We start from the raw sequence: 144,179 nt of genomic DNA on the forward strand, positions 1-144,179 counted from the left end.
AGAGTGACCGAGTCTTCACTATGACTGTTGCTCTGTTACTCCAACCTGAGGGTGGTCTGTCCCCCCTCCCCATCCCCATTTCTACCTGCTATAGAATCACCACCTATATTTAAGGGCAATGGAAATGCACACGGCCCTGTTGATAGCTAATATAGGCCTATCGGTGTTGAAAACTGAGTGTCATACTTTTGGTTTTACTATAAGTATATCCTACACTTAGCACTATACTCTGAGCTTGTTGTTGTTATGGACATCATGTGCATTTGTAAGAGGGTGCTTTTCCATATGGGGAGAAGGGGAGTTTTGTAATTATGTTCTTGCTATGCCATTTGAATAAATGCAGTGGATAGAGTGCCAGACCTAGAGTCAGAAGACCCATCTTTGAAAGTTCAATTCTGGCTTCTTGCTAGCTTCGTGACACTGAGAAAGTCACTTACCCCTATTGACTCATCTGTAAAAAATGAGTTAAAAAATGGGAAATCACTCTAGTGTCTTTGCCAAAATCCCAAATGGGGCCACAGGACGGCAGACACAACTGGACAACAACTTTGATAAGACCCAAGTCTACTTGATTTTTTAAAAAATTTACTTTATTTTCAATCCCCAGAACAAAACAAGCATGTCCATAATACAGTACAATAAAAATATGATTGTACATGAAACTGCAAATCTACCATGTATGACATCATTCTCTCCAAATATACGACAAAGTAATCATATAATTTTTTTCCTTTCTTTTCCCTCACCCTAGAGATTGCTACCATTAGACACACATAAGCATATATATATATGCATATATAGATACATATATATTCACATATAATGTGTGTCTGATATATATTATATATAGTGTCATATATACACAAATATATATGTATATAAATATTATCCTATTGATTGTTAACAGGAAGTTCAAGTTGAAGAGGGATGGGTGAGTCATCAGCTAAAATGTTAGGAGTATCAGTTCACAAGGTTACTCACAGAATCCTATCTAGCAGTGTATCTCAGATATGGGTATCCAATCCATGGGTGCATATGTCTTGAGCTCATAAACTGTGATGAAGATATAGTTACTACTTATGGAACCTCCACATCCTCTTAACTGAAATCTTTCCCTACTAGACTGGCCCCCAAGCCTGGGGGAGGGGGAAGGGAGGAAGCCGTTATATGATTCTTTCAGCCAATAACAAGATGTTTTCTGGGTGACAGTATCAGTCTTCATTCTGTGGCTACAGCATTCCATCATCCTGTCTGATGATTAAGATTTTTTACACATTTATAGGAAATTTAAAAACATTGATTGATTCCCTTGAGTAATTTTATTTGTACATTAAAACATAATTATATCTGATGATTAATTGAATTAAGGTCTCAGAACTTTCTGTGATCTCATCAGTTAATGTGAGGACAAAACCTCTTCACTCATCCTCATTATTATGATGCTATTAGTGACCAGTTTCCTAAATATAATACTAGAATAGAGTTTGCTGACTCATATTTCTGATGTGATTCCTCAGACAGGATCAAAAATTTACCCTTAATTTATTCCAATTTCCAGTTTCCATCAGGGAAGCTTCCTGATTAGGGCAGTTCCTAGTTTTCCCATCACAAAAGCATATCCCAAATATCCCAAAATATATCACAAAAGTGTGACACTCAGTTTTTAACATCAGTAGACCCAAACCAGCTATCAATAGACCTGTGTGCATTTCCATTACCCTTAAATATAGATGGTAATTCTACAGCAGGTAGGGGTGGAAAGGGAGGTCAGACAACCCACAGGTTGCAGCAACAGAGCCAAAGTCATAGTGAGGACTCAGTTACTCTAATGGTCACAATTTGAAAATCATTCAATTGATCCCTAAGTCTAAACAATTGTGGTATATTATGTGTTTTTTTAATGATTCACATTTCTTTTTATTTTTATCAATATTTTTAGATTTACTCATTTCCAAATATATCCCTCTCATCCCCTACATAGTGATCCATCACTTATAAAAAAGACAAAAATAAAAGCCAAGGGCTATGCTAACTCCTTCAGAGAAATAAGGAAAGGGACAGAGTATCTTGAGTGAAAGCTGAATGCTGCTAAATGCTAAAAGGGACAAAAAGTGGGACTAATGACTTCATGCATGTAAGTGACCAGAGAATTAAGAAACTGATCAGGGTCTCATCGGTACCCATAGATAAAGGATTCTGGTCATAGATTGTTATCCCAATAGAGCTTAAAACATCTGGATTTCTCAAATACATCCTTTCAAGGATAGGGAGGACTCTGCAATTATTTTCACAGATACATAGTTCATAGAACCCAAAATAGAATTCAAATGACTCTAATATTACAGATACCCTTTTGATGAACTGGTCATTCCTTTTTACCTCCACCCCCAATATTCTATGGCAGATACCTCATACAACCAAAATATGCCACAAAGTTGTGGGAAAGTATAAACATAATACTTGCATTGTTCCATCTTAACTGCCTTCCCAGATAATCTAGAATATCTATGAAAAAAATTGCCTACATTATCCATAGTTTCAGCTGTATGATTCCTGGGCCCTAGAAATTTATTTGGATAATTTTTCTTTCCATTGCAAAATAATCTTCCCCTATCCCACACAAACAACAAATGTATTCCTAGCTAAATGCAGCTTTTGCACATCCTAAGGACATATTTTGGTTGCTTCTTTCACAGGGAGAGGCAAATGGGAAAGGAAATCCTATTAAATACCCTCTATTATCCATAAAGTATCATTCCTTGATTGTACTATTCTCTATACTTCTATAAAAGAATCTGTATCTAGTAGATATTCTTCATAGTTTATATACAATTTTCTTTTCTTTTTTTTTATATGGAAACTCAAGTTTGTTGATGTTTGTCACATTCATAACTGCTTTTTAAAAGCTTCTTTATAAAAGGAGAGGGCTGATGATTTCCTAAGGTCTCATCTAGTTCTAAATTGATAAGATATAATAGCAATGAGGATATAGTCATCAAACTAAAACATCAAAAGTGAAATCAAAATGGCCAAGAAACAAGGAAATTAAGTGAAAGTTAGTGGGCTTTATCTAGCAAGAAAAAAATGCAAATTAAGTTCAAAACCACATAAGTTCCATTATCCAGGGAACAGAACTAACCTAAAGAAACAAGATGTTGAGAAAGAGATAAAAATCATTTTTATTAACCAAATTCTAAAGAGACTGGGAAAAAGGTTTCTAATATTTGAGTGATAGCTGAAATTTACTAAATGCCAAAGTAAACAAAAAGGGGAACCAAAGAAAATCTGTTTAAGTGTTCAGAGCTTTAGGAGACAAGTCAAGATTTCACCAGCACCTTATGGGTAAAGAGTTCTGGTCATAGTGCCTTGTGCATAAAAGTATCATTTGGAAAGCCTCTCATTCTGGCTGAAAACATCCAGGCCTCTCTCTCACTCTGTGTCAAGGACAGTTCTTGGGTCTCATCTGGGTAGGCAGTTGGTGATGGGGTCTGGTCGAGCCACAGGTACAAAGTTCATAGAACAGTGAAGCAGGGGACACATCTTTTCATGGTCCTTTAACACGTCACTTAAATGCTTCAGTTCTTCTGTCAGCTTCCCAATCTCTCTCCGAAGGGAGGTATTTTCTTGCTCCAAACATTCATATTCCTGGAAGAAGAGAAAGGAATTAAGGTAAAGCAGGGGCCCAATGGTGACAAAATCCTTTCTAGGAGATCAATAATTTTCTCCCCATTCCTCTTCCATAAAGCTGTCCCATGCATGCCTCCAAACTGATTATTCAGGCACCAGGCATCCCCTTAGCAATTGCCAACTCTATAATAGATAAGGAGTACATAAATCACTTGGCTTGGAATCCAGAAAACTCATCTCCTTGAGTTCAAATATGGCCTCAAATACTTATTAACTGTGTGATCCTAAGCAAGTCACTTAACCTTGTTTGCCTCAATTCTTCAACTGTAAAATGAGCTGGAGAAGGAAATGGCAAACCACTCCAGAATCTTTGCCAAGAAAATACTAAACGGGATCATGAAAAGTCAGACATGATTGAAAACTAATAAAAAACTCTAAAACAGAAATGTAAAAGCCTTAAATTCAAAAAGAATCTAAAGCTAGTCTTGTCTCCAATGTAATGCGAGAATCTTCTAATACCCTAAAAAGGTGGTCATCTAGTCCAGGGCTTCCTAAACTTTTTCTATTCATGACCCCTTTCTGTCTGAAAAATTTTTACATGACCTCAGTCAGACACATAGGTACATAAAACAGGTATAAAAATTTTACTGATAATAAATTATAATTTCATTACCCACACCTTCAGTAATGAAACCCCATTTTGGATCATGATCCATAGCTTTAAAAAGCTGAGATTTAGTATTTACTTGGGATGGTAAGAAGGGCATTTTAGCCATAAAGAGGTAAAAATAAGACAAGATCCTAAGTATGTTGGATGCTTTTTAACATAGTTTAACCTAAATACAGAGGGCACACACAAGTCCTACTTTAAATAATTGGAAGAAATATGATATGATAAGGCTTGAAAGTTAAGATAATGGGAAATTTATAAGCACTTAGATACTGGGTTCATAGAATCAAACTTTATTCAATAGACAATAGGGAACTACAGAAGGATTCTGAGTGATATGATCCAATCTGTACATCAGGAAGATGGATATTCCAGGAGTACAAAGAAGAAATTATAGAATGGAAATATTAGTAACAGAGAGGTATGTAGGTAGGAAGCCATTTGAATAATCCAGATGGATGGAAATGAGGGAAACAGATTGAAGAGATATTTTATAAGAAGAATTGACACAACTTGGAAGTTTAGGCAATGAGGGAGAGGGGAAAGTGAAAGGTATTACTGAAGGATAAGTAGTTCTGCTGTCAAAAAAATGAAGTTAGAAAGAGGAGAAAGTTTTGGAGGAAATATAATAAATTCATAGTTGAATATTTCAAATTTGAAGTGTCAGCAAGATATCTAATTATTCTTAGTAGGCTGCTGGAAATGTGGATCTGGGAATTGAAAGGAAAGAACAAGAAGAATGTGGCATCCTGGGATCCAAGGGATGAAAGGTATCAAGGAAGACAGGGTGATCAATAGTCCAAAGACATACTGTTAGCTAAAGAAGAATGATAACTAAGTAAAGGCTGTTGAGTTTATCAGAAAATTATTGGTGACCTTTCAGAAAGTAGTTTCAGTAAAGTGGGAAAGACAGACTTGAGGTTGCAATGGGTTAAAGAATGAGTGAGTTACAAGAAGACATCATGTGCTACTCCTTTTTCAGTGGTTTAGAGGTGAGCTGGAGGCAAGAGTTAGGAGATTGGTTTGGGTTCATCATTTCACTCTGTCCATATTTTGGGGGGACTCTCAAATGAATCATCCATCCACCAGCTACAGCTCTCAGTTTTGTGCTATTTGACTATTCAATAAGCATCAGCCAATTCATGAATATAACCTCAGCAAGGCCCCTGCTGCTTGCTTGACAATCTAATTGTACTCTTATTGACTCCGTATCTTATTCCCATAGCATCTGTTATTAAACTTTTCTTCTCTCTTCTCTCTGCAACAGAACTTCCTCTCCCCACATTTGTAACAGATAAGCTCACCTTTCATTCTACTGAGAACATGCAACAATCTAAGGTAAACTCCATCTTAAGGGGAACTCCCTTATCAATTCCTCAAAATTTTTCAACATCATTATCTATTCTTTCTGTATTTCTGTTGCAAAACCACAAAGGAACAACCAAATGTTTTCATAAATTAGTCATCTCCTTTCGTCCCCCATTAACCTCTCAATAAGTCTCTAATGATTGATTATATAGATTATCTGGCTTCAAGGTCAAACTATCATAAATCAGTGGAATAATGAAATGGAATAACCATGAAGGAAGGACAGGATGAAAGGATAGGAAAGTGGACAGATGTATAGCAGGGCAGCAGAGGCAGAAGATTGGCAGATGAGGAAGGAGAGGAGGCTGAAAGAGTAACAATACAGATATTAAAAAGAAAAGCAGGGAGATAGGATAACACAGTTCCACTCAAAAGGTCTGGATTCAAATCATGTTTCTGATATAATCTCTGTGACATTAAGATCATTTAACATTTTGGAACCTCAATTAAAAAGTTGGTCAGACAAGATCAAAATATGATCATAATTTAGACATAAAGAATGACATAAAATTAGAAGAACACAGGATAGTCTACCTCTCAGATCTGTGAATAAGGAAGGAATTTGTGGCCAAAGAAGAACTAGAGTACATTATGGAATGCAAAATAGATAATTTTGATTATATTAAGTTAAAAAGTTTTTATACAAACAAAAGCAATGTAGATAAGATTAGAAGGGAAGCAATATACTAGGGGGGAAATTTATATCCAAGGGTTCTGATAAAGGCCTCATTTCTAAAATATAAGGAGAATTAATTCAAATTTATAAGTATTCAAGCCATTTTCCAATTGATAAATGGTCAAAAGAGATAAAGACACAATTTTCAGATGAAGAAATTAAAACCATTTTTAGTCATATGAAAAAGTTAGTCATAGTTATTCTACATCTTATGGGAAATAATCTGAAGATCTCTATTCAAGGACAAAAGCTGGCAAAAGGGAGAAGTTCTTGACTAATAACATTTTGTCAGTCAAGCAACAAATGACAATAACAAAAGTTGACTTTGGGAACAATGTTGCACTATCAGGCAGAAACCTTGTGAGACCTACAGAGAGCAATATAATGCTCATATATTGGTAGAGAGTAGATATGTAGAGGCTGCACACTTCCTTGTAAAAGTAAGGAGCAATGTCCCTGGGAATAGTTTGATAATAATACCAGAAAGCATCAATAGCTATTCAGAGGCTTAAAATGGGATACATGAAGGGAATAATTTATGTCCAAAGAAGAACTAGAGAACATTATGAAATACAAAATGGATAATTTTATTATATTAAATTAAGAAGTTTTGCACAAACAAAACTAATGCAACCAAAATTATAAGGAAAGCAAAAAGCTGGAGAACAATTTTACAAGTGTTTCTTTTCTAAAATATGTAGATAACTGAGTCAGATTTATAAGAATACAAGTCATTCCCCAATTGAGAAATGGCCAAAGGATATGAACAGGCAGTTTTCAGATGAAGAAATTAAAGTTATTTATAGACATATTTTAAAATGTTTTAAATCACTACTGATTAGGGAAATGCAAACTAAAATAACTCTGAGGTACCAGCTCATACCTGTCAGAGTGGCTAATATGACAGAAAAGGAAAATGATAAATGTTGGAGAAGATTTGGGAAAATTGAGCAAATTAATGTTATATTATGAATTGATCCAACTATTTTGGAGAGCAATTTGGAACTATGCTCAAAAGGTTATCAAACTGTGCATACCCTTTGATCCAGCAATACCATTACTAGTTCTGTATCTCAAAGAGATCATAAAAAAGGAAAATGATCCACATGTGTGAAAATATTTGTAATATATTCTTTTTGTAGTGGGGAAGAACTGGAAATCAAGGGCATGTCTACACACTGGAGAGTGGCTGAACAAGTTGTGGTATGTGATTGTGATCAAATACTATTGTGCATGAGAAATAATGAGCACACTGCTCTCAGAAAAACTTGGAAAGACTTAAATGGACTGCTGCTAAGTGAAGTGATCAGGATTGTGAGAACATGGTACACAGTAACAGGCAGGCTGTATGATGATCAACTATGTTAAACTTAGTATTTCTTAGCAATGCAATGAATGCAGATCAAAGCACACCATTTTTTGTTTTTTGGGTTTTTTTTCCTCTCTTGGTTTTTCCCTTTTGTTCTAAATCTTCTTTCATAACATGACTAATGTGGAAATTTATTTAACATGTTTGTACATATATAACCTATATAAGATTGCTTGCTATCTTGGGGGGGGAAGGAAAGGAGAAAAATTTGGAGCTCAAAATCTTACAAAGATGAATGTTGAAAACTACCTTTACAAGTAACTGGGAAAAATAAAATACTATTAAGTAAAAAAATAAAATGTTCCAAACATAAAAAATAATGTACACACTAAACTTCAAAAAATAATATTAAAATGAACTGTGATCCACACTGGTGTACTTACTTTGGCATTCTTTCTTGTGTGCCCACTCTTTCCCTTGATGGTATGTGTACTTGTAAGAGAACATGACCTCAAAAAAATTTAATAGATGAGAAATTTGGCCTCTGAAGTTTTTACTAGCTCACCTGCACTACCTTTCACTTGTGTGACCTGGCAAAATCATTTAATATCTTAGGCTTCAGTTTCCTCATTTGTGAAATATTAGAATAGTTGTCCTCAAACTTGTGTTCTTAGGATCTTTGTACTACTAAAAATTATTGGGGATCTGTCCAAAGAATTTTTGCTTATCTGGGACATTGTTATAAATATTTACATATTAGAAATAAAAACTAATTTTAAATTTACATCTCTGAAAGCTATACGAATTATTATCAACATAATGGCATCCATGGCTCCAAAAGACTGATGATGAAACATACTTTCTATGACAGAGAGTTGATGGGTGTAGAGCACAGAATGAGTTTATGTTTTTGTATACAATCATTAAGGGAATTTATTTTGCATGACTATGTATACCTGTTATAAAAAATTTGCTTTTTTTTTTAATGGAGCAGAGGAATAGAAGGAAAAGAAAATGGGTGTTTTTATGGAGAGATGGGGAGGGATTTCAGATATGAAATGTTGCACACATGTTGCACACACATTTTAGATATCACCTTATTATTACTTTTAATTAACTGTTTTGCTTAGTTGCATGAGACCTCTCACAAAATAGGAATGATCTGTAAATAGATGCAACATAAAAACAAAACACCTCAATTAAAACTTTAAAAGGAAATTTTCTGATAGTGGGTCCATAGGTTTTACTAAACCACAAAAAGGGTCCAATACACGCACAAAAAAATTATTGGGACTCTTGTCTAGAGGAAGACTTCCAGGTCTAAATTTAAGAATTACCCAAGATAATGGACAGGAATTGCAAGGAATAAGAAGCTGAATGACTTTTAATTTGACTTCTAGAGGAAGTCCCCACATGGCTGAGATCAAGATCCACTAAAATACTGAATTAAGTCTAAGGTTTTACATGGTGTTTTCTTCACAACAGCTTTGTGAGATCAGTAGTGAAAGTATGATCATCCTCATTTTAAATAAAGTGAAACTAATGTTTGAAGATATCCAGTAACTCCCATTGCTACTGTAGGATAGAGAAATTCTCAGTTTGGTATTTAAGATATTTAATATTACCATCAATAGAATTATAAAATCACAGAATTTGAGAATTGCAAGGGGCCTATGTAGTCATTTAACCTAACCCCTTCCTGAAAAGAATTTCTAAAACAAGAGTCCTAAGTTATAAAGCCTCTGCTTGAAGACCTTCAAGAAGGAGGCACTCACAACCCCTCAAGAAAGCCTTTTTACTAATAGACAATTCATAGAATTCTCCAGCTGAAAATGAATTACTAGATGTTCTGTGGACTTGACATAATATCTCCTGCCTCTGTGTATTCATGCAGGACACTCCTTGCCTAGAAATCTTCCAAAATCCTTTTTTTCCTCGGGCATAGCTTGGGTTCCACCTGCTCTACAATGTCTTTATCTCCCCAGATTAAAAATTATTTTCCATTTTGTCTTCATCACTTTGGCTAGATGTCTCCTCTGCCCCAATCACAGAAAACTTTAACTTCTACTAATTTGTATTCCTATCACATCTCTCCTAGTAGAATGTAAGCTGCTTCAGGGTAAGGGCAAGAAGTATATATAGACAGTACTTTCCAAAATTCCTTGCATGAAATAAAGGCTTAATCAATGCTTGCTGAAATTAATTGAATTGCTGAGATTAATTATCTGTTGGTGACAGAATAAACACACATTGCTTAATTGTCTCCCATCCAAGCCTGCTGACTCCTCCCTCTTGGCTCACTCTACTACACTGGGTTCAGAGTCAATCATCTGTCATCAAATGCAAAGAATAAATATATTCTTTTCTTAAGGATTACTTTCTCTTCAAGTTCTAGCTTTGGATCTCTAACTTGTGGAGAGGCCTTTGAGCTAAAAGCAAGAAAGAGGAAATAAAAAAGTAAACAAGAAGTGGTATTTTCTTTGCTATGTGACCTCCTGGTAGGGGACCCAAAATGTTTAAAAACCACAGGGATATCAAAAAAAGCTGGGAGAGGAAGAGAGTATCCAAAGGGAACAGAGAAGGGGAGGACAAAAAAATGATCACCATGAGGCCACACTTTCATATTTAGAAGAAATTACCTGGACAAAGGCAAAGGACATTGGTCTTCTTGGTACTAAAAAAAAAAAAAAAGGCTAAAAGATCTAATGCCATCCAATCCCACTGACCTGAGCTCTTTGCCAGAACAGAGTTTGAGGCTATTATCATATTTCAATTTTGTGTTTGCTGGGAAATCTTTTCAAAGAAAAGAATAAGACTAAAGACATCAAAATAACTATTTATGTCCAGTTCTATCCAATTCTCAAACACTATGCTAGGGAGACAGGGATTAAGAAAGGAGACAGATGAGGTTATCCGATGGTAATTAGGAAACTGTTATTAGTATTATTAACTGTGTCACCACAGGTGAGTCACTCTTTCTAAACTTTAATTCCCTAATTTGTCAGCACCAAAGTGATGAGAGCCTGAAGCAGGGTTGGGGATGTGTGAGCTGAGGGAAGGGGGCATATAAAAGTCACACTGACAAAGGAGAAATGACAAAGGTTTTGTGAAGGGATTATATATGTGGGGTGAGTAACAGTATAAAAGGGAGACGATGCTTGTATCAGCTACTCAGATGGTCACTGTGAGGATTCACTTTGCAAGTCTTTTCTAAACCTTCCAAAAAGAATCAAAGAAATTTTGAAAAATGTTAGAGACAGAAAGGGAAGACTTGTCATGTAGCAAGAATAAGGTGTGACCAGAAGACATCCTGATCTCTGATTTCCATTTAGTGTCATGAAAGGAAAGTCTCTGGAACACTAGGTATTCCACCTGTGGTAAACTTAGGGAGAGGACATGGACCAGAGTGCCACAGAACAAGCAACCCACCAACAGGTTTGCAATCTGAAATGTTCCCCATCAATGAGCTCATAGATTCATTGGTATACATGGTGTCCCAAAAATCTTAATACAATTTTAAACTACTAAAGGTTAATCAGGACTAGCTTAAGGAGAGATGAGCTAATGAAATAGTGCAGAGGTGGTGACTGAAGGGGAAAGGGAAGGAAGAGCAAGAAAGTGGCACTTTTGTGGCACTGTCTGTGTGACCCTGAAGCAGTCACTCATCTCAGAAGGCCCCCAGTAGTGAAGGCATTACATCAATTTCTCACAAGTAGTTAGTGGCAAATCAGGACAGAACCATTATCTCTGAATTCAGTTCTCTTTCCATTATGTCACTCATTGTGCTGATGCAATGTTTCTGTCATGGTTTCAAGGATACTTTGGACCTGGATTCCACATATAATTACTGCCCTGAAGTTGGACAGCTAAGTTTCTCTTCCAGAGGCACTTGAACCTTAGGCAAAAGGGCAGCAGAATTCCAAGGAGGGCATGGGGATGCTCCTTTGATCCTGAAGATTTCTGAGTTTATTTGAGTGAGCCTGTTATCAAACCAATTCTCAACTAAAATCCCTTTTCTACAAGAAGCTTTTCCCAATTCCCTTAAAGCTTAGTGCCACACCTCTGTTGCTTATCTCCAATTTATTTTGTTTATGCTGTGTTTGTACATAATTGTTGGCACATAGTCTCCCCATCAGAGACTGTGAGCTTCTTGAAAGCAGAAAATGACTTTCACCCTTTTTATATCCCCAGGTGCCTGGCACATAATAGACTGTCATATTTTAATGCTGAAAAACTTCACCAAGGACAATCTTCAAGGGCAGCAAGACATAAAAGAAGATACCATAACTACTTTCTATGTCAAGTGAATACATGAAATGAGTGAAGATTAAAAGTACCTTAAACAACTACTCTACATTCAATGACAGAAAAATCCTTCAGATCAATGCCATTGTCCTTCTTTTCTCACTTTTTTGACTCTTAAAATCCTTTGGTAGGAGCTGATCTATCCAAGGAAGCTTTGAAATCCTAAGTGGCCACTTGGGTTTTTATTCCATAAGTACAGATTCAGGTAGTTAAAGTCCAGAGGTAAATGTGAGCATCACAGATTATTCTAAGGTGTATTAGCATATTGAAAGGATAGGGACAACTTCCCAACTTTATGTTAGGTAATTATTGCAGGCAGTTGTGCTACTGTGCCCTCATTCTATGTATCAAATTTTCTCCACAGCTTATTCCATGTTCTCTTTTCCTTTGCTTCAGTCTTTCATGAAAAGATGGACATTCTTGCTAGTACCAAACCCTCTATTTATGTCTTTGATCTCATTCTCTCTTGTCTTCTTTAGGCACTTGATTTTTATAATAATAATAATAGCTGGTATTCATGTATCACTTCAAGGTTTGCAAAGTTCTTTTTTATATTTTTATATTCAATTTTTTTTTCAATTCTGAATTCTCTTCCTCACAAATTCTCCTGCCCCATCATATGTGAAGACAAGAAAAGTAAAACCCATTACAAACATGTATAGTCAAGCAAAATAGTTAAGCACATTTGTCATTTCCATAAAGAGAGACAAGGGGAAAAAAAGGCTTTAATCTGCACTCTGAATCCATCAGCTCTTTTATTAAGAGGTGGGGAACATGTTTAAATATGCATTTTTTAGAATTGTGTTGAGCCATTGGGTTAATCAGAGTTCTTAAGTTTTTTTAATGGCTTGATAATTATCAAAACAATCCTGTAAGATGGAAACTTTTATTATCCACATTTATAGATAAGGAAACCAAAGCGTAGAGAACTTGAGAGAATCAGGATCACATAGCTAAATGTCAGAGGCAGAAATTAAGGGCAGATCTTCTTGACTCCAAACCCAAAAAAATCTCCATGAGCCTTCTAGCTGTTTCATCTCCCATATACCTCAATTTTCAATCTTTCCCTAACCACTAAATCTCATCTTTACCATCCTTAAAAAACCTTCACTTAATTCTTACCATCCCCTCAATCTATAATCTTCTAGATCTTCCTTCTTTCACAGTCAAGATCCTAAGGAGTATCTCCACTTGTTGACTCAATTTTCCCCCCTTACTGTCTTCGTAATCCCTCTCAAATTGACTTCCCAAGTCACCTGTACAGGAAAATGTTCTCTCCTAAGATTACCAGTGATCTCTTCATTGATAAATCAAATAGCTTTTCCCTAGCCTCTACACAATGATTAACAATGCTAACCACCTCTTCTGGATACTGTCTCTTCTTTCAGTTTTTCTGATGTTACTCTATTATTGTTTTCTAATCCTTTGGAGAATCACTGTTCATGTGCATTAGTGTACCCCAAGGTATACTTTTTTTCCTTCTCTTTTCTCTCCTCTCCATATACTTTCAGTGAACTCATCAATTTGCAAAAATTCAGTTATCATTTCTATGCTGGTGACTCCCATATCTACATATCCAGCTCTTATCTCTCTCTGTAGTTCTAGCTCCACATGTTCAACATTTCCATCTGGAGGATCCAATGGCATCTCAGATCCAACATGTCCAAAATAGAACTCATCATCTTCCTTGATAAGCTCACCACTGCTTCCTCACTTTCTTCTTTCAATAAAGCAGAAATATAGGGCTACAAGGGGTCCTAGGAGGCTATCTGACCCAGTTGCCTCATTTTACAGAAGAGGAAACTGAGAGTTAGAGAGGTAAGTGTCTTATCCATGTCCACAGTATCAAATGTGATAGGCTCTCTGACTCCATGGTCAATATTCATTAATGTGCCACAAGGCTGTTATTATGGTTTTGGGCTTCCCAGTATGCAACCCAAAAGACATCTTTGTTTCAGAGATAAAAATGGAGATAACTTTTCCTAGGAGTTGGCTGTTGAAAGAGAGGAGGACTAAAGGATGATAGTTTGGGAGGATAGTAGGATTAAGTGAAGAATTTTTTTTAAAGAATAGAGAATATCTAAGTATGCTTATTGCACAGCTAGGTGATCCAGGGGATAGAGTGCTTGGCCTAGGGTCAGAAAGATATGAGTTAAAATGTAGCTTCAGACACTTGCTAGCTGTATGATCCTGGGTAAGTCACTTAACTTGTTTGCCCCAGTTTCCTTAAATGTAAAATGAGCTAGAGTAGGAAATGGCAAACCACTCCAATATCTTTGCCAAGAAAACCCTAAATCACGAAAAGTCAAACACAAATGAACAACAACAAAGTATGAGCTAGTGAATAAGGAAAGATTAAAAATTAGAGGTAGAGAGGAGATAATCAAAGGTAATATATTTGCCTATTCTTGTCAATTCTGCCCCCACAACATCTTTTTTAAAATGTTGTCCTTTCTTCCCTTGATAGCTGCCCGGTTCTGGCTCTTATTCACCCCATCACCTACGCTACTGCCAATCTCCTAACTGATCTCCTTCTACATGCCTTCTCTCCCCTCCAATCCATCTTCCACACAGTTGCCAAATTGATATTCCCAAAGTGCAGCATTGACCATGCCTTCCCTTTGCTCAAGAAGTTTCAGGGGTTCTCTATTGCTTCTAAAACATGGCTTCTAAGTCACACAATCTGGCTCCAGATTGTCCTTCCAATCTGATTACACATTATTGACCCTTATATATAATACTATGCAGACCAAATGGCCTATATGCTATCCCCGTTACATATCATCCTGGGAACCTTCTCTGAGCTTTAACATGAATTGTCACCCATTCCTGAAATGCTCTCTCATTGCTTCCACAACTGGTTCTCTCCAAGATTCAACTCAGAGGGCAAGTTACCAGAAGTTTTCCCTGATTCCTCCAACAGTAGGGTCCATCTCTCCCTATCTTCATCACTTTGTATTTATTTGGGGTTCTGGAGGGATTTTGGTCCAGATCTATGATTTAATTGGAGCATCAAGCAGAAACTCTTGTTTGGCAATTAAGGTTTTTTCTAACCTGGTCCAATCTACCCATCCAGTCTTCTTGCATGCACTCTATGGCTTTCTTGCTGTTGTTTGAAGTCCACACTCTATCTGCTTTCTCCACCTGGTTTTTCCATGTCTCTGAACTGGTTAGAAATACATGGAAAAATTCCCCCAAGCCTGGAAGTCTCTGCTTCCTCATCTCTGCCTCTTGACTTCCTTGGATTTCTTCGAAAATCAGATCAAATCCTACTTTCTGCAGGAGCTCTCTCCTGTTTTTCCTCTCCTACCCCATCCCTACCCCCAATGCATTCATTCCCATTTCAGCTTACCTTTTCCTCTTCTGTCTTCTGTGCACCTAGATATTAACATGTCATCTACTCTATAACTTGAATGCCAAGAACCATACTTTTTAAAGACAGAGCATTTATTAAGTGCTTACTATGTAAAAGGTATTGTAACAAAACAAAAGACATTCCCTACACTTGAGTTCACATTATAATAGGGGGTGGGAAAGGCAAAGGAGAATGAAGTTGGTGAAATAAAATCAAGGTAGCCCATGTGCAGGTGAAACAGATGTGCAGGTGGGAGAATGAGCAAGAAAGGAAGTAAAGCAGCATGGCTGAGCTTGTGGATAATACCAGACTAAGTCATCCATCTGGCCTCAGAGTAGACTCATGGAAGGATTATCTGGCAGGGAAAGTGGTACATAGCTAGTGTTTAGATGGAGTAATCTAAGAGTACATTAGGAGGGAAGTTTATATATCTTTCTTGGTATTCCCAAGCTTAGCACAGTGTCTGGCACACAGCAAGTACTTAATAATTGCTTGTTTATTTTTTGTAGTGCCTTAAAATATTTATACAGTTTAACAGCAGGGAAAACAAATTTGCTGTTTAATAAGAAAATCATTAGATGCTGCTTGTCCCTCAAATTTCTTTGACTCCCAGCTTTGTTGCCAGCTCATACTATGATCTGACTGGCTGCCTCTCACTTTCTCTAAGATATGACTTGGATAGCTCTTGAGATCTCAAGTCATTTTCTACATGAACAAATCTGTTGTACCAATTCACTATAAAGTAATCCTTCACCACATTTCTGAATCTGAAAACTTGCTATCGTGAAATTGTAACAACTGAAATATGTGTTGTCATTTGAATGATCGTTCCTCCTTTCATGTTCATTTCTTAGTGAGCTAAGCACTCAGCAGAACCAACAGAACCATGTGACTGGTCCTATCTAGGAGGAAACTGGGAGTGAGCTGTGACTGATACAGCAGAGACAGACAGAGAGAGAATAGGGATAGACATCACATTTGTAAAGCACTGATAATGCTCCTAATAGGATCCTAGATTTAAAATCAGGAGGGACTTGAGGGTCCCTCTCCCTATTTGAGTTTTGAATTCATATCTTTCCACTTCTAAGTCCAATGTTCTATTCATGTTACCAGTCAAATTCAAATAGAAACGGGGTCACTAAATAATACATAAGGATCACTGCTGGCTACATTATCTATGTTACATTGTATTGTTATTCATTTTGTTATTTTGTTAAATATTTCCCAATGACATTTTAAATGTTGCCTTGTATTCAGGAGTTTCATGAACCCCACGTTTGACACATTCCCACCACACCATGCTGCTGCTAAATTCACTGTCCATGGGTAAAGTAAAAATGTCTTTGGGTGGTTGTTTAGTAGGGAGGATGCATTTTCCCTGAGCCATTCAAACCTTTCTTTGACCAGTGACAACAATTTGAGGGACATAGGTCAAGTGAATAACAATAAGTAGTATTTATGGATTACTCCAACTTGTAGAAAGAAAACTCTTGACGCTAAACAAGCTTGTGAAACAATTTCTATGACTTTCTCCATTTTGCAGATGAGGAAAGTAATTCCAAGCTCACTCTTCCCACCTTATTATGTTTTCCCTAGAAGGAAAATAACTCTTGGTTTTTTGCTTCCTGATGACAGTGTTCTTCAAAGGCAGTCGATAGTGAAGACTTAGCATCATCCATTCTTCCAACACCACAGGACAAAAACTAGGGCACACTTCAACAGAGAGCTGAATTTCAACAGTTCAATCATGCAGGATACAGGTGGAAGAAGTTCTGATAATGGGACTGTGGAATACTGGCATTCTGCCTGTATTACAAAGAAGTTGAAGTTCCTGATTCACCTAGTGATCAAATCCAAATACAGTATACTAAAAGTCATGAGCAAGATGGAGCAAGGTTACATGTTTAACCTATATCAGATTGTTTGTGGTCTTGGGGAGGAGATGGGAAGGGGGGAAGAAAAGGAGAAAAATTTTGCAAAGGTGAATGTTGAAAATGTTGAAAATTATTGTTGCATGTATTTGGAAAAATTCTATTTTAAAAAAGTCTAGATTAAAAAAAAAAAAAAAAGATGGAGCAAGGCTTGAGGCAGAGGGATAATACAGTGACTAGAGTGATGAGCCAGGAGTCAAGAAAATTTGAATTCAAATCCACCTCAGACATTTACATACTGTGTGACCATGGACAAGTCACTTCAAATATGCCTGCCTCAGCTTCCTCAATTGTATAATGGGCATAACTAATAGCACTCACCTTACTGGGTTTTTATAAGATAATATTTATTAAGTGGATCAATAATAGATAGAGTGCTGGACCTGGAATGAGAGAGCACTGAGTTCAAATTTGACAGTGGGTAAGCACATACATGCACAGAGTAAGAGAGACAGAAAGAAAAATAGATGAGGAATAATTTTTTTCCCATTCTGGCCCTAACTAAACAACACTCTTCATTTATTGTTCCATAAAAGCACTTGTGTGTAATCTTGTAAAGTTCATCTTTTCTAATATGTTTACTACATATTAATTTTTAATGTCCTTTCATGTTGTTTTGTAGGAGTCTATGTAGCTGACTTACACTGGCAGCCCCTCAGGAAAGGGTCCTAAGTCTATTTGAGTGACTTAGCTTTCCTGAAGCCCAGAGTTGTAAGTAAAGATGGAGATGGGCCCTTTAAGCTTTAACACTATCTTCCATATGGAGCCGTGAGGACAGGAGCTACTTTTTCTTGTCTTTTCAGAATGGCTGTTATGTAATAGTTACTACATGTTTACTGATTGCTCCTAATTCCTGTTAGCTGTAGAACTAGAGTAACCCAAAGCTGAGAACTTTGTTTGCTAAATGGACAGAAGTAAGGAAGAAAGCAAGGGGCTTCACAAAATCCTTCTGTGGAAATTTACAGAACTATGTAAAGTCTGGGAAAGAGCTTCCCCTAATATAATTCTGGAGAAACCCTGAAAGATCTGCCCTGGGAGTTTTTGCCCCACAGAAGGTCACGGTAAATTTTATACTTAAAAAAAAAAGAAAAAAAAGCCCAGTCCTCCCCCCACAACTCCCACAGATTCAGGTACCAGGATGAAGTTTGCCTTGGGATGTCCCCAACATTCTCTTCTACCTCCTTCCCTACTCCCTATCATTGTGGAATGAGAAAGACTTTGGACCCTGATTAAAAGAATTTCAGGGGCCTCTTATCAAGTGTTTGGGCTTGAAAAAGGTAGTTCGAGGGCAGAGGGCAGAATACCTATCTATACGAGAATCTTTAAAAATAACATCATCTCCAAGGCCATCCTCTTGGCTACCTTGTAGCAGAATATGAGAATATGTTCCATTGGCGTGAAACAGCTATAACAAATTCTTGAGATATGTACTCCAGATCAGTAAAAAGAAATAATCAAGGGACTAATAAAAGTGAGAAGGGAAACTAAGCTGTCTCCTGGTTGGTCCCCACAATGATAATGAAATAGGGATTTCTTGAGATAAGAAATACAACAGATCCTTTCTAGCCATAGCTTGGCAACCATTCTTAGATAACACAAAATCTTTGTATCCATTCAACTTTTATGGGATAGTTTTTCCACCATCCCATAAGATCGAGCAACTACAAAATTTTTTTGTTAAATTTACAAACATTTATTAAATACTATATGCAAGGTAGTAGGTTAAGTAATGGGAATTCAAATATCCAAATAAATTTTATTTATATTGTGCTTTAACCTTTTATACATATTAACTTAGTTGTTACTCACAACAATCCAGTGAGGTATAGGTTGTCATCACTGTTTTAAAGAAGATATTGATTGACCCTCAGAGAGACTAAGAGACTTGCATATGTTGAGTATATGCCAAAGGCAGGATCTGAACATACCTGAATTTCAGTCCAGCTCTCTATCCATCATGCCCCACAATTTCACTAACAATAGAATAAGATAGATTGTGTCCCTAAAAAAGCTTATAATTTAATGTGAAGGATAAAAGAAAAGCTCAAAGACTTCTAAGTATGCAAAGAATTGTGTAAGAAGGTCCAAATAGAATGGGGCTTAAAACAGACAGAATCAGAAGACCTTGCAGTCCATCAAAACCCCAATATATTTTTCCAACTGCTCTCTAACAATATTTCCTCATTTTGTAACTTTAGAAGGTATTTTTTAACCAAAATTTAATGTTATCACAGTTAGAATACTCCCTCTACCAAGGTAGTTTGATACATTCTTTGCAACTAAAATCTTAGAAAATTGCCTACATCAGCATTGATAAACCCAAACAGAATTTCGGAACCATTCATCTTTACCTAAAATATGTAGAAAACTACATATTAATATTGTCTGTGTTCTATTGTATATTTATATTGTTATGTACTTCCCAATTATGTTTTAATCTGATTATGTCACACAAGACTGTTGTAGGGTTGGATACAGCCTAGTGAGCAGTTCAATACTTCTGGCCTAGACTATTCAGAAATCAAATGATCTATCCAAGGTAACACACAAATATGTGTCAGAGACAAGATTTGAACCCTAACCTCAAGGCACACTTTCTATTCTTTTCCCCCTACAGCACTATATCTCATGGTCATTGATAAGAATGGTAAACAGAAGAGGATCAGCAATAATTTCTAAACTGCTACTGAATATTGATGACTACTCTTTGGTTCCATATGTTCTACCAATTCAGAATATCTCTAACTGTAGTATTGTTTAAACCATCTCTTTCCAACTAGTTTGCCAGAATACCAGGAGAGTCTCGGTCAAATATTTGGTTAAACTCTAGAAATTTACATTTTCCTGATCAACTAAGTCTAATCCTGCCCCAAAAGGAATCTATTTTCAAAGAAGACACTCTATTTGTTATCACTGCTTCTGCTTTTAGATATCCACTAATCATCCCTTTAATAATAACATTCTAAATTTTGCTAGAAAGCAAAGTGAAACTCAGTAGCTTATAGTTTGCAGCCTCCATTCTCCTCCCTTAAAAACACACACAAAAAAACCCCCTAGAATATTTGCCTTTTTCCAGTCCTTTTATATACTAGAAAGAGTACTGGCTGTGGAGTTAAGAGGATTTGGGTTAAAAAGCAGTTCCACAAATAAAATCTAATAATGAACATTTCATAATGACCTGTAATTTTGGTTGATGAAGAAAAGTAAACAAAATTTAAAAAGTAAACAAGATGCCTTTTGAGCTGTCTTAGACTTAATAACAAAGAAGTTCTTTACATTTTGGTGTCTCTTATTTTACAAATAAATCAACATATTTCCAGAATGAGATTCTATTAACTTTCAACAAGAGTTAAGAAAAATCTAATAAACATGAAAATTCAAAACAGAAAAAAATGAAATAAAATGCAATCCCATCTCTGATACTACTTGTGTCAGATAGTCATTGAACCTTTTTAGACCTCATTTTCCTCATTTGTAAAAGGGAGGAGTTGACCCAGATGACCTTTAGATTCTCTCAGCTCTAGATCTTTCATCCTGTGATCTCTTTTGTTATTAGCATTTTTTTTCCCTATTTCAGCTATTGCATTTACTGGTTCTTTCAATACCTTAGGATTTAGTTCCTCAGGTCCCAGTGATCTGAGATCCCCAAGGATAACTATGTGCTCTGTGATACAGACAAATTAGCTTGAATATCAGCTCTCTATAATCACAACTTTTGGTATGTCCTTTCCAGTTCAAAGATCACTCTTGGCAGAGAACCCAGAAGCAAAACAAGAGGGGAACATCTCCCCCCATCTCTCTATTGTTAATTAGCTTCATAAAATGCTGTGAAAAGTGAAGGAGAATAAAAATTGGAAAAAAGGACTATTGGATTTGGTGGTAATAATAATAGCTAACATGTAGTGCTTGCCGTGTTAGGCATTTTACAATTATTATCTCATTTGATTCTTACAACAACCCTGGGAGGTAGGTGCTATTACTATCTCCACTTTATAGATGGGAAAGCTGAGGCAAATAGGGATTAAGTGACTTGCCCAGGGTCAGGCACTAGTAAGTATTTGAGACTGAATCTGAACTCAGGTTTTCCTAAGCCCAAGTCTCCCTCCCCCAAAGACTACCTGATTTAGGGAACAAAAGGACATAGAAATGAACAAAATATCATTCCCCTCTATTCATGCTCTGGAAGGTAGTCAGTCATCCTCCCTGCTTTCCTTGGGCATTTCTATTTCTCTAGGTCAAGGAACTACACTCATGAGTTCTTTGTTCTTGTGATTGTTTGGTAGTTTCAGACTTATCTAACTCTGTGACCCCATTTGGAGTTTTCTTGGCAGAGATCGTGGAGTGGTTTGCTATTTTCTTCTCCAGCTCATTTTATAGATGAGGAAACTGAAATAAATAGGGTTAAGGGACTTGTCCAAAGTCACACAGCTATGCTCTATTCATTGTGCCACATAGCTGCTCTTTGGCCAAGATAACACAAGCAAATAAATATTGGGTCAGAATCATGTGTATTCTTAGGTGAATGCCTTAGTCTAGAATTAAAGGCCCCTATGATCTTACTCTACCCTACATTTCCTATCTTATCTCACACTATTCTAATATGTTGCATTCTATGCTCCAAACAAAATAGGATAGTTGCCATTCCCCATTGAAGAAGGACCACCAGATTCTGAGATCTGGGTTGCAATTATGCCCCTGATGGATACTGCCATGTAACTTGGGCCTTAATCCCTCTGTATGGTAAAACAAGGTGGGTAAACCAAATGATTTTTGAACTACTTTCCAGTTTTAGAGCTTTTCCCACCTTTGCTAGCACCATTCTTCATATGTGGAATGCCTTTATTTCTACCTCCCTGCCCTATCATTTCCACATGATGTAGGCTTCCTTGAATCCTTCAGCTGAGAGTAAGCTCTCCTTCAGTTGATTTCATTCATATTTTATTGTCAGTGATCATGCTTTATCTTCCCCATTAGATTGCAAACTCTTTGCATAATGGGAATAGTATGACTTCTTTACTTCCATGCACTTCTCCCTAAAGCTAACACAATGAATGGAAATTGTTATTGGTGTTCAGACAGATAATTTCAATGTTATGAAGAATTGTCAATTTAAAAATTTCCTCTTGGACACCAACTTGCCTAGTTCTTAAAGGTAATTATGTGTCAGAGGCTGTATTTGAAAATGGCCTTCCTGACTCCAAAGCCAACGTTCTATTCACTCCCTCATTTTGCCTTTCATTTTGAACATGGTAATTGCTAAATGACCTTTGGTTGAATAAAGAGAAGAAGGAATTCTGTGCAGTGGATTGAGAAATGATTTGTATAGGTAGACAAGAGGACAGAGTATGGTGAGTGGGCCCAGTTATACCCTAATGTCTCAAAAATTAAGATCCCAAATTGGAATTTCATGTTTCATTTTTTGTTTACATTTTTAAAGTAAAGTTTAATTGTTTTTTTAAATATTAAATTAGTCAAATTTTAGTTTCTTTAGTCTGATGAATAAAAAGGTCTATTATGATTGTATATCCAATGGACTGATCCTTGAAAAAATATTAGAAATAACCTAACGACCATGTACACAATGAATATTAAATGTCTGTGATTATTGACTAACTGATATTAAGGATAAACTATGTCCTTGATGATAATAATAATAATAACAATAACTCCTATTTATAAAGAGCTTTGTGAAGATGATGGCAAAATCTTGCTTAAGGGCCAAACATTGAGTATTCTACATGTACCTTCCACTGTCCAAAGCCATACTCACATACTCACCTCATGAAGTTTATCAGCCTTTTGGGTCTGCTTCTTCCGACTTCTCTGAGCAGCAACTCTGTTTTTTTCCCTTCTACGGACCTTCCGGTCATCATCCTCAGGGCTCTGGGGAAGAAAATGAGCAGGTGAATTACCTTCCAACCTATCTTTCCCATGAGTATTCATCTGTCCCCTTCTAAGCAGTCTAACTATCCCTCAATCTTTGTAATAAATATAAATATTTTTAAGGTTTTTTTTATATAATTCACCTGCTCAGTCTTCAGATTACCGTATCCTTCCCAAACTATACTGGGAAAGACTGAACAAAATACTTGAGTTCTAGTCTGCCCATGATAGGACACAGTGGAATTATAACCTCATTATTCCTGGAAGCTAAGCTTCTCAAACAACCCAAGATCTTATCAGAGTTTTTTTGGCTACCACATCCTACTGCTGACTCATACTGGACTTGAGGTCCACTAAAACATAGATCTTTTTTCTGATAAGCCACTAATGCCTCCTCTATCTTGTACTTGCAGAGATAATTTTTTTGTGGAAGACTTTGTGTTTATCCCTACTGGATTTCACTTAGTAGATCCAGCCCAGTTTTCTGGTTTCTCAAGATACTTTGGGAATCTGACCCTATTATCCAGCATGTTGGCTAGACCTCCCAGTTTCATGTCATCTGTAATTTTGATAAATATACTATCTACACTTTTACCCAAGCCATTGATAAAAATGTTTAATAGCATAGGACCATGACTGACCCATGGAGGTCTCCATTGTAGATCTCCTTCCAGAGTGATACTGTGTTATTACAATCTATTCTCTAAGTCCAACAGTTTATCTAATGTTTTATGACATCTCTATATCTTTTCCATAAAATTAATATGTGCTACTTTGTCAAATGTTTTGACAAAATCCTGATAAATATGGCTGCAACATTTCCCTTATCTATCAAACTCTGAGTAATTCTGAGGGAGGAAGAAGAAAGAAAGAGATTGATCAAGTCATCTTTTTTGTAATCCTTTTCCGGATAATCACTAACCATCTCCTTAATGACACATTCTAGAATTTTCCCAGGAAATTATGTCAAGACCATTGGCCTATAGTTTACATACTATTCTTTTCCTTTTTTGGAAAAATTTTCCTGCTCCAATTCTTTGGCATCTATTCTTTCACTAAGCTGTCAAACTGATCTTTCTAAAGGATAGGTTTGACCATGTCAAATCACTCATTTCTACCCCCATCCCAATTTAATACATTCCAATGGCTTTCTATCATCTCTATGATGTAATATAAAATTTTCTGTTTGACTTTCAAAGTCCTTCATAACCTACCCCTTTCAATCTTCTTGCAACTTATTCCATTCACATGCTCTAGAATTATAGCTTTATCTTTTACAAGACATTTCATTGACTATCTCCATGCCTAGAATTCTCTCTCTAATTCAATTTTCTTCTTATCTTTCTTCAAGTTTAAAATCTTTAGCTTCTTTCAAAGCTCAACTAAGGTTCAAACTATGTAGGAACCCACTCTTGATCCCTGTAGTTGTCAGTATTCTTTCCCTCTTCAAATTATTTAGCGTTTTTTTTTTTTAATCTTTGAAAATATTGTGCAACTTCATTCCTCCCCCTCAAAAAAAAAAAAAAAAGTTGTAAGCTCCTTGAGGGCAGATAATTTTTTTTTTAATTTTGGTGTGTAGATAGAACCTTTTATATATTATGGTGATTAGTAAACACTTGTTGAATTAAAATTTATTGAATTGATATGTGCATATAAAATTTATTGTTGGTGGTGGATCTGGTTTAGATCAAAGCTTCTTAAACTATGGGCCTAGGTCAGGAATGAGAAAAGTTTAAGAAGCCCAGATTAAGATTTTAAACTCCCAAAAGGAAAGGACTTTATATAATTTAATTTTGGATAGACCCTAACATTATAGTACATAAGAAAAATACCCAAATGTTTTTGAACATTATGAAATAGAGAAATGTGAATTTTATTAGTCATTCCGTGATCCTTGCATTTTCTTGCAACTTATATTGACATGTTAAATTCCTTTAAATCCATCAAAAATTCATGATTTTTATAATCTAAGATGTGCTATTTGAAACCCTTAATAATCACCCCCTTCACTCCAAGATGGCTGACCAAACCACAGATTTAATTCCAGGTACATCTTGAAGCTCTTTGGTGGTGCACAACAGTATGAGTCAATCAAATCTCTCAAAACTTATCATAGCACAAACACTTTAAGCCAATCAATGAAATGCTGAATAGTCAAGTTGAAACAAAGATCTCACAAGCCTGGGTCAAAACCAGAATCTAGTAAAATAATGACTGAGCAAAGATACTGAAGAAAGAGAAGTTATGACCTCCCCCTTAAGAAATTACCATCTAATGAGGGGAAAGGACACAGAATCCAACATATACACATTTACCCACAATAAGAATAATGGAAGGCTATTTTGTCAGCCTTCTTGGTTCTGAGCATGGGAACTGACACTACCTATAACAAAGATCTCTAATTTAGTTGGTAATTACTGGGAGTTCTCTATGGCAAAGCTTCTTAATCTATAGATTGAGACCCCATATGGTATCATAATTGAATGTGGGGGACATGAAAAATTTGGCAATAATAAAAGGCATCAAATATTCCACCAAGATTTAATTCTTTATGTAAAAATATTCAAGCACATCCATCTCATTAGTATGCCAATTTGATTTTATCTTTAATAAATGGTTAAATTATATGTATACCAAAGAATTGTTTTAAAATTTCTTTTTATTTTATATATTATATATGATCATATACAATATATGTTATATGTATATATATTAATTATTATTTATTATCAATAAATGTTTAATATAGATATCTATTATATATCCATAAATCAGGAGCCACATAAAAATTTCTCTGGTGAAAAGGGGTTATAAGTGGAAAAAATTTAAGAAGCCCCTCTCTGGGGTATAGAACATAAATGTCTTGCTTAGGGTCTCATAGATTCTAAGTGGGATTTAAATCTAGGACTTCTTGACTCATTCCTTAGCACTCTATCGACTCAAATATATGTACACACACCCAGAGGAAAATAACTGATCTTACAAAGGGCTGAAGCAAGACTTTGCAATGTTCTCCCCACACAACCCAAGTATTTACTTCAGATTTTGTGAGTCAGGGTTCAAATTTTTTCTCTATGTGGTCATGAATAGTCATCCAACTTCTCCCCCCAGATATTAGTCCCCCCAAGACAACTCTCTAAGACTGCAGTAGAAGGAAATTCCTCCCCCTAGAGTTTTCTAAACCAATTCTATGAACAACAAAAAGTCTACACCATGCTGTGCACCCATTCATATCAGCTTGCTCATCATCATCACTAGCACTCTAAAATCATTTATTAAGTGGTGGCTAAGTAATGCAGTGGGTAAAGCACAGCCCTGGAGTCAAGAGAACCTGAGTTTAAACTAATCCTCAGATACTAGCTGTGTGACCTTGGGCAAGTCCCTTAACCCCAAAATAAAATTAAATCATTTATCAAGCAAATAATTATTCTTGTATTGGGTGCAAAGCTATAGGAGTACAAAGAGATTCTATCTCTGTACTTTAGGAACATATACAGACACACCAGCATGTAAAGAGTGTTACAGAATGGTAGGGCAGTCCCCTGAACTTGTCTTCTTGAGTTATCACATTTTCCAGAAACACAAGGAAAGACAGATAAATATGGAAACATTAAAACAAGATGTGAACAGCCAGTTCAATTGTTATGGTGGTTATTTAGTCATGTCCAATTTTCACATCAAATGTAGGTCAGTGGTGACTGGATCAAAGGATTTAATAAATGTTGGTTATATACTGGCCAATAGGGTACATGAAAAGAGGATTGATTTGGGAATCCTATTCCCAAAATCCCTATGCTTACTACCTTACTATGTGTTGGGAGAAAGATACTTAATAACTCTCAACTGTTTTACCTGTAAAAGGAGGGGATTGACTTAGGGGTCCCTTCTATCTCTATTATGCTATTTCTTTATTCAGAGATCAGTGTACTCCAGACTCTTACTGAACTGCTATGCTCTTTAGGGATCTATAAACAGTTGAGGTGAAAGTGAGCACTGGTCTTGGATTCAAATACTTAAACAGGTGTACTTCTTTCTCCATAACTTCCTTCAGAAACTGAATTAGAGCTCAGATTTCAAGTCCTCTATTTCAGTGCACTCCACTACTTCCCATAAAAGTGGACAAATAAACAGATGTGTGTGTAGAGGAGGTCTAGGGACCTACCTGGACTATAGAGGGGGGAAGTTGGAGAATCAGATAATATTGTTATTAAGCTAATAGTCTTTAAAGCAATTTAAATTTTTCAGAGTACTTTACCAATATTATCTCATTTGCTCCTCACAACAATCTCTATTATTATCCGCATTTTGCAGATAAGGAAACTGAGTCACTTAAATTAAGTGACTTGCCCAGGACCACAATAACTAGTTTGCTGACCATTTGGTATTTCATGTGAAGCCTACTGCTGGGTTTGGTATAGTGGATGTGAAAAAGTACTAGGCTAAACTCCAAGGAACTTAGGTTCTAGTTGAGATTTTTCCAAGAAATTGTATTGGAAAGTCAACCTGTAGTGAATGGGCCTGAACTACAGGGCTTGCAGCTCTCACTTTCTCCAGTATTCAGAATGCTTCCACTCTCCCCCAGCAACAGGACTAACCCTCCTCTCCTGAAGCTCGGCCTGGAGAGGCGGAACCCCTCACCCCAGGACCCCATTCCTCCCCTAGTAGCCCTGAAAGTGTCGGATTAAAGGAGCCACAGGTACAGGTGGATAGGAAGCTGAGACCCACACCGCCTTGGGAAAGGGAGGACCTCGATTACTGGCCACAGCGCGGCGCCCGGAGCTGAGTTCCCACGTGCGAAGGCAGAGCAAGGCAGCACTCTTTCTAGCCAGACCATGGGGCTCTGGTGCCCGTGCTCCGAGGGTAAAGTGACAGCTCAGGTGGCAGTCTAGCCCCCGATTCTGGAAGCCGCCAGAACTCCTGGCTTGCTGGGCTCGAGTCCGGTTATTACGCCGTGCCCACGCCTCCAACCCCCGTGCTTGCTGCCCCAAGGCAGTGCCTCTCATCCAGTCCCCAGCACTCTCCGCCACTTCCCCGACCTCCGCCCAGTCCTTCCCCGAACCCGACAGCCCGAGGAACAGCCTCGGTCACCATTGCGGTTCTCCAAGTTCCTTCCCTCACCCTCCCGCCTCCCAGCCAGCCCCCGGGCTCCATCTCCCCTGGCTACCTGCGGCTGTTGCTGGTTCCCGCGGGCAGAGACGCTCCTCTGCAGGACGCTGCCGGCGGCTGAGAGCCCTTGCGACATGCCGGGAGCTCCGCTGCCCCCGACCCGCCCCCAGCAGGACAGCGCAGCGCAGCCTCCGGGGGGAGGAGCAGCCTGCCAGTCCCGCCGCGCCTCTTTCCTGCTCACGGGGATTCTCCGGTCCCGGGCATCCTCGCCAGCGCACCTGGCCCTCCTAGGTCCCGAGTTTGCCTCCTGCACTCCCTTCCCGGGCTAGGCTGGAGGCACACCTTGTCCTCCCCTTCTGGCTACCCGCTCTCACTCTCACTCTCTCTTCCTTCCGCTGCAGTTCTTTCTCTCTTTCGCTCTTCCCCACCCCCTGCCCAGCTCCTGACCCCGTTTCTCTCTCGACCACAACCCCTTCCCCAAATTTTGATCCTGTCTTCTGATTCCTAGGAAACCGCCGCATCTACATCCTAATTCACTTCCTTACCCTCCCTTCTTTAGTCCCCAACCTCCCAAAGATTCCCCATCCTTAGGTCCCACTGATAGGGTCCCTCCTTACCCCCCCCCCCACTCACGAACTCACAGGCATTTAGTCTGGGGGGGGGAGCTTCATGGAAATCACGTGTTGGTCTTCGAAACTTGGGAGGGAACTCAAAACCAAACCACAAAGTGGGGTATTTGAGAAAGGGGTAGGAGTAAGGAAACTAAAGCATGGGGTTTTTAGGGACCCTTAGCTCTTTGCATAGGACCATCGTTAGAGAAAAACATAAGTGGGTGGTTTGAAGTTGGAAGGTTATGGTTTTTTTCCCAAGTCTCATCACAAAAATCTCACCCTATCAGTCTCACCCCTTCACCCTTTGACGGTTTCGAAGAGACCGGGGACTTCATAGGGAACTGTCATCTTTGCTCTCGGGTGTATTTGCTCCTCCCTAATCTAAGGATCCTTGTGGCCCAGCTCTCCATTCTTCCTCTTCCTTTTCCCCGATTTGCCAATCTCTCTTTGCTTGGACCAAGCCACAACTTTGCAAGACACATTCCTTCTGCTTTGCCTAGGTCCTCTTGAAAATGTGTTGAAGAGAATTATGTTTTTTAACTTTTCCCTCCTTCAGTCCGTAAGATGTTAAAAAAAAAAAAAAAAAAAAAAAAAAAAAAAAAAAGGCGTGTCTTTTCTTCCTAGTCCTTCAAATCCTGTATCCACCCCCATCATGCTTTTTCTCCCAAATTCCATCACACTCTACTTTGGGCTTCTAATAATACCAGAACTAGCAGAAATCTAGGTTAACTCTAATTTTGCAGATGAGAAAAATGAGGCACAGAGAAATTAAGTGAATTGTTAGTTATCAGATTCAAAACTGATATCGTGTTCTCCTGATTTTCAGGTCAATACTTTCCCCAGCACAATGAAATTCCCCCATTACTTTCTAAAATAGATCCAACATTTAATAAGCCTGTTTGGCTAATATACAGACTTGGATACCTAAGAGAAATCAAAAGTAGGGATGAGAGAACTTCGTTTTTATTAAGCATTGTCCCAACTGAAATAACATGAGTAGAACCAGAAATATGAGCAGAGTGATAGAGGAGTTACAAAATAGTTGGGATCATATATGACAAAGTCTGGCTTAACTCAATCTACCCAGGGCAAGAAAAATTCTAAATTTAGGAGTCAGTTGAGATCTGATTTTTCTCAATTTTCATCTATTTTGCAGCAAAATCTGTTGGTCACCTTTTCTGCCTGAGCATTTTCGGGTTATTACTCTCTCTTAGTTTTCCTATGGGTGTCTCCCAAAGCCCTGTTCTCAGCACTCTTCAATTCTTCATTTCTTTTTTAGCACAATTTCTTATAGCACAATATTATCCCGTTACATTTTTATACTATACTTTGTTTAGCCATTCCCCAATGGATAGAAACTGCTTTCATTTCCATTTCTTTACCACTACAAATAAAGGTTCTCTAATGTTTGGATCCTTTCCTCTTTTTTTTTTTTATCTCTTTGGAGATATAAGCTTACAAGGAGTGTTGGAAGGGTTTACATTCTACTTGTGCAAAAAATAATAAAAACAATACAAGACAATTTGAGGAAAGAGAAATCATGATCTGAATGTGACATCTGAATTAAGCCTTAAAGAAAACAAAAGATTGTGAGAAGCAGAGATGAGGTAAGAGTGCATTCTAGACTTAGCCAAGTATATATAGGAATGCACAGAGGCAGAGGCTGGAGATAAAGTGTTTTGTGTGGGGAAGAGCTACTATTCTAGTATGACTGGAATGAAAAATTAATGAATGGAAGTAGTATGAAATGAGGTTGGAGAAGTAGACTGGAGCCAGATAGTAAAAGACCTTCAATGGCAAACTGAGGAGCTATATTTATTTAATCCTAGAAGTGGGGAGCCACTGAAAGATTTTAAACCAGAAAGTGAAATGGTTAGAGCTGTGCCTTAGTAAAAATTATTTTGACAACAGTGTATACTCTGGATTGGCAAGAAGAAAGAGATTGAAATCAATGTAGAAGGAAGAGTTGAGGGAAAGGGAAAAGTCATGGATGATTATGAAGTTTAGAACTTGAGTAACTGAGAGACTGGTGTTACCTTTAACTGAAATAGGGTTGTATGAAGGAGTATAAAGTTGAGGCAGGAAAGGAATGAAATTTTTTGGACATTGATTTTTGAGATGTTGTTGATATCCACATAGTAAGCAGTTGATAATACAGGACTGGAGTCAGGAGAATAAAACTGGTTTAAGTGTCATCTGGAACCAGTGGGAATGTATACAGAAGAGAAAGCTAGTTAACATTCAAGGCAAAATTCAGGGAATTCTTCAGGGAGACTTATCCTAAGAGTATGAGAGATGGATGATACAGCTCATCAGAACTTTTGATATCTTTTTACCTGTCCAACTTAGAGATTGAGAAAAAAAGTAAAAGAGATCTCAAATATATCAGTGTCACAGAAATAAAGGGATTAGTAAGTGTTGAGAAGTATAGAGTACTCTTAAAGGTCAAAAGTTCTGATGGGACAAGTAGGTTGAGAATTGAGAAAAGATCACTAGATCTATTAGTAGTTAAGACATATTGGTAAACTTGGGGAGAGTAGCAACTCAACAAGCAGAGCCTTGCTGTGGGATTATATTACAAATGAAAAACTCCAGAGAAAGTGAGGAGTTTTGACTGATGTATCACAGACATTCTATTATTCATAGTGACAGTAGGCTGATCAAAAATAATGAACATTAGCTATGATGAAGTCCTGAGTAGTTATATGGGGTTGGCAAAGAAACGCTGAAGTACTGATAAGATTACTCCTTGAAGCAAGCAGAGAAGAAGACTAATGGGGATCATCTCAGCCTTATAGCCCCACACCTGTGGAGTTTTAGGTAACCCCATGTTACAGTATCTAAGTTATGATGTGAAATCCCTAAGGTTAAATTTCCCCTACAAATCTGCCTATGGCTCATGATCTTTATTGAATCCCTTTTGGTTTAGCCAGACACTCATTCTGCCTCATGGTGTCTTTCTTTCCATCCTTCTTCCCCATGCAGAAGGATGTATTTCTCCTTCCTCCATTCTTCCTCCATGCTTTATGATATCTTTCTCCTTACCCCATTCTTCCCCCAAGTCTCATGGTATCTTTCTCCTTGTTATAGCTAATTAATTCTTTTAAGGTGCCAAATCCCTTCTAGGATTTAGCCTGCCAGTCAATGGCATATCCTATCTCATGACATACTCCCATTCTCCTGGTCAATTGTGAATTCCACTGGGGAACTTGTCTTTCCCATTGTTTCCTTTTGAACTTGCTAACTATATGCTCTCCCAAATCTATTTCATATTTACTACCCTGGTGTCTATTTTACCTCTTCAATTTGATTGTAATTTCTTCTAAGAAAAACTACCTTTTGGCAAGAAGAAAGCTCTTCTAAATTTTTCACATGTGAATTGCTACTGAACCCTATTGTTAGATCCTGAACCTCATCATTTGGTGCCATATCTCAAATATATAATTTAATCCAAATTGCTGGACCCAAATCTCATCAGCTATACTACTCATCAAACAGATTGGAGTCTACAGGATGATAAATAGACAATCAGAAGGTGAAAACTCCACGAGATGAGTCAAATGAATAGACAAACTGAAAAAAAATGATCCAGGGATGGTGGGTTCTGGTGTTCAGTGATTCTGCAATGTAATGACAAGATTCAAAAAGTAATCTGGAGATATATCATGTAGGCTTTGTAATAATAGATACTTAATAAATTCCAGTGGCAACAATGACTTTAAATGTGGTTGAACAGACCTTGTCTAGAGAACCTCAACTTCCACATTTCCAGTAATGTTTATATTAGTAGCCAGACATTTCAGCAGAAATTGCATTGAAAAGTTTTCATACTATCACTTCTGAAGTCAAGTGAAAGATAAGATGACCTCTTAAGATGCCCCCTTCCAGCTTCTAATTTAGATACCCTAAATTACACATTTAACTAAACCCACAATAACACCAAACTATTAGTTTACTTCACAAGGATTGTTCTGAATTGTTATGTGGGAGTAATGGTAAATAAATACATTTATTCTATTAAAATGTAAACTTCTTTTAAACTTGTTTCATTCTTTATATTTGAGTTTCTAGAACTAAACAGAGTACATAGTAAGCAATTAATAAATGTCTGGTGATTAATGGATGAAACATGCTATTACATGGTTCTTTGAAGACAAACTCTTACTCAAATCAGGAACCCCTTCCTCAATTACCCCACTCAACAAGTTGCTCCATCAGTTTCTTGATTGAATCACTGCCAGCAATGAGGAGCACACAGCCTCCCATAGCAAAACATTACAATTTTGGACGATTTGAATTGATAGGAAGCTCTTCCTTATGTTGAGCTAAAATATACAATCTTATCTGTTGATCTTAGTCCCACCCACAGGGGACAAGCAAAGAAGCTTTAATTCCTTTTCCACCTTAAGAATTTTTATTTGATGATAACTATTGTGTTCTTTCTGCTTAGGTTAACTATTCCTACCTAGTTCCTTCAATTAATCTTCCTGAGACAAAATTTTTTGAAACCTCTTACCATCTTAGTTATTCTGGAGATATTTATCAGTATGAAAGGCACAATGCTGGACTTGAAACCAGGCAGACCTGGATTTAAATCTCACCTCTGCCCTTTATAAATTGTGTGATCCTGTCATGTCACTTACTTTCTCTTAGCATAAGTTTCTTTCTTTGTAAAACAAAGATAATTATAATATCTTACTCACAAACTAATTATGATGAAATAAAGCACTTAGAAAACCTCAAGACACTAAAAGCAGTATTGTTATTGTGATTAATTAGCTTATATAAGAATTGAGGGTTTGCAAGGAGTTTGACATAAATAATGTCATTTGATCCTCATCACAACTTCATGATGCTATTATTCCATTTTTTAGATAAGGAAACCAAGGCTCAAAGATAGTAAGTGACATGCTTTCAATTAAAATGAAATTATTAAAATTATTCATAGGTAGTATTAAAAAATACTGGACTGGAGGTTTCCGGTCTCACTCTTTCACTTATTGGGCAGCCTTAGGGCTACAGTCACTGAAATTTCCTGGGTCTTGATTTTCCTCACTAGTAAAACAGGGACATCTCTAATATGTACTGGCAGTGTAAACTTGGGCGAACCACTTACATTCTCAGTAGTCTGGGCAGCTCTTTGGGACTATAAAATACAGAGAAGGTAAGGATATCCACGGATTCCTCACTGGGAATTCCCAAGTCTGATGCCCTTCAAAATGGCAATAACACTATATAACCTCTTAGAGTTGATGTGAAGGAATTAAACTCTAAAGCAATATATTAAACTCTTTAGTCTCAATTCTCCTAAATGCTGTTAAAATTATTGAGGGCACTCAAAGAGTTTTTGCTTATCTATACTATATTGATATAGGCAGAGATTATGTATTATATACACATATATATATATATATATATATATATATATATGCTTATTTATTTATTGTCTGGGCTCAGATTTGAACATGGGCTACCTGACTTTAGGCCCAACAATTTACTGAGCCACCTAGCTATCTAACTTAGCACAAAATAGGTGCTTGATAAATGCTGACTAATACCCCAAACACACTATATTTTGAGAACCACTGTACTTCGATGTTAGGATTACTAAGTGAGAACTGAGGTTTTCTGGACAGTGACAAGGTGAGAACTCAGGTTGACTTGATAGAGGGGGCAAGCTCATTGGCTGAGGTGGTTCTTCCCAGAAGCCCTTGCATTATCCCACGCCCATTCTCTGGGAGAATAAAAGAGAGGACAGCACTGGGCGCAGAGCAGATCGGCCTGGAGAAGGATAAGAGCTGGAGGAGATTCAGAGCCAGGATTCAAGAAGGAAGACTCTGAATTGCATCAGGCTTGACGGGGCTCTCTGCAGGAAGGGAAAGTCACTTCTTTGGACAAGAGTTAACAGCAACTGCCTGGAGACAACGGTTCGTTACAGGAAGAAGAATCTGTCTGAGAGATTTGAGTAGACACAGCAGATCTCTTCCCAGAGAGCGATCCAGCAGCTTCTAGAGACGACAGCTCGCTACACTTCGTAAATGTGAATTGTAATTATTTTCAACAAAAACCCTTCTCTGCCAACCCTCCCAGGAAACATATTAGAACAATGTCTTCAGTGTCATAAAATCCTTCAACCCAGCAATATCACTACCAGGCTTAGTCCCTAAGGGGACCAAAGGACCCATCCTTACAAAAAAATATTTATAGAAGCACTTTTTTGTAGCTAAAAATTGGAAACTAAGAGGATGCCCATCAATTAGGACACAGCTAAACAAGTTATGGCAATGAATGTAAGAAATGATGAAAAAAATTTGAGAAACTTGGGAAGATCTGTATAAATTTATGTAGATTTTAATGAGGAGAACTCTGAGACAAATTTATAAAACAATAACAAAATTATCAAGAAAAATAGATGTGAAAATCTTAAGAATGCTGATAAATATAATGCTAAGCATGAAGCCAGAAGCAGGATGATAAAGGAGCTTCCCATCTTTTGGAAGAGAAGTAAAGCCTAGAGGTGCAAAGTTAGAAATACATTTGTATACAAGGTCAATGTGTAGATTTGTTTTGTGCTTACTTACTTGTTACAGAAGTATTTTTATTATTCTTTTTGGGAGGAAGGAGGACAAGGATTAGGGTAAGGATGATAGGTAATGATACTTTTTAAAAGGGAAGAAATAAACTCATTGAGTTTTAAAATACATAGAAGAAACTAAAGTATAGAGACAAAGACAAGCAGGAAATGTTGAAACTACTATGTTAAAATTGAAATATATGAGGAAAAAACTAATATAATGAATATGGATTTTTTTCTGTTCTACTTTGTATAGAGAATTCATTATGTAAGCTGATGTTTATTACTTTCATAATGATAAAAAAGAAAAAAACTTACTGAATTTTTAAAAATAGCCTTACTGTGATATTTCATCATGGTGTGGAAGTGATGTCAGGTCACATTTTGGCAGGTCATATCATGCTGGAAAGTCTTTGAGCACAGGGCTGACATGACATAGCATCATCCTCTTCAAGAATGAAGAATGAGGGGCAGCTAGGTGGCGCAGTGGATAGAGCACCAGCCTTGAATTCAGGAGGACCCAAGTTCAAATCTGGTCTCAGACACTTAACACTTCCTAGTTGTGTGACCCTGGGCAAGTCACTTAACCCCAGCCTCAGGAAAAAAACAAAAACAAAAAAAGAATGAAGAATGAACATCAACAATGGACTGGAAAATTCAGAGAGAACTATTGTCAGAAAGTTGGAAACCAGAGAATAATATTTTTTTATCCTTAGAAATTCATGAAATTGGATACTGAGAAAGAGAGGTGGCTCTCTGTGTCTGTTTAGGGAGCTCTCATGCTAATTTGGATTTAATTTTTTTCAAGTCTATTATTTTTACACTAATCAGCTAAAACATCTACTCTTTGGACTGAGTTTGGTTTTTCTGTGTTTTTCTTTTATGGCTTGTTGGGATTTTTTGGGGGGAGGGTTATAGTATTAAGTAACTGAGCCTTAAAAAATTGTGATACAATTTCATAAAACAAGGGGAAAGTACCTATTAATGTGAGTTCTATCTAGTCAAAATTTGTAATATTTACAATTCCAAAAGGAATTGAAAGTTTATATTTGCACTATGAAGAAAAGGTTTGCTATATACATTAACCAGTGTTTAGTGAAAAGATTATAAGGAACATATTTAACCTGTTTAAAAGAATGTACTTTTAAAAAATCTTTATACATTTTTTAAACATCCACAAAATGGATAATAGCAATAGTTAGTATTTATGTGGAATTTATTATATGCTGTGTTTTATGAATATGATCTCACTTGTTCTTCACCACAACCCTCAGAAGTAGGAGTAATTATGAGTCATATTTTACAGATCAAGAAACTAAGGCAAAAGATTAAAGAATTTGCCCAATATCATTCAGCTAGTACGTGTCTGATATCATATTTGAACCAAAAGTAACTTCAACCAAAAGCATAGCATCTTTAAGGTTTTCAAACTTTTTTACAAACATTAAGTCAGTGAAGCCAAACAAAAACCTTAAGGTGGGAACTCCAGGTCTCATTTTTACTATACATTTGGAAACAAGAGTAAACGTGGTTGGTAGTTGGTTCCATAGGGAGGATCAGGGCCTCTTGCTGAGAGATGTGAACTTCGTTGAAATGATTTAGGCTCTCCTGAGTGGTCCTTTGGTCTCCATGACTATGGAGAGGGTGATAAGGTTGGAAGGGTTGATTTGAAGTTGAATAGAGGCAGAATTAGAAGGAATCACTCTATATAGTCCCTAAAAGGAATGAGGAGAAAGTCTCTGTTTCTCTTTTGAGTCCTTCTCTCAATGTCCATTTCTCTCTTGGACTTCCAGCAAGGTCCATTTCTCCTTATCCCACTCCCCAAAGTACTACATACATATGGTATCAAGAGCATGATTTACCTTGGTAAGCCTGAGTTTCTGACCACCAATTTTCAATACAGATTCTGAGCAATGGGCTTTTCCAGCTTTGGTAGCAATTTCATTAGACAAGACTTCCAGCATTCTGGAGTCAGTATAAGTCGACTAGAAGAAGGAGATGTTCTCAAAGGGTGAGATGCTCACCAATAGAGAGATCACTGGTCAGTTAAAGAAATCTCAAGCCATGCTCTAGCTGGCAGAGAGATCTAGGGCTTGTTTGTTACTGTCAAGATATTAGGAGACATTCTGTCTTCCAGAACTTTGAGACCAGTAATAGAAATAGAGAATAGGCTTTATTTCCCATGTACAAGCAATAGAAATTTCTGTGGACTTTAGTAAATGCTCCCAAGTACTATATTCCTCCAGGACCTTTCACTGGAAGCTTCAGTTCACGTTTCATATTTTATACTTTAGATTGAGAATGGAAACTTTAAAAACTGATATATCACCTCTGGTTGTTCTCAGTTAACTAAACAGGGGTTCAATTGGCACATTGGTCCACAGCTTTAATTTCAGAAATGTCTCTGGGCTCCTGGGGAGAATTTCGCATTGTCCTTTCAAATATCTCCCACAATGCTTGCACCAAAGAATCTAAATAATCCATGTGACAAAATTATGGTTGGTATCTCAAATTCCAAGTGAAAAAGCTAAACAAAATTCAGTTTCCTTAGCACAATTGTTAGACAATTCTAAAATTCTAGGAATTTGCCTTGGTTTGCATTCTCTTGCTGTTGGAGTTCCCTATGCCACTTCTCAATGGCTAGTTTTGCCAACATACAACCATTTTGTTGTTGTTCAGTCACTTTAGTCATGTTTAAATCTTCATGACCCCATTTGGAGTTTTCTTGGTAAAAATAGTGGAGTGGTTTGCTATTTCCTTCTCCAGCTCATCAGATGAGGAACTGAGGCAAACAGGGTTAAATGGTTTGCCAGGGGTCACCCAGATAATAAATGTATGAGGCCAGATTTGAACTCATGAAAACAAATCTTCCTGATTCCAATCTAATGTTCTGTCCATTGTGCCATCCAAGCTGCTCCGTGTACAACTATAAAATTGCTAGGTCAGCTGTAGTATTGTTTCTAAACAGTCATTCAAGACTAAATAGCTTACATAAATATGACTCTATTTAAGCTAAGAGAGACCTTTTTTCAGAAATCCTTTCCCCACCTCAATCCCTAATAATAATAATAATAATAATAATCCAGGCATGCAGTCTTGGCAAAGATAGACTAAATAACTTGTTCTTCAAAATTATCCCAGTTCTAGTGAGAAAATTAGTGATAATTTTAAGTATAGTCTAAATACATCTGTATACAAATAGTGCTATGAATTAAAGTAAGCTATCTATTAAAGTAAGCCATATGAAATCTCATTCAGAGATCGTTATTACCAGTTACTATTTAGGATTAAAAACATCTAAAAGTCATTGGGAGCAGTGATGTGTGTGTGTGTTGGGGGAGAGCAGGGAGAGGAGAGAAAATATTCTATATCATTAATTCTTTTTTACTTTTCATTAATTCAGATAGGACTTGGTTACTTTGTATGGACAGCTGTTTACTGTATCACTTGACACTAAAGCTTTGTTTCTTTTTTGGGCATATACTTTGATCTACAAATGAGCGAACTTAAATGAAACTACAAGTTTACCTAGACTGGATCTGATACTTGCTGTTGATTAAAAATAAAAGCCATTCATGTTAGAGAAGACAACACCCATTGTAGGAAGTTCAGTAGATCTCCACTGCTTAGTGGATAGAAGCCAATGATATCTTTAACTTTGTCTGGTTCTAACACCTTCAGGTTTTCGGGAATGAAGGTTAATTTGAGTAAAGTCTTTGTTTCCAGAAAAGCCACCATTCGTCAGATCTGAAAACTTGTGAAAATAATAGTACTTGAATTTGGCTCATGGCCAAAAGAAATTGCAATAAGTACTATGGTTTGTCACCAGTGACAGGAAACTCCTACTGTTCTAACATAGCTTCCCAAACAAGCTAAAACAATTTCTTGCAAGTAGCTAGTTCCTCAGAAATTTAAAAAAAAAAAAAAAAAAAAACAATTATCAGTTTACTCTACTGGTTTCCAAGTTTTTCTTTTTCATCAAAAAAATTATCATGCCCTTTTTCCATGAAATTATCTGTACATTTTTCTTATCTCTTATTCAAATAAAATTATGAACTTATTACAATTTTATAATAACACATTTAATTGTTCAAAATATTAAGTGGTTAATTATAATCATTCTAAAGTTATTTCATTTTTTTTGAGTTGTAGTGTTTTGGAGTTCCTGTATTTTATCGTACTTACTAAAAATGAATGACATTGAGAAATAAATAGTAGATAATACTTAACTCCCACACAAAAAATGTTTGATTTTGAATTTGTAAATTTCAAGTTCAACTACAGCAAGAGTGATAACATACCTAATCTGTGCCATGTACTTAGAGCTTTCACAGTCAGCATTCTATAGGTCCCAACTCAGATTTGACCTCTTCCTGCACATATCACATAAAACAATTATAGCTTTTGTATTCATTCTCAGAGCAAATTTCTTACATTAGTATTATTTTTCTTGACTTGAATTTTTCATTGGATAAAATAGATGTATTTCTACAGGATTTGTACTTGAAAATATTCAGTAATTTTGATCACTGACTTTTCATTTTCCTTCCTCACCACCAAGGGTATCTTCTCTCTATCTTCACTCCTTCAGGGGAAATAGTTTGGGAAAATTTTCTAATATCTTCCTTCTGTCCAGAAGGAACTTTATCATGTTCTCCAGAAAGGAATACAGATTTTCCTATACTACTAGACTATTCCTCTCCCACTCCCAACTCTCACATCCGTCTCAATGTATAGCAATAACTTTGGACTACTTGTGGTTAGAAAAGACCATGAAGCTCAATAACTGTGGGTCAGATTAATTGAATGAGAACTATAGGATGAGTAAACCTTAAATGGTTGAAGATTAATTCATTCTAATATCTTACTTTTGTGGTATTACAAAGTGGGGGACTCAGGTACAATGTAAATAATGGAAAATAAAAACAAAACAAAATTTTTTTTTGTTTCAACTTTGTCCTATACATTGTATCTTTTATTAGACTTATACAGGTCCAAACCTTCTCTCTTCCATTTTCTACTCTCCCTCTTAGTGACAGCTAATAAGGAGTAAAATGACCCCCAATCCTAGCAGATATTAATATATATATATATATATATATATATATATATATATATATATATATATATATATATATATATATATATATATATATATATATTCTTCCATCAATGCACATGTAACTGGTGTGTAACTTATATCACAAAGAGTTGCTTAAGGCACTGAAAAGCTAAAGGGCTTGGCTAGGAGCACACAATTGATGTATGTCAGAGGCAAGATTTGAACGTAGATCTTTCAGACTTAAAAGCTGTTCTCTTGCATGGCATCATGCCATTTACAAGCATATGGTACGCCTAACTAACTGGTATGATGAGGTAGAGTTGTGAAAACTAAGGGATCGCTGAAGTAACCGATATGTTAGGGGGTCGAATTGGAGTATTTCCCATTCTGCTGAACATGATCACTGGCTTTGGTAGGAACAGGAGTCTCTGGTTATACATGCTGTCCCTCCTCATCGACCCCAAAGTGTATGTGCCCATTTTCCCAGACGTTGTTTCCATTCAACCCACCCTACAAAGAAATGACAAGAATCACTTAAGGTTAATCTGGGATAGCTTAATAGACTTTTAGAAATAAATGATTTTGGCAGAGGAGAAAGACAAGACTCAGCAAAGAGGAACCTGAAGGTCATTCAAAGTCAGGGCTAAGTCAAGGTTCTGAGATAAGCAGAGAGAGCATAAAACAGGAGGGTTGTTAAATTGCAGGAACTGGCAATAGGTAGTGGACTTTGGAGATCAAGGAGATGAGTTTTAGTAGCATTTCATAGGCATTCTGGAGCCATTTTATGCCCATGATTAGTTCAATTAATCTGCAAAGTCTTCTGATGGCATTATGTGGGCATCCTGAAGAGCAGATACTAATGTATAGAAATCACTGAGAGAAAGACAATCAAATTAATCAACTCATCTCATCTGAATTCCCCTGAGTTAGTCAAGGTCTGTCAAGGGGAAATACAGTCCCAAAATCACAGTAACTACAGCTGTGAAAAACAGGGCAGAAGACAATTGTGTTTTGTTTAAGAACAGGGTCAACCCAAGAGCCACATAATGTCCTCCTCTGCCCTAGGACCTGAAAGTGCCTCCCCACCCTCCAATTTACTTTGATTCAAACAACTCAAAACTGCCATGGGTCATTTGCCACTGTTAACAATGCTAAATCCATCTATGATCTCTGGCAAGCTAAAGAACTGCATTGGAAAGTATCTTCCTGGAAAGCATATCTCCCGAGCATTAATAGCATAATTGGGGCCTTTCTATACAATGAGGGTCCAGTTTTTAGAACATGTACAATTTGTCCAAGAAGAAAAACCACATGGGGAGTCTATATATGACTAGGAAAAACCCAGGGATTGGTACTGGGAGTGATTTTAGAATAAGAAAAACTGATGATTCAGGAGGCCCATAATACATGCATATATTCAATAACAGATATACATATACACATACATACATATACAGTCTTATATGTACTTAGTTGTTTACATTAGAACATTAGCTCCTTGAAGGCAGGAACTGTTTGGTTTTTTATCTTGGTATTTCCATTGCTCAGCACAGCACTTAACACTAAGGCCTTAATAAATGTTTATTGGCTAATTGAGGAAGATTTGAGTATGCACACAAAAGGAATGCATTTTTCAGTTTTCTTTTTCTCTAGTTTCAAGTGAGGATGACCTTGAGCTGCCAAATAGGGGGAGAACAACTAGATGCATTCCTTTACCAGGCAACATGTTTCTATAGCCATGTGGCTCCTTTTTGTTTTTCTTTTGTATATTCTTTATTTTTAAAAAATAGTATTTTATTTTCCAAATACATGTGAAGATAGCTTTCAACATTAATTTTTGTAAGACTTTGTATTCCAGATTTTTCTCCCTCCTTCCTTTACATCCCCTCTCCCCAAAATAGCAAGTAAGTTATAGGTTAAATATGTACAATTCTTTTAAAAATATTTTCATATTTGTAATATTATGCAAGAAAATTTAGACTAAAAGATAAAAAACCATAAGAAAGAAAAAAACCAAAATGGTGAAAATACTATGCTTCAATCCACATTCAATCTTCATAGTTCTTTCTCTGGATACGATTGGCATTTTCCATCCCCAGTCTGTTGGAATTGCCTTTAATCACCATATTGTTGAGACGAGCCAAGTCCTTCAAAGTGGATCATCACATAATCTTGCTATTACTAAGTCCAATGTTCTCTTGGTTCTGTTCACTTCACTCATGAACTGATGTTCATGTAAATCTTTCCAGCCTTTTCTAAAATTAGCCTGCTCATCATTAGCCTGCAGCAACATTCATATACTGTAACTTATTCAGTGTGTATTCTTTCTTGATAATAGGCAAATGACTACTCTAAAGATGAATACACATATAGGTTTGGGATGTACTAACATCCCATCAGATATCTTATTAATAACTGGAGTTGATAACAGAATCCAGGATAAATAATATCAATATCAAAGAGAATTGGGAGGCGTCTCAAAAGCAACCTGGAGGTAGATATGCTCAGGCAGCAATCTTGTGGGCATTGCAAGGTCTGAAAACATTAGTTTGGCATCTGAATGGCCTAACAGTTGATCAGCACCTGATTATCTGCTCTTTCCCCAGCTTCTAAGCAGTGGGGAAGAGAGAGCTCTGTCCTAAGAGCAAATGTTTCCCAAGCAGAGAGATGCACCTATGGAGATTTTTGTGAAGACTATAGGAAGGGAGAATAGGCCATAGGAAGGGAGAATAGGCCATCTAGGGCTAAAGATTGGGAAGTACTCCGAAGCCAAACATATTTCTATATGGGCCTCAGTGCCTTTGAGAATATTATTACATGGTCTTTGTGTTTTCAAGAAGAAATGTGACCTCAGTTTTAAGAAAACATTTCATACCAACTCTTCTTGCTAAACTTTCTCAGAAAACCCTTTTCTAAAAGCTAATGAACATATACTAGTCAACTGCTGCTAATGGGGAGTTACAATGGAGACTTGAAGCACAGGACAAGAAACCCCTGCCCTTAAGAGTTTCTTCTAGAACTCTGAGGAGAATAGTTAGTGTTTGGACCAAATTGGGGAAGGAACTTCACTAAGAATACCTCAAGTTAACAATTAACCAACAAAGTTACTTAGTCTTCAATTATGGACAACAAAGACTGAGATCACTATTTGAAAGAAGGAAAAGTAAGGACCATACTATAACCACTGAACCATCATGAAAGGTCTGTCTGTTTGCCCATATTACTATGCATTTGTAAATCAAACTAAAGCAATTTTTCACAATGGCCTGGTGTATAACTTATGTTCAAACAACATTGGGTTATGGCAATAGGAAACAAATCCACAGGTACTACAAAAATCTCATTTTACTTCATGTTTTCAACTGCACTTCATCACTTGAATGATATGAATGGATTTCCAACTCCTTTCCTGATGTTGCCAACAATAGGGTAAATGATGCACAGACAGTTAGCAGGGGAGGAAGTGTGAAGAAGCCAAAGGCTTCCAAATGGATAAAAAATATTATTGAATAATTGAAAGGTGACTGTTAACTGTATTTTAAAATTCAGTCACAATTTCTTAAAGCAAGTAAAAAAAATTAGTGTTAACTTCAATGATTTTTCTTCCCCGTATAGTCTAGCTCATGAAGAGTAAGGTAAAGATCTGGGACATGCTTTAGTAGACTAGTCAATCTGTTATCGCATCTGCAGAATCAATCAGTCAACAAGTACTTAACTCTTCCTCCATCACTTTATCAGGCTTTAGCTCAATAAATATTCACTTGGCAGCAGTAGGATTCAAAACTATAGCCTAAAACCCCAAAGGCTGGAAACTGTAAGCCAATGCCTGAGATACCTAGAGTGGCTGTCTGAATTTGTTATATATGAAGAGCACTTCAATTCAATAAACATTTATTAAGCACCTACTGTGTGCCAGGCATTATGCTAATGATATGAAAAGGGGCAAAAGAAAGTCCCTAACCTCAAGAAGCTCACAGTTTAATAGAGGAAACAGCAGGCATATAAAAAGATATAAAGCAAACTATAAACTAAATAAGAAATAATTAAGAGAGAGAAAATACTGGAATTAAGAGATGATAAAGAAGCATTTCTATAGAAATTGTGATTGTAACTGATTCTTAAAGAGAAGAGTGTCCCAATGTAAAGAAATTGGAGAGAGAATCAGGATGACATGCAAAGGAAAATGTCTTGAAAAGACTGTGAAGTAAGTAGATACAGCCTGGAATTGGCACCAGTTGGCTAATTATGTGATAAAAGGGAAGCTCTTTGATTGCTTTCTGCCACTGTGTTGCTTCAAGCCCTTTTGATTGCTCCATTCATGGCTAGATTTCTTTCTTTTTTTTCTTTTTCTGAAGCAATTGGGGTTAAGTGACTTGCCCAGGATCATAAGTGACTAGGAAATCTTAAGAGCCTGAGGCTGGATTTGAACTCAGATCTTCCTACTGTACCACCTAGTTGCCCTTATGGCTAGATTTCTAAAGAGACTAACTACAGGAATCCCAGAGTCAGAATACAACTAAAACATTTATTAATGTATTGGACAGAGAACTGGGGTTGAATCAGGAAGACCTAGTTCAAATCTGACTTCAGATATTTACTAATTGTGTACTTCTAACTAGGTTACTAATCTCTGCTTTAGTCTATTCAACTATTAAAAAGAGGATAATAATAGCACTCACCTTGCAAGGATTGTTGTGAGGATCAAATGAGATTATATTTGTAAATTATTTGGCACATAGTAGGTATTATATAAATGTTCATTTCCTTCCCCTTTCAGCTCAAAATTAATGCACTGAGAAGCAAGGAGCAACTTTCAGAAATGACCTTTTGGAGTTCAATGTAGAAATGGCTGAGACAAGAACTTATCCTGCAGCAAGTGTCTTGGATGTACCTTGAACACGAATTTGGTGAGAACAATGCAATGTAAAATGTTTGTGTAATCCCTGTCCCAAAGCTTGTGGGTATGGGACTCCCTCTTCATTGGAGGAAATGAATGCCTTACCCGAATGAAGGGGATGGTAGAATCAACAAGAATGAGAGATTTCCAGCCTTTTCCAGTACTCTTTGGGACTCTTCAACTTTGAGTTGCTTTCGGTGATTCTAGTTTCCAACTTTGAGAAGAAAGATGGAAAATCATGATGCTGAATGAAAATTCTCTGGGAAGAACACGAGGAGAGTTAGAAGTTTCTATCATATCCCTTTCCCCAGATTGCTGCACTAGAGATTGGGAAGAGTTTGAGATTTACAACTCTCAGTTGAGTTGTGTTATCTTACTTTCTATGGGAGAGCTTCTTTACTCTCTATTGTCTGGTATATATTCCCTCAAGTATCTTTTCTCTGATTTCTGTTTTGCTACAATTTGAATATAAACGGGTTTCTTTGTCATTTGCTTGTGTGTTCATTATGGAAACAATATTAAGGGGGAAAGGGCTCAAACCTTGCGTGTAGTGCTTGGGACCCCTCTTTCCCCCAATAATAAGACAGAGGTCAGAAGTTAAAGTGAGCCTAAATATCATATTCCTTAGACTAACATTTAAGGGAGCAGGTAGATATAATCCTAGCTAGGTACTCCTGCCGTCTAAGGAGAGCAGACTGCTTCTCCAGCTCCTGCTTCACTCATGTAAGGAATTAAAAGCTCCTTTGGAGAAGGGTAAGGGGAGAAGAGGCTAGAAATATCTTTCTTCTTTTGAGCTACCTGATGAACACCCTGCCACCACTATGCTACAAACAGGGGTCAGTTTCTTGATACACATGGACTCTTCCCCACTTCTCACATGGAAACCTCATTACATTTCTAAGTTTGTTGAAATTGATGTTATATGGTAAATAGAAGTACAGTTCCAGTTACTGGCACCTAAAACGGAGGGGTCAGGTCTCAGCTATTATTCTACCTTCTACAGGAAGTCATTCCCAATCCCTGATAATTTTAGTGCCTTCTTTTTTAATTTCGTATTTATCCTATAGATAGCTTTTTTGATATCTATTTGTCTGAATGCTTTCTCCTCCTTTAAATTGTGAACTCTTTAAAAGCAGGAACAATCTTTTGCCTTTCTTTGTGTCCCTAGAATTTAGCACAATGTTTGACACATAGTAGGTACTTACTATATGCTTGTATGTATGTCCTGACTGAGAACATAGATGCCAAAGGATTAAAACAATAGCAGAAGAGAAGAACCCTCCCCTTCCAATCCTAGAACCCTTTAGTGCAGATGTAACCTGACTGCTTTGGAAAAGCAAGCCAAGGCATACTAACCACACCTGTAGTATATATGTACTTAATGCTGTCTTGTTAACTTGGATTGTATTGAATTGAATTAAATTATAGCCAGGAGCACTATTGTCCCTGATATCACTTTAATATCATAGATTTAGAAGTGAATAACTCTGTAGAGGGCAACTGGTCCAATTTCCTAATTTACAGATTAGGAAACTGAATCTAAGAAAGATTAGAGTAATCCCTATGTCATATAGTAGCTCTAAATCCTTTAATCTCTCTATTGCAACATCTTAATCATGCTGGACTAAATTTACCATGAAGATAAATCAACAATTAATTTTATATATAGGAAGTGCTTGATAAATATGTGTTTGCTTATTGAAAAAAAGAAAAGCTTTTTTCACTACTTTGGATAGTAAGATGAGATACAGGCTATGTAAATATCAATTACCAGCACCATCACCATCCTCATTGGGCTCACCATTTTCCTAGATTCTTACTTTTTAGAGAGAGAGAGTCTACTTCATCTTATCCAAGCAATTGGTGATATACACATGGTAACACTACAACTACGCTTCTAGCCAAGACACAAATGTACTGGCTCACTAAACAAGGATTTATCATCAATGTTCCAGGAATGGTCATCAGTTTGACACAAAATTATTCCACTGTTGCTAACATATAGGAGCCAAAAGTCTCTACAGTTAGTCTTCCTACGCCAAACCAGCTAACAGCTGCTTCACCACTCTGGCACCGCAAAGGTTGAATAATGTACTTGTGGTTTTATTGTTGGGCTTTGGTGAACATTCCTGGAGCACTTTGGCAGTTATCACTAGTATAAAGAGATCAGTCTTCCTGTCAGTTCTCTTCCTGGTAACATGGTGTATAATTATTATGCCCTTTAATGCCCTTTTAAAAGTGATCACACAGGAGGCTTTCTTTCGTAGCCATCCTCTTATTTTTTTTTTGGTTTCAGGGAACTGTGATTTATCAGGCAAACTCTAGAAAGGCTCCAAGTTTCTAACTGCCTTTTGAGGGAAGCTAAATAAACTAGGAACTAAGAGCAGCAGTCTACCTACCCCTACTTCCATCCCACTATAGATATAGGGTAATATTCCAAATGTCAGTTTATTTCTTGCTGCACTGAATGATTGAATTGAATTGTATGAAATTCAATTCCTAACTTGGCAATGCAGTTAGAAATTCAATTAAATTACAATCAAAAAGACTTGCGTTCAAAATTTACCTAAGACATTTACTACCTGTGGCATCAGATAAGTTTTTAAATTGTTTCAGCCTCTGTTTCCTCATCTGAAATTGGGAATAATAACAGCACCCAGTTCACAGGGTTGTTTTGAGAATAAATTGGACACTCTGAAAATCTTAGAGCATTTAAAAATGTTATTATTTTTATTAATTATACAGGTTTATATCCACACTGCAATTAATTGATGCAAATATAATAACACAATTGTGCAGGATTGCATATAGTAAGAATGGGATAAATGACATTCCTGTCAAAAAATAATACTGCTGCATACTATTCAGTCATTTTTCAGTCATGTCCAGCTCTTTGTGACCATATTTAGTATTTGGGAGATTTTTTTGGGCAAAGATACTAACATGTTTGCCATTTGTTTCTCCAAACATTTTTCCAGATAATGGAAACTGAGGCAAATGAGGTCAAGTGATTTGCTCAGGGTCACTCAGCAAGTAAGTGTCTAATCTAGAACCACATTTGAAATCAAGAAGATGAGTCTTTCTGATTCCAGGATGAGCATCTATCCAGTGTACCATCTAGCTATCCCCAGTATACATTACATAAGGTCTATCTGATCAACATAATTCCATATTAGCTTAACATAACAATATTATTATTATTATTATTAATGGTAGAGGTATTCATTATGTAAGGCCTATTTTACCAACAAAATTTCCTAATTGTTTCCTGTTGTTGTTCTTACTGATGCAGGCATAAATTAATTTCATGATTGCCTCATTAGTATGTTATAATCAAACCCAACTGTAAAGTTAAAAAAGCTATGTAGCAACAATATGAATATATGCCATTCATCCATTTTATAACATTGTTCCTTATGAAACTAACTATTCACTAATGTAATTTTTCTTAACCTGATGCTTTCATAAAATAGGAAAAGTATTCTTTTTAAAGGCTGAGTTTGCTTAGTTCAATTCAATTCAACAAACACTTAAATTCCAAGTGTGTATAAGACTCCATATGGAAAACTGGGGATAAGAAGTTAGAAAACAATACAGTCCTTGTCCTCAAGAAACTTAAAATCCACTAAAGGAAAATACAATATAAGACATCTGGACAAAGTGCTCCAATAAAATATGAGGAGTGATGAGGACACTTTTAGCTGGAAAAGAACATAGAGGATTGTATATGAGCTAAATTTTGAAGAATTTCAACAAGTGACAAGGATAAGAAGGGAGGGAACTTTACAAACATGGGAGATTCATGGAGCTGGGAGGCAAGAGAACAGACTAAGGAGCAGCTTGATTAGAAATGGAGAGCAAGAGGAATGAGGAAAAATAAGGCTGGAGATGGGTTGTGGAATCAGGCTGGGAATTTTTAATTTTGTTTCTTGGACAATAGGAGGCTAGTTAAGATTTTTCAAAGCTCTGTGAATGATGGATTGACTGGAAGGGATCAGACTAAAGCCAGCTAGAAGGTTTTTAGGATGTCAGAATGGGCTCAAAGCCTGAAAAGTCTTTATTGAGCACAATCAGGGAAGATAAAAATGATCTTGCCTTGGGTTTAATTTTGTTCCAATGCTTTTTCTCTTCCCATTCATTTCCATAAAAGAGAAATGGAATTCTGGAAATTAAAAAGATATGGATCTCAAACACCAGAGTCTTTGGCAGTTTGCTAGAGGGTATTTAAATGACCATTACTGGAAATCAGACAGGAAGTGACACTGATTTTCTAGCCCTAAGGTAGAGTTTGATCTGGGAGGAGACCCAAACCCCAGTGATCATGAAACATAACAAAAAATAGAATTATGTCTGAGTGTATTTATTACCCAGCTGAGTGCTCCAGAGAACTTGTTATAGTAAGCCTCTTCTGGATAAGCTTTGAAAGGAAAAAAATCTGGGATGTCCCTCCTACTTCCAAAAAGATTTTTCCCCATGGATTTTTGTTTTCTTTTTGTCTATCTCCTCATCCCTAACTCCTAATTTATCTAGATAAGTTTCATGGAAGGAAGAGAGGCTATTTTGTCTCAAGTATGTGTATCTACTTTTCCCATTAATGGAATGTGTACTTGTGGAAGAATATGTCTCAATTTTATGTGACAAATGTTTTACAATTGTTAGTATTATTATGGTATTTCATGAAGTGCCTTTACTTAGAATTAATTGTGACTGGCTAATTAGTAAAGGTAAAGACTTGGCAGCATGAGCTATGATTTTGAGTGGCTAAAGAGTCAGACAGTACCTTGAATACGGAGGCCTCTTGCAGGAAATGGACTTGTGTGCTATATACAACAATAATCCAGGTTAGAACAAATGAAGGACTGTCCACAATCCACAAGGCATTATAAGATGCTCTGGGTCTTTTACTATATAATAAAATCAGGCATTGGTAGGGATTTTGGGAGGCCATTAGGTTTTCCCTTCTTCTAGTGTACTCATACTATGGCAAAAGGCAAAGGGTATTTATTCTTAAAAAAAAAAAAAAGTCTCAAAAACTATTTCATTTCCTCTAACGGTTTTTGAATTACAATTCTTATGGTTTGGAAATGCTTTCTAATATGTATTTCTAATCCTTTCTGCAATAATTTGGAGCTATCCTGAGTTTGGCTGTGGACTCACCTATAATCTCTCTTTCTGACTATCCCTGCTTCATCTTCCTCTTTTCTAAATTAACACAATCTAGCTCTTTAGAGGTTTTTCTTCTATCTAGATATTTTATAAACTCTGAATCACTATTCATTTAGAAGGAAGAAAACATATTAATTAAATGCCTACTATGCTCAAGCACTGTGCTAAGCACTTTACAAATATATTTCATTTCATCTTCACAACAACTCTGAAAGGTAGGTGCTATTATTATCCCCATTTTACATTTGGGGAAACTGAGGCAGGCAGTGGTTACATTACTTGCTCAGGATCACACAGCTAATTAGTGTCTGAGTCAAATTTAAATTTAGTCTTCCTGATTCAATATTATCCACTGCATCATTTACATTTAGTTCATAGGTAAAAAACAGGTTAAAATGCTATTATGTAATAGCAATGTAAACAAATTATGGCACAAAGGTCCATTGTCCAGATTTCCAAATACAATGTCACCATTACACTTCCTTCTAAGTTCTCCACCACCATTTTCTCATTTCTGGGATCCTCTTGCAGAGATGGTTAATGATTGTGGATGGTGAATGGTTTTCTTCTGAGCACAAAAAAGAACCAGTCTTCCATCTAATACATTTCCAATTTATAATAAAGAATGAAACTTTAGAATAAAACATTTACAGGAACTGGATAAAGGAACTTTTGAAATGATTTTTAATTGCTTTGCAGGAATTGATGCTTTGGAAACTAAATCTAGAACGAAGGCAACTTATTGAGAACTTGTGTCAAACAGGAAGGAAATCTAGAAATCCATTCTGATTTGGGTTTGCAAGAAGAATACTATGACATTCATTGGCAGCGTCTCGGCTCACCCAACTTACTTTCACATCTCCAAATTTAAAAAACACTGCTCCCACTCTCAGCATATAGTAATACAAGACTGGTCAAACGAATTCTGTGTTCTCTCCTTAATTCTTTTACCTACTTGTTGTCCAATGATGGAGGTTTATTTATCCTTCACATTCGCTTCTTTCTTTTGGATGAAAGGTTAGATTTTCATCTCACAAATGGAAACAGCAGTAGAATAATGTAGAGACAAATCAATGAGAAGAGAGAAGAGAAAGAGGTGAGAAGTTGAAGTCAGATTTCCACAGAAGACCTTCTGAAGAAAAAAAAAACCAGTTGAGGACAGCTTTACTGTAAAGAAAGTAGTTTTTCTGCTACTTGTTTTTCAAACATGAGTAAGCAAGTCTGAACTATGGACAGAAAAGCTCATCTTTTAAAAAAAGTTTACTCTGGTCAAAACATCACCACTACCAATATCATCTCTAGGAATAATGAGGAAAGTTTTCTGGGAAATTACCCACAGAACTTAGTTGCAATTTATTGGGAATTGAGAATCTCAGAAAATATTCTGATAACCTGCAAATTTGTGTCATATTTGTATTTTTGCCACTGCCAACTTATGCCCAGCAGATATCACTATGGAGGATAGTTTGAATGAAGGGGACTTCCACCAAGTTCTCCCAAAAGGAAGATTTGATGGATTATCACTCTCCATACCTGTTTTCACCCCCAGTGTCTCCATCTGTATTCCTCTTTCCTTCTCTCACTTTTTGGGAAGCAAAAAACTTAAAGGTCCCTGGTGCCAATGAGCAGTCTGCTATGAGATAAGATTAGCTGGGGAGAGTTTTAATTTAGGGCAAAGAACCTGTTGGCAAGTGGCTTCTCATCTCTGCAAAATTAGAAAGCTTAAAAATGCAGATGATTAATATGATTCATAATTCTCTGGACTTTTAAGCAATTCATTGATTTTCAAACTGGAAAGATTTCAAGCTGCATTTAACCATAAATTCCTCCACCTGTAGCCGCACACACAATTTATAGCAAAAACACTAATAACTCAGTACTAAATTATTTTATCCTTATCTAGAAGGCATTGTCGAAAAATACAAAAAACTAATAAGTAAAATTTATAACAGTAGAGACACACCTAAATGAATCATGTCATCTATTGTATTTGGCAATGAAATAGAAAGGATAAATAAAGGTTGGAGTAAATTCACCCTTGTGTCAGTAGTCTCTGTGAATAGGCAATAATTCAATCAATCTCTCCTGTAATTTTTTAGTAAGTGAAGTGGTAAGCTAGAAAAATTAAAGGATCCTAGCTATTACTAGGCTTAGAATTGTTGCCATAGAACTCCCCTCACTCTCTGACTTCATCTCTGTATCTTTCTCCAGAGAGACTTTAAAATTACAGTTGCAGTAGAAAGTTCCAACTTCTAGTTCTGATCCCATGATAACTTTGTCTCTTCTAGGGTTAGGTTTAGCTGAGGCAATTGGGTTAAGTGACTTGCCCAAGATCACACAGCTAGGAAGCATTAAGTATCGGAGGTTATATTTGAACTTAGGGCTTCTTGACTTCAGGGTTAGTGCTCTATCCACTGCACCACCTAGCTGCTCGGAGATGAAATATCTTGAGGAAAGTTTCTTTATGATTTATCAGAAAGAAAAAAAATAATTCCTTGAAAGAAAATACTTTAAAGGGAAAATTCAAAATAAATCTGAAATGGCAGTAGAGAATTAGAAGATTAGAAATAAAATAAATGGGATATAGAGAGGGCCACAGAATCTTTAGAACATTTACAGATGTTGCCAGAAGAATGGCTACCTAGTTCTTTAGATGAATTCTGGTAAAACGGAGATAAGTTGAATACATGTAAATAGATAAGAAAGAAAGCTATCATTCTCAAACAGGTGTCTGATGTGTTTGTTAGAAGAAAATTATTCTAGAATTGACTTAGACTAGTAAAAAGGAACTATTTGCCAAAATACAAAAGTTGAGAACCTTGGGAGAAAGTAACTACCTTATCTCAGAATTTGTGATTGATAAGGAGCAGAATGATAAATATACAATGACTTATTTCCTAGATTCCAAGAGAATGGATTTCAAAGAGTTTCCGAGAAACGAGTTAGGATCCTATGCTCTAAAATTCTACAGAGTAAAGTCAACACAAGAAGGCTAATAAGAGCTCCAGGAGAAATATTTTTAGAATAAATACAAAGGATTCTGATGAGGAAATAATTCAATTCCATTCAATAAAAAGCAGAGCTAACTAAAAAAACCAACATGGATAGACAAGGATTCATTGACTAGATTGCATTTTTAAAAAATATACACAGAGAAGAAAGCAAGAACAAATAACTGAGGACTGAAATAGAACCTGGTATAGGGTACCAAATGATGGATTAAGAATCCTTAAGAAGCCTTTGACATCTCCTAGTCCTGAGATCCTTGGAAAATCAATTACTCTATTGGAAGAATTATTTCCAAAGTTGAAACATTGGTCCTTGGAGTAGGATGGGAAGATGCAATAAGGTACCAAAGGGGGTATGGCATGATGTCAAGGGATATGTGATCAGCTAATCAAGAGAAAGGGAAAACTGGTCATATCCTATCTTCACCACAATAACTTGTCATAGATCTTATGCCCAATACAAACATATTCAACCCCTACTTCTCCCTCTTTTTTATTTTGGATGAGACATAGTGAGTCATATTAGGATGAATGAGCACAGATGGGCTGTGATGAAAATCATAAATTTCATTATAAATCTTTTGGTCCCAAATCTAATCTTTCCACTTACCTTCATCAATCTTTCATCCTAAAGTCTCTATTTTTGTTCATCCTACTTTATGAAGTTTTAAGTATTAAGTCATTTGCCAAATCCTGTTTCTATCCTCACAATGTTCCTTGAATCCATCCACTTCTCTCCATTCCCACAGTCACAAGCCTCGTTAAAGCCTTTTTCACCTTTCATCTGGCCTCAAATCTCTCTTCCCTCCATTCCATCATCCATATATCTGCTCGAATGAGTTTACAAAAATGTAAGTCTTTTCATGAAATCCCTATTCAATAAATATCACTGGCTCTCTATTAAATCTAGGATTAAATACCAACTCCTCTGGAGTATAAAGTTCATCAATCCTATTGGCAAGTTCTTTAAGTATCCAGGAATGGAATTACTCCTATTCCTACTCCTACTCAATAATTCCTCATTTACTTTATGTTTCAATTCTCTATTAACAATTTTTGCCCTGTCTGGGACTCTCCTATCCTTAAGCTGACTTAGAATTTTATGCCATGATTTTTCTGAGCTCTTTGAATACAATTTAGTAGATTCATGTTAAATTATGCCCAGTATTCCTCTCTATATTCTTCACAAACCATGGTATGATATAGTCACTATTCCCCAAGATTACTATGATTTATAATTTGTTAGCTACTTAATCATAATCATTCAGAATTATTTCATTCCATTGCCACATTCCAGTAATAAGCACTATTTTATTAGACTTTTTTTTAAATAAATTTACTTTTAACATTCTTTTTTTCCCCTGAAGGCAATTGGGATTAAGTGACTTGCCCAGGGTAACACAACTAGAAAATATTAAGTGTCTGAGGCTAGATTTGAACTCAGGTTCTTCTGACTTCAGGGTTGGTGCTCTATCCATTGTGTCATCTAGCTGCTCCTTGACATTTATTTTAAAAACTTTTTTGAGTTCCAAATTTTTTCTCTCCTTGCTATCCTATCTTTCCCCTACCTATTGAGAAGCCAAGCAAAATATCAATTTTAAATGTGAAACCTTGCAAAAAGACTAGTTCTCCCCTGTTTGTCCAGGCTAGAAGTGCAGGGGATATTCACAGGCCTGATCTTTCTATTGATTGCTCTAGAGATTCTACCTTGCTCTATTTCCAACTTGGCAGGTTTGTTTCTCCTTAAGCAATCTGGTGATACCTGTCCTAGGGGGTGGTGGATGGATTACTATACCGATACTGAGCTTAGTATAGAAAAATTGGCTTAACCTACAGCAGCTCCAAATTCAGAGCTCAAAAAGCTACTATCCTCATCCTTCTCAGTAGCTGGGATGACAGGCAGGAATTGCCATGCTTAGCTACCCTATTAAATCTTAATAAAACCCTCATTTTAAGATTATCTGGTTCACTTTTTTACCAAGCATCTGAATTGGTGTGGGTATTTGAGTCCATGATTACTATTTCTAGCCCTTTTTTTCATTACTGGCTCATTGTGAACTACAGAACACTTTTGCTACCATTTTTTATGAGTATATAAAAATTAACATTTTTTTTGTTAGAACAAACTTCCATTTCCCCTTGTTCCCTCCTCCCAATTTTTCCATTAAAAAATTAAGCAAAACTATTTAGGATAGTGACTTAAGATACAATAACATGTATAACATTCTGTTCTGTAATGTTCTATTCATTTCTTAAGCTAAAGGAAAGTAACACATGTAAACATCAGTCATCTATAACTAGCATTGGTTATATTGAGTTTGCCCTGAGTTCTGTTATGTTTTATTTAATGGTACCTTCCTTTACAACTGGTGCAGTAAATAAAATAGAGTGCTAGACCTAGAGTCAGGAAGAATCATCTTCATACATTCAAATGTGACTTCAGAGACTAACTAGCTGCGTGACCCTGGGCAAGTCATTTAACCCTGTTTGCCTCCGTTTCCTCAACTATAAAATAGATTGGAGAAGGAAATGGTAAACCACTGCAGTACCTTTGCCAAGAAAATCATAAATGAGATCACAAAGAGTCAGATACAACTAAAAAAAAAATGACTGAACAAGGCATTGAGTATGTCTTTAGTTGTCCCTCCCCCACTTTGTATCAGTTCATACAATTCTTCCCATGATTCTTTGAAATCATATTTATACCTCATAGCACATTTTATAACATTCATGTCACTGAGAATTTAGGCAATTTAGTATGAACTTGTTTTTTCTCTTCCTCTAAAAACCCTTTGACATCATCTCTCCTATTTTCCACCAGTCTAATCTGACAAAAGATGGTTCTTCTTGCACTTGAGCCTATCTCCTTATCTACTCCAGATTACAAACCCTAACGTGTACTTCAAATCTTCAATGTCTCCCTATCAACTTGTTCCTTCTCTACTGCCTTCAAATATATCCAAGTATCCACCCATCCTTAAAAATCTTCACTAGACTATCATATTCCCTCAAGTTACCATTATCTCACCTCCTTTTCTCGTCAACTCACAGAAAAAGCTTTCCATCTTTCCTGCCTACATGTCTCTTTCCAGCCTCTATAGTCTAGCTTACAACTCCATCATTCAGTTGAAATAGTTCTTTCCAAAGTATCAATAATCTCTTTATTGACAAATTTTATTGGGTCTCTTTTCAGTCCTGATGATAAATCCCTTCTTCTGCATACTCTTGTCTGGGTTATTGTGACATTACTTCTCTGGTTCACCTGATATCTCTTCTGGTTTTGATAGCAGATAGCAAATAGCATGTTAAGACATGCATTCTCTATGTAGATGACCCTCAAAGTTCTAAACTAGTCTCTTCCCTCTATATTTTTGGTAAGCTTCCATGGACTTAATATTTCTGCAGATGATTCCTAGATATCTATTTTTCTATCTTACTCAACTTTGGATTTGAATTCAAGATGTCTCTGTGTTATCCAATTTGAAATGTCCAAAAAGCAATGGTTCTGTGGGGACGGATGCTCAAAGGGAGAAACCAGGGTATTCCTAGAATACTTTCTAGAAGTTAATCCAGTAATATTGGCCTTCTTGCTAATTTTCCTGTCATAACTCTCATCCCTCAATTCCCCACTTTTTCATTACCCATCCCCAATCTTTCAAATGCCTTTTCTCCTCATCTTCACTTTTTAGCTTCCTTCAAGCTTCTGTAAACTTTCCCCAGTTTCCCTGGATACTGTTAGTGCCTTCACTGAGATTACATTTAATTTATGCTGAATATATGCACAACTCATCTGGACTATTATTATGAGGATAGAGGTCTGTCTCCAGCATTTAAAATAGTGCATGGCATACTCTAAGCATTTAATGAACATTTTTTGACTCTTGGTGAATTATTCTACAGAGTCTAAATGGATTTCTCAAGTTCAGACTTACCCTTTTGGCTTGAGGACTTTAACTGCTACAGAGTTCTATCTTAACCTTTTTTTTGGCCACTTGGATTCTCTTCTCTCCTTAGTCTTATTATTGAATTTTTTCTATGATCCTTTTGGGAAACACTTTGCTAATAACCTACTGGAAAGATGAAAGGGATTTCACTTGCCCTTTTACATTTTACTCTAGCCTGAATTTACTCTGCATTTATTTCTCATTTGTACTGTAGCAGGAAAACAAATGTATGATCTCTGTAGGTCATTAAAATAGGTCTCATCCTCCACAACTATAAATTGCAGATCTTAACTTTTATCGATATGCTAACTACTCTAGATTGACAACGGCCTCTATCCCTCTCAAAGGAATTCTAATTTATCTCTGAATTTAACCATTCTAGGGATACTTTCTATAAGATCTAGCCTATGGATTGCAGTTTTTGCTTGTTTTCTCTCCTTGGGGAAAGTCATTCTTAACTTTTATAAACTTCCAGGGTTTACATGTGAATTCTACCAAACATTTAAAGAACAACTAACTCCAATGCTATATAAACTATTTGAAAAAATAAGGATTGAAGGAGTCCTACCAAATTCCTTTTATGACACAGACATGGTACTGATACCTAAACCAGGTAGGCCGAAAACAGAGAAAGAAAATTATAGACCTATCTTCCTAATGAACATTGATGCTAAAATCTTAAACAAAATATTAGCAAAAAGACTTCAGAAAATCATCCCCAGGATAATACACTATGATCAAGTAGGATTTATACCAGGAATGCAGGGCTGGTTTAATATTAGGAAAACTATTAGCATAATCGACTATATAAATAACCAAATTAACAAAAACCATATGATCATCTCAATAGATGCAGAAAAAGCATTTGATAAAATCCAACACCCATTCCTACTAAAAACACTTGAGAGTATAGGAATAAATGGACTATTCCTCAAAATAATAAGGAGCATATATTTTAAACCGTCAGTAAACATCATATGTAATGGCGATAAACTAGAACCTTTCCCTGTAAGATCAGGAGTGAAACAAGGTTGCCCACTATCACCATTACTATTCAATATTGTACTAGAAATGCTAGCCTTGGCAATAAGAGCTGAGAAAGAGATTCAAGGAATTAGAGTAGGAAATGAGGAAATCAAACTATCACTCTTTGCAGAGGATATGATGGTATACTTAGAGAACCCCAAAGACTCTGCTAAAAAGCTATTAGAAATAATTCAGAACTTTAGCAAAGTTGCAGGATACAAAATAAATCCACATAAATCCTCAGCATTTTTATACATTACCAACACAATCCAAGAGCAAGAAATACAAAGAGAAATCCCATTCAAAATAACGGTCGATAGTATAAAATATTTGGGAATATATCTACCAAAAGAAAGTCAGGAATTATATGAGCAAAATTACAAAACACTTGCCACAAAAATAAAGTCAGATTTAAATAATTGGAAAGACATTAAGTGCTCTTGGATAGGCCAAGCAAATATAATCAAGATGACAATACTCCCCAAACTAATCTATTTATTTAGTGTTGTACCAATCAGACTCCCAAGAAACTATTTTAATGACCTAGAAAAAATAACAACAAAATTCATATGGAAGAACAAAAGGTCGAGAATTTCAAGGGCAGTAATGGAAAAAAAAAAAATCAAATGAAGGTGGCCTAGCTGTACCTGATCTAGAACTATATTATAAAGCAGCAGTCACCAAAACCATTTGGTATTGGCTAAGAAATAGACTAGTTGATAAGTGGCATAGGTTAGGTTCACAGGGCAAGATAGTGAATAAAAATAGCAATCTAGTGTTTGACAAACCCAAAGATCCCAACTTTGGGGATAAGAATTCATTATTTGATAAAAACTGCTGGGAAAACTGGAAATTAGTATGGCAGAAACTAGGCATGGACCCACACTTAACACCACATACTAAGATAAGATCAAAATGGGTCCATGATTTAGGCATAAAGAACGAGACCATAAATAGATTAGAGGAACATAGGATAGTTTACCTCTGAGACTTGTAGAGGAGGAAGGAATTTGTGACCAAAGGAGAACTAGAGATCATTATTGATCACAAAATAAAAAATTTTGATTACATCAAATTAAAAAGCTTTTGTACAAACAAAACTAATGCAAACAAGATTAGAAGGGAAGTAACAAAATGAGAAAACATTTTTACAGTTAAAGGTTCTGATAAAGGCCTCATCTCCAAAATATACAGAGAATTGACTCTAATTTATAAGAAATCAAGCCATTCTCCAATTGATAGTCAAAGGATATGAACAGACAATTTTCAGATGATGAAATTGAAACTATTTCCACTCATATGAGTGTGCCAAATCACTATTGATCAGAGAAATACAAATTAAGACAACTCTGAAATATCACTACACACCTGTCAGATTGGCTAAGATGACAGGGACAAATAATGATGAATGTTGGAGGGGCTGTGGGAAAACTGGGACACTGATGCATTGTTGGTGGAGTTGTGAAAGAATCCAACCATTCTGGAGAGCAATCTGGAATTATGCCCCAACAGTTATCAAACTGTGCATACCCTTTGATCCAGCAGTGCTACTACTGGGCTTATATCCCAAGGAAATACTAAAGAAGGGAAAGGGACCTGTATGTGCCAAAATGTTTGTTGGCAGCCCTTTTTGTGGTGGCTAGAAGCTGGAAAATGAACAGATGCCCATCAATTGGAGAATGGTTGGGTAAATTATGGTATATGAATGTTATGGAATATTATTGTTCTGTAAGAAATGACCAACAGGAGGAATACAGAGAGGCTTGGAGAGACTTACATCAACTGATGCTGAGTGAAACGAGCAGAACTAGGAGATCATTATACACTTCAACAATAATGCTGTATGAGGATGTATGCTGATGGAAGTGGATATCTTCAACATAGAGAAGAGGTAATCCAATTCCAATTGATCAATGATGGACAGAATTAGCTATACCCAGAAAAGGAACACTGGGAAATGAGTGTAAACTGTTAGCATTTTTTGTTTTTCTCCCCAGATCATTTTTACCTTCCGAATCCAATTCTTCCTTTGCAACAACAACAAAATTCGGTTCTGCACATATATATTGTACCTAGGATATACTATAACATATTTAATATGTATGGGAATGCCTGCCATCTAGGGGAGGGAGTGGAGGGAATAAGGAGAAAAATTCGGAACAGAAGGGAATACAAGGGATAATGTTGTAAAAAATTACCTATGCATTTGTACTGTCAAAAAAATGTTATAATTATAAAATTAATTTAAAAAAAAAAAAAAAAAAAACCTTCCAGGGTTGGAATATAAACACTCAGTCTCAGATAGTAAACATCTAAACTATCCAAGGCAGATGATTTTCTTTTCTTTTCTTTTTTTTTTTTTTTTTTAAATACTTTGTACCTTTTCAAATGAGGAAGAACCTTACCTCTCATTCCCTTAGTTATGGCCAGGACAGAAATTTAATCTTGTTCTACAGTCCCACAGTACTCCCTCCTTATCAGGTTGATGCAATAACCTTTCTTGGATTCTCTTTACATTTCGCGTATACAGGTTTTTCCCAAGGAGCTCAAGATTGTCTGATAGCAGTCATTTGTACTTAACAGGAAATTAAGTTGAAATGTCACTTCTATTATATGCATTTGGATTTTAAAATTTGTTTTGGAGAAATGAAAAATTTATCATATTAAATTTTTAGCATGCTACATTTTGAAGTTATAAAGAAACAAAATTGCCTAGAGCTGAAATACTGCACACTCCATAGGTTAAAAGCAAATTTTTATAGATGTCTCTAAGTAAAAGATGAATGTTACTAGGAACTAGTGAAGGAAGATAACAGACCCATCAAATACAATATAACCAGTACTCAAAAATGCTCCCAAACTAACAAATATTCAAGGTAGCATGACTCAATTCTTTGTGTTATTATTTTAATATAAACTACATTTCTATTTACAAATATACAAAATACAAGTGTGATACAAATATACACAAAATACTAAAATATTTTTACAGTTTTCTTCTTTAGGGAAGCCTGATTTTGTAAAAATCAGATATTTATGATTAAGACACTACCAGTATGATAGCCAATAAAGAGAGATTTTTCAATTTCACAATTAGCAAAAGCCTTTGAAAATGGATGATATTGAGAGTTACCGAAACAGAAAAACATATGGTAAATTGTATGGTTGTCTTTATACTGTGACTTAAAGCTATAATAAGAAAATGTTTAAAAAAAAAAAAAAAAAAAAAAACTCTTGACTTGGAAAAACTGTGGAAGATAAAGGATTATTCATTCTTTTGCAATCAATCTAACAATGATTACACATATAATACATACATATTATTATTCTGATGTGAAATAGTTCAGTATGTATTCATATATATTCTCTCCTAATGTATCAAAATTATATATCAAAGTGTTAATCTGACACATATATCAGAACTAGAACTAAAATATAAAATCTGAAAATAGTACTTAACAGTCAAATGCTACTAAAAGCTTTATGAAATATTTAAAAATATACACATAATACAAGGAAAACACTGGAGTCTCCTTTTATTTACAAGAATACTGTCTAAATAAACATAAGTAACCTTTGAAAGTCTTACACAAAAATATTGATTCATTAAGTCCAAATGAAAATCCAAATTAAGAATAGGAATAACACTATTAATACCATTTTCCCATTTGGACATTAATTTGTAAAGTCAAAATTACATCTATTGCTCATAACTGATGATTCCTTTTCAATAGGTTAAACATATAAATTGTTATTAATATACCTTTATAAAAAAATATAATTCATGGAAATCTAACAGTTTACCTTAAACATGAAATTCCAGGAAAGTGACTATGAAAACAAACAAAAAAAAAAATGATGGTGCTTGAAATATGGAACATCTACACTAGAACTGCCTACTTATGGCCATTATATCACAAACTCAAACACAAGTTTTTCATCTCATTGCAGTTAAAAGAAAGAAATATATATACTATATCACATGTTTATTGATTGGTTATATAGCTTAATGCATGACTGGCTGAAAAAATTTATTTCCTATTCTACATAAAGTTTCAGTGAGGCTTAATACTACAGATAAATAAACAGGAGCATTTCATGAATCAAGATCAATTCTCATTTGCAACAATGGATACTGTTTTCTTTGTGGAGAGTTTTTAGGTTTCTTTCTCTTCAATACTATGTTAGTGGTTTTCCTGGCATTAGTCTCTGTGGGGGTGGTTTCTATTTGTGTTATAAAGCTCTCAGGTTTTATAGCTTCTTTCGAGTGGCTTCCAGAGAAAACTTCTTGATGGAGCTTCTGAAGTTGTAGAATGGGCTGCATCGTTAGAACTTTGGAGAATCCCTCTGCTTGCTCAATCAACACTGGCAAAGCCTTAACAAATAAAATGATACTTCAAGTTAATTCTCAATGAAAGAAAAACATAATAGCCTAGATTTCAGGCAATAGCTATTTTAGAAAAAAATATAATGGGGTCACAACTAGCAGGGTAACTTTCTTCAAACTACCAAGAGACTATAATCAATACTAGATGAGAAACTTCAGGTATAAGTTAGAAAACCCTGATAACTGAATACTTGAAAATAAGCTTATTAACATCTTAGCTCAAGTAAAGTACTACAGTAATCTCTACACTGTACTTTTTGGACCTGGGAACAAAACTATGAAATAAATTAATGAAAGAACAAAAACCAAAGATAATGCTGATCTTGAAGTGTTCACTTTATTGGAAAGATATATCTTAAAACTTTCCTCTAAAAAAGAGCTTCTGTTCCTTAGAATTATAGGCAGGTAAAAGGTGTTTTAGATTACAATATCAAATTAGTTAGCTAGATATTTAAGAGACATCTACTACACGTAAGTACCAAAAGAAAGTCATGGTTTCTCAGGCAATCAGATTAAATCACATCAAGGATTAAAAGATTTAAAGCTAACCTTTGAAGCTGTCATGAACTGAAGCAATAGTTAACAATCAACCAGTAGATATGCTGAACAGCCAAATTTTAAATAAAATGTTACATAAAAAAACATTTCAAATTATTTTGTATACATTAAGTTTCAGGAAGTTTTTGTTTTTCATTTTGGATAAATTAATTCAACAATACAAGCTATAATGGTATTGTGAAGACTTTAAATTTTAATGCAGCCTCCAAAGTTGGTTGGATCAAAAACCAATACCCAGAATAACCACTAACCAAACTTTTAACAACCTGTTAGAGACAGCTCATGCTACAGTGGATGGACTGCTGAGCCTCAAATCAGGAAAACCTGAGTTTAAATCTGGCCTCAGATACTAACTATATGACACTGAATAAAAGTCATTCAAATGCTATCTGCCTTAGTTTCCTCAACTGTAAAAAAAGAAATAAAATAATAGCCCTTTTTCTCTTAAGTTTTTGTGCAGCTCAAATGAAATAGTATTTATAAAATGCTTAGCATTGTGCCTGGCACATAATCAGTTTATACAAATGCTTATTCCCTTTCTTTCCCATCCCACCCCTTTCTCTCTTAGAGAAATACAGAAAAATCAAGTAAAAAAAAAAAAAAAAAACTCCAGGGAACTTCTGCTAAAAGATTCTAAAAATACGTATCATGAATTTTCAAAGAGAGTACCAAGCCCCATATCTTCCATTTAAAAGCAACATTGGCTTTTACCTTTGTTACTTCAGTAATCTGCTTAGTAGCTGTTTCTCCTCTACTTTTCAAATTTTCCATGTAAGATTCTGCAAAGAAAACCCCAATACCATTTTATTTCTTTTCCAAAAGGAAAAAAAAAAGTAATAAAATTTCTAAACAGATATTCATCTTAATTTGATATTTCTTATAATGTTATTATTGACTAAATTAAAAATTAGCTACCCAAGGCTACAAAATATACTATCATAATAAAATCAACAATGGCAAACACAGGTATAATACAAAGATGAATCTTTAGAATATAAATACATAAGTAGAGAATCAGATTTATGTCTTTTTTTAAAAACAGCAACACATGGTAATGATATAATACTGATTAAGAATGATCATATTTTAAAGGAAAATATGCTAAAATAAATCAAAATTAGTAGTAATATTTTAGTTTCATCTATTCCTTAAAAATATATACACAGAGACTCCTTACATGTAAGAATTAATAATCCTACGCAATATCTGAATTTGACATACAAAATCCCACACAGAACAGAATTTTCTGTTTATATTAATACTGTTATTTGGTTCTCACCTTCAGTGGATAAATTCCTTTTTAATTCTGAATCCAGGTTTCCTCCCTTATATTTTTTTTTCTTGACTTAGTCACTTACAAGTTACCACTTCTTTATGCTGCAAGTTCCTCACCTATATGCCTTGGGTATAAACGTATTTGTTGAAAAAATTAAATCTGTAAATTGAGGCAGTTGGTCTAGGTGGGAGTGAAGGGAGGATTTTAATGGATTTCAGAAGGTTCACAAACTTGAATGAGAAAAATTTTATATATATATACTAATCTTTAACTGAAATTTATTATTTCTTCCGATTATTTTAAAAACAAAATCTGAAAAAAAACCACTATTCTGAGAAAGGGCCCATAGGTTTCACCCCTAAACTGCCAAAATCAGCTAAGGAGGCTTAATTTAAGATCCTCTGGATTAGTTAATCTATATAAAGACCAAAAACAATAACATTGTATGATTTTAAATAGATAATGGTAGATTGCAAGCACACTCATATGTAATGTTCTCTGGTTCGGTTTCTTGGGGATCTTTGAGGCAGCCTTCATTTCAGTTCAGTAATCACCAGAAGAGTAGCCAGGGGTTAAAGTCCAAATCCTTTTTTATCTCTTTCAAAGTCTTGTCTCCTTTCTTGGGGCCTGGTTAGCTTTCTCATAATCCAGATTCGTTATTATCTCCTTCCTGGGGCTGGGCAGCTTTCTGGAGAGCCTTTCAGACCAGCCTTGGTCTCAGTGGAGAAATACAGGAGAGATTGCCACCAGTGGCCTGACTGAAGATAGAATGAATGTCTGTCCTTGGTTTCAAGAGCCTGAGCTCCCGCCTGTCTTTTCTGCCCTCTGAAAGCTTCTCTTCTGTGGCTCTCAGTCCCTGCTTATAAATCAATCATTATATCACTAGGAAACCATTATTTGTTATAAAATTAAATCAATCATACTGAACCATACTAAACTAGATTGTCTCCTCAATTCCACTTAGTACCTTGTTTCAAGTTCTGGCCCATAACATTCATATACAAAAAACATAGCATACAATCAAAGCAATTTCTTCATAGAAACCAGTTAAAATGTTTTGTTTTCTCTTCCATCAGTCTCCATCCTGTATAGCCTGGATAAACATTTAAGAAATAAAAAGAAATAGGTGAGAACATCCAAAAGAGAGTGTCTTATAAGTACATTTAAATTTCAAGTTGTTGTTATTTATCCTTAATGTTTGAAGACCAAAATGACACCATGATGTTGGAGATCAACGTTCAATGTGTCTAGCTGTAGCTGATCAGACCAATTATAAGCTTCAAAGACTGTACCACAAGTTGTGTACAAAAGCTTCATATGACCACTTGGGAGGAAGATAACTCTCAATTTGCACACTTCATGTTTCTTTTGAGCTACTACAATTTTAATTTGCTCACAGAGCATAGTGGCATCTTTGATGTGGAAATGTCATGACGGATGATCCTATGCCAGTGTCTCCCATGTCTCATACCAAATACCAAAGTTCTTCAGAGAAATATTGAAAGTGTCCTTGTATCATTTCTTTGGACCAACATGTACAAATATATGTTTAGTATTTGAACAATGTGGCCAGTCCACTGGAGTTACATTCTCTGCAGGAGAGCTTGAATGTTGGCAGTTCAGCTCAAGAAAGGACCTTAGTGTGTGTTACCTTATCTTGTCAGTTGATCTTCAGAAACTTCCTAAAACAATAAAAATGTAAGCAATTCTGCCATAGAATTTTCTGCCATGATACCAGTAGATTGTGCAGATTTCACAGGCATACAACATTGAGGTCAGTACAGAGTCTTAGTAGGCCTTCAGTTTCATAAACAACTTAATGCCTCTTCTCTCCCACACATTCTTTTGAGCCTTTCAAATGCTGAGCTACTATTGACTATGTGTGTGTTAACTTCATCATCTGTGTACACATCCCTGGAAAGTATATGCCAAAGTAAATGAACTTATCCACAGCATTCAAAATTTCTCCATTTGTGTTCCACATGTAGATGGGATAGTACTGGCTTGGGGAGGACCTCTGTTTTCTTGGTGTTGACTGTAAGACCAAAATTAGGACAAGCGGCAGAGAATCAAACCATACTTTATTACACTTCAGTCTCAGAGGCTGCACTGAGAACACAATCATCTGTGAACAAAAAATTGTGCACCAACTCTTCTTCCACATTAGTCTTGGCTTGTAGCCTTTTCAAGTTAAATAATTTATCTCAGTATACCTTGCTGCCATTTTGTTCTTGATGAAGGCATCCAATAATATGCTGACAACATGCTAAAAAGTATGGGAGTGATTCATAACAGAGAACAAAGAAAAGCTGGGCAGCTTTGAAAACAATATGTAGGTTTTCTTGAAATGGAAATTTATTGTTTTCCATTGAATCCACTCCTATAATCTGCTATGTACATAGTGATGTTTTGTTTTTCCTTTTCTCATTTTGCATTTAACACTTTTAAAATTATATTAGAAATAAAATAAAAGACATGGGAGCAAGTACACAGCCCTCTGTGTCATTCTATTCATAACTGGGAAAACACAAAAACACCATCCATTATTCAGAACCTGTGCAAGAGATATAATGGTTCTCCATGTGTGAAATTTCAAGTGCATGGAGAAAAATTGGTTTACCTTTTACGTTCTATAGGCTAATTTTCGAAATTCCACTGTTCCATGAATTATATTACTAAAATAAACATGACCATTTGAACTAATTAATGACCCCAAGCAAATTTTTAAAACAAACCACACATGCATGTAAAAATAAGGTTAAGTTTTTAAAATAGGAAAATTCCTTCTTGACAAAAAATGAAGAAAAATTGGGAGAAATTTAATTTCTGAATGAAATTGGTCAAAATGGCTATTTTATTTGAGATTATATACCAGTGACACTGATATATTGTTGGTGGAACTGTGAACAGTCCTAACCATTCTGGAGAACAATTTGGAATATATGCTCAAAAAATTATCAAACTTTTAATCCATCAGTGCTTCTACTGGACTTATATCGCAAAGAAACCTTAAAGGAGGGAAAGGGATCCATATGTGCAAAAACTGTTTGTGGCAGCCATTTTTGTAGTGGCTAGAAACTGGAAACTGAATTGGAGAATGGCCATCAATTGGAAAATGTTATGGAATATTATTGTTCTATAAGAAATGACCAACAGGATATTTCAGAAAGGCCTGGAGAGACTTATATGAACTGATGCTAAGTGGAAAGAGCAGAACCAGGAGATTATTATACACAACAATACGCAACAATAAGACTATATGATGATCAATTCTAATGGACGTGACTCTCTTCAACAATGAGATGATTCAAACTAGTTTCAATTGTTCAGTTATGAAGAGAGCCATCTACAACCAGAGAGAGGCCTGTGGGAACTGAGTCTGGACCACAACATAGCATTTTTCACGTTTTCTGTTGACGTCTGCATTTTTTTTTCCTTCTCAAGTTTTTTTTACCCCCTAGATCCAATTTTCCTTGTGCAGCAAGATAAATATGTATACATATATTGGATTTAACATATATTTTAACATATTTAGCATGTATTGGACTACCTACCATCTAGGGGAGGAGTTGGGGTGAAGGAGGGAAAAATTTGGAACAAAAAGTTTTGCAAGGGTCAATGGTGAAAAATTACCCATGCATATGTTTTGTAAATAAAAAGCTTTAATAAAAAAAATAAAAATAAAAAAAAAGAGAAAGCAATTATATACCAGTAATAAATTTAAGGATGAAACTATTTCAAAACCATTAGATTTTGAATTAGATGACTTCTGCAACAAAAATTCTGCAGCTAAAGCATTTAATTTAAATATTTAGGTAATTACATTAAATTCTTTTATTTATTTTTTTTTTTTTTGAGGCTGGGGTTAAGTGACTTGCCCAGGGTCACACAGCTAGGAAGTGCTAAGTGTCTGAGACCAGATTTGAACTCGGGTCCTCCTAAATTCAAGGCTGGTGCTCTATCCACTACGCTACCTAGCTGCCCTAATTACATTAAATTCTAACAGAAAAGTCTAAAACAGTGGTCCTCAAACTTTTTAAATAGGGGGCCAGCTCACTGTCCCTCAGACTGTTAGAGGGCCGAACTATAGTAAAAACAAAACCTCACACTCTATCTCTGCCCCTCAGCCCATTTGCCATAACCCAGCAGGCTGCATAAATGTCCTCAGCAAGATGCATCTGGCCCGAGGGCCATAGTTTGAGAACCCCTGGTCTAAAACATATGAATTTTTTCACTAGACAATATCTTTCATATTAAAAAAATTTCCACTAAATCTCTTTCTTTAAAGATCCTAAATTAACCCCCAACTATTATTTTATTTAAGAAGATACTATACATGTTAATACCATAACTTAGGAATATAACTTAAATATAATCAAGTAATAGACTAGAAGAACAAATATTTTTGGCATTGCTATATTTCTATCTTGGTATGTTTATAGAGTGAAAAAAATGTTCATAGTTTACCTATTTTCTCAGTTAGGACCATACAACGGGTAAATATAAATGTTGAACAGGTTAGGTTACTAAGTTAACTTACAAAAATTCACTTAACTCATAATATTTCTGAAACATAATACATGTAATAGTATTTTATTGTTCATCATGTCTGGAATGCTCTCTCCTCCCTTCTACCTTGTAAAATCCCTAGCTTCCTCTGAGGTTCAAGTGTGACCTCCTAACAAGAGGCCAATCCTGATCCTCCCAATTACTTTGTAATTATTTTATTATATAATTTCTATTTACTTATTTCTCCTGCCCCTACTTCCACTCCTATAAATACTTCTTGAGGACTTTTCTTTTCAGTCCAGCATCTAGCACATGGTAGGCACTAATAAAAGTCTGATGAATTAAACTATGGGTTAAACAGACTTTAGTGTGATCCAAAAAATCATTTTTTCTTCTTACAGGGGAATGAATTTTAACTCTCAAACAACCAGTTTACAAATAAATTTTTGGAACATAACATGCTACAAAAAAAAAATGATGTATCAATGACTTAACAGATTTTGTGATTAAAGAAAGGAAATATATACATCTTTAAGACTGCTCTTGCAAGGTCAGCAAAAGAACTAGAAGCATCATGTTTTATAATTAAGAACCAAAATTAGTTCTTTAAATATCACTACACATTCCTTTAAGGATTAAGAAAAGTGTCTCCTCAGTTACTAATCTCAAAATAAGGAATGATTTAAAAGGAATAAGACAAGGAAGCAACCTTTAAGAAAGCCTAAAGACCATGAAAGCTGTTTTCTTAAAATAGCTTAACGGGGTAGGATTAAATGCTTGCCATTGGCTATCTAAATAGCAGACTAATGCACTGTTACTTTAAAAAGTTACTTAGTTCTTTAAAATGTGGAAGTTGAGTGTTACCCCTGAGAAAATTGTTTTCTCCAGTTATTGGCTTTCCAAAACAAAGGGAAATGAAAAAGTGGAAATGAAAGATTGAGCAACTGAACTAGTTTTGCTTTCAGGATACTGAAGGCCTTCAAGGAGAGGCTGTCAGATGACCCTACTTCAAGGGTCATTGCAATACTTCAAATGTATTCTGATTCATTTATTAATGTAGGAAACATGAACTTCTAAGAGGCTACACAAATGTATAAACTCAGCAAAAGTACTCAACCCCTTCCTTTCCATTTTCCAACTACATTTGATTAATATGACCAAGCAAGTATTTATTTTGGATTCATTTCAAAAATGGTAATTAAAGCTACAAATAAGCAATAGATCACTGCTGACAATGAAAAAAAAATTATTTATAACTTCCTAATGAATTATTTTCAGTTGAATGTGCTTTTTAAGAATTTTGAGATAATAAACAGTGTTATGGGCTTCCAAAGAAACTGACACTTCTTAATACTGTCCATGACTCCATTAATTTTTTTTAACCCTTAAAAAAAAACAACCTCCTCCTTAAAGTTTCCTCTATATTTAATTCAGAGTTTTAGTTCTCACCTCAACTACATCCATTTATCTAAGTTTAAGTTCAATTCTCTTTGTGATGTCAGCATGTTAAAAATATACTAGTGAAATTAAACCTGCATAACCAGGTGAATTTTATAACAATGTATAAACTACTACAATGAATTATATTCAACCACTATATTTAGAAAACTGAACTCTCTTTAATTAAATTTACTAATGGATGTTCAATTCAATTTTGTCAACTACACCAACAACTTAGTCAATTAAAATTTTTAATTGAAAATTATTAACTTCTACAAAGTTACAACATACAAAATAAATTCATACATCAGCTTCTCTACAAATTACCAACAAAACATAGTGGGAAGAGAGAGAAAAATTGCCTTCAAAATAACTTACAGAATGGGTCAAATAATGGAGTCTCCTTATCAAGATGTACAAAGAATTATGAGTACAACTACAAAATCTCTACAGAAGTAATGACAGACCTAAATAACTGTATAAATATTAATTGCTCATAAGTAGACCACACCAATATTATAAAATGACAATATCAATTAATTTAGCTATTCAGTGCCACATCTAAAAAACTATCAAAGAATTACTTTATAGAACTCAAGAAAACAGTAAAGAACATCATGTGAAGGAATAAGAGATCAAGAATCTCAAAAGAAATAAGGGGGAAAAAAACCAACAGGAAAGACAGGGTCCTTGAAGCACTGTATTTCATAACAATACAGTAGTAATTATCAAAACAATTTGGTTTAGTTAAAAGTCAATGAGTCCATTACATTGGGTATAAAATATACAGAAGCAAACAATGTAGAGTACAGTACTCCACAAACCCAAAGAATCCCAACAACTATTTGACAAAAACTGATTACAAAAAGTAGTCTGGCAGAAATTCAGTTTGCATCTCACCACACATACTAAAGTAAGCTCCAAAAGGTGACATAACATAAAAGGTCACATCATCAACAAATCAGGAGAGAAACAAAGGAAATACCCTTTCTTTTGCAACTATGGATAGAGGAAGAATTCATGACCAAACAAAGAACAGAGAGGCTCACAAACAATAAATAAATAATTTTTTTACACAAAATTAACAAAGTTAAAATTAGGAAAGAAAGTTAATTGGGAGCTTTTCTTTGATAAAAGGTCTAATATCTAAGAATCATAAGGAAATAATTCAAATTTCTAAAAAACAAGACTATTCCCCAACTCCAGGGTGACTTAAAATAGAGCCCAGATAAATTTTGCTATGACTGAAAATATTTCCCACCTGATGGACAATCTGAGATTTAGAGTCTCTCAATTTAGCTAGCCTGGCATTCAAATGATTCACATGCAGTATAATCTATCATCAGATTTCTTCTCAAAATTTTCCCAACTTGGCAAAAGTTTAGTTTCCACTAGAATATTTTTGGGAAACCAAAGAGAGGACAAAAATTCATTTAACTCATAACATTTCTGAAATATAATACATGTAATAGTATTTTATTATTCATCATGTCTGGAATGCTCTCTCCTTCCTTCTACCTTGTAAAATCCCTATGGGGTAGGAATTATAGATAGTATTTCCATTTACAGATGAATGTCAATAATCATCAAGTTAAGTAAATTGTGACAATTTTTAAAGGAGCAAAATGTCTTCTGGATCTTAAAACCTAGATCATCAGGACTTAACCATGCCTACACCCAGCCAATTAGACAACTGAAACTATTCCTTTTCTTACCTCAATATAGATGCCTCTCAATTCCAAGTTATTAGCAGAGAGTCTCATTAAGTATTAGGTGACTTTAGTATGGCTAGTTTGGGAGTAGGAGATGAGAATTATATAGAGACAGAAGGGAAAAAGTCAAGATTCAGTCAGAGAGCAAAGAGAAAAAGAGCTAAGAAGTATAGAAAGAGGCAATAGTGGGGTTAAGTAGGAAGAGTTTGGGTGGGTACTAAAGAATCATGACAATGGATCCCATTTTCCTTCTCTTCCAACTTTCCTTCTCTTTCTCTATCTTTAATCCTGCCTATGACCAGTACTACCAGAAAAGGAAAATCAGCTAGGGACAGAACTGCAGAGAGGAATAGGGAAAGAGAATATTAAGGTTATAGAGAGTAAGTGAAGATGGTGGCAGAGCAGATGACCTTTTCCCTTACAGGCTAGTAAGTCCCCTGACCACTATTCTCACTTTGCTAGTATGAGAAAGAAGTAAGAAGTAGAGTTCAATCAAGCAAAACTTAAGGGAAGAATAAAAGGGAGGATATCCCAGCCAGTAGTGGGAAGGTATATCTTATATCAGTTAAGTTATGGCAACTACTCTTCTAAAGGAGTTATAGTTTAGTCAACTATATATATGTATGTTCGGAGTACTCTATTAGAAGTCTTCAAAAAAAAAAAAACAAAAAAAAAAAAAGAAGTCTTCTATATAGAATCTTCCATGTAAAATATATTTTTAAAAGGATTTATAATTACAAATTAAAAGTATGCAAGTAAACCAAGCCCTCTCATAATCATTAACAAAGATCTGTTTCTCCTGGGAGTATAGAAAAAGACCAATGCATCACTGGGAAGGGTTGACTCTTTGTCCTTGAAGCATGAATCTGAGATGTAATAGTGATTTGTCAAACCTGAAAATTAATATTCAATTGTGGGAATTCACATGAAACAAATGATACTGTCAAAACAATCTAGATATTACCTCTAGGGATTACAAAATACTGGGCAGGAAATTTAAGACCTTCCAGGAATAAATTATATTTTTATTATTGGTTACAATGAGGAAAGAGATTTTATAAAAGAAGCAAATATAGAAAGTAAAAATCTGGTTTCCATGGTATCAGAGAAAGTGATTTGGATCTCCAAACAAGAAATTTACATCTAAAAAATTCAAATTGTGGGCTCTTAGCCAGGAGTGAAGAATATTAAATATTTTTAAATATACTAATAATATATTTAAATTATATATTAATATTATATATAATAATATATTCAATAATTTTAATAAGGGGCAACTAGGTGGCAGCCTAGTTAGAAGTTAGTTAGGTGGTTAGAGCACCAGCCCTAAAGTCAGGAGGACCTGAGTTCAAATCTGGTCTCAGACAATTAACACTTCCTAGCTGTGTGACCCTGAGCAAGTCACTTAATCCCAATTGCTTCAGCAATAATAATAATAATAATAATTTTAATATACTATAATGTATTTGCCTTGAGATTTGAAGGTCTGATGAAACATATTCAAAAGACAAATGGAAGGGAAAAGAACAAATTTCCCATATTACAACTGTTAAGTCAGATAGCACAAAAAATATAACATTCAAGTATTCAGAAATCCACTGGAGACATTTCCAAGAACACAAACTATTCACAAATTTCATCCAAAATTATGAAAAATTTGGCAGAAAATGAAGATCAAGTAAACTTTTTACTGCAAAGAAATAAGCATGGTCGCATAGGTGCCACTGCAGTTTGATTAGGATTCATGGCTAAAATGGCAGTGGAAAGGCATACTTTATTCAAAAAAAGAAAACATATAAAAATAGTAGTTTAGTAAAACATACAAAGGCAAAAACTTCAATGGGGAAGCACAGTGGGGAACTTTTGGGTAAGGATCAAAAGAGAAACAAAAATTTGTTATTGAAAAGTTTTTTTTGAAATAACAAAAAAAAAACTTTTTAAAATAAAATTTCTAAATTAGTACAGTAGAAGAATGCTATATAAATAATTTACATAGGTCTTTTGATAAAGTATGTTATTCTTGTGGAAAAGATTGAAGAAATTATTAGATAATAACATAATTAGGAAATGAAACTTGTGGCCTAAGGTTCAATAAACCCAAAGATCCCAACTACTGAAGGATTCATTATTGAGTAAATACTACAGGCAAAACTAAAAAATATCTGGCAGAAATTGGATCCAGATCAACCTCTCCATGCGATATATCAAAATGAGCTCTAAATGGATATTTAAAAGGTCACATCATAAACAAATATGAGGAACAATGAGGAAAAACCTTTTTGTAGCTATGGATAGGGGAAGAGTTCATAACCAAACAAGGAACAGAGAACATCACAGAAGGTAAAATTTGTGCAATTTGTACACATTTGTGCAATATGCAATTGTGATTACATAAAATTAAAAAAGATTTACACAAACAAAATTAATATACCTAAATTAGAAGAAAATAGCTGGAGAAAATTTTTTCTGATAAAGGTCTCATTTCCAAGATTTACATGGAAATTATTCAAACTTATAAGAATGAGCCATTCTCTAAAAGATAAATGGTCAAAAAAGATTTAGACTTTTCTAAAAGAAAGAAATCCAAGCTATCAACAATGATATTAAAAAAAAAAATTCTCCTCAAGTCACTAATAATTAAAGAAATATAAATTAAAGCCACTCTGAGGTTCTTACACTTATCAGATATAAATGACATAAAAGGAAAATGGAAAATTTTGGAAGGGCTACAGAAAAACAAGCACTTTACTGTGTAGCTGATTAAGAGTTCTAAAAAGTTTTAAATTGATTCAGTCTAACCATTCTGGAAAGCAATATGGAACCATGCCCCAAAAGTCATTAAAATGTGTATTGCTATGTTTATACTCCAGAGATCACAGAAAGAGTAAAAGTACTCATATGTACAAATCTTGATAGAATCGCTTTTTTGTAGTGGCAAAGAACTGGAAACTAAAGAGATGCCTATCAAGTATAGATTGGTTGAATAAATTCTGGCATATAAATATAATACTTATACCTAAGAAATAATAAAAGGGATGATTTCAGAGAAACCTGAGAAGACCTATATTAAGTGATACAGAGTGAAGGAAACAGAACCAAAAGAATAATTCATTATTTAATTTAATATTGTAAAGACAAACAATTAGAACTTTGCAGTAACCAATTATGATCCAAGGATGAAAAATGCTATCCATCTCTTAAAAGAAAAATGATACACAAGATCTTGACAGAGAAATGATAGACTCAATTCACAAAATGAGATATCTATTTCTGGACATTCCTGAGTGGGAATTTGTTTTGCTTGACTATGTGTATTTGTTATAGTTTTTTTCTTTCCTTTTTTTTTTTTTAAATGAGGATTTGGGGAAGAGAAAATATAAATTAGAAAAATAAAATTTAATTTAAAAATTTTTAAAGCTGTTTATTACATAATAGATCATTTTTCAAGTGCTCTCAACTGAAAAGTTCTCAGTTTTTATGTTTAAAATATATGGTGACATACTTTATATATGGTGACAATCTGTTGTATAAAAATTTACATTCCTGAGAAACTAGTGAAACTAAAAGAGAACTAAACAAGAGTTTTCATAATACCTAATAACATTTATATAGCACTTTAAAATTTACAAAACCCTTTTGCAAATACCTCATTTTATCCAAGAAACCAAATTAGGAGGTAGTTACTAAAATTATCCTTATTTTTACAAATAAGGGAACTTAGATGAAGAGTACTTAAATGACTGGCCTAAAGTCACAAAATTAATAAGAGTCTGAGGCCAGATATGAATTCAGGTATTTCTGACTCTATGCCCAGAGCTTTATCCATTGCATCAGAGGGCTACTTTCTGGAATATAATCTATTTGTCTTCTGTAAAAACTCTGGTTATTAATAGATATAAATAAAATCTACCTGTCTGACCAGAGAAACCTATCTTTTAAGTTTTCTTCTCCCCTAAAGAATCCTGTTGTCTTCCATTTTAGCTATAGATTTGTGGAAAATTAAATTGGATGAGTAAAGGTAAAAGCATTCTTGTTGCTAACCTATTAGTACCAAAACTCAGAATAATTTTGAGCTGTTTCATTTTCCATGCAATCAAATGTGGACTCACCTTGTTTAGCATCAGATTTTATCTCCTCTGCATGTATAACAGGTCGGTAGAGCTTCTAAACATAGAATAAGAATTGATTAAAAAAAAAAAAAAAAAAACTTCACTTTATCTGGAAATACAAGTTTTTTATAAAAATGAAAGTGAGGTTTTTTTAAAAGTAAATACTGTATATTAATATCAGTATTTGCTGAAAAATACCAACTCCAATTATCAGTTAGCAGAGGAAAAGGAGAGACAGTTACTCAACTAAGGCTAAATTTTGCCTTTCAGTGCTGCCATCCACTGTTTATATTAAGAAGCACAGATAATATTATCTGAAAAAGCACGCTAATAAACAACCACAAAGACACTGAAGCTTCATGGAATTTAGGAGCTATTGAGGCACAGACACAATGTTATAAAAAGGTGGTTTCATTTCCAACACAGATCACAAAAACCGACTTTAAACATCCTGGCCTCCTACAAGGACATGGAATGAAATGGACAAGGCTGATAGTATCCATTTGTTACAGTAGAGATCAAAAATAAGAAACTTACTAATTGGTTCAAAAAACATGCAAGAGAGAGAGAGGAGTATCACCTTGAAACATAAATCTAGGGGGAAAAAGAGAGCCACTGGCATCTAATCCCAACCCTTTATTTTTACAAACTAAGAAAGCGAGGCTCAGGAAGTTCCAATCATTTTTCTAAGATCATATTCTGGAGCTTTCCCACATTACTTCCCTTCACCTGAAGGTGATTGGGAAGAGGAAACACTTAGGGACTTCCTTACCCTGACACCTTGTACAACAACTAAATACCTTCTTTGCTGAAAGATTACATACTGAGCTATATACAATATGCTTTTGTTTTTCTAAAACAACAAAGTGTTTAGGGATTTTAAATAAACTGCTATAAGCCATGGAGTTTCTCTCTTTTAAAAGCCATTTTCCACAACTACTCTATATGACATCTTTTCAGGAGACCTGGGTCTCACATTGGGATCAGTATTGGTACAATATTTAAGCCCATGAAACATAACATAACAGCCTACCAGCATCATCATCAGGTAGATCAAATGCTATTCAAATCATATATTCTTATGTCCTCAAAGAAATAGTCTCCGTCCAGCAGTATCAATTGCAAATGACAAAGAAAGGAGAAAATAGCTAACAGTTGATTTTGATTCCTTTTCCCAATTCTTAGTATTGTAAAGTCACTTCTAGTTTACTGACTTCAATTGTTATTTCAATATTAGCTTAATTCAACAGATACCATTCCTAATTCATTATAAGAATTTTCATAAGCTTAGATTTTACGTAATTACAAAGATAGTTCATCTTACCAAAATTTCATGTTGTGCTTTCATGGTTTTGATGACACATTCAGCAATCTTTCTGGGATACTGCTTACGTTTTGTAGCTGTATCAACTATAACTTCATCAAACTGATCTTCAAGAATTCTGATCTTGGGATCTAAACTCATAAAAAGAAATAATTAAAAACAAAAGAAATTGTACCTAAAATATTTTTCTGAGTACAATACTAATACTCTATAGGAAACTACTCAATTTATATATATATTTTTTTAAGTAGCATGCTTCTGGGGAAAAAAAAGTAATTTTTGAACAAGGAAAATTAATTAACTTAAATATAAACCATATAGTAAGGTGATATAAGGACCAGCATTATATTCAATTTCCCAAATTCAATCCAAATAGGTGGTGCAAATGAATATATGAATATCTCTTTAGTAGTCTTAGCCAAATTAAACCAGCTGAATCCATTCGCAAAATGATATTGCTATCCCTTAAAATTAGATAAATTTAGTCACCTTACAAAGAGCTACACAAAGGGACAGCTAGGTGGCGCAGTGCATATAACATCAGCCCTGAAGTCAGGAGGACCTGAGTTCAAATTTATCTCAGACAATTAACGCTTCCTAGCTGTGAGACCTGGGCAAGTCACTTAACCCCAGTTGTCTCAGACAAAAAAAAAAAAAAAAAAAAAAAAAAAAGCTACACAAAAATGAATTAAGGTCAATCATAGTAAACATTTACAGCATTATTTACACACACACACACACACACACACACACACACACACACACACACACACACACACACACACACACTATAGGGGTGGACTTGACTAATCCAAACCTCTGTTTTTTCCTCTATTTTGGTAGTTCCTTCACTAATATAGATCATAAATCCTCTGGGACTTACTCTGTGCAATTTTTATTAACATTTTTCATAAATCTTCTTACCCAATGCAACTAGGGGCATTCCTTTAGCACTTTTGATAGATACTAAGAGGTACCAATATACTCATGGACTTCCCAAACATGCTCTCCCCACACTTCTTTTGGTCTTATGTAGTCTCTACAATTTCTAGGTCACAGGTTAACTGGGAGAAAAGTACTTTGTAAAATGCAAGAAATATATAAACATGAGCTATTATCATTATTATTAAATATTTTAAGCCTAGCCAATAAAAATACTTACCTTGCAATATTCCTAATGTGAAAACTTTGAAATTTTAATTTGCTCAATTAAAATAATAAAAAAAGAAATTAGACCAGTAGCCTAAAAGAAAATACTGTAATATTTTATGATGAATTGCAAAAAAAAATAAGTCTCTAAAGCAAGACATGTATGAATAGAGCAAAAAACTGGCTTCATGGCACCATCTATTGGTCAATCTGCAAAACTGAAAAATATCACAATCTTAGTCTTTTTTTTAATCAATGAAAAAGCATCTAAATAGTTACTATGATCAAGCAGTGTGCTAAGCACTGCGGATAAAATAGATGCTCATATTCTAATTGGGGAAGATAATATATTTAACAGCTCAACTGTAAGTTGGAAAGCAAGGTAAAGACACCCTTAAGATCAGTATTGCCAGGGATATAGAGTCCTCAGTAAATGGTTAAGCAGGATATAATATAAGTCTAGATCTGCTTCCTGGATACAATCTCTTCTCTGGGTATTCCTGATATACTTGCCTCATACAATCACTCTGTCAGTCATCTTTTGTCAAATTTCATCCAGGTCATGTTCACCAACTATGGGCATACCACTCTGTTTTGGACTCTCCCTATCCATTCTTCTTGCTACTCTTTAACCTTATCAGATCCCATGGTTCAATTACTATATATCTTTAGATGACTCCAGTCTTTATCTCCCTCCTAAGCTCCAGGCCTGACTCACAAACTGCTGACTGGACATCTTTCGAGAGTTATCTCAAGCTCAAAATATTCAGAATAGAATTAATTATATTTCACCTATACTAATCAATAGAATTAGTTCCCTAATTCTACTGAAAGCATCACTATCTTTTCAGTTACTCAAGTTTACACCACCAGTGTCATCTTCATTTTTCCTCACCCCCACACATTTAATCATTTACCAAATATTGTCAATTCTATCAATACTTCTTTTATGGACACCTTCATCTCTTTACTCAGAGCCACCTCTTTCCCCCAGAACTACTATAATAGCCTTCTAATCAATATCTCTTACATCCCTTCCTGCACTGGTCCATCTTCTACATAACTGCCAAAATGATTTTCCTGAAGTACAGGTCTCACCATATCACCCCTCTAACACAATAAATTATGGCTCTTTACTGACTCTAGAATCAAATGTAAATAATTAAGTCCTTCTTCCCTTTCTGGATTGTTATATGATTCCCTTTCTGGATAGCTATATAATTCCTTTTCTGGATTGTTACGTGATTCCCTTCCATACACTCTATAATATTCAGCCATACTGAATACCTGCTGTTCCTTGTATAGAAAACTCTATTTCACACTATGTACTTCTGCAGTAGCTATCCTCCACTCTCCTCCTCAAGGCCACCTGTCAGAATCCCTGTTTTCCTGGAAGACTCAGTTTAAATGACTTCTTCTATAGGGCTTCTCTGGTTCCACACCTGTTGCTGATTTCTTCCCTATAAATCCCAAATATGGGAGGGATATGATGATCCAGCAAAGGAGGCTGATAATAATCAGATAATCAGGAAGAAAATCAAGAAAGATCAATATCATGAAAACCCAGAAGAAAGAATATTCAGGGTAGTCAACAATTGTCAAGACACTACAGAGGTCCAGGAGAGTAACGAGTGAAGAAAGCTCACTGGAGAAATGTGAGATATTATTAGAAGACAGTCTCTTGAGTAATGAGAGGTAAGAAATGTTTATTAGCACCACTTCTATGCATCAGTAAGTTTTCTACTCCATGGTGAATAAGTGAAGTTAATGTATGACAGGAGCCTTCAATAATTTAGGAAGCACATTTATTATATGAAACTGCCTGAGATCTTCCTCTTTATGTATTAAAAAACATATATTCAAAGTTACACTCTAGAACAAAGTCAAACAAACTCCCAACACTATATAAATACTTGTATCATTGAAATATCACCTACTTCTTTAGCCCTTTGACAGAAGCAAGGTGGCAAGGCTGCTTATGACTTAATTACTGTCTTACTTTGCAGTTTAAGTCATTTTTCAAGTATTCTTCAACAAAATAAATGCTACTGAACATTAAACTAACACAAAAACAGGTACTGTACTCAGCTCCAGCACTTATTCCATGTTTTATTCTGTAATACTGAGCAGGCCATCAGGCTTTCTCAGCATCCAGCTCATGATAATAAAACTTGGATAATTCCACCAGCTTTGTTTACTTTACAGGGCAACTCAAAGGATAAAATGAAATAATGCACACAAAAGATAATGCATACATCTAGATTAACTAGATGACAATGATTTTTGCCAATACCAATTATAACGTGTCGGTCTAAGGTATTTGATTTGCTAATTTAAATTATAAATATATTATGCTTTCTTTATTGATTTAAATTTCTTTAAATTAAGTATAAATAGAAAACTAAATTGGAAATGAAATAGCAAAATTAACATTCTTTATATAAATAAATTATAAAGGATTTAATCACATACCTACAGGAAATTCTTTATCTGAAGTTTCCTGCCAAGCCTCTCCATTGAAACTAACATTCTCCTGCACAGCACTTTCAAAATTCTGTAATAAATTAAAAATAGTTTAAAACAAAACAAAGCAAAAACAAAAACTGCAAACATTTGTTTAGTGTCTACAACTTTTAGATTTAGCCCATCTAACAGGGAGACCAGTCAAATCTGAGGATATCAAGGTCCCAAGTTCAAAGCCCACCTCTGCTACATACCTTTGTGACATTAAGCAAATCACAAATTTTTCTGGGATACAGTTTCCCCAAGAGTAAAAAGGGGTCCTAATACTTGTACTATTTATCTAACAGAATTATTCTGATCAAAATGCTTCATCATCTTGAAAACATTAGAAAAGTAGGATTTCCATACTGTCTGTGGGGTGGGGAATAATATCAAAGAGTATCCTACTGGTATAATCTTTCCCTTAATAATAAAATTAGGGGAGGAGATGAATCAAGAAGGCAGGGTAAAGGCAAGAACTCATCTAAGCTCTCCCCTAAACACATTTAAATAATCCACAAAAAGATGAAGTTAATTTTCTAGCTCAAAATAACTTAGAAGGTTAACAGGAAAGTCCTGTTGGACTAGGTAAGAGAGGAAAGAGATTCAGCAGACACCACCAATGCAGACCAAGCCCCAGCAAATCAGGAGCAGGCCTCTGGACAACTGAATCAGTAGCAGCAGAGACAATTTCCAGGCTTCTTACCCACCAGATGGTAATCAGAATATGGGTCAGAAAGGAATTTACAAAGGTCCCTTTCTTGACACTAGGAGGCAGGACTCTGTTGCACTGCCTATAGTTGGATCTCAGACACAGTCCTGCATCCCAGTGAAAGGATAAGCAATTAGCACAGCAGAACTTGTGGCTGCAGGGGAGCAAGAACCCTGGTCACAGTTTCAGGGCTGAAAAGAATGCTTCTGGTTTCTCACAAACTGGTGCATAGTACAGGAAAGTAGTAGTAAACAGACCTCTCCTTAGCTCACAATACCTTGGTAGAGCCAAAAACTTACATATCCCTGGAATTAACTCTGAAAATAACTTAATAAACCTTAAGCTTGGGACAGTGCTTCCTCTGCTCCAGAAGCAGAACTCCACTGTAGCATAAAGTTAAAAGTCAAGAAATAAGCTGGAAAATGAGCAAATAGAAAAAAAAAAAATCTGTAATTAAAAAAAAAAAAATTCTGACCACAGGAAGTTATTATGGTAATGGGGAAAATCAAAACACAATCAGAAGAAAACAACAAAGTCAAAATTTCTGCATCCAAAGCTTCAAAGAAAAATATGAATTGATCTCAGATCATGGAAAAGTTCAAAAAGAATTTTAAAAATCAAGTAAGAGGCTCTGATAAAGCCCTCATTTGTAAAATACGTAGAAAATAACTCATCTTTATAAGAATCCAAGTCATTTTCCAATTGATAAATGGTCAAAGGATATGAACAATTTTCAAATGCAGAAATTGAAACTATTTGTAGTTATATGAAAAGGTGTTCCAAATCACTATAAGTCAGAAAAATGCAAATTAAGACAACTCTGAGATACCACTACACACCTCTCATATTGGCTAAGATGACAAGAAAAAATAATGACGAATGTTGGAGGGGCTGTGGGAAAACTGGGACACTGATGCATTGTTGGTGGAGTTGTGAAAGAATCTGGCCATTCTGGAGAGCAATTTGGAACTATGCCCAAAAAGTTATCAAAATGTGCATACTCTTTGACCCAGCCATACTACTACTACTGGGCTTATATCCCAAGGAAATACTAAAGAAGGGAAAGGGACCTGTATGTGCCAAAATGTTTGTGGCAGCCCTTTTTGTAGTGGCTAGAAACTGGAAAATGAATGGATGTCCATCAACTGGAGAATGGTTGGGTAAATTATGGTATATGAATGTTATGGAATATTATTGTTCTGTAAGAATTGACCAACAGGAGGAATACAGAGAGGCTTGGAGAGACATCAACTGATGCTGAGTGAAACGAGCAGAACCAGGAGATCATTATACACTTCAACAACAATACTATATGAGGATGAATTCTGATGGACATGGATATTTTCAACATAGAGAAGAGCTAATCCAATTCCAATTGATCAATGATAGACAGAAACAGCTACTCCCAGATAAGGAACACTGGGAAATGAGTATAAACTGTGAGCATTTTTTTTTGTTTGTTTTTCTTCCCAGATTATTTTTACCTTCTGAATACAATTCTTCCTATGCAACAACAACAAAATTCGGTTCTGCACATATATATTGTACCTAGGATATACTATAAGATATTTAATATGTATGGGAATGCCTGCCATCTAGGGGAGGGGATGAAGGGAAGGAGGGGAAAAACTCGAAACAGAAGGGAATACAAGGTATAATGTTGTAAAAAAAAAAAAAAAAAAAAATTACCTATGTATATGTACTGTCAAAAAAAATGTCATAATTATAAAATTAAAAAAAAAAAAAAAAAACAATGAGATAATTCAAACCAATGCAAATTATCCAGTGATAAAGACAGCCATTTACATCCAAAGAGAGACCCGTGGGAGCTGAGTATGAACCACAACATAGCATTTTCACTCTGTTATTGTTTCCTTGCACTTTGTGTTTTCTTTCCCAGTTTTTTGTTTTAACTAATCCAATTTTTCTTGTGCAGCAAGATAACTGTATAAATATGTATACCTATATTGGATTTAACATAATTTAACCTATTTAACATGTTTTGGACTATCTGCCTTCTAGGGGTGGGGGGAAAGAGGAAATAATTTGGAACAGAAGGCTTTGCAAAGATCAGTGTTGAAAAATTACCCATTCATATGTTGTATAAATGAAAAGCTTTAATTTTAAAAAATCAAGTAAGAGAAGTAGAAGGAAAACTGAAGACTGATGAAAATCATGAAAAAAGAGTCAACAGCTTGATAAAAGAAAATTACAATTACAAAAATTACAGAAGAAAATAGTAGAATAGATGAACGGTAAAAAGAAGCACAAAAATCCAATGAAGAAAAGAATGCCTTGAAAAGGAGAATTGGCCAAATGGTTTAAAAAAAAAAAAATTAACGAAAGAGAACTCCTTGAAAAGTAGATTTGGACAAATGAAGGAACAAAACTCAATGAAGAAAATAATATCTTGAAAGTTAGAATGGAAACTAATGAGTTTATGAAATATCAAGAAACGATCAAACAAATCAAAAGAATGAAAAAATATTAGAAGATGTGAAATATCTCATTTGAAAAAAAAATTGACCTGGCAAATAGATCCAGGAGAGATAAGATAAAAACTACTAAAAGCCACGGTCCAAAAAAAAAAAAAAAAAAAGCCTAGAAATCATCTTTTAAGAAATTATCAAGGAAAACTGTAACAAAAATTGAAAGAATCCACTGATTACTTCCTCAAAGAGATCCCAGAATGAAAATTCCCAAGAATGTCATAGCCTTTTCCAGATCTCCCAAAAAGAAGCAATTCATTATCACAGTCCTTCTACATTAAAGGATCAGAGAGCTTGTAATTTGATATTCTGGAGGGCAAAAAAGCTAGGATTAATCAAGAATCACCTACTCAACAAGAGATTTTCCTTTGGAGAAAAAAATAGACATTCAATGAAACACAGGACTTTCAGAGCTGCATAGAAAATTTGATTTTCAAATACAAGATGACAAAGAAAGATTAAATAGGAAAGAGAAATCATAAGGAATTCAATAAGATTAAACTGTTTATATTCCTACATAAGAAAATGATATTTATATCTCCTAAAAACTTTCTCATTAAGGCAATTAGAATATACATAGAAAGCAAAGGTATAAATTGGATGATTTTATATATATACATATATATGTATATATATATGTATATATATAAAATCTTAGAGATGAGAAAGAATGCACTGGGAGAGAGGAACAAGAGAAGTAGAATGGCATAAATTAACATAAAAGAGTTCTGAGATTATACAGTGGGAGGAAAAATGGAGGCAGGGGGAGGGAGAACATGAACTTTTTTCACATTAAAACTGGCTTAAAATTTATGACCAGAGGAGAACTAGAGATCATTATTGATCACAAAATAGAAGATTTTGATTACATCACATTAAAAAGTTTCTGTACAAACAATTCTAATGTAAACAAGATTGGAAGGGAAGTAACAAATTGGAAAAATATTTTTACAGTTAAAGGTTCTGATAAAGGTCTCATTTCCAAAATATATAGAGAACTAAACCTAATTTATAAGAAATCAAACCATTCTCCAATTGATAAATGGTCAAAGGATATGAACAGACAATTCTCAGATGATGAAATTGAAACTATATCCACTCATATGAAAGAGTGTTCCAAATCACTACTGATCAGAGAAATGCAAATTAAGACAACTCTGAGATACCACTACACACTTGTCATATTGGCTAAGATGACAGGAACAAATAACGATGAATGTTGGAGGGGATGTGGGAAAACTGGGACACTGATACATTGTTGGTGGAGTTGTGAAAGAATCTGGCCATTCTGGAGAGCAATTTGGAACTATGCCCAAAAAGTTATCAAACTGTGCATACCCTTTGATCCAGCAGTGTTACTATTGGGCTTATAGCCCAAGGAAATACTAAAGAAGGGAAAGGGGCCTGTATGTGCCAAAATGTTTGTGGCAGCTCTTTTCGTAGTGGCTAGAAACTGGAAGATGAATGGATGTCCATCAATTGGAAAATGGTTGGGTAAATTATGGTATATGAATGCTATGGAATATTATTGCTCTGTAAGAAATGACCAGCAGGAGGAATACAGAGAGGCTTTGAGAGACTTACATCAACTGATGCTGAGTGAAATGAGCAGAACCAGAAGATCACTATACACTTCAACAACAATACTGTATGAGGATGTATTCTGATGGAAGTGGATATCTTCAACATAAAGAAGATCCAACTCACTTCCAGTTGATCAATGATGGACCCAGAGAAAGAACACTGGGAATTGAATGTAAACTGTTAGCACTACTGTCTATCTACCCAGGTTACTTATACCTTTGGAATCTAATACTTAATGTGCAACAAGAAAATTGGATTTACACACATATATTGTATATAGGTTATACTGTAACACATGTAAAATGTATGGGATTGCCTGTCATCTGGGGGAGGGAGTGGAAAATTTGGAAAAATGAATACAAGTGATGTTATAAAAAAAAATTACTCATGCATATATACTGTCAAAAAAATTTATAATTATAAAATTAATTTTTAAAAAAAGATTCTGCAATTCAAAAAAAAAAAAAGAAAGAAAGAAAGAAAGAAACTGGCTTAAAGAGGGAATAATATACATTCAGTAAGGTATAGAAATATAACCATACAGAAAATTAAGAAGGGACAAAGGATGGGGGAGGGAAGAAAAAGAGCTGATAGACAGAAGGATGGTTTGAGGAAGATAAAAGTCAAAAGTAAAAACACTTTTAAGAATAAACAGGATAAAAGGAGAGAGAGATATCAAGAGTAGGATAAACAGAGGAAATAGGATGGAGGGAAATACATAGTTGGTAGTCATTACTGTGGGAAAAAAAATTTCCAGTAAGTTTCTCTGATAAAGACCACTTTCAAACAGAAAATGGAGTCAAATTTATAGAAAAACGAGCCATTCTTCAATTAATAAATGATCAAAGGATATTAACAGGCAGTTTTCAAAGTAATCAAAACTATAGTCATAAAAAATGTTCTCTGTCATATTGAGAGAGATATAAATTAAAACTCTGAACTACTGTCTCACACCTGTCAGTTTGGTTAATGTGACAAAAATAAGGAAAATAATAAATGTTGGAGGGGATATGGAAAAATTAAAACACTAATGTATTATGGTGAAGTTATATACATTCAACCATTCTGGAGAGCAATTTGGAATTATGCCCCTAGAAGGCTATAAAACTATATATATCTTTTGACCGAACAAAACTATTACTAGGTTTGTATCCCAAAGACATAAACAAAAAGGAAAAGGACCTATGAATACAAAAATATTTATAGCAGCTCTTTTAACGGTGGCAAAGAACTAGAAAATTGAGAGGACGTCCATCAATTAGAGATGGCTGAACAAGTTATTGTATATGACTATGATAGAATACTATTGTGCGTTACAAAATGAGCAGGCTAGATAACCTCTAAGGTCTCATGCAGTCCTAAAGCTGTGACTACAACTATCAGTTTCTTTTCTACTCCAAATCTCTAAAGTAGCAAATCATAGCATCATATAGAGATGCAGGGGATTTTATAGACCATCTCTCATGAAAGACTACACACCATGCTTATCAATACTGTAAACAAAAACTTTTTTATATATCATTGTTAGGTTCTTACTAAGTGCTAAGTCAGTACTTAACAATTCTCTAGTTTTGGCCTTTAAGGGAAGTTTTACCCCTTTGAACTTCTGGGGAGGAGCTTGCACGTTTAAGAGGAGCAAGTTCATTGGTTGAAGTATTTTTTTCCCAGAAGCCCCTGAGTTATTCCACGCCCATTCTCTGGGAGGATAAAAGAAGCAACATTGAGCAAGGGAGAGTCTCTACTCTAGGTCAGAGTTGGTTGAAGACAACAGAACGTTACAATTGGCGCCCACAATGTGGGGCAAGAACTTTTGCTTATCCTGACAAGGACTTATTCTGAGCCCTTCAGAAGAACTAGCCCAGACCTTCGCATATCATGTTAATGTTTACCCCCCCAGTACAATTAACATTATTCATCCATAAAATTTTAGGATGCAACTAAATGTATTAACTTACACTATTCTGTAATATTTCCTTAGGTTTTTTTTTTTTTTTTGGGGGGGGGTATGTATCCAAATCATTATTTTTCCAAGAATTTTGTTTTCCAATAATTCTAGTATGAATTACATTTAAAAATCTAAATGAAAATGACAAACTGAATCACTAATTTCCTGGGGGACTCAAGGATTTAACATAATTTACTCAAGTTATTTCTGAAATAAATTCCAGGGACTTAAAACAAAAGTTTTATTTGTACTGGAAGGTGGCTCAGAAACTTCCCCCTTTATTTTATACTTGAGATAACTGAGGCCTAAAGAAATTAGGCTTATCAGGGGTTACACAGTAATAAATGTCAGGGGCAGAGGCAGTCCTGAATTCAGGATCTCCACAAACTCTAGGTCCAGTGTTTTTTACATATATATCGAGCTGCTGACTCCTAATTAAGTCAAAAAGCACTTATTAAGTTCTTACTATGCACCAATCACTATGTTAAACACTAAGGAAGCCCCCCCCCCCAAAAAAAAAAAAAGAGCAAAAACATTTTTCCCCAAGGTATTCATATCTTGACAAGGGAGACAGGTAATTATCAAGATGTATAAATACAGAATGGAAAGAAAGGTTCAACAGATTGAAGGCAGCCAGGGAAACTAAAAGATAAGAGATAAGGGGGCAGATTATTCCAGGCATGGGGAACAGAGAAGAAGATAGAGTATCATATGTGAAGAAGAGCAAGTAGGTCACTGAAAATGGATTATAAAGTGCATGGGGAAGAGTAAAACTGGATGGTTGGAAAAGGCCAACTTTAATGACAAACAGAGGGGTTTGATTTGGTTCCTAAGATAATAGGTAGTCACAGAAGCTCGCTGAATCAAAGGGTTAAATGGTCAAACCTATATTCTATTTAGGAGCGGAGCAGAGAATGAAATAGTATAGACAGAGAAACCAGTTAGAAGGAAATTGCAGGAGTCAACACAACCAGTGATGAGGGCCTGGACATTTATGAGAGATGGGGTGACACTGGGATTTGGTATAACCTGAGCATAACACTAATGTGGTGAGCCTGGATTATTAGAAGCATAGTATTACCGTCAACAGTAACAAGGAAGTCCATAAGAGGAAAAATTTGGGGGAGAAAAGTAGCAAGTTCTACTTTGGGCACATTAAAATTTAAGATGTTTATGGACTATCTAGTTCAAGAAGGCCAAGGTGTAATGTAGATCTGAGGTTTAGGAGAGACTAGGCCTAGATACAAATCTAGTAATCATTTGCATAGAAATAATAACTGAATTTGATGACAATATCAAATCAGTGTAAGCAGAAAGGAAACGAGTTAGGAACAGAGCCTAAGAGACAGCAGAAATTAGTGGGGGTGACATTAAGAACCAGCAAAAGAGACTTTAAAAAAAAAATGGTTCACTAAATATGCCCCAAAGAAGAGCTATGAGCCCAGAGATGTCGGAGTCCACAGGAGGGCAACAATAAATGTCAGAACTATCCATATCTATATATAATGAGCATATACTACAAATGTATATGTAAATATAAAATATATATATAATGAGCATAAGTGATCACAGATATGATCAGTAATGATCATTTTTTTCTTTTCTCCTTTAAAAAAATATTTGTCATAATGGATAGCTGTCTGGCAGAGGAAAGGGGAAAGGATATAAGAAATTTTGTCAATGCCAAAACAATGTATTTTCAAAGAGAAAACTATTACTAAAAAATGGTCTCAGTGGTCCTCAAACTTTTTGAATAGGGGACCAGTTCACTGTCCCTCAGACTGTTGGAGGGCTGTTGGGTAAAAACAAAACAAAAAACAAAAACTCACACTCTGTCTCCACCCTCAGCCCATTAGCCATAAGGGGGGGAGGGGCCGTAGTGTGAGAACCCCTGGAAGTGATAGGTGATCAGGCCCCAAACAAGAGTGATGACTTTGTGAATGAAGAGAAATGTTGTAAAGATTAAAAAAAAAAAAAAAGACCAGAAATAGAGGCGAGAGTGAGTTGAAGAGAACACTGTCTTATCAAGAAAAGTTCAGAAAATGAGATTTGGAGTTGAATTTGAGATGTCTATAGAGTATCCAGTTCCAACCGTCCAAAAGACTGTAGACCAAATGAGAGACTAAGATCAGACCCATAGATAGAAATAGGAAAACAATTTAGGATTTAGAAGGCTGGATCAGCAAACTTCTGTGACTTATTTCTATTTTTTTATCTAGTCATGAGCCATTCCTGTATCCATAGAACTGATAGTGTCTTCTTTGCACCTTTGGCTTGCTTTATGATGTAACTTTTGATATTTCTCATGTATCCTTTTGGAGCTTACCCTGATATATGCCTATGATATAGATATAACGTAGATATATACATTACGTATTACGTATATATTACGTGTTACATATATGTTATGTAATATGTTACATATATTACGCATATATTATGTATAGATATATATTACATTTATATATAGAGATATAAATGTATATGTGTGTGTGAGAGCGAGAGAGAAAATGGTCTAGATTTAATTTCTATCAGACCGCCTTCATTTTCCTAAAAGCCTTCTGTCAAATAGCTGTCTCTGAATTTCCTGACCTCAGGTACAGACAGGGTGCACTTGGTTACCCGGATGTGAAGAAGGGCACTCACAGGACACGTCCCTTCGGCCGCTCCTTCCTTTCTCTGACTTTTCCATCTAAGCCCTAAGTCCGGTGCTCGCTGAGCCCCGCGCCGCGCCGCGGGTGGCCCTCCGCACTAACAGATGAGGCGCCCCGCCCCGCTGCGCGCTTCGGTCCTCACCACTCACAGCCTCCCCTTGCAAGCCACATCATCACCCATCTGGACCTCAGTTTCCTGCTCTGTAAAATTGGGGGCTCTAGGATCTCTCGGCTCTGTGACATTTTAGGGGTTCGTGATGGAAGCTGCGGGGGGGGGGAGGGGTAGATATAGGACTTTGACCCCCGGGCACAGCAGACTGGGAAGCGGCCCATACCCACAGCGCGTCCTTCAGCGCCAGCTCACGGGTCTCCTCGGGCAGAACGTCGCCCAGCTCGCGGATGAAGCGGCCGCACAACTTCAGCACTTCGGCCACGGCTTTCTGCGAGGCGCAGCGAACCCGGAAGTCCTCCACCGGGCCGGCGGACGGGGCCGGCTCTGACGCCGCTCCCGCAGCTACATCTTTCTCCTTCTCTTCTTCCCCCTGATCCAGCCCCGGCGGGACGTCTGCGTTCCCCGCCATTTTTATTCCAGTTCGAAATCGGCGGGGCCCAGATTCCGGAAGCCGGAGGGCAGGGCTATAGAAAACAGGAAGTGCCCGTGGGCCTATCAAGAAGCTGGAGTGTTCGCGCTTGCGTTCTGCCGGGGAGCGGGGCAGCCATGGGAGCCGTGACGCCGGGCTTTGTGGATTGTCACTGCCACATCTCCTCGGTCGACTTCGACTCGGTACGTGAGGCCGCGGCGGGGCGGGAGCGAGGAGAGCCCGGGGGGGCCTTTTACGGCCAGGCCCCGGTCCGCCGCTGGCTGCCCGAGTCCCGGTGCTCCCGGCGCGGGGGGAGCGCGGGCCCTGGGGGTCCTCTACCCCGAGAGCCTCAGGCTCCTTAGCTCTTCTTCCCGTCAGTTGACAAACATTTATTCAGCGCTTAATATATGCCTGGTAATGTGCTAATGAGTCCGCGCTGGGGAGGAAAAGAGCGGCTCATTTCCCCCTTCCCCGCCCCCGGGACAGTCCCAGCTGTCAATCTTAGTAACTGACATTTCTCCTTACTTACTCCCCACCGGTCGCTGTGCTGGGAGATTATTCGCACATTTGATCCTCCCAACAATGCTGGGAAATAGGCACAATTATCCGTCCCCACTTTACAGATAGGGAAACTGAGTCAAAGAACGATTACCAGCTAGTGATTTACGTCTGGCAGAACTCCCCGAATGATCTATTTTTCTACCTAACTGTCTTTATGGGGGGAGACACGATGCTTTGGAATAGAGAGGAGGCCTTGCTGTGGACAGCTCCCAGCCTGAAAGACCGGCCTAGGAAATCCTTGTGAGGCTGTTGGGTGATGCAGATTTCTGGGAAACCGAACAAGGGTGGGGAAAAAGCATTCCCCAAAAGTTCAGGACTTAAATATATGGAGAACTGAATTTAGCTAACTAATGTTACCATTGTTACATATATATATATATATATATATATATATATATATATATATATATATTTTTTCCCCCCCTGAGGCTGGGGTTAAGTGACTTGCCCAGGGTCACACAGCTAGGAAGTGTTAAGTATCTGAGACCAGATTCAAACTCAGGTCCTCCTGAATTCAAGGCTGGTGCTCTATCCACTGCGCCACCTAGCTGCCCCACCATTGTTATATTTAGAAAAACTGTGCTTCTAATAGACTCTGGAGACAGAGTCAATGAGTTTATGTAACCCTAGGCAAGTCATTTAGCCTCTGCCTCAGTTTGTCCCTCTATAAAATGGGCGTGTCTACCTCGCACTATCGCTGGGAGGATTGGATAGGATAATATTTGTAAAGTGTTTACCATAGTTCCTGGCACACAGTAAGTGCCATATAAAGTTTACAAGGAGCTGCTGCTTCTACTTTTAATGAATTCCAGAGACCCACTATCTATTATGTGATGTCTGGGCCAGCATGGCAATGTATGCAACAAATCAAGAACCAAGGTTTTCTGGCTGAAGTAGAGGATCAGGATATCAACACTTTGCCATTATCTTGTGCTTGGGAAAGTGGAATGGAACATCTCAACAACTTGTACTTCAGCTAGTATTAATGTATAGAAGCTGTTTGTAGCCATTAATTGCAAGTTTAGCTTGAATTAGAGCATTTTGAGGGACCATTAACTTAATTCCTGCTAGAGTTTTTTAATGTTTTAAGAATAGAATTGGCACAAATGCAACAATATGGAAGATGGGGTCACACTTATCTGTGTTCCTATGGAAACTATTTCAATATTTGTTTTATATGGATTTTTATTCACTTTTCAAATATGCTTCTAAAAGATTGCCCCTCAGCTGCTAAGCAAGCATTTGTAGCTTGTATAATAGCAGAATGGGATTGAGCTTAGTGTTGTGACCTGTTTTAAAATAAAAGTATATTGAAATAATTAAGTATTGGGAAATTCTTATGGTCATTCAAAACTGGTTTGCATATAATCCCATTAAGAGAAGTAACCATGAATACATAGAATGAATTCAATTTCTTCAATTGAAGGTTTTAGCCGAGGATTTTATTCTTGGGAGATATATGGAGTGGAGGTGTAATGGTCCAAGGTCCAAGGTATTTCTATTTACTATTTTAAGGTCCTGTACTTAACATCCAAAAGATGTCAATGAGTACAGTTCTGTCCTGCCATTTGGTATATGGCTATCAAGATTGAGAAAAGCTATCAAGTGGAAGGTTAAAGTAAAAGGATTGAGACATAATAAAGTGAGATATGTATCTTCCAGCCTTTTTTGCTACCAAAAAGTCATTGTAACTATAGGTCAAAAATATTGTCCAAAGCCAATTGACTATTATCTAATGTCTATTCAATGTCCTTGCAAGGTAATAGGACAACTTTGTTTAGATAAAAGATAATTTTGAGTCAAAGAAAATGCCTGCTTAGACCTTAAACTCCATTTCTTTCCCTCCATTCTCCATCTTTGCTACTAGGAAGCGAGGTACTGTTGCAAATTGAATTAGGAATGTAAAATGTCAGTAGTGACAACTCAATAAATTCAAAGCAATTTTAAAAAAAAAGTTTACAAGGAGGAGGAAGAGGAGGAGAGGTGTGAGATGAACATTTAAACAAGAGGTAACTTATGCTTACAGTAAAACTTCCTTGGGGAGAAAGAATAAATGACAGGACGGACATCGGGCAACATCAAAAAGCAGATGTCAGGCTTATTCCTCCCTTTGCCTTCTCCTGATCTCTCAAGGTAGAGATCCTTAAGCTTATCAAAGTACTGTCAGAAATGGCTCTGGTCTCTCCCTAGGTAAAAGCAGATCATCGTCACCTCTGCAAAGGCCGTTGTTAGAGTTTCTTCTTTAGAAGGTCAGGACTGGAAGGAGCTAGATGTTATCTAGGCATAGGATCCTAAGCCTTAGACCTGAAAGGCCCTCAGAGAACCTGCAGCTCTGCCTCCTCAATGTAGAGATAAAACTGTATTTGGGATCAGATCATATGTGACTTAATCAAAATTATATAAATTATAAGTCCAAGTCTCTTAATTCCCAGCATATGGTTCTTTAAACTATAACTCTCTAAATTTCTCTTGATTTTCTTTGCCCATGAAAGCATTTCCCCTAGATGAGGGGCTCTCAAACTACAGCCCTCGGGCCAGATGCAGCCGCTGAGGACGTTTATACGGGGATATGGCAAATGGACTGAGGGGTGGAGACAGAGTGTGAGCTTTTGTTTTTACTGTAGTCCGGCCCTCCCAGTCTGAGGGACAGTGAACTGGCCCTTATTTAAAAAGTCTGAGGACCCCTGCCCTAAATCTTTCCCAATTTATCACACATAAATATATAATCGTATTTAATTTTAATGACTCATACAAACATTGGTCAATATGAAAACTCTGAATAACACTAATATTGTACTTGGTTATTTATTAATCTTTATTCATGATATTCCATTCAGAGGTAGCATGATCTACTGGATAGAGAGGTAGTTAGGAACATTTAGGTTTCATTCCAGTCTCTGACCCACACTGCTTTTGTGACCCTGCACAAGACTCTTAATCTCTTAGTACTCTAAGCAACTCTCTAAGACTTTATAAGACTCTACTGTTAGAGAGATTCCTCATCAGAGAATTTCCTATACCAATATAATCATCAATGTAGTCCATAATCCTGTTATACTCATTCTTTTTCTAAATTGCCTGTCTCTTCTTATCATGCTGAACAGTTAAAAAAAAAAAAAAATGGGCATAGGGAAAAGAGGGATAATACAAGCAGGACCAATAATCTTTGTTTACTGTTCAGTTTCCCTAGGTTCCCTTGTTTATCCTTTATTCTGAAACACCACTTAGTATAATTATAATTATAACATATATATAATATATAATAATAATATAATAATATAATAACACCACTTGTGAATGAATATACATTGTTTAATGCAGTGGTCCTCAGACTTTTTAAATAGGGTCCAGTTCACTGTCCCTCAGACTGGGAGGGCGGGACTACAGTAAAAACAAAAGCTCACACTCTGTCTCCGCCCCTCAGCCCATTTGCCATATCCCTATAAACATCCTCAGCGGCTGCATCAGGCTCACGGGCCGTAGTTTGAGAACCCCTGGTTTAATGTATCATTCTGTTTCTCTACATGTATGTTAAATGTGAACCCAATTTGGAACTCTAAAATTGCCCTTTTTTCTATCTAACTATATCGTTATCATTCTTTATGGTTCTTCAGCAAGTTTTCAAATAATTTCATATTCTGGTATATATAGTTATGTAAAATGTAATTTTATATACATATATGTATGCCTTATAATATATTTAAGGTTACTCATCCTATTTTCTAGGATCTTGAAGATGTGTTGGAAAGAGCCAAGAAGGTCAGTGTCTATGGTCTATACTAATTCTATGCAGGTATTGTTTAAGATTGGAAATTTTGGCTTCTTCTCTGGTTGATATAGGCATTAGTAGCATTTCATCATGGTTATGAAGTATCAAATTTAAATTACACTGAAGATATTGGAAAAAAAATTAAAATTTTCTGGACTATTGTTATTTTTTCAAGAAAAAATACTAAAATAACAAGTGATTAATTCTTAGAAAACCTCCTAAGATCTAGCTTTCTTTGATATCTCAGAGAAATGAAAGAGCAGAAAGTAGATACAAATTTTTCTTTCTATAATAGCTAATTTTCAAAAATCCATGCTTATGGAAAATGGAATTTATCAAGATAGTTAAAATTCATAGATGATGTGGAAGTTTTCTTGAACAAATGACACTATCACCCATTTACATACTACTTTTAAGTTTACAAAGCACTTTTCCTTATAATAACACTAAAAGCCAGGTAATAGACATTTCATTATCCTCATTTTGGTCTCAGAGATTTGACTATGGTCACTTATAAGTATGTATTGTTTGGTGCTCTAAATGTTTTTTATTTTCTTGTTTCAGGCCAATGTGTTGGCTATTGTAGCAGTTGCTGAACACTCAGGAGAGTTTGAAAAGATCATGCAACTTTCAGAAAGGTAGCTCCTTTTTTATTTATAAATCTTCATACATACATAAATGCATACATATATCTTTATATAGGCATCTGTGTAGATATATATATAATACATATGTGTGTGTGTGTGTGTATATATATATATATATATATATATATATATATATATATATATATATATATATATATATATATATATATATATATATATATATATATGTATATTCGCATTAAAAGTAGATATGCTGAAACCCAATGAAGTGATGATCATATATAGACTTGAGGTATGAAATTTATAGTCTAAACATTATCAGTGCTTACTGAAAGGGAACAATGACCAGCTTGAATATGGTCTTGAACCATAGTATAACCATAAATATGGTCAATATTTTTTTTCTGGTTATTCTCCAAGATGGGATCTTCTACTTGGTAACTGTTTCTCTATTTTTAGATATATGGGGTTTGTTCTGCCATGCCTAGGTGTTCACCCTGTTCAGGGACTTCTACCAGAAGATCAACGAAGTGTCACTTTAAAGGTACTGTCAGATGGAATAAATAATAATACTAAATGCACAGATGACTGCTAGTAAAGTATTTTTAGTGAAAGTATCAGTTTTTCCAAGGGCTTGTGTTCTATATTATTTAGAATTTTTTTTTCTACATCTGTGATCCTAGTCCATATTTTTAAATAGTTGTTGACTTAATTTTGAAGAGAGGCAGATTGGATACATCGAGTAGAGTAGTGGGCCTGGAATCAGGAAGATTCCTCTTCCTAAATTCAATTCTGGCCTCAGACATTCAAGTATTAGCTGTGTGACCTTGGGTAAAGTCTTCATGAATAAAAAAACAACTGAACAACAACAACTATTTTGAAGAAGTGGCAATTTCTTAGAAGCCTCTTAATGGTTTCAAGAACAAGGTCAAATTTGAGGGGTTTTTTTTTTACAGTGATGATTCTCAGTTCTTATATTTTAATATTCTGTTAACAAGTATTTATTAAGTACCTGCTATTTTTAAAGCACTGTGACTAGTTAGTATCTGGCATAGGGGATACAAAGACAAAAATCAAACAATCCCTGCCCTTAAGAAGCTTATGTTTTATCGGGGGAATTAATATTTCAACTTCCCCCAAAGTTAGGAATCATTGCTGTCATGCCTTCCTCAATTACAGACTAATTAAAAATCAAAGCATAAAAGCTATTAAACTTAGTAGGATAATCATAGTACAGAAATTCAGTAAGTACATCCTGGATTCTCAAAGCAAAGATTCATTAACCCTAATGATACCTCTGTGACTGGCAGGTGATTTGTTTTAAAATGTAATAAAAGTTACAGAGCTCTTAATCATGCAAATTATACAGAGTTTAATATTTACATTATTCAAAATATGTTCTCTCCCTAGAGTCATAAGTTCCTTAAAAACAGAAGCTACATCTTTCTATTTCTTTTAAAATTTCCTAGTAATGTATTGGGCATGTGGTAGATGCTCAAGAAATGGTATTTTAGTTGATGGAGAAAAGCTGAGTTAGAAGTTAAAATATTGGGCTGGAATTATACAAATATTTAGTATGTAATATCTAGCGTGGAATATGAAACTTTTGGCTTGATATTTTGCATGATTCCATGTAATCAAGTAACAAATTAAGGCAAGGTTGTAGATTAAAATTCTGAGGGGCAAAAATTAGCTGCTAAATCCTTGAATCCTTAAAAGTTCTGATACATAGTGTTTGTATGTATACATAAATACATAGATATAATTAAACAAAGTAATTCAAAATAAAGAGGATTACTTAATTGCTTTCAATCTGTTTTATTTAAAACAATCTTATCTTTTCTTTTAGGATTTAGATGTTGCTTTGCCTCTTATAGAAAGTTATAAAGATCACTTGTTGGCAATTGGGGAGGTAAGTCTCCTTTGATTTCGTTAATAAGACTAACAAAGACAATCCCATTCCACAGAAAACACCTCATCTCTAGAGAGCCTGAAAACATTTCTTATTTTTGTTCTAGTCATCAGATTTCCTTGTACTATGCCAATCAATGTCTAACAATTCAACAAATTCAAAGTGCAGAGCACTTTGAGAGTCATTAAGTTAGAAAGGATGTTTACTCTCAGGGATCCTATAGTCTTTGAAGGAAATTAAGACATGTATACAAGTAATTAATAAAAAAGTAGAATAAGTTTAGAAACTAAGAGGTATAAGTATGTGCTTTATAGGAATTAATAGTAAGAAAAGTTTATTCGTGGCTATAGTATTGGAAAGGATTTCAGGAAGGAGGTAGCATTTGAGTTAGACCTGAAGTAAAGCAGAATAATTAAAAATAAAAAAAGAATTAAGAGGCAGAGATATTATATATGAAATTAAGGTATAGAGAAGCACAAAAATGATTCTGGGATTACAAGCATAGATGACTGAGAAAACTGGTGGTACCCTTAATAGAAATAAGAAATGAGGAGGAGAATCAGGTCTTCACAGAATCTGAGTGTTAAAAGGGATATTAGTGACCATATCAGCTATCTGATACACTAAAGGAGTCACCACTGTAACATACCTAACAAATGATCATCCAGCCTAAAGAAAGAACTATAAGGAAGTGGATTCCACCACCTCTTAAGGCAAGCCATTTCACTTTTGGAGAGTTCTAATATTTTTTCCTAGGATCAAATCTAAATTTTTTGCTTTGTAATTTTTCTCTGCTTCTTATTTTGAAAAGAACCTAACTAAACAAAAAGATTTAATCCCTCTTCTACATGACAGCCCTTTCAGATATTTGAAGACAGCTAATATATCCCCACCAGAGTCCCCAGGCTAAACACACAACAGTTCCTTCAACTAATATTTGAATGATATGAACTCAAGGTCCTTCATCGTTCTAGTTGCCTTCCTCTGGGGGACTCTCCAGCCTCTCAGTGCCTTTATAAAACTGTGTCACCAAGAACTGAATATAGCTTTCTGCTGGAATTCTGTCTTCCCAGAAATCAGCTGGAGTCAGGATCACTAAACGTCTTTATTCTTGATCTTTTACAGTCAAGCTCAGGGGGTTAAGTCTAGCTACCTCACACACGCCTTCCTCCCTCAAACACCAGGAGAGACTGAGTCAACTTCTACGTCTCAATTCCTCTCCCTCCTCCTACTCCTCCCACACACATCACTTCCCCCTCTTTGTCCCACCAATCAAGTCAGCACAGAACAGCTGGGGAGGGTCAACCTTCAAACAAGTTAATAGGGAACCGTCCAATTGGCAATTAGTCTCACATGCTTCATTATCCAAGTGCATTGCTCAGTTCTAGCCCTTTACAGCTTTCCAGATGAAATTTGGCTAGAGCAATGTAAATAGAGTGGCTTTTGCCTCTCTATTCCTGGAAGCTACCCTCCTATTAAAGTAGCCCACAGTTGTTATAGTAAACTGCAGCACACTACATACCTGATTCTTATGAGGAGTTATCTGGAGAATAAAGGATTCCCAGTAGCATAGTCTGAGCTTGCAAGTCACTAACATTTCCAACTCTTCAGAAAAACTGATAACTTTCTAAATCTCCTTAACCCTCTTCTATTTGAGGAGCTGATTTTTTTTTTTTTTTTTTTTTTTTTTTTGTACCCAAATGCAAGATTTTACATTTACTCCTTTTGGATTTCATTGTTAAACCTTGAAGATATCTACTTCATTGATAAAAATGCTAAATAATCTAAGAGGGATATGGTACTAGAGACTTCCTATCATTTCAACATCAAATCATTAACAACTATTCTTGGAGTTCCCTCCATCCAACCAACAAGTTCTAAATCTATCTGACTATATTATTATCCAATTGATCAACTTCTCCATCTCTTCTTTTACAGTAATATGAGATAGTCTAACAGAAGCCTTACTAAAATCAAGTAAACTATATCCATAACATTCCCTTGATGTACTAGTGTAATAATACTATCAAAAAAGGAAATGGTCTGCCATTACTTGTTCTTGATGTATTGCTTCCCTTTCAAGCTATTCACCAACCTTATCATTAATGACTTTCAGCAATCATTTTCTCCTTAGCTGACTAGCCCTTCATTTGCAGACTCTTTTTTTCTTCCTTTTTAAAATAAATCAACAGTACATTTGCCCTTTACCAATCTTGTGGTACCCCTCCTTTTCTGGCTATCTAATAGCAAATATCTGTGACCATGGCTCTGAAATTTCATCTATTAGCTCTTTCAGGATGCAAGAATTAGTTCTTATGGGCCAGATGACTCAAATTCATCAAGGGTAACTAAATGCTCTCTTACTGTCTCATTATTCTCTCTTTGTATCAGTTCCATGTTAATCATTTATGTTCCTTTATTTTCAGTGTAAAAGTCATTCTCCTTTTTAGGGAAAAGTGATACAAAATAAAAATTGAATATGTCTTCCTTTTTTCTCCTGTGAAGTCATTGTTCCAGCCACCTCAAGCAAAGAAACTAGCTCTTTTGTGTGATCTTCCTTTTTCTCTTAGCATATCTAAAAAGGGATTTTTGTTGTTTTGTTAATTTTGGCTTTCCTCATTAGCCTGAGCTTTTTTCAAGCTTTAGCATTCCAAACACTCTTTTTATAGAATCATGCCACACTCTTAACATTTATCATCTGTATTTAGCCTTGCTTAGATCATCTGTACACTTATTTTTACAATTAAAGTTGGTTGGTGTGTTCCCCATAAATCTATACCAATGTCTTCAGACAAATTCCTATTCCTCCCAATATTGGAATTGTTTTCTATTGTATTCACTTCATTCTTGAGTATCTCCCATCCCTCCTGCTCTGACTCTCCCTGAAGCATTTTAGTTCATTGGATCCTATCTTTCTTTTGAACCTATTGAGCTGTGTTTTCCCAAAATCTAGGGTACATGTGAGACTCTGAGCAGTTTTTTTTTTCCTTTCCTTTTCTTTAATAAAGTCCAGAATGGAATGAGTATTCATTTTCTCTTAAGATTTCTATTATTTCCATCTCAGCAACCAGTTCTTCTCTGTTAGTGAGAATTATATTCATAATGGAGTTTTCCTTGGTTGTTTCCTTTACCCTTTGAAGAATGAAATTATCACTGAGACAAGTTAAAAAGTTACTAGCTACTTTATTTTTGGCAGAGACTCTTATCTTAAGTCTGGATGAAGTCCCTCATCACCACTAGATTATACATTTTTTCCAGGCTTGTACTCTGTTCCCCGATTCTTCTTTCTTCCTGTAAAAAAATAAATTCAATTTGAGGACCTAGGAAGATATCGAAGTGGTGATACCCCATAAACAGAGGAGAAGAGAGATATTAGAATGGAGTTAGAGATTATACATGTAGAAACCACAGTTGAGAATTTTTTGTATGAAGTGGTAGTTGAAGCTGAGAGATGATACCATTCAAAAGAAAGAATATGGAAATAGTAGTAGGACAAAGACAGAGCCTTTAGTACTTATAGTTAGAAGATAGGAGAAAAAACAGAATTGAACTAGAATTCCATAGTAAATTTGAGAAATTGGAGAGCAGCCTAATGTTCTCCTCACAGGACTTTCAGAGTTGAAAAAATAGTTCAATGGTACTTATCTTCATTTTTTTATATGATGAACTATTATTCTTTCCTTTACAAAGTCATTGTTTGATTTAGAACAGTTTTTAGACTTCTACATAAATAATTCTGAAACTGAATTTAAGAAACTGAAAGTCTCAGATGACGATCTCTGATGTAATATAAATATTTTCCAGTGGGTAAAGCATGGACATCACTTGATAGTATTGAAGGTAATACATTCTAACTCTTGAACTCTTATTTTAGTAAAGTTTAGATTATAACAATACACTTACACAATAAAAATGTTTTTTCTCTTATTTATTTGTTTAGAGTTGTCATCAAAACTGCTACTCTTTCTTTTTATCTATTTGCAGGTTGGATTAGATTTCTCCCCCAGATTTGCCAGGACTGACGAACACAAAGAGGAGCAGAGACAAGTCCTTATTAGACAGATCCAATTAGCTAAAAAACTAAATTTGCCATTGTAGGTTAATTAAGTTTTTAAAAAATATTAGCATATGACATTTCTTAAGCATTTACTACCACATTCAAGTTTCTGGGCTAGGTTCAGTTGAAACACAGCTAAGAAGACAGGGTCTCCCTTTAACAGGGGTTCTCAAACTACAGCCCTAGGGCCAGCCGACAGATGGCGTTTATGCAGCCTGCCGGGTTATGGCAAAATGGGCTAAGGGGTGGAGATAGTGTGAGTTTTTGTTTTTACCGTAGTCCAGCCCTCCAACAGTCTGAGGGATAGTGAACTGGCTCCCTATTTAAAAAGTTTGAGGACCACTGCCCTTTAAGAAGCTTTCAGTCTAGCAGAAGTGCTAAGGTATATACACAAATAACTTTAATAAAACTCAGAATATGACCAATGGACAAGAAGAATACAAATAAAATATTCTGAGTTCAGATGAAAGATATCATTGTCCACTCTAGTGGGGATTCAGAGAAGACTTTGTAGAGGAAATAATGTTTTAGATAGGCCTCTAAACATTTCCACAGGTAGAGATGGGCAAATGGGCATTCAAGATTCAGGGAAGAGCATGATTAAAGAAGACAAGCAGTCACAAAAGCTTAGGACATGCAGAAGACAGCCAGTTTGGCCAGAGTAGGGAGAATAGGATCATGGATTTGGAGCTAGACAGAACCTTAAAAGATCTTAACTCCCTCATTTAGAAGAAAAAATTAAGATCCAAAGATAGCCCAAATGATTTTTTCAAGATTACGCAAAGATTCATTAACAGAACCAAGAACTCAAACTAGGCTGACTTGACTCCAAGCCTGATACTTTTTCCCACTTCACTGGAGTTGCACAAAATAAGCCTGGAGAAGTGGAGTAGAACTAGGTAGTGAAGGCTTTGAATGGCAGGCTGAGGATCCATTGATCAATGATTTTCCTTAGAAAGAGTCTTTATCTTCCCTCTCAAGTAGATGTCTGCCTGTGTAACTAAGCAGAATAGCCTGATTTCTATAGAATTTTAGCCAAAAGAGAAATGTGATTTTTCTTTTCTAGAAACGTCCACTCACGCTCAGCAGGCAGACCAACTATTAATCTCTTGCGTAAAGAAGGTAAATGGGTTTTGGGCAGCATGTGTTTCTCTAAGCAAAGAGTGTTTTTTAACCATTTGTAGTACAAACATCACAAAACTAAATGAGGTCATTAGGCTGTTGCCCACAAAGTGGCCTACTTCCCCAAAAATAAGCATCTTTTTTATGTATAGTCAATACAATGGCTAACATAGCTTAGCAATGTGTTTTAAAGCCCTGTGGAACCTTGGAAGCAAGAAATGCATGTCTGAACAACCAAATGTTAATGAAAAGGATTTTGATTTGGTTCTATTACATCAATAGATTATCGTTTGCTTAACTATTAATTTTGTAGATCATTTACCTCTTGTTCTCCATCTCCTAATTAATGGCTTAGAGGATTTCTTTAGAGTAAACATATTATTTGTCCATTTTGTTTTATGAAAGCAGCTCTGGAAAAAGTTTGATAATAATACTACTGAATACTAGTAGCCCAAACCATTTGAGCCATTCCAACTCAGTCTACCATTCTGGGGATGACTGATTTCCTGTGTTGTGGATCACAGCTTCACTTCTCAAGAGTAAGACAAGGATGAAATAAAAGGGGACAATGAAGCAAAATACTGTCCTTGTATCCTTTTTGCTTCTTTGTATATCCACCAAGTGGTTATATGTTATCAATAAACTTTAGTTCATTGATTAAATAAATGAAACTAATGAAAGCATAAACTAGAAAATCTCTTGGGCCCTTTTCAGTTCTAAAATTCTGTGATTCCATAGCTTAAAGTCTGTTATTTATACTTGAGGAAAGTATTTTGTAGATCTTAAAGTGACATATGAACAAGAATTTTTCCCCTTACTATTATGGTTTTCCAAAGCCAGGGATATTCAAGAATTGACTATTATTACCTATTCTAATATCATATATTCTTGACATTTTAGAGTGCAAGTAGTGGCATCCCATTATCATTGTGGTCAACATTTATTTAAAACCTCTGATCTCTTTTTCAGTTTTATTAATGAAGAATCCTCTTTTAAAGCAATCAGAATGGAATGTGTATTTATTTTTGCTTTTTGAGAGGTGCTGAAAAGGTGCTACTCCATGCATTTGATGGCCGTCCATCTGTAGCCCTGGAAGGAGTGAGTGCAGGATACTTTTTTTCAATTCCTCCTTCTTCTGCAAGGAGTGAACAGGTGAATTCTATTTCTAAATTTCAACATGGTTATTATAATCTACCAAACAAGTTTTATTTAACATTCCTGTAGTCTTTTTTTTTTTTTTCCCTCAGCAAAGACTTGATAAAATTGCATTTTTCTTCTTGGTCAAAAATCCCATGAGATGGAAATTCCATTCCTAAAAATAGTAGTTAATTTAGAGGTATCAAAAAATGCGTCTTATGACAAAATTTTATGCTGTGGTAGCCTAATTGAGTGCTGAGTAGAAAGAAAGCATTTCATGGCACTATTAATTCTGATGTGGCTGGTAGTATTATATTTTTCTAAACTACAAAGCTTTTGAATTCTGAAATATAGTAGATGACAAGACTATACTAAGAGATGGCAATAGATGAGAAATAATATTTCAATAGGAATTTGATAATTGATGACTTGTTAGTTGAGTCCATTTCCTAACATTGACCTTCATATTCCTTTGGAAAATACTAACAACCTATATTTTAATCATGACCCACCACTGAATAAACAGGACACTTAATCCTGCTTGTTTCTTTATCTGTAAAGTGTAATACCTCCCCTACTACTTCACAGAGTTGTCATAAAGATAAAAGTAGATAATTTATAGAAAGAACTTTGCAGGGCAGCTAGGTGGCGCAGTGGATAGAGCACCAGCCCTGAATTCAGGAGCACCCCAGTTCAAATCTGATCTCAGACACTTAACACTTCCTAGCTGTGTGACTCTGGGCAAGTTACTTAACCCCAGCCTTGGGGGGGGGGGTGGAATTTGCATATAGTAAAGCAATATAACTATTAAAATGCATTATAAATATGAAATTAAGATTCTAATATTTTAATGCAGATATTTGATCTATATCACTTAAATTTAACTTATATTTTAATACTTATTCATTTTTCCTTCAAGAAACAGAAACTTATAAAGCAGCTGCCTTTATCTTCTATATGCTTAGAAACAGATTCACCTGCATTGGGATTAACAAAACAGGTAAATGATATTTCTACTTTAATTGCGATTTAATTCTTATGTATTTTTAAATTATATTGTAAATACAGTATTGAGAGAATTGGACCACAACTTGCCTTATGGTTTCTCTGTGTTGTGTTAGGCCTTTATTTATTTATTTGTTTTTCATGTAGTTATACTCTGAGAGTTCTGATATGATCTGGGATTTTTACTAATTTATGAATTAAAAAGTAAATGAACCAGATTCTAATAGAATTCTGCTTTCTCTAGTGTCTTCTGTTTTGTTGTAGAAGTAATAGAGTAGTGTGATGTGAATTCTTTGTCTCTGTCACATGTTAAGTTTCTAAAAGGAAGAACAAAGGCATTGTGGACTAAGCTAGACTTAGGAAAACCTGGGTTCTAGTTCCCTGGCACCTTACTGACTTTCTGACCCTGGACAGGTCACCTAACCCCTGTGTCCCAGACAGCTCTAAGAGTCTAAGATGAGCACTTGGTGATTGGCTTCAGTAGAAAGCATTTCCCTTCTGGGTGTTTACATCCTGAACTGATGAGATCCCAGTGTTGGACCCAGAAAAGCAGGGGGTATCAGGGAAGAGACCACATCTATTTTGACTTCTTACAATATCCAAAAGTGCATCACTTATTCACATATGGGTGCTTTGTTAAGTTTCTTTTGGTTGTGATGCCATAAGTACTTGAGAGAACATTGCTTAGTATTCTCTTTATATCCCTCAGCTTTGTGACCTTGGGCACTTCTAAGTTCCAAAGTAGATTTTGTGATGTAAGTGGTCATGGGGGGTGTGGGCTATTTTTCCTATCATCTGTTTAATGATCCCACAATAGCCTTTTAAAGTAGCACTTTCTTCTATTGAATCAAATGCTTTGTAGTTAATGAACAAACACATAGGGATCTTGTATCCTCTGCATCTTTCAGTGATTTGTGAGATTGACAATGATGTTTTCTTAGAATATCATTTATGAAAACCTTTTTTCTCATACTTTCATTAAGGATGCTTTAGATGCCTAAGTAATTTATTCTCATAGAGACCTTATAAAAATGGAAAAATAAGCTTATGAATTGGTGATTATTTCCCCTATCACTTTTTTGGTGACAAAAGCTATAAAAATATAGATATTTTCTGTTTTTCATCCACTCATTGTCCCAAATTTCATCCTTAAATGCCCCTGAAATGATATGGCTTATTTAGTTTTATTGATAATTTTTTTGTATCTTTTGTACATTTGGTTTTTTTTCTCCACTGCTTTTTATTGTTCTGAGATACTACTACTTGTGATCTCCCCCCCATCTTCCATAAAATTTTATAAATAAATTGATTTTCTAATTTGCCTTCTATATTTACCTGCTTGGATTGGGTCAGCATTCAGAGTCTGTTAGGCTCCTTATTAAGATGGATTTAAAAAGTTGATTAAATTAGGAAATGGTAATATCTGTATTGATGTCCTTTTATCCATTTTCTGCTTTCTGAAAGCAATTTAAATGTTTCTTCAAAAAGTTGGGCTAGAATTGCCTTATTTGAATAATGTTTTCAATTTTTTTTCTTCTCATTTGTTATTAATTTTAATCTTTACCAAGTCAGGGATCTAATTATATAGCAAGAGCTTATTCAAAAATGACTCATATATCATAATCAAGTTGTTTCCTATCAGAATCAGTTCAATGTTTTTGTTGTTGGAGTTTTGGGGGGGAGGAGAGGTGGAGTAAGTCATAATTGTTTAAATTATTTTCAGCCTCATTTTAAAGAAAAGTGTTACTATAAAGAAAAGCTTGTGTATAGGATTCAAGTCTTTGACCTTTCTCATTTTTTAGCCTTAAACCATATTTCCTAGCAAGATTTCTTTGCTATCCTTCCCTGTACTCAACTTCTCATTGAAGCCACTGAGAAAATTTTGATTTAATTTGAAGGGGTCTTAAATTCTTCATAAAATTTCTCTTTGATGTCTATTTTGATACAAAAATTGCAGTTGTCTTCATGGTGATATAGTTCCTCCCCTTATCATAAATAGTGTAGTATGAGATGATCATCAGGTGTTTTCTGAGATGATATTTCTTGTTGCCTTTCAGCATATGTTAAAAACAACTCTGTTAACTCTTAATAGCCACGTCGTAATTTGCCCTTTAATGTCCTTATCATAGCAGAAGTGGAAAGGGGCCATGTGGGAAACTGAGGCCATTTTGCATTTTTCTTTATATCATAAATAACTGTAGCTTTGGAACTCATCATTAAGTTACCTGGCTACTGGAGTTGGGCTTCTCTGTACTAACTACGCTGTCCCTTGGAAAGCAGACATGGTCGCTTCCTTGAACCTCATCTGAAGGCTGACTAGCATAGCAGAACCTGCCTGATCCTGCATTCTACTAGCGTCAAAATAGGATTTTGTAGAGGTTTAATATTTACATTTGTTCAAAGTGTTTCATACTACATTGTCATCTTCAATATTATCTTATAAGTGATCTAATGAGCTATGAGTCCTTACTGATTTATAGTGATTTTTTTCAGGCAAAGTATGAACATGTATGTTTTTGCTGAGTTGTAGCATCTTTGAAAATAAAATACAGTGACTTGATTTTTATTTTTAGTAAAAAGTAGTGCATCTGTTTCTATCTGAAGTTTCTGTTACTTGTCTTATTTCCTTCAGGTCCCAGAAATTTGGTACTGTGAGGTGTCATAGCTCATCAGATCTATTTTTCTGTGTTATAGGAGCGGAATGAACCTAGGAATATTTCCATTTCTGCAGAATTCATTGCTCAGGTGAAAGGGATCTCAGTGGAAGAAGTTATAGAAGTGACAACTCAGAATGCTTTGAAATTGTTTCCCAAACTCCGGCATCTTCTTCAAAAATAACCTGCCAGATTTCCTCCAGGAAAATAATTTCCTAATAAACCACCTGATGGCAGCATTGAAAAAAATTACATTTTTTGACCAAAGAAAGAACATGGTCTTTATAGGGGCCACCAGCATAGAATTATGGATAACTTTAAATTGTTATCAGTTCAATTTATGAAAAATAAACTCTATTGGCATTTCTGGATCCAGGGTATAGCTCCAGTTCTGCCACTGACTGTGTGTTGTTTAAAAGTTAATCAAATGGTTAGGGAAGAGGGTGGGACCAAATACAGCTATTGTTGCTCTTGCTGCTGCTTTCACTAGTGCCTCACAGAACAGAGTGGTATCATTTATTTAGGTAAAGGAATTCATGTAGGTGAGAAACTCTGCCTAACTTATTTTGTTTAGTTCATGGCAACTACCATACCTAAATGTCTAACTAAAAATATGCCAGTTTTTTTTTTTCAGTCTGATTTTGTCACATTTCATTTTTTTCATATAAATTAAGAAAAGTTTGATTTTAAATGTCATTGCTTTTTTACTAGCTACAGCAACATTAATTTTTACATTTATAATGTGAAGTATACATATTAATGGAATGTATAAATTTATAATTTTCAGAAAGAATTTGTGTAATTATCAAATTACTATTGACAAATTGCCATTTGAGTCCTATATTAATAAAACTTGGTATATAAAGCTATAAAGAATGTGAGCCATACAAGAAACTGGAAACTGAGTGGATGCCCATCAGTTGGGGAATGGCTGAATAAGTTATGATACATGAATGCTATGGAATATTATTATTCTATAAGAAATGATCAGGAGGAGGATTTTTGAGAGGCCTAGAGAGACTTACATAAACTGATACTAAGTGAAATGAGCAGAACCAGGAGATCATTGTATCCGACAATATCAGTATTATACGATGATCAATTCTGATGAACGTAACTCTTTCCAACAATGATTGATGTCATTCCATTGATCTTGTGATGAAGAAGGCTATCTACACTCAGAGAGAGGACTTTAGGAACTGAATGTGGATCACAGCAACATTCTCACTTTTTTTTGTTGTTATTCACTTGCATTTTGTTTTCTTACACACTTTCTTTTTTTGATCTAATTTCTCTTGTGCAGCAAGAGAATTGTATAAATATGTTTATACATATTGGATTTGACATATATTTTAACATGTTTAACATATATTGAATTGCTTGCCATCTAGAGGAGGGGGTGGGGGGAAGGAGGAGAAAATCTGAAACACATGCAAGGGTCAATGTTGTCAAATTATCCATGCATATGTTTTAAAAATAAAAAGCTTATCAAAAAAAAATGTGAGCCAGAAACAGGAGATACCCATTTCCTAATAAATTTAGGAGAAGGCTTTGCCTATACACACACCAGGACCCTCAAGATGATTATGTTAGATTGGTCTGTTTCCCTACTTCTGATCATCTCTACCACCTCCTTATTTTTTACTGGTCTGGTGGGGAGGAAGTAAGAATATATATGTGAACCTTTAGAGTACTACAGAAAGTTTCAATTTACATTTATATGTAAACTGATAAAGCAAATGATATCTCTCATCTTTGTATTTTCTTGCTTCTATGATTATACCTAAGGTAGTTGTCATCACTTCTTTATTATCGGTTATTTATTAACCGATTAGTTATGTTAACCTTTAGATAACACTGCTATTCATAAAGTCCTGGACTCGATGACTCCTCACTCTTCCTCACCCCACACATTCAGTTGCTGAATTTTATCCACATCTTTTGCATTTGATCCCTTTTCTCTACACAATGATCACCATACTCCAACTCCTCATTACCTTTCTTCTGGATCATTCCAGTGGCCTTGTTGTAGATTTTATTGCCTCAAGTCTCCCCCTGGTTCCAACTGAGCCTCCACACAGCTGCCAAAATGATTTTCCTTAACCTCAGATATGACCATCTTATTCAAACCCTGTTGTATAAATTCCTGTGGCTTCCCACAGACAAAGCCAAAAAATGGCTTATATAACCCTTCATGACACAGACCCAACTTATGTTTCCAGCCTCATTGGACATTTTACTCAAACATCCTCACTCTTAACAAGCTCAGTCTCCACACTAGCTTCCCTGTTCATCACAGTGACTTTGCATCTTCTATTTGTGTGACTTTTCACAGCTATCCCCTCTGCCTACCTAGGATGCATTCTTCCTTATCCCCCTCATAATCTCCCCAGCTACAATTCAAACTTATCTACTATGGGAAGCCTCTCCTAATTCTTTCCAAATACAAGTGTTTTCCAAACTACTTTGTATATAATTGCTTTGCATTGTTAGCATTTATTTTATTAGTATATGTAGTATAAACACTATATTGTGTATATAGCTACATGTATATGTGTGTATGTATACATACACATACACACAACTTCTCCCCCCCCCATAAAATGTAGGCTCTTCATGAGTAACAACTGTTTTATTTATATCCCCAGGGCCTGCTATGAGCTTAATAATAGCTTGTTGATTCATAACAGCAGAATGCAGGCTCTCCCCACCTAAAAAGGTAGAATGTATTCTCAGCAACAGATTGTGTCTGCTGTCTGAAGATCTACCTGGCCAAGCACAGAAAGATTCATCACTAATAGGTTAACCATTAGGGGATAAATTCTTGTTTGTGACATCCTGCAAAACATGAGAAAATACAATATATCTCCCTTCTGCTTCAAGGATAGTTGGAAATTGTTCCAATATAGTTCCAGATTGTTGGAAAGGTGGAGCAGAAAGTCCTAAAAATTACACATTTTTAGATAATCTATAAGCATTAAATGTAATTTGGTACTCAGGAAGTGAGATCCTTATCCAACAATCAAATAGTTAATCTATTACTGGAAGAACTGAACTGGCATTTATTAATATTGATATGTTTGCTCTTAGTTAAAAAACCAAAGACAAATGGCAGCTAAATAGAAGGTTGATTCACATTTCCAAGAAGAAGGAAATGAGTCAACGGAGTTTGTTTTACTATATTTGTGGAGGCAACAAGAGGCATTATTTTGTTTTGCACTGCTCAGGATAAGCATAAGCAAAAAGACCATTGTGAAAATAATTTCAACTTATGTGGCTTCAGCTGTTGCAGAAGATGAAAAACTGGATAAGATTCTTCAAACCAAAGCAACATATAGGTTGATACTTGATAACTTCAGAATGAAAATGTACTTTGGGGAAACAGTAAAAGAACATGGTTCAAGATTAAGAAATGAAAGAGGCTGGAGACTAGTTAGTCTTTTAAGAGAATCAGAAGTCCTGAATACTACTAGTAGTACAATTTATAGAAGACTGATCATGGAGCTAGGAAGGCCTGGGTTCAAGCCCCCACCTCTGACACACTGATTGCACTACCAGCTTAACTCCTCTGCCTTAGCTCACCTGTCACACCACGATAGTAACTGTATATCAGGTCTCAATTAGCAACCACCATAGGAGAGCCTTTCCCCCAAGTCTACTGTGCTCCCCCTAGAGCCTCCTGGTCTCTCCTTTCCTCAACCTCCCTACCCACACATTTCTTTTCCTTCCTTTTACTTTGACTCCTCTTATCCCTTTACCCCTTCTAGTAGCTTACAAGGCATTTTATCTACTCTATTTCTGAACCCTTCTTTATGTATAGTTTTCTTCTATATCTGGCCACGGAAGCCAGATGGCTCTGGAGGAGAAACTGAGGCAGGTGACCTTGCATAGCCCTCCACTTAAATCTAATTCACTTGCATGTCATAGCATCCCTTCCTTGATGTCATGGTTCTCTTCCAGAACTAAGGACAAACAACAACCTAATTAATGAGTTCCTTCCTTTAAGATGAGTTCTTTAAGAACAGAGACCATCTTGCTTTTCAATTTGTATTCCTAGTGCTTGACACAAAGAAAACATTTAATGATTTTTTTTTCATTAATTCCTTTCCAATTGGAAAGGCACCAAGTATTGCCTTAATAATAATGGACTATGTAGGTCTGTCAGAGACTGGCCTAATTTCAGATAAATTAATCATTGGGTTAGCTACAGGGTAATACATTTTTTTTTGTTACAAAAACCCATCATTTGGGTTATATGAGGGCTTGAAGTCTATTTCATTGGAAACTATAGTCATACTGAGGAAAAGATAGATCTCTGAAATACATAAACAAGTAATTATCACTGACAACCATCACAAGCCTTTTTTTTTGCCTTAAGAGATAATAATCAGATGTTGTACCAAAAAAATTTATGACTTCATGACCAGATGAACCTCTTTGTGATAAATCCCTTTGAACTTAGCTATAACCTGGTCCTTGGATGGCATATTTTCAAGTTACCTGACCATTTTCATATGGTCGGAGACCATACCACTGAAAATTTATTCAATGTCTATTATGTGAATAAGATTATTACTGGGAGCTAAATGATGCTCTTGGACTCAAGACTGACAGGGAAAGAATTACGGGGAAGGGGTTCTGTAAGGGCCATGATTTTGACTGAAACAGGGTGATGAAGGAAATGCTTCTAATACAAGAGTGATCCTGTGTGAGAAAACAGCATGTGGATACACAATCACATCCCTACTTCTTGTTACAGAAAGAAGGTGAGGAGGGACAGAGGGAGATCATCTAGTCTAACATCTTTATTTTAAAGATGTAGAAACCGAGGTTGTGATTTGGTCAAGATCTGACAAAATAATAAACAGCAGAGAAAACAGTCAGATCTAAGTTGTCAGACTCCAAAAACTAGAAATAGGCATATTTCTAGAATCTTTGGCTCATACCTGGACGAAAGCTTCCCAAGTAGCCATGAAGACCTCCTGACTTGCTAAATTGGTCCCTACACTGCTTACTCCTAGTAGGGCTAGGCCATCTGAATTTTATTAACTGCTTCACTCCTTCCAGATAATAGCAGTGTGCCATTTATATGGTCAGCAGCACCTGCTGAGGCTTTTTGAGACTGAAAGATGGGATGGGGAAGCCTTTTCCAACTATCTTCCTAATTGCCACTCTCCTCTCCAATTTTTCCTGAACCCAGTTAAGGCTGGCAATAAACTTTTTACAAAGTAGGAGGTGCTGTAATTCACACACACACAAACCCATTAAGTAGGTGGGGTACCTTGTTTCATCATGAGTACTTTGAAATTAAGGCAAATTATTATGTTGATCAGAGTTTCTGAGCTTTTAAAAGTAGTTTGTTTTTGTGTCATAGTTGTATAAATTGTTCTCCTAATCCTGCTCACTTCACTTTGCATCAGTTTAAATAAGTCTTGCTAGATTTCTTTGAAATAATATTCTTTGTAATTTCTTACAGTCTAATATTTTAAAATTGGGATTTTAAAAAAAGGCCTAGAGTAAAAAGGACTCATATTCCTGAATTCAATAAGGATACATCTTTTTAAGATATTTTTTATTGTAAATTTTAATTCCTTAAAATTTTAAATTCCTTTTCAAAGGAATTAATGAAAAAATTAAAAAGAGGGTGGTCTACCTGTACCAGACCTAAAACTAAATTATAAAGCAATGGTCATCAAAACCATTTGGTATTGGTTAAGAAATAGAGTAGTTAAGTGGAATAGATTAGGTTCACAAGACATGATAGTCAATGACTGTCTAGTATTTGATAAATCCAAAGACTCCAGTTTCTGGGATAAGAATTCACTATTTGAGAAAAACTTCTGAGAAAATTGGAAAATAGTATGACAGAAACTAGGCATATAGCAAAATAATGTTGAAATGGGTTCATGATTTAAGCATAGTGGTACTACATGCAAATTAGGAGAATAAGGGATAGTTTACCTCTCAGATCTGTGGAGAAGGAAGGAATTTATGGCCAAGGAAAAACTAAAGAACATTATTTAATGCAAAATGGATCATTTTGATTAACTTAAAAAGGTTTTATAAAACAAAACCAATGCAGCCAAGATTAGAAGCGAAGTAGAAAACTGGAGGAAAATTTTTACATCCTAGGATTCTGATAAAGACTTCCTTTCTAAAATACATAGAGAATTGATTCAAATTTATAAGAATTCTAGCCATTCTCCAGTTGATAAATGGCCAAAGGATATGAACAGACAATTTTCAGACAAAAAAATTAAAGCCATTTCTAGTCACATTTTAAAAAATGCTCCAAATCACTGTTGGTTAGAGAAATACAAATTAAGACAGCTCTGAGGTATCACTTCACACGACTCACATTGGCTAAGATGACAGGAAAATATAATGATAGTGTTGGAGGACATGTGAATAAACTAAGACACTAATACATTGTTGAAATTCTGAACAGATCCAGCCATTTTGGAGAGCAATTTGAAATTATGCTCAAAAAGTTATCAAACTGTCCCTGCCCTTTAATCCAGCAATGTTTCTACTGGACAAAAGAGATCATAAAAAAAGGGAAAAGGATCTAAATGTTTGTAGAAGCCCTTTTTATAGTGGCAAGGAACTGGAAACTGAGTGGATACCCATTAGCTGGAGAATGGCTAAATAAGTTATGATATATGAATATTATAGAATATTATTGTCCTATAAGAAATGATCAGCAGGATGATTTCAGAAAGGCCTGGAGAGACTTACATGAACCAATGATAAGTGAAGTGAGTATAACCAAGAGAACATTTTACACAGCAATAACAAAATTATACAATGATAAATTCTGACAGAATTTCAACAATGAGATGATGCAGGTCAATTCCAATGATGTTGTGATGGAGAGAGCCATCTGCACCTAGGGAGTTGTAGGGACTGAGTGTGGATCACAACATAGTATTTTCACTTTTTTGTTGTTGTTTGCTTGCTTTTTGGTTTCTCTTTTTTTTTCCCTTTTTGATTTGATTTTTCTTTCTTGTGTAGCATGATAATTGTGGAAATATGTATAGAAGAATTATACATGTTTAAAATTTATTGAATTACTTGCCATCTAGGGAAGGGGGTAAAGGAATAGGAGGGAGAAAAAAATTTGGAACACAGGGTTTTGCAAGGGTGAATGTTGAAAATTATGCATATGTATTTAAAATAAAAAGCTTTTTAAAAGAATAAAATTTCAAATGTCAAGTTTAAAATTTTTTAATTTTTTAAAATTAAATTAAAATTTTGATTTTTGAAAATTTTAGCTGTTTTAAATTTTTTAATTTTTAAATTAAATTTTAATTTTAATTTTTAACTCAATATTATAAAAGTATTTCTGTTATTACATAATATAATAATTATAATGATGATGATATAATTAATTAATTGATGATTAAATAAAATTAAAATATATTAAAAAATTTTTAATTAAATTGAAAAAATTAACCACATTTTGATGTTATCATACATTTCCATTGTTAGGTCTTTAATCATGTAGTCTTCTGATCTTCCCATCCTTTTCTGTATTCTTCAGGTTCATTGTTTCTTTTTTCAGTTCATATAACACAATTTTTTTAGCTACTCTTCAATATTTCGTTTCAAGTTGTTTGCTGTCACATAAAATGTTATTGTATATAGGATAAATATAGATCTTTTATTTTTTCTTCCTTTGAACTTACTTAACACTGGGATTTCTGAATCAAAAGGAATGGATATCTATTAGGTTCTTACTAAGTGCTAATGAGATAATGAGATATTAGGTTCTTACTAAGTGCTAAGTCGGTACTTGACAATTCTCTAGTTCCGGCCTTTCCTGGGGAAGAGCTTACATGCTTAGGAGGAGCAAGTTCTTTGGTTGAAGTAATTCTTCCCAGAAGCCCTTGTATTATCCCACGCCCATTCTCTTGGAGGATAAAGAGGTTAGCTCTGGAGGAAAAAGGGAGTTTTTTTCTGGACCAGACTTGAGGCTGCTCTCTGCAGGAAGGGAAGTCGGCTCTCTACAGGAAGAAGAATCTGTCCGAGAGATTTGAGTTGACACGGCAGATTTCCTCCCAGAGAGCGATCGGCAGCTTCTGGAGACAACAGCAGCCGACAACAGCACGTTACAAATTGGCGTCCACAACATGGGGCAAGGACTTTTCCTTATCCTGACAAGGACTTATTCTGAGCCCTTTAGAGGAGCTAGGACCGGACCATCACAATTTGGCGCCCAAACAGGGGACATGAGCCCTGGACCCCTCAGATCGCCGTTCCAAAGGGGACCTTGTGGGCTAGGCCCACAACGAGTAGAAGGGCTGCCGTGATGGGCCCTGGAAGCCTAGGGCATGGGCCCCAGGTGGAGCCGCCACAGGTGCAGATCTTGGTGGTAGTAGCAAAATATTCAAATGAGAACTTTGAAGGCCAAAGTGGAGAAGGGGTTCCATGTGAACAGCAGTTGAAACATAGGTCAGTCGGTCCCTGAGATAGGCGAGCACTGTTCCGAAGGGACGGAGGATGGCCCTCTGTTGCCCTCGGCCTATCGAAAGGGAGTCAGGTTCAGATCCCCAATCCGGAGTGGTGGAGAAGGACGCTGTGAGGCATCCAGTGCAGTAATGCGACCAATCCGGGAGAAGCTGTCGGGAGCCCTGGGGAGAGTTCTCTTTTCTTTGTGAAGGGCAAGGCTGCCCTGAAATGGGTTCGCCCCGAGAGAGGGGCCCATGCCTTGGAAAGCGTCAGGGTTCCAGCAGCGTCCGGTGAGCTCTCGCTGGCCCTTGAAAGCAGGTCTCCAAGGAGAACAGCCTCTGGCATCTAAGGGCATCACAGACCTGTTATTGCTCAATCTCGGGTGGCTGAACGCCAGATATCATTTAGCATAATTATGAATTGGTATCTATTAAATATGAAGTTTTGGCACATTCAAATCTTGCTTTTCTTTTTTTTTTATTGTGATATTCCAAAGTAACTTAAATTAATGTCACTATGCAGCTTCTAAAGAAGCTAGATAATTTATGGATTAATAGAGTCCTAAATTTAGATGTGGGACTCCAAACAAAATTGTCAAAAAGGAACCTTCACCTATTGTCACACTTATATCCAGTGACATCTGGGTAGTGGGAATCATTTTTGAACAGCCATTATGCCTACAGGAATTAATAACGAGGGAAATAATCTTACAACTCAAGGAATATTTCCTTTCCCAAGTCACTGTAATCAGTAAATTCCCTAGACATAAGAATTAGCATACAGCTGTTGCTTGACACACGGCAGTTTAGTTGGAATCAAGGCTTCCACATTTCTGGAGTCTTAATAATGCTTTCCCTTCCCTATTTTGATCTGCCTTCTGAGAGCTGGATGGGGAAGGAACACTTAGCCCCATCTGGTCTCCTTGTAACTATCAGCATATGGTTACCTATTTCTCTTTGTGCTTATTCTTTCCTGGTCTTATTCAAAGTGAACATCTTGTGATGGATAAGTCTGAGACTGGTTATGATCTTTGGAGTTTCAGAAGGGTCTATGCCATTCTGGAAGGCTTGTGCTGCAATAATTGCAGCACTGCTGGAGAGGCTGGGTAATTTATGGTAAAATATGCCTCAGGCATTGAAGGATAATGTTTTATACCCACTGCGCTTGCTAAAAATTAACTAGGTTTATAGCAGACTGTTATGGAACACATACTAGGCAGGACTCAGGAGCTACAGTATCAGAAGGCCCATAGAGGATCTTGAAAGTATTAAGTTCTTTCTCTGGGGGCCCAACCTATCAATGAAAATACAAGTTTGAGAAGAAACTACATTTGAGAAGAGTGCTCCACCTTTTTGTTTCTTTGAAGACTGCCCTTAATATTCACTTTATTCTGATTTCATAATTTAAGGCGTTTGGAGTAGAAGAAAGTACACAATGCTCTGTTCTTTTTTTTTTTCTGTTGCTCTGTTCTTTTCCACTCCTTTGGTTTGACACTGATTTATTCTTAATGCTAAAATTGCTCCATACATAAGTGACTACAATTCACTTTCTTTTAAGTAGAATTTGATTTTAATTGGCCTTTTGTTAGAAGGTCAGAAGAAAGGTCAAGAATAGAGGGAAAAAAACCATGAAAGAAGATTCCCTTTGGTATCCAACAAAAAAATAAAACCAAGGATGCCATATTTCACAATAATCACGACCTAGAATAGACCCTGGAGAAAATTCTGAGTAAATGACATCAGGACAACACCATTTTCATTTATACATTTATTACCCAATTTTCATTAATACATCAAATGTTGGTCCAGATTCCAAATTCTAGGACTCTTTCACTTTTGCTCTAGGCTTTATACTCTCTTCTGCAACCTTGGATTGTTAGTATAAAGGAAATTTAACTCTGGGTTTCAAAAGTATTATCTAGATGATTTGATAAACTAATCTAGGATGTGCTCATGGCCTCTCCCAGTGATGCAAAATAACTGAGAATAGTACTCGAAGGTTTCAAGACTGGTAAGACTTCTTGCATCTTGTGCCACAGCTTCCAGAGAAACCAAGATCAATTCTGCATTAGGAAGGATCTGAGGAGTACTTCAAAGGAAGACCTTTGGCCCTTTTACAAACCTATTTCCTCTAGCCTCTTACAAGTATGGAACTGGGACTTTCTATTGTTAGTATTTTTTTTTTATTTAAAAAGAATTTTACTTATATCTTTTGTTTTTAATTGACCTATATTTCCCAACATATGTCTTGCCCTCCCAAGAAATGAGAGAAAGAAAAAATAAAGACACAAAAACTTGCCCAATTTAAAGGCTCTTGGAAAATTAGAATGGCACAAACAGAAGACAATAACTCCATGAGACAATAAGATTAAAACCATATCAAAAAACAATATTTTGAAAGAGCTTGATATTATGTTCAGTACTTTGTATTTTTAGTTCTCTACCTCTGTAAAGAAAAATCAAATACCTTTTTAAAAAATTTCAGGTTTAACATGATAGTTCCAACATTGCTGTTTATGATCCTTTCTGTACTTCTTTCTGCTCTCTTCTATTTTTAATGATTCATTAATGTTCTTTTTTTCTTTTTTGTTATCACTGTCACTATTTCTCTGATTCCCTTCAACTTTCTACTCTCCCAACAAATAAGTATATTTTCACAAAACTACTCAAACATTAGCTACATCTAGAAATATCTGTCCCTTTAGCCCATCAACACCCTCTCAAAAAATGGTAGAAAGCATGATTCATCATTACTCTTCCAGAGTTGTAATTGGCCATTGTATTGATCATAGTTCCTAGTCTTTTGCATTTATTTTCCTATACAATGCTACAATCATTGTATAAATTGTTCTCCTGTAATTTATACAGTGACAACAATAGGGATAGATAACTTTGAAAGATTTAAGATTTTATCAACACGATGACTAAGGACTCATGAAGAAACATATTTCCCACCTTCTCTTTCTTTTTCTGGACATGGTTGTGTGGGGATTTATTTTGCTTGGCTACACATATTTGTAAATGATTTTATGTTATTTTTTTCCCTTCTTAATGGGTAGGGGAGAATGAGATGGGAAGAAATAGAATTTAAAAATGAAATAAAATTGAATTTACTTTTAAAAATTTTTCCTAATTCTGTTCACTTCATCTGCATCCGTTCATCAAACTTTTCCAGGCTTTCCTAATCTGTTCTTTTTGTCATTTCTTATAAAACAATAATATTCCATTATATTCATAGGCATTCAGGGTATTCCCCACTTGATAAGTAACCACTCTGCTTCCAGTTCTTTGGTACCAAAAAAGTGCTATTATATCAAGCCCCTTGTTAATAACTTTTAGGGCACATTTTAGAAATGAACAAAATAATATTTGATTGATAGATTTTCTCTGAGATGGAGAATTTGAAAAATAACCTGAATTCTTTTTCTTTTAAATTAGACTTCCTCAATACTGAATCTATGTCCATACTGCCATACTCTGGCCAGAGCCAGCCTACTGTAGTTGGAGGAACCCTCTTGATAGATAGCTCATATAAAAACCAAAATATGGAATAGAAAAATAACAAATATTGTAACAGTAAGTCTTGGACTTAATTGCATAAAAGAGAATGATATGAAATAAGCCTGGAAAAAGGTAGACTAGAGCCAGATTATGAAAGTCTCCATTTTTTGGAGTTGAAACATTTTCCTGACCTCCAATTTTGTACAACGTGGGAGTGATAAAAGTTACCCTGTCCTGGGCAGCTGAACCAAAACAGAACACAGAGAACAGACCATAAAAGTTCAAGGAAGTTTCTACAACTGTGTTCTTACCTAGTTGGCAATCATTGGCACGTAACTGTTTTTAGCTAGTATTTTTCTATTGTACATTTTGGTAACTTTTCCTAAAAAAGAATATATATACTTTTAATCAGAGAGAAAAACAGTTGTTCTGACTCTTCATCAGGTATATACAAAAAGACTTAACAGTTTAATTCTGATTGTTCCTTGCTCTGCTCTGCCTTTGTATTCCTATGAAAAATCAAACTGCTCTGCTCAAAGCAAAAGTAAATAGAGGACAAGGCATGTAGTTCCATGGTTTTTTAAAAATGCTAATCTATGTATCTAGTGCTTCATTACCCCCAACTATTACTTCAGAACTGTCTTTCCATTTCTTTGGTTATTTATAAGTTAATAATAGGCTTTTATGAATTTTAATTCCTTTCATATTTTGGAATTTTGATGTTGTTGTTCAATCTGTCAGTGAGTTCAATTCTTCATGACCTCACACACCAAAGCATTCCAAGATCTTCTATTCTCCACTATTTCCAGAAAATTTCCAAACTCGTGTTTGCTCTTTCTTTGACACTATCTATCCATCTCATCCTCCAAACCTCCTTCTCCTTTTGCCTTCAGTCTTTCCCAATGAGACAAGTAGTTATTTCTCTATTGTATTTAATAACTTTTCCCCTCCTTCCTCCTGCCCCCCCCCAGATAAAAATAAGGTAAAATTAACGTGAGAAGGAAATCAAAAACGCAAGTGGACAAAAACAAGGACAAGGACAAAAACAGAGAGAGTGGAAATGCTATATAATGATCACAAAACAGGTAATTTTGATTATATTAAGTTAAAAAGGTTTTGTACAAACAAAACTAATGCAGACTAGATTAGAAGGGAAGCAATTAACAGCGAAAACATTTTTACATTCAAAGGTTCTGATAAAGGCTCATTTCTAAAATATATAGAGAATTGACTCAAATTTATCATTTTCCAATTGATAAATGGTCAAAGCATATGAGTACACAATTTTCAGATGAAGAAATTGAAACTATTTCTAGCCATATAAAAAGGTGCTCCAAATCACTATTGATCAGGGAAATGCAAATTAAAACAACTCTGAGATACCACTCAGACTAGCTCAGACCACCTGTCAGACTAGCTAAGATGACAGGAAAAGATAATGACGGATATCGGAGGAAATGTGGGAAAACAGGGGCACTGATAAATTGTTGGTGGAGTTGTGAACAGATCCAACCATTCTGGAGAGCAATTTGGAACTATGTTCAAAAAGTTATCAAACTGTGCATACCCTTTGACCCAGCAGTGTTTCAACTGGGCCTATATTCCAGAGATCTTAAAGGAGAGAAAGGGACCCACATGTGCAAAAATGTTTGTAGCAGCCCTTTTTGTAGTGGCAAGAAATTGGAAACTGAGTGGATGCTCATCAATTGGAGAATGGCTGAATAAATTGTGGTATGTGAATGTTATGGAATATTATTGTTGTATAAGAAATCATCTTGAACTGATGCTAAGTGAAGTGAGCAGAACAGGAGATCATTAATACATGGCAACATCAATATTATATGATGATCAATTCTGATGGATGTGGCTCTCTTCAACAATGAGATAATTCAAACCAGTTCCAATTGTTCAATGATTAAGAGAGCCATCTATACCCAGAGAGAATACTGTGGGAACAGAGTGTGGAACACAATATAGCATTCTCACTTTTTCTGTTAATGTTTGCTAGCATTTTGTTTTCTTTCTCAGGTTTTTTTTTTCCTTCTTTACCTTATTTTTCTTGTGCAGCAAGATAACTGTATATATGTAAATTGGATTTAACATATATTTTAACATATTTAACATGTATTAGACTATCTTCCATCTAAGGGAAGGGATGGGAGCAAGGGGGGAAAAATTTGGAACAGAAAGTCTTGCAAGGGTCAATACTAAAAAATTACCAATGCATATGTTTTGTAAATAAATGTTCTGTTCAGGTTAGAGTAGTCCATAGGAGTGTAACAATAGTCATACATTACTACTGAAAAACCATAGCTTTGCTTATCAATGTGTTTGCTTTTTAGTATATACTATCCAGATTTTCCATAGCTTTTCTTCTAAGGAGTGTTTTTTTTATTTCATAATTGTAGTCACTATCTACTGCGATCTTTGAGCCCAAGAATATTAAATTTGACACTGCTTCCATTTTGTGTCCCTCTGTTTGCCAGAAAGTGATGAACCAGTTGCCAAGATCTTAGAATTTTTTTATGTAAAATTTTATGTTAAATTCCAAGCACTGTTCTCTTTCACTTTCTTCAAGAAGCTTCTTAATTCTTTTTGCTTTCTGCCATCACAGAGATATTTTGAGAAGGAGGCTATTGAAAGAGATTTATCCTTGATTAAATGGTTCCTTTCTACTCATCTACATTTGATATATTTATGTAAAACCTTTTTAATTTGATGTAATAAAAATTGTTCATTTTATTTTTCTTTTATAATCCTCTCTCTCCCTTGTTTGGTCAAAATTCTTTCCTTACCATAAATCTTAAAGGTGATGTCTCCTTACCATAATTTCTTTCTGATGTGACTATACACACACACACACACACACACACACACACATGTCCTGAGTCTATTTGAAGCTTTTCTTAATATGTAATAGGAAGTATTGCTCTAAATCTATTTTCTGCCATAAGCTGTAGTTCACCCAGTAGTTTTGTTGTTGTTGTTGTTGTTGTTTTTGTTATTGTTGTTGTTGTTTTTCTGATTCTAAGTCCTTACCTAAGTAATCAGACTTTGGGGTTTTACTGAATACCAAGTCACTAGGTTCATTTTCTTCCATATGTTGTATACTTAAAATGTTCCATGTTGATTTTTCTATCTTTTAATCAGTAGCAAATTATTTGATTTCTTCTTTTGTTGTATAGTGAGATCTTATTCTGCAAAGAACCCTTCATTTTCTTTCTTTCTTTTTTTTTTTTTTCATTACTTCCTTTCAGATTCTTGGCCTTCTGTTTCTCCAGATGGGTTTCATTATTTTTTTCTAGTTCTATAAAGTAATCCTTTGGTAGTTTGATTGGTATGACACTAAAAAAAAGTAAATTAATTTTCATTTTTATTGCATTGGCTTGGCCTCCCCATGAGCAATGAATATTTTTTCAATGATTTAGGTCTCTATTTCTGTAAACTGTGTTTTGTAGTTTTATTTATATAGTATCTATTTGTGTGTCTTGGTAAGTAGCATCTGGAGCATTTTATATATTGACATTATTTTGAATCAAATTCCTCTGTTGTTTTTTGTTTTTTTGCTGAATTTAGTTGCTAAAATATTGAAATGTTGATTTATGTGGGTTTATTTTATATCCTGCAACTTTGCTGAAATTTATCTTCTTTTTAAAAATAAGTTTTTAATTAATGTCTCCTGGAATTTTTAGTTTTCATAGTTATCTCCAGTATCTCTCTCCTTCTGACTCCCAGACTACCACCCTATATAACAAACAGAATTTTTATTTATTTTTATTTTTTATTATTAAAGCTTTTTATTTACAAAACATAGATAATTTTCAAAATTAAACTCTGCAAAACCTTGTGTTCCAATTTTTTTTCTCTCCTTTTCCCCCACCTTCTTCTCTAGACAGCAGGTAATCCAACATGCTAAACATATGCAGTTTTATACATAATTCCACAATTATCATGCATCACAAGAAAAATCAGAGCAAAAAGGGAAAAAAGAGAAAGAAAACAAAATGCAAGCAAACAACAAAAAGAGTGAAAATACTATGTTGAGATCCACACTCAGGTATCATAGGCTTCTCTCTGGGTGCAGATGGTTTTCTCTATCCCAAGACCATTGGAATTGATCTGAATTATCTCATTGTTGAAAAGAGCCACATCCATTAGAATTGATCATAGTATAATCTTGCTGTTGCCATATATAATGATCTCTTGGCTCTACTCACTTCACTCAGCATTACTTCATGCAAGTCTCTCCAGGCCCCTCTGAAATCATTCTGACAAACAGCAATTTTTTTTAAAGAAAAAAAAAAAAAAAAAAAAGGAAGAAAAAGAAAGGGGAAATCAGCACAATTGATTAATACACTGAAAAAATACAAAAACATATAATGTATAAATCTGTAGATCTGCTACCTTCACAAAGAAATAGATTAAGAGGGTGGTTTCCAATATCTCTTCATTAAAATCGTGTTTTATCTTAGAATTTTGTTACATTTCCTTTTAATTTTTTGTGTGTATGTGTTCTTTCCATTTATATTGTTATAGTTATTGTGTATATTCTTTTCTTGCTATGCTTATTTTACTCTCCATATATATCTTTCCATGTTTTTAATATATTAATCAAATACTTCATTTCTTATAGTGTGGTAATATCTCACTACATTCACGTACTACATTTAGCCATTCCCCAACAGATGGGCCTCTACTTTGTTTCTTATTATTTGCTATCACAAAAATTGCTGCTGTAAATATTTTGATGTATATGGAAACTTTTTTCTTATCAATGGCTTCTTTGGGATAGAAGCCCAATAATGGATTCTTTGGTTCAAAAAGCTATAAACATTTTTGTCACTGTATTTGGATCATTCCAAATTACTCTCCCAAATGGTTGCACCATTTTTCACAGTTCCACAATGTATTAGTGTGCCTGTCATTCCACAACCCTTCCAATATTGACTATTAAAATTTTTGTCATCTTTACCAATTTCTTCTCATTTTCCTCTTGAGTTGGATATATTTCCATACTCAAGTCTTTATGTATTTCTGTTTTTTACTCTCTTGGACCAGTTCAAATGATGATGAGTTAATAGATATTTGCTTTATCATTTGTTTAGACTTCTTGTACAACCTATGTAAAATAGCAAGTTCCTCATTTTTTTCCTTAGTGTATCCTTCCCCTTCCCACTCCCCACTTTCCTTTCCCCTTTTAAAATCATTAAAAACTATAAACAACAACTAGGCCCTATATTTTATTTAAATACCTCTATGATGCCTGATGATCCTAGGATTCTGAAGGAACACTTGCATTCTCTCTCCCACCATTAGAATGTAAACACTTCATTCTTATAAAATTCTTTCCAATTCCTCACTTATATTTACCTTTTTATGTTTGTCCTGACTCCTATATTTGATTTTAAGAATCCTAGTCAGTTCTGTTGCTTTAATTAAGATTGCTTTAAAATATTTTTCATTGAAGATTTTTTTTTAATTTAAAAAAAACATAATTACACTCAGTTTTTTTAGGTAATCTATTCTTGGTTGGAAGCCTATATATTTTGCCTTTTGGAATGTTTTATTTCATGCTCTCGGCTCCTTTACTGTGGTACAACTGTTAAATCTTGTGTCATTCTGACTATGCTTTCCTAATGCTTGAATAGATTCTTTCTACCTGCTTGAAATATTTTTTGTTTGAAGTAGAATCTCTGGATTTGATCCCCAAACTTTCCTGGAAATTTTTATTTTGTAGTTTCTTTCAAGAGGTGATAAATGAGTTGTTTTTTTTTTTCTATTTTCACTTTGCCCTTTTGATTTAATATTTTGAGATATGAGAATGGGGTGGGGTTAATTGCTTTCAGTAATTCACTGATTCTTAAATTATCTTTTTGACCTATCAATTTGCGTGTGGGTGTGGGTGTGTTGTGTATTAGATGCCTTACATTTTTTCCATTTTTCAGGCTTTTAATTTTATTTTAACATTTCTTACTATCTTGTGGGATTATTAACATCTATTATTAACATTCTGATTTTTCCAAGAGCTTGTTACTTGAGCAAGTTTTTGTGCTTGGGCTAAGCTGTTAAATCACTTTCTGAATCTCTTCTCTGTAGCTCTCATTTCTCTTCAGTTCTTTCCTTTATCACTCTCATTTATCTATAATAGCATTTTGACCCTTTAAAAATTCTTGCTTCTTTTTTTTTTTTCAGAAATCCTAATCGATCTTATAGCCAAATTATATTTTAGTATGAGGCTTCCTTTGCTTGAGATATTTTGGAATTATTCTCCCTATTTTCTTTTTTGATTACTCATTCTTTCAGCCTGTCCGTACAGAGTAGGACTTTATATTAGGGCCAGGCTGGCACACTTCCAGAATGGCTGTTGTGCTCTATCTATTATCTTAGTCTGTTTTAGCTATCTTCTACTAAATGTCCTGAGTATTGTCTAAGTTCTTCATTGAGCACAGGAGTAACTTGGACTAGGAAATCATAAACTTTCAGCAAACCTTCCACAGACTGATCAAGGGTATGACCCAGTCGAGGAAACACATCCACAGACTTGCCAACAGAGAGCTGCTGGCCCTCAAAAGCTAGCTAAAAGTTTCTATAAATTCAGAGTAAGTGCCTTGCCTTTTGGCCTTTGTTCGTCCCTCTCAGGTCCAGAATGACAGTGCTGAGGTCTTCTTATTCTGGGTTCACATTGTATCTGAGCTCCCTTCTCTGGAGTAAGAGCAATAGCAACAAAGTTCGGTTCTCCTGGAGTCTGGCTTGGAAACCTTCCCTCTTGGATGAGGGAGACAGTTGGGGGACAGAACTATAGCAGGGGCAGAGCCCAAGGCTCCCAGTACAGTGCACAGAGCTGAGTCTGCACTCTTGATCCCTTCTCTGGGCCCAGAATAACAGTGCTGAGACTTGAACTTTCTCCTGGCATCTCACTCTACAATCTCACTCTATGTCTCTTCTATGACTTCTTGCTAAGGTCTGTGCCCATGGGGCTGAAATTATGGTCTTGCGCTGAACATTTAGAGAAATGACTTTTCCTTAAATTTCCCAATGCCTCTTTGATTTGGTCCTCTTCTGAATTCTTATGTTATGGGGAATAGTTAAAAGGAAGTTTCACTGAGTCCTTCTATTCCACCATCTTGATTGAGGAAACTGAGATCCAGGGAAGAATCAATAGATTTGGGTTTAAATCTTGTCTCTTTGTTACTTATTACCTAGATGATATTGGCAAGTCACTTCTCTCTGAGTCTCAATTTCTTCATTTGCAATGTGAGGGGCTTGGACCACATAGAGGACTTCTATGATCCTGGAAATGGTTGTTCTCATAAAACAATACTAATTTTTTTTTCACAAGGGTAAATTACTTGATTTTTAAGGTTCCCAGCAAAAAGTTTACAATGTCACCTTACAAACACTGTTCTAAAGGAACATAGAAAGAATCCATGTTAATGAATGTTTTTCAAAACTGTAAAGCTATAAAATTGTAGATAAAAATTAAAATCAAAGTACACAAGAAAAATAGAATGTTGTCAGGCTATAAATCAAGAGAGAAATATCAAAGGTTACCTAGTTATCTCCCTGGCTCCAAGAAAAGAAAATATCTGTCTTAGCTTCCCAGTGTGGAAAATGAAGGGATTTGTCTAGAAATCTTCTAGGTCTTTAGACCTAGATCCATGATAGTATTATCTTTCCAGAATTTTAAAATATATATCCATAGTGACTTCAACAGTTGAATAACCTTATAAAGCTACTTGAGGAATCTTATGACCAAAGATATCCATGTATAATAAACTTTTTCTCAAAAACCTATGAAGTAAAAAACAAATAAATGACCTATGACATAAATATTGAAAACTATCTTTACATGTAATTAGAAAAAAATACTATTGGGGAAACTTATTCAAGTACTATTGCTAGGAATTTTTTAAAGTTTTTATTTATTTTTAGTTTTCAACATTCACTTTTGAAAGATTTTGATTTCCAAATTTTTTTCATCCTTCCTCCTATTCCCCCTTCCTAAGACAGCAAGCAATATGATGAAGGTTATATATGTACAATCATATTAAACATATTTCCACATTAGTCATATTGTGAAAGAAGGATCAGAACAAAAGGGGAAAACCACAAAGGAAAAAAAAGTGAAATTGAATATTTCAATCCCCATTCAGAATGCATATTTCTTTCTCTGGATTTAGATAGCATTTTCTATCATGAATCTTTTGGAACTGTCTTTTATCATTGCATTGCTGAGAAGTGCTAAGAGTCTATCAAGGTTGATGATAGCACAGTGTTGCTGTTACTGTATACAATGTTCTCTTGGTTCTGCTCATTTCACTCGGCATCAGTTTATGTAAATCTTTCCAGGTTTTTCTGAAATCTATCTGCTCATCATTTTTTATAATATAATATATTATATTCCTATACCACAACTTATTCAGCCATTCCCCAATTGATGGGCCTTCCCTCAATTTCCAATTCTTTGCTGACATAAAAAAAGAGCTAAAATTTTCATACATGTGCATTCTTTTCCCTTTTTAACAATCTCTTTGGAATACACAATTGGTAGGAATTTAAAAGTTCATTCACCATAATAGCTACCTAGCTTGGTATAATGCTTTGGTTTGGAAAGGCTTTACATATATTAACTCATTCAACACATACCATGATCCTAACATATTCAGCTGATAATTGGAAGGAAAAAGTTTACTTTTTTTTTAACAAGATCACAATTATCTACAAAAATCAGAGACTTTAATGCTTCCAAGTTATACTTAATACACAGTAATCTGACTTTTTATTGATGGGACTTGCAGGGGCTAGTCCTCTACTGCTTTTGGTATTTGTCAGTTCTAGGAGAGTAAATAAATTGAGCTTTTAACTGGTTTCTACAATTAGCAAGTTAAAAGTGCTCCTTCTAGAGCAGTTTCAAAGGTCCTTCTGTTGAGAGGGAATTCTTGGAATGACAAGTGAAGGAAAAATATCAATGTCCCTTCATTCTTCCTTACACCAGACTGGCTGGTTTCTGACTTAGCTCTGGGATCTTGAATCTGAATCAAAGTAAGTTCAGGGAAGTTTGTTTTTTTTTTTTTTTCTAACTCAAAATGTCCTTTAAGAACTATGAGAATGTTCCTCCCTCTCTCTTCTCAGCAGAAGTGAGAAACATTATATGTGAAATAAACTGTTGATACATTGGTTAGTTTTCCCAAACTGCTTTCTTTCTTTTTTTTTTCTTTTGTCTTCTTTTGTTATAAGGAATGACTCTGAATTGTGGAGGAAGGTAGGGGGGTATACCGAGTGACATAAAAATTAAAGATAACATTTTTCAAAATATATAAATTAAATATAGCTCTAAATCAGTCCAAGTCATGCCCAATTCAAAAAAAAAAAAAAAAAAAAGTATTCTAGTTCATCACTTGGGGCTTAGGATCATGAAAATGGATTACTTGATTTACCCTAATGTTGGAATGAATTTTCTAGTTTCAATCATGCTATTCTCTTCATTTTCTTCTTAGCTTTCTTCTTTCTTCTTTCATTCCCACCTCAGAATTTGAATTAATACTTCGGAAGGTCCATGTCTTTGTATATATTTTATATCTTTTTGGTAGATGAGTCTCCCTCATCATGACATATATTTAAGCAAATGTTGAAAGAATCCAATTTTCAAAATGAGTTTAACCAAGAGATCAGTTTCATGTGCAGAGTCTCTGAAAAGATTAACATTTTGTTTGTATTCCCTTTTTTTTCCCCTTGTGATACCCATGAGAGTACTCAGCACTCAGTAAGCAAGAAAAAAATATTCTTTACTGACTCTCAGAAATCCTACTCATCTCAAGTCCTTGAGTTTAATGAGTTGACAAGCAATATTTGGAACTAAAAATGTTCATGGTTCTGTACTAAGCACTTAGGGAAAAGACCAAAGAAAAAATGAGATGCTGCTCTCAAACTTAAAACTAATGAGAATGTTCTGTGGAGCATGAACAAGCTTGGGGCCATGATATATTTCCTTGGTGCCTTTGATTCTACTTTAACCCTTAGTATTGAATATGTGGCTGTTTACTTCACTTACCATCCTATTCAGTCCAACTTCAAAAAGCATTTATTAAGCACATGTCATGTGCAAGATACTGGGTTCAGTGGATACAAAGTAAAAAAACAAACAAACCAAAAGTCATTGCTATCAAGGAACTTATACTCTGGAAGGAGGAATGCAGTCCTACATGTACCCAGATATGAAATGCAAGGCAGTTTTAGGAAGTTAAAAAGAATAACTAGAAGGACAAAGGAAAGCTTCACAGAGGAAATGGCAACTGAGCTAAACCTTCTCAGTGCCCAGATAAGTAAAGATATTAGGCCTGGGATAATTTGGTTTCCAATTTATCTGTCTCTCCTCTAATTTTAAATATCTTCTTGTTTAGTGTAATGTTCTTTGTTCTGTTTCCTTGGGGTCTCTGGGAGCAGCCTTTGTTTCAGTTCAGTAATCACCACACAAGTAGCCTTTATTATCTCTTTCAAAGTCTTGTCTCCTTTCCTGAGGCCTGGTTAGCTTTCTTATAGTCCAGATTCTTTATTATCTCCTTCCTGGGGCTGGGAGGGTTTCTGGAGAGCCTTTCAGACTGGCCTTGGTCTCAGTGGAGGAAGTGCAAGGGGCCAAGCCAGACACCAGGAAGATCTAATTGAATATCTCCCCTTGAGAACTTAAGCTCCTGCTGCCAGTCCTTTATCTTCTCTGCCTCTATCTCTCCAAATGAATCCTGGCTGAGGTGCCTAGTTTATATGCTCTACACTGAGTATAAACTAATCATTATATCACTAGGAAACCATTATTTGTTGTAAGATTAAATCAGTCATATTGAACCATGCTAAACTAGATAACCATTGTCTCTATCAATTGTCTCTATCAAACTGCGATGGTCCGGTCTAGCTCCTCTGAAGGGCTCAGAATAAGTCCTTAAATGCAAAGGTCCGAGCTAGCTCCTCTGAAGGGCCCCATGTTGGGCGCCAATATATAATGTTCTTTGTCTCCAGAGACTGCCGATTGCTCTCTGGGAGATCTGCTGTGTCATTAACTGCCACCAATTCTGACCTCGTGTAGAGACTCTTTCTCTCCCTCCAGAGAGCCGCCTCAAGTCTGGCCCAGACAAGAGACTTAGAACCTTGTAAGAATCTTTGTTTCAAGTTCAGAGTTCTGGCCCATAACAAAGAATAAGTGAAATATGTAATAATCCAGATCCAGTTTGGCTGAAATGCCAAGCTAAAGGAGAACAATGTGAAATAAGAGTAGAAAGCTAGTTAGGAACCAGAATGTAGAGGGTTTTCAATTCCAGCCAGAAGAATTTCTGTTTTATATCTTTGGGGCAGCACAGGGCCAATTTCTTTATCTGGAGTCTACCTAAGGAGCTGGATTTGGAAATCTTTAAGGGTGCTTTCTGCTCTAAATTACAGGAAAGTGGACATGTAAGATTTATGGTTTAGGAAAGTTATTTTGGCAGCTAGGTTATGGATGGATTGGCAAGCAGAGAGACTAGAAATACAGAGACCAATTGGAAGAATGTTATGAGTTCAGATTATTATAAAGAGATAATATTATGTAGATTATAGATCATATGATATATGATTATATATAATTATAAGAGTTCAGGTGAGGTAATGAATACCTGGACAAGGATGAAGTTTATGTTAGGAAAGAAAAAGACATATATTCTTTAATATAAGAAAATCCCCTAATGATACTTGGAGGTAAAATCCTAGTACAAACTTAAGACTTTTGGCAATTCTGCTTGTGTTGACTTTCCCTTAGGCATTTTTTATATTTGCATTTTTATTAACCATTCATAGAAAAGGCTTTCTGATTCCAATTTTAGATTACTTCAGTCGCCAACAAGTTCAGTTTGACTTATTAGCCAAAAAAAAAAAAAAAAAGATTCTAAACTGAATTGAGATTTATAATGTTCAGAATAAAGAGGATGATCATATTGTCTGTCTTGATCAAACCACACTTTTTACATTTTAGGAAGTTCACTTACAGATTGATCAGGATGATGAAGGAATTCAAAGGAATCATTTGAAGTCATTTGGGAAAAAAAAAAAAAAAAAGATACCAAGGATAGCAACATAGAATGTAAATGCACTTCAAGATTCAAGTCTGGGCACTTGCATAAGTGCAACACTCAGTGCTTGCATGAAGGTTGGAGTTGGTGAGGATTTAGGAGAGGGGCAATATTTTCTCGTCTGGCTTGAGATTTTCACAAAAGATACCCAGGGTTCCAGGATCTCCAAGGAGAAGTACCTGGAAAAAGAAAAAAGACTCCAGGAAGAAGCCTGGAAAAATGTAGAGAAATTTATGCTTTGAGAATATTCCTGTTTCAATCTTACTAGAATCTTGGAGGGAATTTTGTTTTGGTGAAATCAGAGACTCTCACTTTTGTTGAACTGAAACATTTTGTTACCAGGTCTCTCAGTTGGGGAGCTCATTCAATTTGTGTTTTCCCAGTATATTCTAATCTGTACAATTCCTCCAACTTCTGTTTCTATTGGTTTAAATGATTTTAGGGGGCAGCTAGGTGGCGCAGTGGATAGAGCACCAGCCCTGAAGTCAGGAAGATCTGAGTTCAAATGTAACTTCAGACACTTAACACTTCCTAGCTGTGTGACCCTGGGCAAGTCACTTAACCCCAGCCTCAGGGGGAAAAAAAAAGATTTTATTCACAAATATAAAAGTTTTTGGGTAATAAGCATTTAGTGGGAAATGTGTCAAACTTTCAGATATATAGCATGGGACACTCCTTACCCATTTAAGGGGACTGCAATCAGGGGAGTGACTTGAATTTTAAAAATATTTTCCCCAAACTACCAATATTTGGGGGAGGGATAAAGGAATATAGATATAATTCTAGCACAATATTTCAAACATGATAATCCCAAATCTGCCCTTTTAATATCCATTTCTCAAAGAATTTTAGCATGGAGATTATTTGAGGGCTATGTTAGTAGTCATTAATAGTAGCTTTGAAATACATTACAATATACTTTTGGAGGGTCACTAGCTGAAATTCCCTAGGATTTCGTACAAGTAGATTAATAATCTGACTCTTCATGACCCTACTTGGGGTTTTCTTGGCAAATGTACTAAATTAGTTTGCCATTTCCTTTTCCAAACTATTTTACAGATGAAGAAATTGAGGCAAACATGGTTAAGTGATTTGTCCAAGATTGCCTGGCTAGTGTCTGAGACCAGTTTTGAACTCAGAAAGTTGAGTTTTCCTACCTCCAGCCTTAACATGCCATGCACTTGAAGGGGGAAGAGCAGACAGCCCAGTATGTAAATTACATCCTCTAGAGAAAAATTCCTTTCTTATACAAACTTACAGTCTCTGGAGAAATTCCTTTGTTATACAAACTTCTCCATATCCTATGGAAGCAGAAAAGTCTTACCAGATACAAATCCTGGTCTATTATCCCTTTGTGTATAAAATAAAGATCTCAAGCTATGCCTCCTTGCAATATGGGAAATATTGCCCACCAAGACATCTTGGTGTTCTTTTCCTAATCAATAGTCTTTCTTGTCACAGTTTTGAGTAGGTGAATTCTTTCACCATGAATTCGGCCTTGGCACTTTGGAGGGAGGAGAGACAGACAGACAAAGGAACCACAGACCCATCTCTGCCCAGTATCCCACCCTCTTCACAGTGGCACCACGTAGTTACCCTAATATGTACTTTTTTGGTCCCTATTTTATAAAAGAAAACAGAGACTCAGGGTAAGTAACTTGCCCATGATCACAATTAATGGAGAAGGTATTCAAGTTTCCCATGAATCCAAGTCCAATACTCTTTCCCTTATATTTTTAACATGTTTGTGATCTAAAGTAACTTAGAATTGTTTTAGAGCACTAACTCCACTTTATACCTGCTTCCTTTGCTGTTTTATTCTCCATGCACAAGATGCCCCTTGGAGGATCAACTCATCTCTTGTAAATTCACCCTCATAGTGCTAAGTCAAGCCTTGACTGATATCACCTTCCTCAGTCTTTTCTTCCCCCCCCCCCAGCTTGTAAGGCAGGTGGGCAAAGTACTAAACTCCTCCTAGAAATGTGGGCAATGGCCAGCTGTCTTCACTTTATCTTGCCACTGGATTCCAATGACTCTGAAGGAGTCAGGAAACTGAGGCAAACAGTTAAAATACCTTGCGATAAATTACTCAACTGGAACAGAGAAGGGCAGGCTTACCAAAGACAAAGACTGGCAGGTTTCCCTACCTCACATTCTGCCATGTTAAGCAATGCCAGGGACACCTGGACTCTCCCAGCCAGCTGGGTGGAAGAACTTGCTGAGCACTAGATCCACCTTAGGGACATTACCTGCCTGCTCTTTGGGGGGTGGAGCACTACCTACAGGTAGTTGATGGCAAGTTCTCCCTTTGGTAATAGTTCCAAGTGGCAGAGTTCAGGAAATGTTGATTATGGGTGCTGAGGTTGGAGAGCTGCTGGGTCAAGGTGGGGGCACTGTATTGCTCAGGTGGAGCAGAATTCGACTTTCCCTACAACTCTCCAGTATTCTTTTCTCTTAATCTAATCTGAAAGGAATTAACAGTGGGATATAGGCTATAATGATATAATTCTCACAACTGAGATATACTCATGAGTGCAGGGAAAAGGAGTGAAGTATGCTGAGAATCAAAGTTGTAAAGAAGGTCCCTCAATATTTTCTGAGGAATAGTTTTGCTTATTCAGTATCTACTGTAGCTTTTATTTGAAGGGGTCCATATTTTCTATTCCTAATTGTGCAGAAGGGGACTCAGGGGAAAAATAGTCAAGGAAAGATTGCTATTTGCCTTTTTTTTTTTTTTTGGCTTCATTTCTGGGCTTTCTGCTAACTACCTTTTTGTGAGTTGTCTCTTCCTTTAGATTTAAGCTCCTTGAGGGCAGAGACTATCTTTTATTGTTTCCCTAGCACTTAGCACAGTGCCTGGCAATAGTAGATGCATAAAAAGTGTTAATTGATTGGATTGGTATTTGAACTGACACATCTTTGGTTCCTTCACTTCCCCATGAAACTTTCATCTGAAAATAGGGAATGAAAATTAAAGTATGGTTTAAACCATATCGAAATTTTTGGTGGAATAACTTCTAATTTTTTTTTTGAGGTTATAAATTGTCTTTTTTTTGTTTAATTTTTATTTTATTTTATAACTTTTTTTTGACAGTACATATGCATGGGTAATTTTTTACAACATTATCCCTTGCACTTCTTCTGTTCAGATTTTTTCCCTTCCTCCCCCAACCCCCTCCCCCAGATGGCAGGCAGTCTTTTACAATATATTCTAGATACAATATATGTGTGTAGAACCGAATTTCTTGTTGCACAGGAAGAATTGGATTCAGAAGGTAAAAATAACAGTTTATACTCATTTCCCAGTGTTCCTTTTCTGGATGTAGCTGATTCTGTCCATCATTGATCAATTGGAATTGGATTAGCTCTTCTCTATGTTGACGATATCCACTTCCATCAGAATACATCCTCATACAGTATCATTGTTGAAGTGTATAATGATCTTCTGGTTCTGCTCGTTTTACTTAGCATCAGTTGATGTCTCTCCAAGCCTCTCTGTATTTCTCCTTTTGGTCATTTCTTACAGAACAATAATATTCCATAACATTCATATACCATAATTTACCCAACCATTCTCCAATTGATGGACATCCATTCATCTTCCAGCTTCTATCCACTATGAAAAGGGCTGCCACAAACATTTTGGCACACACAGGTCCCTTTCCCTTCTTTAGTATTTCCTTGGGATATAAGCCCAGTAGTAGTATGGCTGGGTCAAAGGGTATGCACATTTTGATAACTTTTTGGGCATAATTCCAGATTGCTCTCCAGAATGGTTGGATTCTTTCACAACTCCACCAACAATGCATCAGTGTCCCAGTTTTTCCACAGCCCCTCCAACATTCATCGTTATTTGTTCCTGTCATCTTAGCCAATCTGACAGGTGTGTAATGATATCTCAGAGTTGTCTTAATTTGCATTTCTCTGATCAATAGTGATTTGGAACACTCTTTCATATGAGTGGAAATAGTTTTAATTTCATCATCTGAAAATTGTCTGTTCATATCCTTTGACCATTTATCAATTGGAGAATGGTTTGGTTTCTTATAAATTAGGGTCAGTTCTCTATATATTTTGGAGATGAGGCCTTTATCAGAACCTTTAACTGTAAAAATGTTTTCCCAATTTGTTACTTCCCTTCTAATCTTGTTCGCATTAGTTTTGTTTGTGCAGAAACTTTTTAATTTGGTGTAATCAAAATGTTCTATTTTGTGATCAATAATGGTCTCTAGTTCTCCCTTGGACACAAACTCCTTCCTCCTCCACAAGTCTGAGAGGTAAACCATCCCATGTATCTCTAATTTATTTATCTTTTTTTTTTTTTTTTTTTTTTTTTTTTGAGGCTGGGGTTAAGTGACTTGCCCAGGGTCACACAGCTAGGAAGTGTCTGAGACCAGATTTGAACTCTGGTCCTCCTGAGTTCAAGGCTGGTGCTCTATCCACTTCGCCATCTAGCTGTCCCCCAATTTATTTATGATTTCGTTCTTTATGCCTAAATCTTGGAAATAACTTTATTTCCTAAATTATATTGCATATTTCAGGTAGGGTTTAAAAAGTTGAAAAGAATTAAAGTTATACATTGGATTCAAGTGAAGTACACACTAGTGTATTTTTGTTTATTTTCAAACATGCCAAATTGTTCAAAACAGAAGGTATTTGGTGATGGTCTTTATCCAAATATGGTATTATCTGAAAGAAAAAAAAACCACACGATTTTAAATGACTTACAAGAATAATAGTAGATTTCTATTATATGCAAATACATATAAAGATCTCTATGTATATATATATATGCATATAAAATATATTTATAATCTTTTGAATAAAACTTATATTTTTATTTTGAAAATCCCATTTTTCATGTGTTTGAACTAAATACATATCTAAGTTTACTTTATAAGCTCATATGGTTGGTCACAAAAGAGACAGGGTTCAACATATCTATTAGTATGACAAAACAACTTCCATGTCCTAATTTATCATTATCTTGTCCTTTCTGCAGCCTTTCACACTGTCAATCACCTGTTTCTCCTTGACACTCTTTTCTCCTTAAGTTTTTGAGATACTTCTGATCATTTCCAAAGCAGAAGTTTAACATACCATTCCCTCTATTCAATTAATTCTAGTGGTTCTCTATTACTTCCAGAATCAATATATAAAGTCCTCTTGATGACTTTTAAAAATCCTTTTGTAACCTTGTCCTTCCAACCTTCTCCATCTTTTTCTTTAAACTTCACCTTTGTATTCTGTGATATACTGATACTTGTCTTCTTTGCATTAAGACATAGCAATCTGGTCATTTGTCTTCACTGTCCCTCATGCATTTGACTGTCTCCTCTCTGCTTCCTAACTTCCCTGGCTTCCTTCCAAGTCTCAGCTACAATCTTATCTTCTGCAAGATGCCATTCTCTCTTGATCATCTCCAACTTATTTTGCATATTTTCTTTGTTTGCATGTTATCTTCCCCATTACAAAAATATCATTAAGAGCAGAAACGTCTTTTCTTTTATTATATTCCCAGAGCAAGATTAGTTAGCCCAATAGTAAATGTCTAAAGATTGATCTGAATCCAGATTTTGTTATGTCTCAGTTTCCCTGAATTGGTTTGCCTTAGTCCCCCTTTTCTGGCCATAAGAACTAAGATAATTAGTGCTGGGAGCCCTGACCACTAGCATTCCAAAGAGTCATAAAACCCCATAAGGCTTCTCTCAAATATCTAGATGGGACCATCAGAACCAGACATCCTGGCTCCTGGCCTCTTCCCAACTTAACAGAACTTATGATCTTGTTCCTTACCCCTAACCTGTCAGAATGGTCCTTTCCTAGAACTTCTCGATCACCAGTGCTCTATCTCTTGCCTTTATTTCCCTGATCGATGGAGCCCAATAAGAGTCTCTGGAATCCCTCCCTCATTGGTTGGATGCTTTGAGACAATAGTCCCATCCTCCCAGCTGGTGTCAACATGGATCTTTTGTTTTGCCCCCAATCCAAACTCTCCCTCTAATAAAATATTAAAAACCTCTAATCTCTATCTTGTCTCAGTTTCTCTGGCATTACAGTTTTTTCTATTTTAAGACCATGCTTTCCACTAGCAGGGGTTCTCAAACTATGCCCGAGGGCCAGATGCGCCTGCTGAGGACGTTTATGTGGCCACTGGGTTATGGCAAATGGGCTGAGGGGCAGAGACAGAGTGTGAGTTTTTGTTTTTACTATAGTCCTGCCCTCCCACAGTCTGAGGGACAGTCAACTGGCCCCTATTTAAAAAGTTTGAGGACTACTTCAAGCATACTGCCTCTTTCTTTGTTATTGTTCTTACTTTGAATCCCAGAAACAACAGAGTAAAAGAAAAAGTGTTTGAACACCTAGGTATATAGGGTTCTGAATATGTGCCTTTTATTTATTTTTTGTTTGTTTAGTTTTGTTTTGTTTTGGCTTTTTTTGCTAAGGCAATTGGTTAAGTGACTTGCCCAGGGTCACACAACCAGGAAGTGTTAAGTGTCTGAGGCCACATTTGAACTCAGGTCCTCCTGACTTCAGGGCTGATGCTTTATCTACTATACCAACTAGCTGCCCTGCTTTTGATTACTTTTTAAAAAAAATTTTTTAATGTTACTTCTTTTCCGCTGTAGATTAATCATGTCCAGGTGATATTTGGTGAAAGTCATATTTTATTGGTATCTTATCAAAAGGCCATTCTTTTGGAACTGGGACAAGAGTTTTGGAAAAGCATAGTAGGAAACAGTAGGAAGTATTTACAAAATTGGGTCTTTTTTTTCCTGATTACATGACTTGTGGACCAGAAAAGTTTTTTAGAACTTAGACCAAAAGACCTTCACTAAATAAACTGCAGGCAGACTGGATTTAAACTCTCTCCTGAAAGAAATTCAGCCAAGAGATAAAACAATTTGGGGAGATGGCAGAGATAAAAATGTGTTAGATTTAGAATTAGAAAGTACCTTAGAGGTTATATCATCCAAGCTCTTCATTTTATCAATGAGAGAACATAGAGTTTAAGCAATTTATTCAAGATCACAGCAATATTGAGGTCAGAATCTGAACCTAAGTCCAAATACAGTGCTTTTTACACCATGTAATATTAAATGTAATTGGGGGAAGAAATCCCATAAAATCATAAAAACTTAGCAGTGAAAGGAACACTCAAAGTCATCTAGTCCAGTTCTCTAATTTCATGTCTTGTTGCTTTCCCCACCCCCTAACCCAATCCACAAACAAAGATATAATCACTTAAAGTAAGAGGGAAATAATTAGGTATCAAACCAAGAAAGAAAACTCCTTGTTGCTATGTATCTGTTGTAGCAAAGTGGGAAGTTACTTAATATAGAATCAGAAAAGTTATAAAGCTTTGAAATGAAAGGGTCAGCTGCCATAGGCTAGCTAAAGGCTTGTGACCTGTAAAAAGTTTGTTTGCTAGCACTATAATTGGCCAAGTCATGAGCCAACAGGTAAGAAGAATCCAACCCCTAAGAAGGGGTGTCTACTTTTCTCATGGATTCTGTTTTTGTGGAAGAATATGCCCCATGGATAGAAGATAGTTTGTGTCTAATGCTATTAACTATCATTTAAATATCTTTGCTTTGAGCTCATTGTATTTACTTGTTAGCTATTAAAGATGGACTCACAAATGGGAGCTTGTTATAGTTTTAGGAATAGGGACCTACAGATTCACATTCTTGAGCCTGGGGGTAGTATTGTCTGTTGGGGATGCAACACAGAGGGGGCCACATACATGACTTATGCCTTCAAAACAGAGTTGTCCCGGATCTTTAGGCTCAAAACTTTCATGTAAACTCTACTTCTGATACCTCCTTACTACCTATGTTATGACTTTAGGAAAGGTGATCACTTCACCTTTCCTATCTTCAGTTTTTCATCTCCACAGCAGAGGGGCTTGGATTAAATGGGCTCTGGAAATAATTTCCAGTTCTATGCTCCAGCTCTATGACCCCAGGTGGCAGAATGAAAATTAAACAGATGGAAATCACAGACAGATTTCTGATTCAATAGAAGGAATTTTTTTAAATGGCCCCAGATGGAACGAATTGGCTAGGCAGTCATTGAATTTCCTACCACTAAAGTATCTTCAAGTGGAAGCTATAGAATAATTTTTCAGGAGCATTATCAATACTTTGCCAGTTCTACAATTCTGTTATACTCTGCAATAATTATCTGCTACCTTAGAAATTTTAAGATAGAGAATTGAGACATATATCATTTAGTTACCTAATCTAATGTCTGTCTCTTTCCTATGTAGATATTCTCTCCACCTCCTTCACATGCAGATAATCTTTCCTATTTTATGTTTTGTTACCCAATTATCTCTGCTAGATAGCTTTCAACTGTCTGAGAATGCAGTTACAGTTACTTACTTCTCTGTGGGAAATGTCTCCTCTGAGTGTGAACAGGGTGGGCTGGATTTGCCCATGAGCTTCTGCCACTGTCAGAATTAGCAATCTGCTTCATTTCTGTGGTAGCCAAATGTTGATTCTGTAAAAAATGTCTTCTCTGATGTCTCAGCCAGTTCATATAATTACTGTATTCCACCATGCATCGACTATCCCTTTGTTCATTCAACTCCAATAGATCCTTGCTCACTTCAGATGTAACAGACATTGTATTTAATTGTTCCGAGGTCTCTGACGACTCAATGATGATATCTGTGGAGAGAAAATAATACTCTTATATAAGGTTACCATAAATGCCTGTTTCATAGCCAACAATAGAAAGAGAAGTTACAGGAAGCAAGAGTTCCTGCTGTCACTCTTCCCTTTTAAAGTCCAAATAAAGGCACATTTATATAATTAATAATCAATAGCATTAGTCTCTAAATAACCAGGGGGCACAGTGTACAGAGGGCTGGCCTCAGAATCAGGAAGACTCATCTTCAATCTGGCCTCTGAACTCACCAGCTGTGTAACCCTAGTCAAGTTACTTAATCCTGTTTGTCTCAGTTTCCTCATCTGTAAAATGAGGCTGGGGAAGGAAATGATAAATCATTCTAGTGTCTTTGCCAAGAAAAATTCAAACAGAGTCTTGAAGAGTCTAAAACAATTAAACAAAAACAAATGTCTGTCTCAATAGTTATCTTTTTTTTTTTAATGTTATTGTTGTTTGCTTTTATTTTGCTGGGGAGATGGAGTAATGTTCTTCAAAAAGCAGAAACATGGAGACCCAGCCCAAGTCCTCTGAACATATTGTCCTTCCCTGGAGTCTCCCCAACTCAAATGCTATGGCTTTTCCTCTGTTCTTTGCTTAGACTTAGGGGCTATGTTGAAAATCATACAGTTGGAGGGCAGCTAGGTGGCGCAGTGAATAGAGCACCAGTCCTGAATTCAGAAGGACCCGAGTCTGGTCTCAGACACTTAACAATTCCTAGCTGTGTGACCCTGGGCAAGTCACTTAACCCCAGCCTCAGGGGAAAAAAAAAAAAGATCCTGCTGAAAATATACAGTTAAAAGAAGAAGGGAGTTTTGAGAATTTAATCATGTTTCTCTCTACAAAATCAGGAGACAGTGAAAAGAAAAAACAAGAAGTCTAAAATACAACAGCCACCACCCCAAAAGACTAAAAGTGTTGAGGCTTTTAATAATACTACTTTAACATCATAACTACACATTTACAACCTTTTAAGATTTTAACCTGGCTCTTTGCAGATATTCTCAGGACCAGAATCACCTAGATACAAAAAGTTAAATTTTCAAGTTTATCTGTGATTCAACTTGTATCATTATTGCTGTGAGTTTTTTCCTCTATAAATAAAGTCAATTCAGCACTAACTTATATAAATATATTATTTACTTTACCTTTAAAATTTAATGGAACAGAAGATGATTATGGGAAGATGGTAGAGTGGGTCAGAATGATGGGGGTTGAGGTCCCTTTAAGATTCCTTTCTAATTGCCCAACCCATGGCTGACCTTGATTCACAAATCCTGGTCAAAGGCACCCTTTGAATATCTGGGCCCAGCCCCACCATCAGCTCAGCTTCCCCCAGCCCTCCCCTGATCTGAGCTAACTGAAAAGCCCACTAAGAACTTGGAACTGCCCACAATCTTTTGGGTATAAAAGAGGTGAGCCGGAACTCCCTCTTGGCAGGAGCCCTCCCAGCCAACACATGGTATCCTTCCAGCCATGTAAGGGTTCCTGCCCACCCAGCGGCCACCTCTGGCCCCGGCATCTTTCTAACTGAACTTTACTTCCTAATTTCTGCAATAAACTTTTTATTTATTAATCTAGGTTTTTGGCCCTGTGAATTCATTTACAGGGGACACTGCGCCTCATGGGATTATCTTACTATCTATGTGCTGAGAAATGGGGTTCCCCCTTTCCTTTCCCTCATTAGTTGGTGGCCCACGTGGGGACCCCAAAAATTGTTACCCTGAAAACTAACCTTAACCTTTTCAGGTCTCTCAGAACCAATTTTCATCCTTAGCAGTTGGAGCAGCTTCTGGGAAGAATATCTGTGTTCCCACCCTCTTCTCACTTTTATCTCTAAAACATAGGACACCCAGACCAGGTTTGGGGTGCGAGCAAAGTCTCCCGTGGAGGCCACTTCTTCTAGAGACAAAAGACCTTTTCCAAGGCATTTCTAATCCCTTTATCTCACCAGAAAAGCCTGACACTCAGGAAAGTGTCTCTTCACCCCTCCCTCCACCCTCTCTGGTCCCAGGCTGGCAGTCTCCTTGATCTCTTCTCGGGGAGAAATCTGTGTTTGAGCCCTCTCGCACTCCACAGTAGTGGTCAGACTGTAGCCACGAGGAGACGGTCAATGGATCGGTGGGGGCGAGGAGGGCGAACTTGGAGATGTGTCTCTACCCCACGGCATGAGCCTTCACCTTCGCCACTGGAGAAGCACTGGGTAAGATAACATCTCTCCTTTCCCCCATCCTCTCTCTTTTCCAATCTCTCCCATGTGGCTTAACCTGCCATTTATATGCTTCCATCCTGTCCCCTTCTTGGTACAGTGAGGAGATTTGGGGACTCTTTTCAAGATCTCTAGAAATGCCCCTCCCATAGCTTTTACCTGGCTCTTAAAGGAGCCAAGGCTTCCAGCACTCTCAGAACTAGCTTGTCCCATACCTTTTAAAATGAGACTCAGTTTCCTGATTTAGTCATCCTGCATTAGAACATGCTCGCTAGGTTGGATATAGGATTTTAAAACTGCTCATTTTCTTTCTAAGCCTCAGGGCATACTTACCTGCTCTCTAAAGTATAGACAGAGAATTTAAACTGTTCAAGCTTTTCTCTGTCTCAGGAGCTCCTAGCACACTCTCTATTTCTCTCGATTGGCATCCTATGCCCCCTCATATGCCTACAATTAAAATATGCCCTTTCTAAGTTCTGATCCTAGCCAGACTAGAGCTTCAGAAAGGACATCTTTGTAATTTTGGCTGGGGAACTAAATTCTGAATCCAGGCAAATTAATTGTTAAGGGAGTGAAAACAGTTTCTTCTGATTCCTCCTTTTTTTCTCCCATCCTGACTGCAGGCAGGCAGGGATGAATTAAAGTGATTGAAACTATTTGAACATTACTTAACTACTTTTAATTTGGCGCCTCACTAGAATCTTTCTCTGTTCTGGTTGTGCGACAGTTCTCTTTTTACTGCCTCAGTTTCCTTAAATTGTCTCTCTTGCCTCAAATTTCTCTGGCTTCAGTCCAGGAAGTCCAGGGATATAGAATAGGAATAGACTCCCCCTCAAGCTGCCTTTTAGAGAATGGCTAAATTAACACCTGAATTCTATGTAGAGTTCCAATCTCTACTCTCCCAACTCCCAACTTGCTTCAGGAGTAGCTTATCTCCAATTAGGGTCTGACTTTCTAAATGCCCCAAATGCCCCCACACC

At 35.7% G+C, this 144,179-nt stretch overlaps 3 protein-coding genes across 3 annotated transcripts; 1 reads left to right on the forward strand and 2 right to left on the reverse strand.

Moving 5' to 3' along the window:
* Positions 1–3,160: 3,160 nt before the first annotated feature.
* BATF3 (basic leucine zipper ATF-like transcription factor 3) lies at positions 3,161–28,612 on the reverse strand. Its single transcript, XM_074309117.1, has 3 exons — positions 28,289–28,612; positions 23,020–23,124; positions 3,161–3,645 (listed from the first exon to the last, which is right to left on the reverse strand). Exons 1-3 carry the CDS (start codon positions 28,364–28,366, stop codon positions 3,460–3,462), a joined length of 369 nt encoding a protein of 122 aa, XP_074165218.1. The 5' UTR covers positions 28,367–28,612; the 3' UTR covers positions 3,161–3,459.
* A 32,794-nt stretch (positions 28,613–61,406) lies between these two features.
* Positions 61,407–91,485, reverse strand: NSL1 (NSL1 component of MIS12 kinetochore complex). Its single transcript, XM_074309118.1, has 6 exons — positions 91,204–91,485; positions 81,455–81,536; positions 77,834–77,964; positions 76,510–76,564; positions 64,175–64,242; positions 61,407–62,893 (listed from the first exon to the last, which is right to left on the reverse strand). Exons 1-6 carry the CDS (start codon positions 91,447–91,449, stop codon positions 62,615–62,617), a joined length of 861 nt encoding a protein of 286 aa, XP_074165219.1. The 5' UTR covers positions 91,450–91,485; the 3' UTR covers positions 61,407–62,614.
* Positions 91,486–91,511: 26 nt separating this feature from the next.
* On the forward strand, positions 91,512–109,773 carry TATDN3 (TatD DNase domain containing 3). The gene is made up of 10 exons (XM_074309120.1): positions 91,512–91,652; positions 95,737–95,769; positions 96,344–96,417; positions 96,847–96,931; positions 98,237–98,299; positions 102,284–102,393; positions 103,423–103,478; positions 104,518–104,630; positions 105,535–105,615; positions 108,315–109,773. The coding sequence occupies exons 1-10, from the start codon at positions 91,587–91,589 to the stop codon at positions 108,456–108,458; spliced, it is 825 nt and encodes a 274-aa protein (XP_074165221.1). The 5' UTR covers positions 91,512–91,586; the 3' UTR covers positions 108,459–109,773.
* The last annotated feature ends 34,406 nt before the right edge of the window (positions 109,774–144,179 follow it).

This window comes from Sminthopsis crassicaudata, chromosome 4 (genome assembly GCF_048593235.1).
Source record: "Sminthopsis crassicaudata isolate SCR6 chromosome 4, ASM4859323v1, whole genome shotgun sequence".
In the NCBI taxonomy this organism is placed as follows: domain Eukaryota; kingdom Metazoa; phylum Chordata; class Mammalia; order Dasyuromorphia; family Dasyuridae; genus Sminthopsis; species Sminthopsis crassicaudata.

Bases quoted from the DNA above. Each gene is read 5' to 3' on its own strand.
- NSL1 (XM_074309118.1), bottom strand. From the start codon at position 91,449: ATGGCGGGGAACGCAGACGTCCCGCCGGGGCTGGATCAGGGGGAAGAA. The intron at 81,537-91,203 runs GTATGGGCCGCT...AATTTATTACAG, and splicing joins CGCTGAAGGACGCGCTGTGG to AATTTTGAAAGTGCTGTGCA. The intron at 77,965-81,454 runs GTATGTGATTAA...TTATGAGTTTAG, and splicing joins AGATAAAGAATTTCCTGTAG to ATCCCAAGATCAGAATTCTT.
- BATF3 (XM_074309117.1), bottom strand. From the start codon at position 28,366: ATGTCGCAAGGGCTCTCAGCCGCCGGCAGCGTCCTGCAGAGGAGCGTC. The intron at 23,125-28,288 runs GTAGCCAGGGGA...TTTCTTCCCCAG, and splicing joins GGAACCAGCAACAGCCGCAG to AGCCCTGAGGATGATGACCG. The intron at 3,646-23,019 runs GTGAGTATGTGA...CTCTTCTTCCAG, and splicing joins AGGCTGATAAACTTCATGAG to GAATATGAATGTTTGGAGCA.
- TATDN3 (XM_074309120.1), top strand. From the start codon at position 91,587: ATGGGAGCCGTGACGCCGGGCTTTGTGGATTGTCACTGCCACATCTCC. The intron at 91,653-95,736 runs GTACGTGAGGCC...CCTATTTTCTAG, and splicing joins CCTCGGTCGACTTCGACTCG to GATCTTGAAGATGTGTTGGA. The intron at 103,479-104,517 runs GTAAATGGGTTT...GCTTTTTGAGAG, and splicing joins TAATCTCTTGCGTAAAGAAG to GTGCTGAAAAGGTGCTACTC.